We start from the raw sequence: 144179 nt of genomic DNA on the forward strand, positions 1-144179 counted from the left end.
TGTTAGGTGAATAATTTCTAAGTGTAGGAAGTTCAAAAACTATATTTCTTTCTGAAGGGGAAGTTCTGAGTTGTATTTTACATCCACTCCATACTTACGTTTTCTTAGTGGCAATGACTCTGCAAGGAAGTCAGAAGACTCGGGACCTGTAACCTCAGAGCCATATTTTGCAACCTCCATCCACTTAAATGTTCTTTCCTCAATTGTGTCCAATAACATAAGAAACTTGAATTTGCAGATACTGAAGTGAAAGCCATCTGATGAGTAAGAGAGATTCAGTCCAGGAGGATACAGGATTTCTTTATATGTCTACATCAACAAGAATTTAAGACACACAGCATAAACCTGGTCCAGACTACCAAACTGATGAAGCACCCTGACTGGGCTCAGCTCCACCACGAACAAGAGAGGTAAGAGGTTGGGAGTCCCCAACAGCATCCAAAGCAAGTTGCAGCAGGGCTGTGGGCAGGACCGAGTGCCTGCTCTGCAGGGATGTCCCCAGCACTCTGTGCACAGAATGTGTGATTGAAAAGCCAGAAGGAGTTGTTCATGACACTTCATCTGCCAGCATTATGCTAGGCCTGTGGGGTGAAGGAGGTAAATCTTCCTAATGTGCCAGGTGTGAGTCTACACCTGCATCCTCTTTGAAACAGCGCCTGCTCCTCCATGCTATGGAAAAGTTGTACACAACATGGAATATGCAGAGTGACAGCAGTTGGCAGCCGTTTAAGCCCAGGCAACTATTTCATCATTAGTCTAAGTACACAGTCATGCAAACCGATCACGTTTATTGCTGATTTTGTTTATACTTGCATATACTAAGGGGTTTTCAGCCAAGAGTAACTCCCTTGTTAAAAACCAACTCATTTGAAGCAGAAGTGATCCTCAACCCTGCTGCATCTGCGTGTACCCTTGCGAAAACAGAGGGTGGGTGGCAATAGCAGTGGGAGCAATGCCAATCTCTCCTTGCCAACATGGATATATACTCTAAAATATCCAGAGCTACTGTACATGGGCAAGTGTGGTGAAAAGGACAAACAGATGTGATTTACCTAATTGACAGCCTAATTAAGATCTGAAGAAGAGGTGGGTGATTTAGTGCTGTTGGAAAACAAGTTATTGAAAGGACTGAAAATTAATATAAAAGGTCTCAGTGGTATTTCATAAACAGAATTCACTCAAAAATGTTTTTAAATGTTCCAGACTTTGTTTTCTACAACAGCTCTGCCAGCTTATTATCACCATGTTCAGTTTGGACCCAAGAGAGCACAGCTGAGGTGAGTGGGGGTTGCCACTGGGTTTTCTTGTTCTCATCTGTTTGATGTGATGCCTGTCCCTTAGACTGTGGCATTAGTCAGTAGACAAAATAGAGTGCAACATGTCTCTCACTTCAGTGAAACACTCACACTCTTTATAGCATGTTTTGTTCAGCAGTTTCCACTCCATTGCATTTTTAAGTGCTTCAAAACAAGTCACTCTGGGCTGGATGCAGTTTTAAGAGCAGGGCATTGCTAGGCTCAGCCCTGAGGTGATCCCTCTGGAGTTCACCTCCTCCTTCTGTTTGCCCATTTGCCATTTTTTCAATTTTTTTCCTGTTTCTCACACAAAAAATAAACCACTGGATCTCACAAGGTGTCAAATTCTAACCACCAGTCGTAAGCCAGGTGGTGGCACCTGTCTCTGGACCAACCTTGCTGCTAGATTCCTAAGGCAGACATTTGGGCAGGGGAGGTTAGAAAGTGGAAAGAAGGCTTCTGCTTGGCTGTTTGGAAAGTCAGTAGTTTTTTTCAAAAAGGTGGTCTTAAGGCAGTTGTAAAGGGAAGGCAACATCTGTATGTGACAAGGAAGGATGTTGCACAGTCACTCAGTGGTTTGCCTCATGGTAAAGGAAACCATTTAATCCAGGGAAGCACTGGTGATGGGATCCCTGACAGATCTACCTTTGAAGTCAGATTTGGTACCACAACAGGGCAAAGAGATTAGATATGAGTGACAGCAAGCTTGGCTTCCTGTGTAAAATGATCCTACTTGCAATTTACCTCTCATTTTGTATCAGGATAGTTCATCCAAGCCATGACACAGCCATACCATGTTTGTTGTACAGCGGGGATCCCCGTCTTGTGGGATTCTGCCATAGGTATGGTCAGCAGAGACTGGTCAGCCCTTATCACTTATAAAAGGAGATTATCAAAGAACCACAGTTCCTGCATTAGAGTCTGCAGGTATTTTGCAAGTCCAGCTTCCCACACAGATGCAAAGGTTTTCACCCTGCTGGATCAGATTCAATCAAATTTGACACAGATGCAGAGGTTTTGAAGGTAATTAACATATTTAAACATAAACTGCTCATAAACATATGAGCAGTTAAGGAGAGAGAGACCCTACAAGACACATGCAAGCAACCAAAGAGACTGCTCTGGAGAGAGATTTCATTATTCTCTTGCTACAGGGGAAAAAAAGAAAGAGATGGGGACAGAAGGTGACAAAAAACATTTTTTCCCGAAAGATCAATCTAAATAGCACCTTCTCAGAAACCAAAGTGAGTCTCAAGACACAGATTAGTAGAAAATCTGACTCCGGTACTTCAGCTATTCACAGAATAATTTCTTGTCTGTGGGAAGCCTTCTCCTTTGAACTTGTCCTCCACTTGGTCAAAAAAAGAAATGGTGGGTGAGGTGTTAATGTTCTTCCCAGTGCATTGTTTGCTTTTAAAGACTTGGGGGTTGTTGCAGAGAAGGCCTTGGTAGGATGAATGGAAGATATGTTTTGCTGATGTTTGAAATGAGTTGTGTTTAGGTTGATTTTATTTAAGATTTATTACAAAGAAGCCTGGAGTATTAGATGTATTTTTTTTAACATTTATAATAGAAAATGAAATATAATAAATCTAAGAATAAGCATTATCCAGTCCTTGTTTTATGAGTCCATAGGGGTCTGGCCCATAAAATAAATGAGCACAATATCACTGAGTGCAGGACTTTGTTCAGAGTTAGCTGAAAATTATGCAAAATCATAATGAGACCTGCTAGCTTAAGCAAGAAGGACATTAGTCTCCAGCCACCCATTTTCTACCCTTCTCTTCTGCACTCCATTAATTTCAGGAAGCCTGTGAAGTTCTGATCTTCAGAACTGTAGCCTGTGTACTTCTGAGTGGAGAGAAATATGAGAAACATGATGTGGCTTCACCATGGCTTTTGAAATGAAACAAGGTCTTCACTGTGTTCTCATTGCCAATTGTCCCTGGTTTAGAACTTACCTAATTCAGCACGACAGAAATGGCATTGTTCAGCTATTCAGACAGATTGAAACAGGAATTAGTTGTTATTGTTGTTGTTATTGTTGTTTGCGTTTTTGTTTTTTTAAGGCAACACTTACCGATCCAACATACTCTTGATACTGGAAAAAAAGCAGCTAGGAAAAAAAGTGAAATTTTCAGTTATAGGCAGAGTCATAGTTATAGTCAGTTATCACTGTTCCTTTAGACTTACTCCCCTCAGTTGCTGCTTTATCCTGGAGGTGCCTGAAGTACCTAGGTTACTAAGTGTATGACAGTGGGAATTGTAGACGTGCTGTCAGTGCCAAATAGATTTTCTGTCTCTTAAGTTCTGGCAGAACTTCCTAAGGAGGCAGCAATCAAGCACCTGTGGCCTCCATGGACTGATACCACTGCTCCAGCTGCACAAAACAGAGGTTGGCCCTCCAATTTCTGCCACTTAAAACCCCGTGAAATCTTTTTTTCCAGTCATCACTTTCAGCTACACTATGAGTTAAATTTAGGGTTTTCCATCCAAGCTCTTAATTTGCTTCAACGCCAAAACAATATGTAAACGATGCAGAAAGCACTAAATACATGGCTTCAGATACTCTCTTACTTATGAAGACCTCACATATACTATCATCTGACCCCACAGACAGATACGTGCCACAGTTGGGCACAGATCTCTGCTGGGATCTGCTAGTGCAGTCATAACACATAAAAAACCCCTATAATAATAATCCCTTCAGATCAGAACAGCTTTCCACAAATGCCTAAGATTACCAAAAGGAGAAGTCATCAGATCTGAAAGCCCTCAGCGTCCATCTGCCCAAATTTGAGAGATTTTGGATGTTGCAGCTCAGTATTGACTGAAGCTATGACTGTCTAGACAACAGAAGAATGAGAAGATATGAAAGAGAGCAGCCCTATATAAAAAGGTAACATTTCAAAAACACCTTATTTCTACTGGAAGTCAAGTACATTTCCTTCAAACTCTTCACTGGTGAGAAATATCCTGGATTTTTTCCCCATGAAATGCTAACCAACCTGCTGTAAGAGAAAGCCCAGTTCACTTTGAAGAGATAAGTATGCTTAAACTTGCTGCAGGTTTCAGTATCCCTGAGGGTCCTAAGGCCTACAAATTATTTTTATTCATTTAAAATGAAATAGAAATTAGAAAAAAAATCAATACAACTAAAAAGAAGACGCCAGAGAGCTTTGTAATCCCCTCATTCTTCCTACAGTGTCCTGTCTTTTACCTAATAAGATCTCTTCTATCTTTTATTCTGAAGAACATTCTCTTTTCATTCACAGCAAAGTACAATTTGACACCAAAAAATATTACTACCATAACTCCACTGTCTGGCGTGAATTAGGGTTGTTGGTGTGTTTGTTTGCATATTCTACCAGCAGTGCATGAGCGTTCATTGTACAGTACATTGTACAGTACATTGTTGAGATGAGTACATTGTAGAGAGAACCTCCAACAAAAGTGCTGTCACAGAGCAACTTACCACTGCATCCAGAGGTTTGACTGCAGCAAAGGCACCGTGTTTTGACCAGCTCCAGTAATCTTGTAGTAAAGACCATGAGTTACATTTTGTCCTACAACAAGACTGCTTAGCTGGTGGCCTGTGCAGATATCCACGCTGCTGCACCTTCCTTTCTGCTGCTTCATGTCATTGCCTGGCTGAGGCTGTTGAAGATGTGTCTGTCCACACAGCTGTCAGACCCCCAGTTACCCTGTGACAGCAGCACCAGCTGATGCAGTGGGAGCACAGATTTAATGTTTGGAGGCAGTTTTCATTGCAGTTTGTAGAAACCAGCTGATTCAAGAAAAAAATGTGTCACCCAGACAACGCATATTAGCGAAGTACCACAACCCTATCTTCCAGCCTATGGATGCCTCTGCCTAATTAAGCTCAATATTCCCCAGAACTGTGAAAATTTTTGTAGGAACAGCTTGTCATCACATCTTTGATTTACGTACCTGTCCTACAAGCGCTCCTTAATCTCCATGTATTTGTCTCACCTTTCAAGTGTGTGTGTTCCTATGGCAACGAGGATGCCATTGACATGGGAGAGCTTGATGGCATTCATAATTCCTCTTTAAATTCCATTTATAAAATGGAAGGTCATTTATACTATGATTTGTCAAATTAAGAAAGTGTTTATGGGCCAGGTCGGATCTGCTGATGTGGGTAGGAATTTTGCTACTGCCTTCAGTTGCATCCAGTATGGTCCTTATGCTGCACACCATATGTCTCGCTAACCACCACACAATCCCTCACCCTAAACTGCTAACTCCTCTCTTTTTTGGAAGAGAACTAGTGAGACTGATTCATGCAAAGTACTCTAAATCGTTTATAATTAAGATTAAAAGCATAATTATTCTTAGGAGCTCCTCGGTGATAAATTTTAGACTTCAGAGAGGGATGCCAGATGACATAGTCTTTGACTTCAGAAAAAAAGATTTCTGCAGGTAACACAGTCTCTTCTGTTTCATGTCACTGCACCCACCTCTCACTGACTCCTGGAGGCAATTTTAAAGAATAGCATGGGAATTATTTCAGACATGTGGAAGATGGGGTGTGATTCAGTTCAAGATCTCTGCGGGTTGCAGGGATGAAATTGGCAATTGTGAAAAATCTTCCTACACATTTTCCACATATTCCACATGTCATCCCACAAAAGGGATGAAAATAGAAGAATCTCTTTTACTGAATCTGTGAGGAAAAATAAGATAGAAAACAGAAAGGTGAGTAAAGTGTGCCAGAAAGTCTCCGTTTTACACAAGACATTCCAGAAAATTCAGTCTCTCACACACAATATTTCTTAAAGCCTGTGCCACTAGACCTTATAGTATGAGAAAAATCCATGACACTGGTGCAATACTTTTATTTTTTGTCATGTGTGAGCAGTATGCTCAGGCCAGAGAAGAAATTCAGAAAGAACAAGACCACTGCCCAAGAAACTCCAAGAAATCTAAAAGTGGAATCAACGGCCAACAGTAAATAAATGAACAGCATTTTGGTTTGTGTGAAGTGGCAGATTGATATTACTGGAGTTGTGGACAAGGCACTTTGGAAGGAGATCTGGAAAGAGTGAGGGAGTTCCTTCACATACTGCAATGAAGGAAGAATTCCATGTATAAAAGGATGCATCAAGATGACTATGTGAAAAGGACTTTATTCTACAATGCCCTTGGAGTCTCCTGAAAAATACTGACTGAAGCACATCAATGTCTTCAAGCCTCTCTAAGTCAGTTTCCAACATGCCACTGGAGCATCTAGGATGGGGCAACCCTAGCTATGAAGGCAAACAAAGGACTTGTAGAGGGATCTTATTAAATCTCCCGAAGTAGCATGTGTTTGTCAAGATCCAGCTTTGTGGTAGTGAAGAGTGCTAAATTTTAGAAATTCAGTGCTAAAAGGGAAGGTTACAAGAAGTTTTAATGTCTTACATTAACTTTCTCTTGAACTCTATTCAGCTCTGCCTGACTCTTTATGCAATATGGGACATATTGATATGTGTCAGTTCTGTCTGGAGGGATGTACCAAAAATATATCAATCTTGGTACATTATGAAAGTGAATTGAATATTAAATTGTTATTCTACATAGGCAACACATTGCCTAGGTTGACTCACACATACAAAAGGAAATGTCTGACTTAATTTCTGTGCTTTTTATGTCATTTCTGTCATTTTAAAAAGAACCTGGTCTGCTTTTACATCTGAGGCTTGTTTCTTGTCAAAGAGAAACAGTGACATCCTGTGGTTCAACTGTAGGAAAAGTGTATATTTTATCATTACTCTTTCTTGGATGTAATTTCTCCTTTTCTAAATAACTTAACAAGAACAATCCAAATTTTTGCTATGAAAAAATTATTGATTATATAGCCCCAAACAGTACTTTACAAGTGCAATAAGCTTCTGTACATTCAGGATTACAGATATTTAGGATTGCAGATATTTACTAAATATAACATTTTATTTTTAGTTTCATGCTAATCAAAATAGAATAACTCTATTTTAAAACAGATAAGAATAATATAAAATAATTTAGGTAATAATAATCATCTTCAAACAGATTTGAGAAGTGTTTTTTGAAAAACAAAGTCACATCAGGCCTAGAATCTAACCCTTTTTTTCACAAACACCTTTAGGACTTGTCATCTTAAGAAATACTTTGATTGCCATTGTTAGCAGAATGTATTTGAAGGAATAGGCCTTAATCAGAATATGATGACATCTCCAGATGAGAGCACTAGTAATTTTAATAATTAAGTGAGGAAGAGTCATATTCATAAAAAAAAAAAAAAAAAAATCTGATATATTGATTTAAAAGGTCATTTCCTCATATGAGACCCTTTTAAACTGTATTACTTTCATCATTATGAAACTTCTGATGATCCTGTGCTGACAGAAATAGTATCTTCAAACAGACTTGTAACCATTTAAGATAATGTAACAAAAATTATGCCAACAGAGCTCCACAAAAACCTTACAATAGAATAAAAATCATATTTCCATAGAAGAAAAGAACTGCAGAATTCCTTTCCTTTGGCATAAACTTAATGAATAAACTGGTGTCATCCTTAAGAATTTGTCTTAAGACCCTACTTTTTTTTCAGCTGTATAAATCAGAAAGGTTATGTCTGTAGTTTTCCTCACATCAGACTCGCACTCTGGATTTTTTTCTCCACATGTGTTGTGCTATTTGCATATTCTTCAATTGTGAGATTGCCCCTTTAAATTAGTTTACTTTTATTAAAATTCCCACAGACACATAATCACGGGATCTGTTACATCATGGCTCTCCAGGTTTTGCTGCAGTGTTTGATGGTAGGAGCAGTACAAAGAGCAAATGTTCTCCTGTCCCCTGACTTCCCTAATACAAGTGGCCAAGTGGATGGGTAACAATGATGAAGAGTGAAGTTGGAAAAGAAAACAAACCTGTTCAGACAGAAAGGTTGAAATGTGTTTCTTGAACATAAGTGATTTTCTCCAGGGCTTCAATTTCATGACTTTTTCCCCCCATCAATGCAAATAAACTCCAAAGGCAAAAAACATGTTTATAGAAAAAGGGGCATCTTGACTTGATATCAGTGCTGTGCAGGATGGAAACATGATGGAGGTGCAAATGACAAACTATAAACTATAAAGAAAACATTGCTGCCAATGTTGCCAATTATTTATAACCTTTCTTAACATTCAAAAGGTACACACTTGGATAGGCATTTTTTTTAATATAAACCCAAATAAATAAGTAAATCCCCTCTACCGCCGACATGCAGAGTGCTCACTGGAATTGTTAATTTCAGAGACAAAAGAATATGCCATCTAACATTTGCATCAATTTCATTATGTTTGACTGGCATATGGTGATACATAAGCTTGCTGTTAATATAGCGCCTGTATTTTTTAATTAAATTGATGGTCTTAAAAAAAGGTACCTATTCTCCTGAGTAAGGTATAATCTCTTCAATTTTGAATATTGCCTGGTCTCACACCAACACTGCAGTTGTCCTAAAATTGCTTCAGACTCTAGAAGTTGCTTCAGAATAATTTTTAAATATAGGCTTGTAAATTTATAGTAAAGGACAAAGCAAAACTATAACTAGGAATTTCCCCAAAGAAAAATGAAATTAAGAACAACGCAGGCAATAATTCAAATTGTCAATTATATTTGACTCAGAGGAGTTTGAAAATTAAGTTTTTAATTTCCACATACTCCTTCCACTAATCTGTTTGTGAACTTTAGACTGTCAGCTGAGAAACAAAAACAGAGGAAAACTAGACTCTTTTGAACCAGAGATTTAATAACTCCCCCAGGTCACAGTGCTCATTGTAAAGGGAATGAAGTGCTGGTTCTTGGGCAACAGAGCAAACATCTGCATCCTGCAACACGCCAGGTGCTCTAAATCAGGGCAAAACCAAGGCAGCCCAAGCAGCAAAATCTGAGCATGTCCTCTGCCTCTCCAGCCTGCCTGTGTCCCTGCTATGACTGTGGTTGCAGCTGGAGCGACCTCCCAGCCGAACAAGCACACCTGGAAACACTGATGGGCAGCAGCTGTCTGGCACCCACAGCTAAATTCCCAGCAGGCGTCAGGTGTTTTCCTGACTTTTCCTAGGGGAGCTGGATGCACGTGCACTGTGCAGGCTTTAAAATGTCATTGTTAGTTTGCGTGTCAGTGAATAACATTTAGGCTGGAACTGAAATGACAAGGGAAAGAAGCATACTGCAAGAGGTTCTGTTATTGGCAAAAATGCTCACTGCATTTTTATTGTGAATTTCCTTTCTATAAATCTTTCAAGCGTCTCTCCCTGCGCACAATAAAATTTTAACTTACACACAGCTGAAAACTACACACCTATCACTATGAGCAATGTATCATCTCCATGATATTCCCTTTCCTAGAGAGTGCTTTACCAAAGTCCAGAATTGATTTTCACTCTTTTCTTCAAATAATTCTGCATAAGAGTAGTTTACATGAATTGCTTATCTGTTCTGTTTTTCCAGCCCTGTATTTACTCATCAAAGCCATATACCTCTTGCTTACTGACTCCCAAAATGAAGAGAAGCATTCAAGATAGTCGCTACACTAGATGCCTATTTACACAGCAGTTTGCACACATGTATACTTTTTAATACCATTGGTGTACATGTAGGAGTGTTCACAGTCCTGCAGATATCCTCATGAACAAAAGCTTTCGCACTTGAATGTTTGCAAGTCAAAGGCAGAGCAAATGCCACCAAAGGCTGCTTTTATGAATAGGGATCATGTGGTTTTATTTTACTCCAAAGGTTTATGCATCTGGGAGCTATGTTACATTGCTTGAACAGTGCATTTTTGCTTTGATATGATTTCATTCTCAGCTTGGTCCAGGAGTCATGTATTAAACACTTTCTTTCATTGGATGAACAAAGCATTGGTTTTGCTTATGCTGACTGTGTCACAGTCCATAAATACACATCAGATATCTTCCAACTTCTACAAAATCACCCTTCGGGTAAATTATATGTAAGAAAGAATGCTGCCTGTTTGTCTGGGTTGTCTCAGGCAAGTCCTCTTTTTGTTCCTATGCTGAATCTTAGGATGTAGGAAGTCCAAAAGCAACCAGAAATCCTATACTGTGTACATGTGCCATATGTCTGACTCCCCTGGTAGTTTATAGACTGTACAGATAACAGTGTAAATGCCGTGTGCACTGGGTCCATCTGACTGACACTGCATGCACAGCTGCATAGCACATGCTCAGTACATCAGACATGCTGAGGTTGGGATGCACTTCCAGCCCATGTGTAGGCCATCTGGGGGGGTGCCTGCACACATATTTCTGGCCAGGAAACCCTTGTCACAGATATGGCAGTCCTAAACAAATCCAGGAGCAGATCTGGAAACAAATGCCAATCACCGCAGCTCTTCCGCTTCCTCCCTGAGGCATGACTTTGGCATTGCAGATCAGAGAAGTCCTACCTGTCCACATCACACTGAATTGTTACGTTTTTCTTTCTTCTAATGCTGCCATTCAAGACATTTCTTTCCTTTTACTATTTGTAATTTACAGTGACTTCAAGATTTATTAGCTTTATATCATATTTTAAAAGTGACTTTATGAAAGGAGATACTTAATGCATCTAATTGCTAGAGAATGTATTTGGCATTCCCAGGGGGATTTCCAGCTCCATATTCTTGATCATTTGAGAGACAACAGCAGCCAGAAACATAATGCTTTTATGCAGACAGACATGGTTACTAGTGTATGTGGAGACCAGGATCAGGTGCTGAGAATCAGTTCCACTCAAAGTCTCCAATAGAGCTTAGCTGTGTATTGGCAAAGCTGCTCTGAAACCCTTTGCCACATTGAAAGCCTCTTGTAAATTATTTGGCTTGTCTTTAACCATTTCACTGGACTACTTGATATAAACACTGAGCATTTGTTGCATGCTGGCACAGTGTGCCCTCCAATAGTCATCCACAAATTAGTGCTAAAAGTAAACTAATGCTTTGCCAGTGCTTTCTGCTTCTCTGGTTTTGAGCTTACTGATGAGAAGAACCTGCTTTTTATGGATGGATGAGTTTTTCTCAGAATTTCTGCTTTTTCTAGGGATGTTGTCTACAGAATTGGATTGTGGTTTTAATGTGACTTCAGCTCCGTATTTCCGAGCTGTAAAAGTGGTTCAGATTTAACCTTTGCCTGCAACTCACAATATATGTGAATTTTAGATGAGACAATTTTTTCTTGAAGGGTATTTAACGTTTAACATCGTAAAGAAGATGGCTTTCAGCCTTAGAGTCACCTAAGCAAATATATTTGCCAGAGTTACAATAATCCATAAGCCTTTCCAGGAAATAAGAACCGGTGAAGAGTGTGGCGCTGTACCTAGATTTATGTCAGCTGGCCATTTTACAAATTTAATTTAAAAAACTGCATATGCACACACACGTACAAATATGCAATATATTTCAAGAAAAATCATGCAGTTTGATGTAGTTTATTGAGCGCTAAGACAGCTGATATTACAGTTATTGCAATAACATTGCTATAAGCCATCTTACAAATTTAAAAGTGTTGAGAAACTAGAGCCACTAAGGCAATCCTGAGTGTGATCTGTACCTCTTTCAGTCACCCAACTGTATTGCACTAGACCATCTGATCACTGTCAGTAAGGTAAAGGTCTGTACTAGAGAGATGTGGATTTGCTTTCAGAGACAGTACATTGTGTCTCTCAGCATGTGCAGCAATGGTAGTGAGTCAAGGGATAAAAAATATGTTTGCTTTCTCCTTTTGTCAACAGAGATTTGAAAGCTTTGGTAATGTTATTTCAGTGTTAAGTGTAGTCTCAATAGCTCCATATTTTTAGATTTTCATCACTGCTAGAGTATATTGATCAATGGTATGCGCATCTTCTTGGAAAAGTGGATCCGGTACAGCAGGATTCTGATAGTGCTGTTGGTGTACATGTAAGCAGTAAGTGTTGATAGGAGATCAGAATGATTCCCCTCAACTTAGCACTGGTCAGGCCACATCTGGAGTTTTGCATTCAGTTCTGGGCTCTCCAATGCAGGAGAGACATAGACATAATGGGAGAGATCCAATGATGGGCCACGAAGATGATTAAGTCACTGGAGCATCTCTTCTATGAGGAAAGGCTGAGAGAACTGGAACTGTTTAGTCTGGAGAAGAGAACACCCAGGAAGATCTTATGAAAGTGTCCAAATACCTGAAAGGAGAGTGTGAAGGAGAACCAGGCTCTTTCTAGTGGTGCCAAGTGACAGGACAAGAGGCAATGGGCACAAATGCAAAAACAGGATGTGTTTCCCTCCAAACATCTGGAAAAAATTCTTTACTGTGAGGATGAACAAGCACTGGCACAGGTTGCCCAAAAAGGCTGTGAAGTCTCTGACCTTGGAGACAGTCAAAAGCTGCCTGCACATGGTCCTGGAAATCTCGTTCTATGTGGCCCTACTTGAGCAGAAAGGTTGGGCCAAGTGACCTCCAGAGGTCCCTTCCAACATCAGCCAATCTGTGATTCTGAGAAAATCTGGATTTTTCAGCAGCAAAACATTGCCATTTTTAGAATCCCACATAATCCATTTTAGTCATCAAGTGGGGCTGTTCATAACAGCTGTAGCTTCAAGAAGGGACAAGTCACTGAAGACAATTGTCTTTTTGTGGCCTCAGCATGGCATGAACATTTCACTGCCACAGCCAGCCCTGCAAGAGGGTAAAAGCGAGCAGTGCATGGGAAGTCAATGGAAAAAATAACCGTGCCTGTACCAGAGAGCTCAGGTTTCCGAATCAGCACAGCTCATGACCTAGCAGTCAGGCAGGCACACACAAGGACCACTTCAGTGTTTTCTTCATTGTTGCTTCCATCCCTCACACTGCTGGCACGTCTGCTCACTCAGAGAAAAGAGCAGTGCTTGTGTGGTGTGAGCACGATGAGAGTAACCCAAGGGAATGGGACTCCAGCATAAAGAACATGCTTTTTTACTTATACGTTTTTTTCATAAAAATGAAAAAACTTAAAACAACATGTATAGCTCTGATGCAGTTTCCCTTGGATTAAAACCAGAACATTAGACACGTATTTAATCAGTTTTGCTGTCCCTGGAGGTGTTACTATTTGGCACTCTCCCGCTTTCAATTAAGAGCTGGTTCTCTAGTTCTTAAATAAAACTAGTCAGGAAATTTCCATGAATGCTTTCTCATTTTCTGCAAAACTGAACTTTACCAGGAGGAAATATTAATAATAGCCCTTGAACTTTCTGAATCTTCACCAGGCAACACTGACTCCAAGGGAAATATTTTGGTTAGTTGAAACACTTCAGACCAGATCAGTTAGACTTTACCTCATGGTCACAAAAGTCATAGCAATGCCTCATGGGAGTTTGGTTCAGGCAATGCATACTTCAGTTCTTCTTTTTGCAAAAGCTTTCTTGACTGCACTATGCCATAGATATTCCTGAAGCTGAAACATCAGACAGGATCCAGTTCAGCTGGAGACCTCAAATCACAGGTGAAAAATGGGAACATTGCATTTGAACTACAGTTCTCACGAATAATCACAGTCCCTCTGACTCCTGAACTAAAATGTTCAAGTCACCAAAGGAAAATTACATATTTTTTGTTTTAAATGTTAAGGCATTTAACTTTAGCCAAAAGAACTGAAAGGATCTGTTGAAATACTTCTTAACTAGTTGTGTTTAAAAGTTTATTATTTTCCACTTTTAAAAGCAAAGAAAAATAATCCCTCAGGGTTACTGTTACATCTTTACACATAAAGCAAGGGATAAAAAAACCTGGCCTGACCCGGTCAGTCATCTCCCAGGTTGCTAAAGCTTAAGGCCAAGAAGAACCAACATCTCTTCAGTCTTTTCTCCTGCACATCCTAGAATATAACATTTTATCCAGTCTTCATATACTGAGTGAGCACAGTAATACATGTGACTAAAGTAAACCTTGTGTTGGGTAAACATGAGTCTTCAGACCTGTTTAGGCAGTGCTACTGTTGTTTGTGGGTTTTTTTGGTATTGTGTTGCAGCAGTGTGCTGGTTTTGGCTGGGATAGAGTTAATTTTCTTCATAGCAGATAGTATGGGGCTGTATTTTAGATTGTGCTGGAAACAGTGTTGATAACACAGGGATGTTTTAATTACTGCTGAGCAGGGTTTGCACAGTGTCAAGGCCTTTTCTGCTTCTCACACCACCCCACCAGTGAGCGTGCTGGGGGTGGGCAAGGAGTTGGGAGGGGGCACAGTTGGGACAGCTGACCTCAGCTGATCACAGGGTTATTCCATACTGTATGACATCATGCTCAGCATATACAACAGGTGGGAAGAAGAAGGAAAGGAGGGATGTTTGGAGTGATGGTGTTTTTCTTCCCAAGTAAGCATTATGCATGATGGTGCCCAGCTTTTCTGGAGATGGCTGAACACCTGCCTGCCCATGGGAAGCAGTGGATAAATTCCTTGTTTTGCTTTGCTTGTGTGTGGCTTTTACTTTACTTATTAAACTGTATTTATCTCAACCCATGAGTTTTCTCACTTTTACTCTTCCAATTCTCTTCCTCAACCCAATGTGAGGGAGTGAGCAAGCAGCTACATGGTGCTTAGTTGCCATCTTGAGTTAAACCATGACAAGAGATTACTTGCCCTTAATGCTCAGAGTATATGTTATGTTTTCTTTTGATTTCATCTGGCCAGAGCTTCCAGCCATAACTCTTCTTGTTGGTCATACTTGTTTGATTAAAGATTATTTCAACATCCATCTTTTCACTTGAATAAACACATTGAGTTTCAAGTTTGTGAAGGTAGAATAACTTCTCTAGCTCTCAGATAATATTTTACTCTTTATCCTCATTTTCCTTTACTTTTTTTTTTTTTTTCCAGCATCTCAACATCTTGTTTAAAAACCTGACCATAGATCCATGTGCCATGTTCTCTTATCAGTCTTACAGCGTACACACAGGAGGGAACTAACTTCTATTTCCTACTTATCACTGACCTGTTTGTGTACCTGGGGACTTCATAAGTCATCTGGCCTCAACATCACTGCAGTCAATTTTCATGAGCTGTAATGAGTTTCCATGTCCTATGTCTTATGTTCTCTGCCTTGTATCTACAGTTCCTTTCCACATACTTCGTAAACTCTACTAAGGCATTCTAACTTTTTATAGAATACTACAATTCTCCCTTGATGAATTTACCATACAGGAATAAACTTAATATATTCTGTGCTCCAAAAACTAATCTGAAAGTGACTTCTCCATAAAATATGCAATGCTCTTGAGAGAGGGATTTTATGAAGAAATGTTGATGCCTCCGTTCTTTCTTCCCTCTTCTACCCATTTTTTGACAGAACAATACAAAAGCAAAACAGCCAGAATGAAACAGCCAGAATGAAGTCAGATTACAGGATAGTGGAGAGAAGTTTTTGATCTTTTCAGTTTTTTCCTTTTTACTCCTTTTGTCTCCTTTTTTTTTCCTAGTTTTATTTTTCCATTTTCAAAAAATGTCTACAGGATAATCTAATATGTATATTATATGTATAATAAATGTATATGTGATCAACTCTGAGAGAAGCAAAAAGGTGGGGACGATTTTCCATAAGGAAAATAGAACAGAAGAGAGCTTGTAGAGGGGCAGAATAACAAGGAATAAGCACAAAAGATACAAGAGATCACCAAGAGAATCAGACTGAGAAGAATAAGAAGTAGAAGAGCTTTGTCATGTCAGAGCTACTCAGAAGAAAGAAACTCTTATGTATCTTCTCAGAAATAGCTGAATTGCTGACAGTGAAGGCAGAGGAGTGGAATGTTTTGGGGCTGCTGGTCTGGTTTTGCAGATTGAGGTGGGAGCAGAATTCCTTGGAATTCTTTCCAGATAGAGACAAAAATCCCAGTGCTGAAGAGGGGCTCAAGGCTAGCATGAGGACAGGAATGTACCCTAAACTAACCCTTGAATACTAAATGCCAGCAATTAGGGTTGCAGATTGGCTCTTCCCCGGAAAGGGACTCTGAAGCTGTGACACCCCCTGATTACATCTCTGTGCCTCTCAGAGCAAACCTGACTTAGGTCACAAACAGCAAGAACTCTTTCCATGGAGTTGCCAACCTCAGCAATCTAAGCTGCTACTAAACCTCATTCCTTAAAGCCTCGACTATAACAAAGAAATCAACAAAATTCCTGTAGATTTCAGTAAATACAAAATTTCAGCCTCTATACATTTATGTTGTACTATTGTTAAGAAAAGTTCTATAAGCACGGCCAGTTACAGGTGAAAATAACCCAGTTCCCTTCTGTTTTCCTTTGTTCTGCATTTAGCAGGGATGAAAACCAGCGGCACTGTCTAGCTAGTGAGGGGGGAACCAAACACTGTGTGACAAAATATACCCAGGCAAGACAGTGTTTTTGCATACGTGCTTTTCAGCAGAGGTGACACAATGTTGACAGAAAGCTAAGAGTTACACTCCTGAGCTTTCCATAATCAGAGTATTTGAAGGGCACACAAGTGAAAGAAGGTGGTGTTTCCATTTTTTTTTCATGCCATGCACACATAAGGACCTCTCCTTGTTCACCTGGTGTAGCTAGGAAGTGACTCTCCAGAATTTATTAGTTCAGTTCCCTTGTACATCATCTGGGAATCAAACTGCTTTTGTTTGCATTTTTTAATTTTAAAGGAGAAGTGTGCCATTTAAATGTTGGCTTTGTGTGTGCCTGTGTCTGTGTGTAAATCTATGTAGAAAAGCTTAGGATAACTGTTTGAATACTAGGCAACAAAAGCAAAAAGACAACCCACTCCCTTCACTAAGGTTACAGAAAAGCACGACAAGGAGCAAATACCAAAGCTGTACTTGACACCAGTTTCTGGATACTGGTTCTAAACTGTCAGTGAACATTACACCAGATAAGCCATGAGCCTAAGCCAAAGCCTAGAGAGTTAAAAGGTCAGGAAGGTAAAGAGACTCAGGGCCACTGCAAGCTTTATAAGTCAGTAAAAGAATTTTAAAGCCATATGCTGCTTAACAGGCACCAGGGTAGAGGAAACATGAGACTGGAGAAATATGATCTGTAGATCAAGTCCTAGTAACAATTCTGGCAGCAGCAACATTCAAAACCATCTGCAGCCAGTTTAGCAAACAATCTGGAACACCACCAGGAACAAATTAAAATAGTCAATCCTGGAAGTCATGAAAGCCTGTATGAACAAGAGCCTGAGCAAATGAAATGGTGTTTTCTTCAGACTATCTTGCAATATTCTCAAAAACATCAAAAGAATTTTTTTGCCCTCTCTTTCATGTGAAGACAAAAAGCTGAAAGGAGAGTCATATGAGTAAGCAGAAAGAAACACGTTTCGGCACCAGAGCTCCAAAGCAATCAAAATGCCACAGATTTCACTGGCAGCAATATTAATACAAGTCAGGAAGAGTCCTCCTGTACGCTGCAGGGCCTCAGACCCGGATATTCCATAACACTTTGCGCCACATGTTGAGAGCAGGAGCTGGGAAGCAAGTGTGCTGAGAAATCCCACGGAGAGGGGTGTGGGTGAGAAAACTGGCTAGCATATGTGGTGCTGCGACATATAGCAACTGAACTCTCACTACATGGATCTCATTGTGCAGCACCTCCCAGCAAGTGAAAAAGCAATGTGCATGTGTGTAAGAGGTTAGGAGTTTAGGATGCAGTGCCAACAGGAAACGGAAAGGGGGAGAGAAGTAGAAAACCAGACTGTTGCAGAAACTGCAAGGAAACACACCTCCACTAATGCTATCCAGAGAGGGGCATTGCCTCGGCAATTGTCTGGGGTGGCAAACTGTCAAAGAGAAGAACGTGAGAGAAAGTGTCTCACAAAGGCCCACGCACTGGACACAGCACAGTCAGGGATCTCTGTTTTGGGCTAGATTAGCTCTTTTTGGGGACTTATGTCTGCTAAGTTTCACTCCTGGCGCGAGAGGCAGCTACCACTCCATCTGCTCCACCGCCATCCCACCACTCTGCTCCAGCATCACCCCAATGTTCTGCTCCAGCAGAGGACAAAGCCCTTCCCACTTACTGCTCCAACTCACCTTCCTTTTTGCCTGAGAAAAGAGGGTAAGGGTTTTAGTTGTGCGTTTGTCTGGATTTTTTAAGCAAAAGGAAAGCCAAGTTCAGTTCAAATTCCTGGCACTTCAGATTCTCGATGGTTTAGCTGAATATGAGGAGTGATAGGAGAGCTCTTTTCACAGAGCAGTTTGACCCACCCGCACAGATGGAGACACAGAACATATGATCTGGGCCAGGTTCTTGTTCAGACACTGCATGATGTGAACAGGCAAGCTTCATGCAGTGTCTATGAAAAGGAACATGAGCATGATATTAGCTTTTTCTTGAGCAGCCAGAAGGACAACATGAGAATAAAAAAATAACTTCAGATTAATCCTTCTGTGACTCTCTTGTTTTAATCATTCTCTTCTCAGCTTTGTTGCTCTGGAATTAATAGATATTAAAGTAGAATTTTTCCCGCTTTAATTGCAGATATAAGTCCTATCTTCTTTGCCTTTGACTGGCAAGGGTGAGATTGAACCCTGAGGAGGTGTTGTGTTCAGGTGTTGCTGTTGCAATAGGATAACTTTGATGGAACTGGCTCATTCCCAAGCCCTGCTGCAGCTTCACTTGACCAGGAGAAGAGCGTTAAGCTTCCAACACAGCCATGGCTGGTCTTGCACTCAGCTACAAAGACCTGCATAGCTCCCGCTGGGTGATTCATTGCCTTTCTCTCTCTGTTGGCTATGTCATGGCCACTCTTAATCTAGCCCTAAATCTGCAGTCAGAACAAAATAAAATAAAATAAAAGAGTGATTTATATACAAGAAAGCATTTTCTGACAGACTGGGGTAGAGGAGGGGAAGCAAAGCAGGCACCTATAAAACACTATTTCAATTTGTGTATCAAGACTTTTATTAGCAGAGCGGATGGCAAGCGGCACTCCAGGCTGATGAAGTTCACAATAAAAAAACCATAGAGACTGTTCTCTGGCTTTTTAATTGTCCTTTCTAAATCACCCATGGTATGGATTTTGGAATTAAGTGGTTTAATAGCTGACTCAACTGAATGGTTTTGATGATGGTTTTATTCAAATGAAGGACAGGCTGCGCCTGCAGCGTGAGCAGTGGAGAGGCTGGGGAGGGGAAGGCGCCGATGAAGACAGGAACGACGGGGTGCCAGGAAGCATTTGTGCCCCACACAGAGGCCAGTGGCCCCCTAGAGCCCACCTGGCTCCCAGGCAGCTGGACCGTGGCCTCCACAGGCCCTTGCTGCTCCCAGACAGCAGCATGGTAGGAGCGGCGAGGGCCCCTGCCTGGGCAGAAGCGGGGAGGGGGCTTATCTTCATCACCCGCCAAGGACATGGAGCTGCCTGTTTTGGTTTTCCCCTATGGATGAAAGGAGCAGGACAGGGTTGGTGGCTGTGGGACTCCAGGGACAGGCAGCTGCCTGAACTCCATTGCAGGCTGGCAACATTCTCATTGATACTGTGGGGGAGAGCCCAGGGAGCCGGGCAGGGGGGAAGTAAAACGTGCAGCTCTTTGAGGTTCTGAAACCCCAAGATTGTTCAGTCCTACCCAGCAAGAGAACAAAGATAGGTTTAAAAATAGAAGGGAAGCCTTGTATTCATTCTCACTTGTATTCTAGTTCCTCATTTCTTGCCTAACCTGCAGTACATCCCTATAGCTCCCTACAGCACAGCTATTATGTGAGAACACAAGCCCACACTCACTGGGGTCAATACCAGAGCAGACAGAGAGGGCAAGAAGATGTGTGCCAAGAAAACACTTGGTGAAAACCAGAACTCGAGTTCATGCACCCTGTCCTTCCCTCCTCCTAGCAGGAGAAGGAGGGATACAATATTTGTTCATGAGGGTCACTAAAGATGCCTACCCAAACTTTGCCGTAGTCTGTCTGGTTTAAGCAATATTCTGAATAATGAATAGGAAACCCTAGATTCCTTTTAAGGCCCCAAGAGGGGAAGTGGTTGCTCATTAGATATCTCAACTTGCCAGAAAAATTCTGCCTCTGGAGATCTTCAAAGCCCCTTACCTCTCTTGGTCACCTATTTAGGGAATACAAGCACTGAGTTTAGCAGGACTGTTTCATTAGGTACCTACACCATGGTTCTACATTTGGCAGGCAGTGCCAGATCTGTCATGCTCCATCTTTTGCAAAAGATTGGTTTTAAACTTAAAAATGCTTTATTCATGTTTATATCTATTTTTCTTTGAAAGTACAGAGGACTTGGAGTCAATAAAATAAAGCTGTGAAAATAAAGATGAGTACCATTTCTTATTTTTCCTGTAACTCCCATAATATCTAACAAGCTATAGAAAATGAACAGTTTCCACATCTGCTAAATCTCCAGCAAATTAATTAAAGAAGTAGAAATAAAGATAAAAACACTTAAGAACTTTTACCTGGTATCATTGTATTGTTTTGTTCAAGGCAGGAAGGCCCCAAAACTTTGGAAAACCAATAAATCACAATACTTAGGGTAGATTCAGTGGTCCATGAGATATAGCAAGTCCTCAGGAACAAGACATAAAATAAATTGAAAAAAAGAAAGGAAACCGTAGCTGGGGTTCTTTCAATTTTTACTGAAAAGGATATTCTGCTTACAGTTTTCAGCACAAACTGGCCAGCATGAGAGGTGACGTTTTTTTCCTACTTGTCTAAAAAAGGAGTATATTTTCTTATATTTTCTGTATATGTCAAGAAAGGATGAATGAACTGTGAATGTTTTTTTAAGAGGGAAATGGACGACACAAGTAAGATTAGGCAGGGCTATGTCCTGAGTGGTGACCAGGAGGGAGAGTGTCTCCCCCCACCTCACAGACACATGAACAATTCCTCACTGATATTAAGAGATAATTGAGATTCTCATACCCCAAGAAGAGGGGCACCAGAAACCCCAGTAGGAAATTCATAGACAAATGAAGTCTCACCCCAAAATACACAACTGCATGACTGCAGCAGGTGCATTCTGTGTTCATAGAAACACTTCATGAATCTTGGATGAAAGTCTGAGGATGAATGTAAAAAAATATTCTTTATTCTTTATTCTTTATTCTTTATTCTTTATTCTTTATTCTTTATTCTTTATTATACTCTATTAGTAACATTGTTTCATTGCTAGGAAACAATTATTGAAAGAATTTAAAATTATTGTAATTAAGTACTTATGAGCCCATTGATTAAGAAGTATCCTAATCATATCATATTTTTAATGGAAAATCTGTTCTATGGAAGAAATACCCACTCTTTTCTGAAAATTCCCTAGTTTTCTGACCCCCAGAAGGTACAATTAAGATTTAAACTATCCAGAGATTTGCTATTGAGTAACTTCACATTAAAGCACTGTGTACTGACGTCCATTAATCAAAATCATTCCATCACCATCAATCACCTGGTAAAAGAAATAATACTGTTACTGTAACAGCACATGATCAATATCTTCGGCTCTGAAGATAAATCTCATTTCAGTAAATCCCTTGACTGTCTGACAGCAGGAGACTATTACTCTATGAAAATATTCTGTTTCATTCAGTTTATCTCTTTATTTAAAGTTTATAGCTGTTTTAGTAAAAGTATGTCTGGGAAGGCAATTTCTTATGCAAAGCTGAAGCTAACTAGTGGCAGAAATGAAAGGTACTCTGTGATAGAAAAGAAAGGAAGGTGGAAAAGCTTCTTTCCCCTGTCCCTGGGTGTTACCTCCTGCTTATACAACTCCTCACACTCCCATTCTCAATAGAGATGCTTTGCACTGTTTATCTAGAAGGTTTGCCTTTTAAAATGGAGTTTCTACCCCCACCTAACTTTACTTCAATTTAAATTAAAACTACTAAACAACAACAACAGAAAAATGTAGAAAGACAATGAAAGTAGCAGCTCAGAAATTAGTTCTGACAAAATATTTCATAATTTCTTTGGAACATTTTTGTAAGCTTAAAATACCTGCTATATTTAATAGAAAATAGAGATATCTTGGAAGTAAAAAATTCTTTGTTAGAATAAACAACAAGCTTATCAATGTTTCTTGAAATAATATTTTGAAAGATATTTCTATTCTATTTCTTCTCAGGTGCTCTAAATATTCCACGGGCAAGTGGGAAATTTCACTCCTTGAGCAGAGTAAAATCCTACCTAGCACAAAAATCAGTGTCAAAACCTCTGTCAATTTGAATGGTGCAAATACAGTGTCCAACAATTTGAATTTCGTTTATTGTAGTTATTTCCCTGGCAAATACTTTCCAGGTTAAAACCATAAACTTTCTGATTTCTGTATAAAATCTGTTTTGCTGTAAGAAGGCCTCCATAACATTATAGAGTAGAAATATTTTATATATGAGTTGCTTCAGTTCAAACTTAAAATACAGGTTTTTTCTTGGCAGAAAATCCATATAAGGCTAAAAAAAAAAAAAAAATAAAAAAAAGAAAAGCAAAACAAAAAACTGTTAAGACAATTAGCAGCATGAAGTTGAAATTATTTATAAAAATAGAGGAGTACAGAGAGGCTGTGGTTCTGAAAATTTACAGCAAGTGAAAAAGCTGTGGATCAAGTATCCAAATTCTCCAAATTCTCCTTCCAGATAGTGAAATGGGGGCCATTCATCATTCCATTAGACAATTCACATGATATATCTCCAATTATTTCCAAGATATAAATGGATATAAAGCTTAGTGTACTCTGTGAGGTTTCAAGACAGCTTTAATTGATTTCAGTGGGAATTGCATTTATATATCTAAGGGGAGAATTGAGCTGCCCATATTTAAAATGCAGAATTTCAATATGCTTAAATAATGCAAGAATCTGAAAGAATGGTCAGCTTAGGTTTTTCTCAAGAGACATGAGGATGTTGCAGCTTACATAAGGTATGCAACAGTAAGATCTGAAAAGATGGGTATTCACATGAACAGAGATTTTTAAGTGCGGTGACACAATTTGGATAGAAGGCCTACATTTCAGATATGAAAATGTTCCTGAGATTGGGCTGGTTTCATTTTGGACATATTTCTGAAAGAAATAACAAAACGTGTTGGGAGAATTAAGGGTTAAGGACTGCTGCATATTTATTTGGAGCAGCTTAGTAGGCTGATGTGTCCTGCCTTCATGCCCTCTGCAAGCAATGGCAATGTACGTGCAGTAATAAGCATCCTTTAGGGCCAAGGTATTTCAGCCAGCTCTGGGAAGAGCACTGTGTTGTCCAGCAGTATTGTACTGAATTCAATTTGGGAACAGAGAATCTGCATCTCCTTCAGTTCAAAATATTCTCCGCACTTTTTTTTTATCTTCAGGACAGGGAAGGCAGAAGAAGCAGCAGCATCTCAGACCTCTCTCACTGATTTACTAAGCCACATATTTTTTGGATTTGGCAAGATGGCTGCAGGTTGTTCACAGAAGTGTGTGTGTAGGGGGGTGCTAATCGGGTGAACTGTGCGATAGCCAGGGAGATTAGCACTTCTTACCGTAAGCATTTGTGCATTTTATCCTAAGCAGATGCCAAGTCAGTGGGCACCAGGACAGCAAGCAGTAGTTATTATTTCCTGTTGAAATGCTTTTCTCAGCATAATGTACAGTCAGTAGAATTACTCATTTATGTCAGTATGGTTAGTGTCTTTTGAGTATTAACTGAAGCAAGTGTACTCTGCTTAATTTCAGTCTTGCCAAGGAACCTTATTTCATGCTACATTCATCTTGCAAGAAAATTCAAACCATATTTTAGAAGGAAAGCTTGTCTGTTCCATTTTACCCTCTTGCATTTAGTCACTTGACTCTCTTTAGCTCACTGCCGTCTCACAAAATCTCCTTTGGGCAGCGGTAGCATAGTTAAAAGCTCAAAGATTTATGACTTCAATTGTTTAGCTCGCTGGCAATAATGCATCATGACAGAAGCAATTGTTGGAACAGGCAGCTATGATGCCATTCTTTTATGAAAAACTGTAGTTGGAGATAAGGAAGGCAAAAGAAGTCTCTTGTGAATCTTACTATCCTCTGGAAATTATTGCAAAAAGATTTGCAGTTTCTCTATAGACTATGGCTAGAGTTCATTGATCCACAGACTATCATCCTGAATAGCAGATTAAAAACAGATGGCCGTAGATCTGCTCTTGGCTACAAATCTCCAAAGAAATGAGAGGGAATACAGTGGTGACTGACCACAAAATGAAAGCATAGAAGGGATTTTTCTTTATGTTTCTTTAATTCCCTCTTTGGTTCCTCTGTAGTCCCATACAAAGTCCATTGTAGTTAAAACTCAAATAATATAAACCCAGAGAAGGTATGCAAAGTATACTGAAGTGGATCAAAATTATACAAAATATCCTAAAAATACACTACGAAGTCTTTTATGTGGGGCCTTTGTTAGGTTATTGTGCTGGAGTGGAGCATTGTCAGTGAAAAGAGTCTTTGTATAAACTGACTTGAACTGACAATAATCCATTTACTTTAGTGGCTTGGGTCAAGTGAAGAGTAAGAATAAATTATGTGTCCTCATAAAAGTGAGAAGTATACTCTACAAGCCAAGGCAATACAGAGGATGAACCTCTGAATATTTTAATTGTCGTATGCATATTAGTTAATGTAATAAGTAATGTTAATCCTTATACATATAAGTGCAACCTCACAGACCAAGATTTTCCATCTTCTTTTTTCATTGTTTTTAATTCCATTTATTGTGAAGCACCATTCAATTTTAAGTATTTTTTTTTCCTTTTTCTCTTCTCTGAATTAAATGAAATTTTGTGCTGAAATTCCGAAGTTTCTCATGGAATAAAAATTCCAGAAAATTTTAGGACACATTCATTGAAGCAATCTATTTCAGCAGTCTATCTGGTATTATTTAATTCTGACCTCAATAACATCAGTCTAACAATATAAAAATCCCTTAACTTAAAATTGTAAGAATTTTGAGTTTCCAGTTATCATTTTTTGATGTTTTGTTTAGACTTTATAATAAAATGTTGATTACATGTAATACAATATTCAAGGCCTGTGAATAGGATACTAAATTAAACCAATTAAAGAAGCAATAAATCTTGTTTTAACTTTTTTAATGGTACGTTTTCTCAAAGTCAACAGATCAAATATTTTTAAGATAATGAAACTGTACTTTTATGAGGAAGCTGTTCTGTAAAATTGTTTTCAGGCAGTGTTACTCTTAGATAGCAAGTCACAAAACTGGTTAGTCAGTGAAATTCCAAGAGAGTTTGTTATTCAGTTCTAGTTCAGTTTTTTTAAACATTTTCAAACACAAATCAAGTGCAAACAGTTTTCAGCAGAAGTCTACTTAATACCAACAAACTAATTGAATCAATAATATGAACTACAACAGTACAACAATACATGAATTGTGTAATCAATGTTATTGTTATAAGAATCTGTTTCTGTGCTTAGATTGAGTATTTTTAATTTAATTCTTAGAAATAGTGTGCAAGCACAGCTGTGAGTACTTCAAACTCACTAGGAATGAAGCAGAGCATCTGTAGAGGTCTGTTGTTCAAATGTTAGCAAGAATTAGATACAAAATATTGACCAAAACTCATATTTTTTAAATATTGACAATCCATGAAATACATAGACTGATTAATTGGATTTTCTGTTTATCATAGTTAGAAGATGAAAAAAAAAAAAAAAAAAGATCATCCCAGCTCAGTTAATGTTCCTGGAGCACCACCAAAGTATTGGAAGGTGTTAACCCTTCACAGCCTGCCTGTGTTATTGTCTCCTGGAATGGGTAACAACTTGGAAACATGACACCTCAAAAGTTTTGGTCAAAACAGCTCTGTCTTCTGAATTAAATTCTGGATCTTGTAAGCAGCTAAAACATCAGATGCAACTCAGACTGAGCCTTTGGAAGAAAGTTAAAGATTTTCAGCTGAACAGCCACTGAGGCTCTTGCCTCCCACAAATTAAACTTGCTTTTCCCCAGTGGATTGTAATTTCATTTACATCACTGTTATTCTCCACCAAAATGGAAGGATGTCATTCTCATTTACATCAGGCTAAACTGACAGTTTTCTTTCAAAATGTTTTCCCCCGTGAAATATGATTTTGCAATTAACATCAAAGTTTTACTAAAATACTTCAAAAATGTTCATATTTTTAATTAATGGTACAAAAATTCAAATGGAAAATCTAAATGTATTTTCTGCCTACATGTGTACAAAAAGCACTTTACTTTCATGTTTTAGTCACCAAATCAATGTAACTGGTGGAAGAAGCTGGTTTTAGTTTTGTTTTTTTTGTTTTGTTTCATCAAAACAACTTATTTCCCCTCCCCAAATCATCCTAAAAGAATGAAAACATTGTTTTCAGAATAAAACATAAGAATTAATTTATTCTGACATACTTATCCTCTCTTTAACTATCTCTGTTTTATAACGCTTCTGGGTAGCGTCAGAATTCACCCTCTGGTCAGGGCAGGGAATATCTCAGGCACATCAGCTCTCCTTCAGGGCTCAATCCATGAATCTGGCGCTTCTTCTACTATATTTTTGATGGCCAACAAACTGATTCCTTGTGTCTCAGGGATGCTCTGTCTTTTCTGCCACTGCAAGGACTCATTTGCCTCAAATCCCAGACTGGAAAAGGCGACACCATTGCCTTTATTCCAGAACTGAACTTTTTAAGGACCCCTGGCAAAGAGTATCTTTAATGGTTATTTCAGTTTTGGTGTTATGATTAATATGGAACTCAGTTTTTGGAATATAAAAAGAGATTAAGAGACTGCCTCTTTTCTGGAGAATTGCTTAGCACATGTGTATGTGAAAGTTACTATTTAGACAACAACATGTTAAGATGTCAAAAAACAGCCTCCTCCAAATATTGAGGGTAGTGCTTGTGTATTTAGGAAATGTTGGGCATTTTGTAGTGAAATGTATTGAGGAACTTACTAGTCCAGTTCAGTAAGTTTGTGGAAAGAATGCTAATTCTGATGTATTAATCCTATAACATAATAAATTCCCTTTTCATCCTCATGAACTAAGTTAGGTCTACAAGTCCATAAACGTAAGCAAGAAGTCACTCACACTGGCTGGACAGAGTCTGAAAAATGGAAACTCATAATCTATTGATTTCTCTGTTGGCAAATAAGTCCAGTCCTTCAATACAAAATATTAGACAATTTGGAGTTCAGCTAATTTGAACTCTGTGGAGGAGCTGGACAGCAGTGAAAGTCTTTCATTAAAGCCAAGTCAGCCAAGTTTGCAACGCCTCTTTGATTAGCAAAAATGGCTTTGCATGTTATTCCTTAGAGTGCTTCCTCAAGGTCTCATTTCCCTAATTTTCTAAATGTGGGCTTACTAACTCTTCTCTTACTGACTTCTTGTCACTGGTGCAGTAATGAGCACTCTCCCTCCCTGGCTGTGTTGTTACCAGGCACAAAAAAACATTGTAATGCACTCTCCTTTCTTATAACATTCTCTTGTCTGTTTGATACAGTATCACTGTGCAAAGGAAAGACTGATCCCCTATCATGCCTACTACTGTATTTTTCGGGAGTTTTTTTCCCATCTGTATTTCCAGGCTCAGGCATGGCATTACATTTCCATGGAGATCTCAGGTAGAATTTTGAATACTCCCTCAAGCCTCCAGACCTTTCTGATCTAGTGTCTGTCTCAGAGTATCATGGGTCCAATTGTTAAGAAGTATTTTAAACAAAAAAATCCTCTTCAGTAGCCCAGGCACAAATCCTGAAGAGTTTGTTCTGTGAACAATGAATGTGAACAATGAATCAAAACATCCTGCTGTTAAAATCACTATTGTAGCACCATATTTTTAAGGATAGCTACTACTTTTCTGTAATTTATGTCTTATGCTCTGCAAAAGCAGGTAACTGTTCAAACAAGAATGGCAAGGAAGGTTGACTAGCAGTTCCTGTCTCCAGAGACTAATTGATGTTACTCATTACACTGTTGTACAAAGAAGGAAATTAGGAAGTCATATTAGTTTTAGTTTTGTCTAATACCCATCATAGAGAAGGGTCAAAGAAGAATGAATGCCAGTGGAAACATTGGACAGGAAAAAATATTCACAAGATCAAAATGAAAAAAAAAAAATAAATTGCAAAAGAGGTTATGTATTTGTGTATGTTGCAAGTGATATTACAGACTACTAAGACTAGGGAGGACTGAGATGTATTCAGACTACATATTTTGGTCTATAGTACAGACACAGATGCATAGAATTATACCTGCCTTCAAGAAAACTGGTGACAGAATCAATCTCACAAGGTAGAGATGCTAAGTCATGGTTCTACATACATTCTGCAGGAATGACACATGGGGAAAAGTAAACTGTCTGAATAGGGCTCCTACATCATTCTATAGGCTGCCCAGCGAGCCAGACAGCCTTTGCTTCACTCACTGATAAGTGTCTTGAACTTGAGCTCCTGTTGGTCATGCAAGTCCGTTTGAAGCACTAGAGTAATTGGTCAGAATATGTCTTGTTCCCACTAGCCAGTTGTGTGACCAACTTCAAGGAGAAATATCTGCACTGAGAAGTCTGTCGACAAAACCAGTGCGAAGTAATCTGTTGCAACCTCTACATGCAGATATAGGTCTGACCAGGGATAATGAACTAATTCTTTCCAGGACTGAGACAAATGCTGGCAAACCAGAGATTTGCACTGATTTTTTTTCTTTTGCTGTGTTTTTGTAGGCAGCAGGCTGGCTGTGGGCTGATCTGAAGTAACCATTGAATTTAACTTAAGCAACTACCTATTTAGAGGGAATGCAAAAAACCTCAACCTGGTGAATTTATCACATTTTTGCATTTATTACGTTGTAGGAGAAATCAGATGACATCACAAATACAAACATGAGACACTCCTCCACAAGGATTTTAAGGGACAGAAGTATTTTCAATAGTAGGACATCTGATTAAAGGCTTTTAGAAAAACCTTTCCCTCCTTCTTTTGGCTTTACGTCTATTTTGAATCATAACATGGCTATTTTGCCCTTCAGTCCTTCTATTGTCTCTGGTTTTATCTGGAAGTATGTTTCATCAGATAGGAGTGTCCCATACAAGAGGAAAAGAAAACATTTTTGCTTGTTCAAAGAAAATTCAAAGGTTTGACTGCAGAATGCAAAAGGGTCTGATGACATTTTATAGCAGCCAGCAAATCATGCTGTCATGCATAGGGAAAAAGCCACTAAAATATCCCCAGCTAAAATATCACAAAATTATGTAGAGCTCAATCCTAGGGAGCCATCTGCCATGTGAAAGCTCCACTGATTTCTAAAGGCGTACATTGCAGGCAGGCTTGCAGGACTGGACGCATAATTTGTCCCTTTCAGAAACTGTAGCTGTCGAAAAGAAGCCTTCATCAAAAACATTTGAGTGGCAGAGGCTGCCTGAAAAATGTCTGTGAATTCAATTGGGCAAAAACACCCATCACATACCCTCAAAAGGAGTTTGTGTGCTGGCTGAAAATGAACCACAACTACAGGTATAGAAATCAGCTACCCATGTAAGATCTGAACCTGCCATGTGTATGCGTGGAAAATTGCCCTGCTCTCAAGGAGTTTTCTGTTCAGAAAGTGTACAGATAAGGTTTCTCCTCAGTAATTCTCCATTTCTGAATTATAGGTTCTTCAAAACAAAAGGTAAATAATGCCAGACCATGTGGAGGAATTTTTGACATACATTACACATATATGGAGAGATGTATATACATATATATGTATAATGTTTTATTATTTCCTTTCATTTCCTCCTGGAAACGGTGCTAAGGCACATGGAAAATAAGGAGGTTCCTGGTGACAGCCAATATGGCTTCACTAAGGGGAAATCATGCCTGACAAATTTGGCGGCCTTCTAGGGTGGGGTTACAGCACTAGTGGATAAGGGAAGAGCAACTGATATCATCTACCTGGACTTATGCAAAGTATTTGACACTATCCCACACAACATCCTTGTCTCTAAATTGGAGACCGGAGAAAGTGACATTCCTTAGGATTTGGCATTGAGACCGGCACTGTTTAATGTCTTTGTCAGCAACATGGACAGTAGGACTGAGTGCACCCTCAGCAAGTTTGCAATCAACACACTGAAGGGAAGGGATGCCATCCAGAGGGACTTTGGCAGGCTTGAGAGATGGGCCTGTGCGAATCTCATGAAGTTCAACAAGGTCCTGCACATGGGCTGGGGCAATCTCAAGCAAAAATACAGGCTGGGCAGAGAATGGATTGAGAGCAGCCTTGAGAAGAAGGACTTGGGGGTGTTGGTTGCTGAGAAGCTCAACACAACCCAGCAACATTCACTTGCAGCCCAGAAAGCCAACTGTATCCCAGCCTGCATCAAGAGGAACATGGCCAGTAGGTTCCAGGAGGTGATTCTTCCCCTCTACTCTGCTCTGATGAGACACCACCTGGAGTACTTCGTTCAGTTCTAGGGCCCTCAACATAAGAAGGATGTGGACCAATTGGAACAAGTCCAGAGGAAGGCCATGAAGACGTTCAGTCAGCCGGAGCACCTCTCCTATGAAGACATGTGAGAAAGTTAGGATTGTTCATCCTGGAGAAAAGAAGACACTGGGAAGACCTTTTAGCAGCCTTCAAGTACCTAAAGGGTATCTACAAGAAAGCTGGAGAGGGACTTTTGACAGGGCCATGTAGTGATAGGACAGGGGTAATGGCTTTAAACTGAAAGAGGATAGATCTAGACTAGATATAAGGAAGAAATTCTTCACCATGAGGTTGGTGAGGCACTAGAACAGGCTGCCCAGGAAAGCTGTGGATGACCATTCCTGGAAGTGTTCAAGACCAGGTAGGATGAGGCTTTGAGGAACCTGATCTAGTAAAAGGTGTCCCTGCCTGTGGCAGCGGAGTTGGGACTAGATGATCTCTAAGGTCCTTTCCGACCCAAACCATTCTATGATTCTATGACTTTGCTAGCAAGTACCCCTTGGAAATGGTTTAGAGGGTCCTGCCTTGAGACAGAGAGATGATCAAACAGTCTCTCAGGGTCCTTCTCCCAGCTCTGCATTTCTGGAAACACTGAACCCTGATGCAGAGGAGACAATCTGCAGAGAAGCAGAAGGGGATGTGTTTTACAAATCGCAGCCTGATGAGCTCTGCAACAACATTAAACACCCATGGAGAGATACTATAATACAAATACTAAATGAAAAATCTTTTATGGCAGTAGTGAAAGCAAAGCCTTTGATATATATATAAAATAGATAAAATTCCTTTAATTTTCAACTTGGGACAGATGGTATATTTGAATTTACAGACATGCCAAATGGTAATTTTGGCTTCCAATCTTTGCGATGTGGCTGGTCTATTATGGGTGATAACAGCATATGCTGCTTTCTGAGTCAGTATCTGTTATGTCATGAGAAGCACCACTGCTAGTAATGGAAGACATTTTTACATTAGCTAGATTACCAAATGAGGTTCATAACATAGCAAATAGGTGGGCTTCAAAGGTAGATTCAATATTTCAGATGGATGTCAAATTCAATATGGAATAAATAAATCAACAAAAGCAAATTTCACATGACAAATAAACATAGCATGCAGCTTGTAAAGACTTCTTTCTTTCACCATGTCAGAGTGTTGTGTATCTTGACAACTTGCTTTAGCTGGTCATGCCTGAGAGAATTAATGGAGACATTTGGCCTTTGTGAGTCTGTGTTCAAACTTGTATGTCCTGAGGAAGTACGTATCTGCTTGAGATGCAGCAGAACAGCAGTGAACAGCCGAGGAATGGAAGCATCTGACTGCAATTTGATGGAGCAGATGTTGCATCCCAGCACTCCACAGCTGCCTCAAGGCTTTGTCTGGTGTCAGCCCTTTCCTAAATGAGTTTTCATAATGAATTTATGTGTTAATTGACACATAAAAATCTATGTTAATATAACACTAAGGACCTATTTTAAATTTACAAATGCCAGGAAAATGGAGTGGAATAAAAAAAACCCCAAAACAACAAACCTAAGCTTGACTCCCAACAAAACTTACCTGCTGTTTTCCATGGGGAAGAGACCACTGATGTAGACATGCCTTACATACTACAGAATTAAACATCACCTTTTTTTCCTTTTTCTTTTTTCCTGGTACTTGCTAAAGGAAAAAGTATTTCCATGGAAAGATCCTTTTTGACAACTGCACAGACAGAGGTAGCACCTCTAATGCCTGGTAAAGGTTTTGGCAGCTGCTCCTGACTTTGGATGGTGCTGCAGTATTAGAACACTTTCTTTGTTTTCAGCTGGCTTTGGTGTCACCATTATTGTCACATCACTGACCAGGCCAAGCAGCAAAGCACTTCCCTTACTCCTTGCAGAAATATGAAGATGCTCCCTTTCAATCATTCAGTATTTCTACCATTTTGACAGCATAGAGCTAACACAACATAGTTGTGACACTCATTTCAGACATAAGGTAGGGCAGTTCCTTCAACACAATAGTGCAGTTTCACCATACATGATGGGAAATCTAGAAACAACCTCCTTCTCAGGCAGCTAAGATTCAAATCTAACATTTTACCATCAGGGGAAGACTCTTCCCACCAATGGGTGAGGATATCTTCCATCAAAGCTATGCTACAAAGAGTTCAAGCCTGAAATGGGCAGTCTGGGCAAAAGATCAACTCTGTTTTAGTGCCTGGGAATGTCAAAAGAGTGTGGAGATCCTGGGCACTGATCCCTCTTCCCAGAACAATTTATGTAGTTAATGTCAAACCACCATTATGAAGACCAGATCTCAGGAACTTCACCTTAGATCATAGTCTCATGCCCTCTGTTGCATTTGCCCTTGGCTCCAATGAATCTTGTTGCCTTATTTTCTGTGCAGCAGTATAACACTCATAGGAAGGAGAAATCATGGAAAAGTTAAGGCATCTTTCTGAGGGAGGAACAGGAAATGTATGTTTGAGAACATGCAGCCAGAAACACTGATTAAATCTGGACACCTCAGCTCTCAGGAGGTTGTTTGCACCATGATAACATGTAAAGGGGCACAGAAAGCCTAAACCTTTCTCCACCTGTGTTTTGAAAAGGAAAGAGAGAGGACTTTTTACTCTGTTAGACGAAAAGTCCTTAATACCTACCTTCATGAAGTTGGGGCTGGGAGATGGGAGCTACTGCACTGTGATTTCTGCAACCCAGGATGTGTTTTATAATGGAGCAATATTCACATAAGACTGTCCAGACCCCATATGCCTACATGCTTGTTTCCATCCTGGCTCATAGCCAGTGCTTAAGACTAGCAGTATCAGATGCATCAGCCTTTGCTGCCTCTCTGGAGAGGGAGAGTGTTGCCATGCAGGTCCATGTACAAGAGCTCGTGAGAGGCAGGGTGGCAGCCACCACACGGAGCGGAAAGGCCAGCACACATATCAGAAAGGTCAGCACAAGTAGCAAAAAGGTCCACTTTAATTGGCCATACTTGTTGTGGGCTCCCAAGCACACAGAGTCAGAGAGTTGCTGGGATCGGAAGGTACCTCTGGAGGTCTCTAGTCCAAGCTTGCTAAGCAGGTTGTTCAGGGCCATGTTCCGCTGGGTTTTGAATATCTCCAAAGATGGAGATTCCACAGCCTCTCTGAGCAACCTGCTTCAGTATTTGACCAGCCTCACAGTTAAAGTAATTTTGAGTGGAATTTCTTGTACTTCAGTTTGTTTCTATTGTTTCTTGTCCTGTTCCTGGGCACCACTGAGAAGGATCTGATTCTGTCTCCTTTACTCCCCCCATCAGGTGTGTGCACACATGGATAAGATCATCCTGTGCTTTGTGTTCTCCGGGCTGAACTACCCCAGCTCTATTAGTCCTCCTCCTATCTCAAGCTTCATGTCTTTTGCTGGACTCACTTCAATATGGCCATATCTCTTCTACTGGGAAGCTCAGACCTGGCCACAGTAGATTTCTTTGATCTGGCATTGGTCCACTTAAGTTCTCAGACCACACCTTGGTTCACACAGCCCAAGTAGGCAGGATGTTGCCTTTCTAAGCTGAAGATCATGTAGAAGGCAGATTCAGCAGCTGTCCAAACCCAAACAGATATCTCCCAATAAACGGTGCAATAATGCCTCTGGCTACATGAACACTTGGTTGCCCTGTGCTAAGTGGGTCACACTAGTCCCCTGTGTAGTGCCTGTACATCTCTGGGGGTACCGCAGCACAGCTGTAGGGGTGCAGGGAGAGTAATCAAGACATCTCTCTATTGCACTGCCTGGTTCAGTACTACCCTGTGTGGGCCGCGTGGCAGCACACTTCAAGGACTGGGTGCCATGTCCCCAAGAAACCTCATTCATAGCTAACTTGACTAGTCCTAACTGACTGGCTATTCTAAAACTATTATCCTAGCTTTGAATGAATCTTTTGACTGAAAGTACTTCCTCTTTTTCTTTCTCTCTTTTGGTTAACACACTTCCAGGCCTATCCTAAATTTTCTTGGATGCATGTCATGAACAGAGCTGCCACTACCCTTGCTGGTTCCTGTTGATGTATCTAAGTGGTGACATTGATGGAGCAATGATTGAAGTGCTTTCAGCCTACTGTTTGCAATGACTGTCCATAACATGAAGGTGGTAATGCTCAGGATACACCTGTTCCTCCTTATGGACCACCTGTCTCTCTGAAAAGGTGTAGTCTGTGAGGCTGAAAAGAGGCAGATGTGAATTTGCTTATACATGTAATTCATGCTTATATGGATGGAACACCTATAAATGCTCCATTTTGTCTGAAAAAGTCTTAATCTAGGAAAACAACCTACACTTCTTTTTATTGTTATGAAGTAATTGAAATGTTGTTGAAACTGTATTAGCAGAATCAATGGCAGTGTGGAAAAAAAATATCCCTGTGTGAGGCAAACTGCATTTCTGAAGAAAATTACCTCACATGCTGATCTACCTCTCCTCCATCCAGCATCCCTATGCAGCCTCAGATCTTGGCTGCACCCTGTGCTCTTCAGCTTTTTCATCCATGCACAATATTGCACAGTCTCATTCTCTTGAGATTTCTTCCTCCCATACACTCTCTTCCGACACTCCACTGTCCACCCCAGTGCCTTTCTGCTCCCAGTCCTATGCACCACAGCCTCACAGCCCACCAGCATCTTAACCCTGGTCTCCAGCTTCGCACCTGCACCATTTCACATGTAATTGAGTTACTTACTGCACCCATCAGCACCTGTGTTATGCAGTCTGTGGAGCAAACTGTCTCCCAATAGGAGAGACAGGAAGGAGCAAACTGAGCAATCAGCTGGTCTGCAGGACATCACAGGTCCTCTACAGGTCACCATCTCTGTTTCACAGGGATGGGAACTGAAGGGGCATACTGGAGATATGTGAAACAGGGGCAAGAGTGGAGCCAGACCAGCACTGAACCTGAGCTGTGACTGGCAGATTTTAACACAATTTTACTACTGAAAATAAAATGAAGATGATCACAAATTTCAGATTGCAAATGTAGTATTCTAAAACCTGCTTCAAATCTGGAAACACTTCAAGACCAAAAAAGTGCAGTTTTTTTCTTATCAGTTAGGATTGCTCTCATTCTTTCAAAACATGTCTGCCTTTATGGAGGTACTCTGAATAAAGAATTTGGCTGTAGGAACCAAGCTAAAACAGAAAGGAATGAAGTTCCAGAGATTTAAAAACAATCACAGAGGGAGCAAAGAGAAAAAGGAACTTGAAGTAAAGAGTGTTTGAAATTATTCGTTTATACTGGGGTATAAACTAATAAAACAGAGTATCAACTGACAATCCCAATTCTGTGATTACTAAATTCCCTTAGACAGAAAATGTCATGATGTATTTTAAATATATATTTTAGAAGGACTTTACCAATAGAGATGTAAACACAGCAAGTCCACAGAGGCAGAATGGAAAATCAGCTATTGACATTACCAGCAAAATACTCTAATACCACTGACAGCAAAGATGAGCTGGATCCGAAGGCAGTTGAGATGCTCAGTGTCAGATGTGTGATGTATAGAAATAGACAGTCCTCAAAACTACAGGACTAACAACACTTCACTTCTCTCTTTTTCATAGAGAGCATCTAGGATGGGTATTATCTGCCAACGACTTTGTTCTCAAGACTGAATTAGCAAATATTGTCTGCTCCTTCCTGCTTCTATTCAGGATAACAAAGGACAGGGATCTTGTTCTCCTAGATCATAGGGGGATTTACAGTCTGTACCAGCAGTTTAGAGACTGACAAGGTTGCATAAAGAACCTCTGTGTATGAAAGTCAGTCAGGAACAGGGTAGGTAATCACCAGTGAAGTTGTGTGAAGTATGTCAGGGTGGGCTGTACAATTGCACCTTGGATAACACCACTTTCCATTTCTGAAAATGCTCTCTATCTGCAAACTACCATGAATGAGTTTACTATAGCCTGTTTAGGCTTTCAAAGTTTGAAATAGCAAGTCAAGTCCCAAACAATCATGAGTTTGGTTTAAAGATCATTCTTTGAGATTATAAAACATGGTTACCAGATCCCATAGAAAATACAACTTACAATGGAACAGGTCCTTTACAGTACTCTGTTTCTAAAATCATATACTTTTTCTATCAGTTTACTGGTTGAGTCACCATAGAAGCTGCAAGTTGTACAAATATGAAGCCATCCAAAGGATGTTATGTATCACTCTGTGACACTCTGCCACTTTGGCTGGGGACTAACAGAGACCTTATCTCCTGAACTGAGAAGCAACAAGCACTTTTAACTATACTACCTTGGTCTACAAATGACAGCCTAAAGGTTCATATTTGCTGATTGATTTGTTTATATAAAAGTCTCAACAAAGCAAAAAATGTGCAAAACATGCCTTTGCCAAAAGCTTACATTTATTAATTGTAAGTAACAATTAAGGGATAAAATGATTTTGTCTCTCAAATGGAATACAACAGTATATCCAATTAGAGGGGATTTAAGAATACCTGAGATTTGACTATATTTTTCAACTGTGACAGCAGCACAGTCAAGGCACAATGAGGATAAAAATCATTTATGACAACCTGTGCAGCGCTATGAGCCACTCCCTCAGTTCTTCTCAATCCTTGATCACCTGAATTTATTCATCACAAAATATCTCTTTATCATGGGAGAGCACATAAGAAAAAAGTTAACTGAACAACCATTTCCCTGCTTTTGCATGTCATGCACTCCTGAAGTGCTGTGGAGTCAGGGAATTCCCCTTAGTGAAGGATTTGTCCCCCAAGCTACCTTTCAAGTCCTTGGTGAAAGCTGATATTGGACTTCTATGCTCCACTTCTGGGAAGGAAAAGGATGAGCTTGCTCAGCCAACTCACTCCAAAGTGGTTTCCTTGGCATTGTGTGAGTGTAATTGAGAAGCATAGCTTTAAACTTAGCCTTAATCATTAAGAATATTTAGCTGTATGGCAACTGGGTGTTTATGGCACTGCAAGATGTTTATATTTTGCAAAACACTTTAAAATAAAAAGTGTAGGGATTGCATTAATTTTGGTAGAAGCAAATGCTTTCATAAACTATCAGGCTTGAAAAATTAAGCTGCTGCTTTCAAGGACAAATTTTTAAAGATATGTCAATCTGTTTTCCATTAATGCCATCACAGTTATTGGGTTAGTGGGAAGCTTTATGCATTATTTTCTCTCTATTGGGGTAAGCCACAGACTTTATATAAGGAGACCAGCAATATGCACAAATTGGGTATGAAGTGTGGCACCTGTAAACGCTAATGAAAATTTAAAAATATATCTTCATATGACTGTGAGTCCATAGAGGTAACATTGGAAAAATTTGCCCAAGATTTCTATAACTCTTACAAAGGTAAAAACATCTGTTAGATGCCACACTCCCCTAAGAACTGTGGGGAAGTAAAACTTCTGAATGTAATGCAATTTCTCCTCTTTCATTATTAAGATTTAATACATCTTGAGGTTGAAGAAGGCAACATATCTCATTACAGACTGGTTAGCACAGAATGTGAAAAAAAAAAAAAAGCTGCTAAGTATTGAAATATTGAGAGCATTTTCCTCCTTCTACATGTAAATTGTCTTATATTCCAATTTATTTCCATATAAATTCATTGTTACATATGCTAATATACAGAATTGAAACAAGAAAAAGTTATTAAATGCACTGTAAAACATATGGAAACACACAGATTATGTGATCTTTACTAAAAATCCATCTTAATGATGAAAGTACCATTTAGCACCCGCTCTGGAACCACACTTCTTCATTTATTTATGAGACACTACTTTCTGTAGACAAAGAAAGAATTTTCCAAAAATAGGAGTGCCATATTTTCAAGGCATACTGTATACTTTATTTTTGTAACTAGTAAATGTCAAGTGGTATTCATACACAGTATTGATGCATTAATGTGTTCATTCAACAGTGAAGATACCTTTCCTTGTTACATTATATATTTATGACACACAGAGCTGTCAAATAAATTATGTCAAAGCAGCTAATGTCAGACCTTGTGACACTTGAATCATAGAATCAGGGCAAATAACCTTTAAAATGAAAGACATATGACGAGAATTAGAAACATTTAATTTGCATAAATATAATGTTAACAGTCTTTTCCTTATTACATATTTTATACCTAATTTATAATTGTCACTATATTCATTTCTTAGCATCAGTTTGCACTCCATTTTTTTCTTATTGCTCACTTTGTTTTGAAATGTGTGAAACACAAATTCTCTAGGAAGCATATGATCAGATCCCCATTTCAACATACTGTGATTAGAACATCTTAAATATTGCAGAAAATTCTTCATTAACATAATGTATTATCTGACATTTAGAACTAATTCCTAGAAATAACTAAAAATTCCTAAACACATCAGGCAAATACAACAACTCTGAAAACATTGGGCCATCTCTTGAAAACAACCTTGTATTGTTTTCCTGTGAAGTGCAGAATACACCAAAGTGTACAAAATTGAAGCTTTGGTTTTCATATGGCAGATGATTTGAATTTACGAATGTAAAATCTGAGCATTTAAGTGTACACATAGGAATCAAAGTGAGTGGCTAGATTTGCAAAATTGCTTACTACTCAGAGCAGTAAACTCATTGATTTCATTAGCTGAAAACTACTAGTAAACAAGACACTTCCTCGAGCCTCTGCAGGAGGGTGAAGTCTTTCTCTCACACCCTTAAACATCAATAGAAACAGAGAGGCCTCAGCATTTTGCAGGACTCTGTCCTTGTTGCTAACACTGCACAAGCTGACCTATGCAGGCACAGTTAATAAAACTTTGCATTATGCTGAAAACTCCCTAGGGATGTTCAGGTAAATAAGGCAGGAAGGTATTCAGATGAATGTCTGTCCCAGAAGGGCACCGTAACTAAAACACTTTTTCTTACTGGCTGTAATTTACCTCTGTTAGATAGTGAAACCAGAGCCTGCGTCCTTGTAAGGAGACACAGATTTTGTGCAGTCTCTTTGCTACAGGGTGTTTGGCTCACTTTGTCCTTCTGAATCAGAAGAATAAATATTGTTTATTCTACTCTATAATAGTCTATTAATTTATAATAATTGTAGTTGAACAAGATTATCATTGTCAGTCCCTTTCAACTGAACTAAGTTTATTCTATTCTATTCTATTCTATTCTATTCTATTCTATTCTATTCTATTCTATTCTATTCTATTCTATTCATTCTGGTGAAGCTAATTGGAATGTATATATTTACATAGGAATTCTTCCTGAGAGCCAGAGGGAAGCCAGTGGACAGTCTATACAAAGAGTAAAGGGTTGAAATTAATAGTAAACTTCAAAACTTAATCTAGATTCAATCTTAACCAAATAAGTGAACAGTTGTTTGTCAGTTGTCTCTGCAAGAGAAGCAAATGCACCCCCACCAGAGAATTGCAGAGACCAACTCAGGCAAGATCTTAAGCAATTCACAGCCCACCAACAGAGCAACCAGTGATATCCTGGTGGTCCAAAAGCGGTGGATGAAATCTGATGGCATGTCATCCTGGTCACTTGAAGATACACAACATGCAATCGCTACTTTTAGTAAACATTCAATAGCTTACAGGGGTCGTGGTGCAGAAACAGCAACTATGCTGGCAATTGAGTATTTTGCCCTTCTAGGCCGATAGTAAGAAAGAAATGACCTTCCCTCTCCCACTCACCGTGGTTCTGTAAACCAGTTCTGGCCTGACAGAGCTTAAACTCAGTACAGGTGTTTTAGAAGCGGTTGAAAAGGCAGCTGTCCTCATGGGTCCTTTGAACACTCAGTTCTGTTGAGGAAAAACTACCCTAAGTGGTACCATGGGAATCTAATTAACAATGTATATTCTCAGAAATAGGAAGAAATTTAGGTGAATTTTATAAGGTAAAATACATTACAGGAGTATTACAAGTATCCCAAAGCCCAGTGTCAGAAGGTTAGGAAATTTAGAGTTACGATTAAAAGTTTAAGGGAAGAAATGTATTTCATCCCTGATTCTGCCCCAAGAGACAATCAAGCAGCAGTCACGGCATTAAGACATTTTGAATTTGAAGTCTTACACTGATGAAGCACTTTTAAAAATGACCCTGAAGGTCTTTGAGCTAACAAGAGATAAATGTCCATGTCAAACCAGCCATGTAGCTGGGGAAAAATTATTCCCATTGAAAGCAGTGGAAATTGGAAACCATTTTGATTAGCACTACAAATGGTTAATTTGGTGCAGAGATGCTGAGGATTTCACAAGGGCTAACACTATAAACAACTTTAAAACCATCTGAGTTGTTCCATTTACAAGATCATTCAGAACAAAACCAAACGCCTCCCGTTAGATGCTATCTTTGCTAAAGACCTTATTTTTGACAATTTTATTAATGAACTTACCTGTAAATTTTCAGAAAAAGAATTTATCAATCAAAGAATAAATACTGAACTTAATAGAAAAGATAAGATTTATTCATTTATTAAGTTTACAGTTAAGTAGAGATCTCCATTCAGCTGTGACATAAAATTGATACTTCTACATTTAAAGTACAATGTAAATAGTTTCTAAACTGTTCATAAATTACTAAAACTGTTTGAGGAAATTATTAGTCAAATGTTATAGCCTGTTATTGAGTCCGAGGGTGTAATGAGTCATTTGCATTCAATTACAGCATCTGTAATGAATGCGCTTGGGACAATGTATAGAACTTATTTCTCCTGTGTATAACAAGCTTCTCACAGTTACTAATCAACCCTTTACATAGTATTTATGAAAGCAGTCTCAGAAAAACATGTACAGAACACTTCTTGTCATTTGTGGAACCAAATGGGGAATAATTTCAGGAGTCACCTATAACTGAAAGGGTAAAAAACCCCATGGCTCTCTCCTATCGTCTTCTAGTAGTGCAGAATCACCAAGACCAGAAGAAAAACCTATCGATGCATTAACATAAGTGTGCAGAGACATGAAAACCACTTCCTGAGGCACCTCATCTACTGCAGGCAGCTGCTTTGGGCACAGAGAGCAAGAAGAGTCCAGACAAACATATGTATGTAACCAATGCTGGAAAGAGTATGCCTAGCATTAGATTTTGTCTATACACTAGGGCTGCACAAAGCACCCTTGTTTTAATACTTCTCTCTGTAGTACTACAATGGCCATTATGGCTATGCCATATTAATTCACTTTTTAGCTTCCATAGCTTTTTTTAAGTTAGTGAGTTACTTCCTTGTCTTCATCTTTTTTTTGATTGCTTTTTACTCACCTCACATTTTCCCTCTAGAGTTCATGTATGGCAACAAAGACAAGAGGAAAAAAGGCATATATGTTGCCATATAACATGATACTGATACAACAGCATAATCTGATATGATCGAAGGGAATCCATAATTACAAGCCAAATAATCAACCCATTAACTCCTCCATCCCATTTGTGTGCTTGCACACAGTACTACATGTCAGAATCAGGGCTGAATTGTGGCATGCACCTTAAGTGTCTCCCCACTGTCATCTCTCAGCTGCCACAAGCTGAAAATTCCAGCAAAAATAAATCACAGCTCAACCTGGAAATGCTGACTACTCTATGCTGGAAACAAGAACATGTTTTGGAAAATTACTACCAGTTTTTCCTCTTTGATATGAGATAAAGAATACCTGTGGCTTTGAAAATGCAACGAACCATAATAATAATTCATGGCAATTACTAGAGGAGAGAAAATCCAGTGCACTTAGTCAACATACATCTGCCTTGTCTGAATATACACTGCCCACACTGACCTTGGCAGACCTTAAAAAGCGTACAAAACCATCTACAAGAAATGGAAGAATACGTTTGCTGTGATATGATGCTCTTATTGAAAATGGTTGTTTTGAGCAGAAGAAAGGAAATAAAGCCATTAGAAACAGAATATGCACTGCTGCATGGCTTCCTGCATATACAGTATCAATTAAAACAAACTGGTTTTAAGAATTCATAATGTCTCATTATTCCATGCACAAAACTACAGATGCGTATTACAACTAACGTTACAATAGAAGATATCTAAAAGAATATAACTTACTGTTAAACACAGTACCTCATGTCTGCTTTCTAATAATTTGTGTCTAAATGTGTATAAAAATATTATATAAAACCAGTACAGAACAATAGTATGAACATTCTCCGAGTAATGGCAGCTGAAAATTTTTTTTAATGGATGGCAGATTTGTCATTACTAAATGTAGTAAATATATATGACATATAAAAGATCATCTGTGAGATCCTCTGGAGAACACTAAGGAGGAACTGTGGGGGAGCTCTCTTTCTGCATATGGGCAGACCAGACCAGCCATATTCAATGGGTTGACATCACACTTCACTCTGATCACTGAACTTGTTGTAATTCTGAATTGTGAGAAGCAGAAAAAAAATGTATTATAATGATTTCCTAGAATATAATGTAAAATTAGCAGATAAAGCAATGCTAACTTGAAAATACCCTCATTATAAAGACTAGTAAATCAAAAAGTCATTTATGGTGAGAATTAGCTTCATAAAGCAACAGGTGAGTCTCTCATCAACTTATTAACATAAAAATAGAATTACAACACATTATCCTTGCAGGATTTAGGTAAGAGCACCTTTGCCTTTCCAAACAGCAGTAGAGGGGAAAAGAAACCATGATCACAGTATCACAGTATCACAGTATGTTTGGGATTGGAAGGGACCTCAAAAGATCATCTAGTCCAATCCCCCTGCTGGAGCAGGAACGCCTAGGTGAGGTCGCACAGGAACATGTCCAGGTGGGTCTTGAATGTCTCCAGAGAAGGAGATTCCACAACCCCCCTGGGCAGCCTGTTCCAGTGCTCTGTCACCCTTACTGAGAAGAAGTTTTTTCTCAAATTTAAGTGGAACCTCTTGTGTTCCAGCTTGATCCCATTACCCCTTGTCCTATCATTGTTTGCCACCGAGAAGAGCCTGGCTCCATCCTCATGGCACTCACCCTTTATATATTTATAAACATTAATAAGGTCACCCCTCAGTCTCCTCTTCTTCAAACTAAAGAGATCCAGCTCCCTCAGCCTTTCCTCATAAGGGAGGTGCTCCACTCCCTTAATCATCTTTGTTGCCCTACGCTGGCCCCTCTCCAGCAGTTCCCTGTCCTTCTTGAACTGAGGGGCCCAGAACTGGACACAATATTCCAGATGTGGTCTTGTGCCCTCTTGCCTTTGCCTTTCTGTCAGTGAATGACTATCACTTGCTAAGGGGGAAGCAGAAATGTAAATCGGAACAAATCACTTTCCATTTCACAAAGTCTCCAGCTCCTTCCTCCTATTCTTTTCCATCCCATCCCATCCGATCCCACCCTATCCCATAATTTTTCCTTCATGTAAACACTTAAAATTCCTCATGATCTAGCATTTTAAAAAGGCACAGTGAGAGAACATGGACTGTGTTGTTTACAGTGTGGTGCTGCTATTGCTGTCACACTGCCTTTTTACTCCTATTCATCTTCTCTTACCTTCAGATGTTAAACACAATGAACACATAAAAAACACCAAATCACATACTTTGAGTACTCTGAAGTGGCACCAGCAGCATATATACACTGTTCATAATTACATTTAAAAACTAGGGCTGTGTGTAAGCCTTTCAGACTAATCTGTTAAGCCACTATTCAGAGTTTTGATTTGTCTAGCAGCTGTGGTGGAAACATGGGATCAGTTCCTAGGAAAGTGGGTTTCTGAGTTCTAACTCATCCTGGTGACTTTGGACATTTGTCCTGGTCTTTCCATGTCCCATTTCCATAAAATGGGAATGCTAGTACATAACTATCTTAAAAGAAAGTTAGGAAGATTAATTAATTTCTATATGGAATGCAGATATTTTATATCAGAACAATAATTCACATTAATCTAATCAGATACAGACAAAATATATACAGTAGTCATCCCCATTATTTTTGCCCTGCAGTTACTATTTCAGTAAAATATTTTTTGCAACAAGATCAAAATATAGTAAAGCTCTGAAGAGAACATATTTTTCTGGTCAATTAACTAGACCAACAGTGCCAACCCACCTTAACTGGATAAATCAATGGAAAGTGATTTTGTCCATAGGCAACTCTGATTTAATTAGTAAAATACAAAGTGAAGAAAAAAAAATCAAATCACAGACCACAATGAGTTTAATGTCTCTTGGAGAAGACTCTGAGCCAAGCTCAAGCCATCTTTGGAATCATAGCTAAAACCATGGGAAAGCATGCTACTTGTAATGGAAGCTCAGCTATGCTAGGACTACACTGGAAAAGGCTCACAGGGTTTATGAGGAAAGCTCAGGTTTACAGACTCTTAACAAGGAATGTAAGAATCATTATTGAGCAAGTAAATACATGTTCAAGCAGATGCATATTGAAGCCTCAAACCTCAATTTCTGAGCCAACCCTTTTTCTTCACTCTCCCTCTAGCTCTCTCTTCTAGCTCATGCAATTCCTCTCCGCTCTGCCCACCCAGTGAGCCAACACGGACATCACAGTGCAGGGGAGAGGCAAGTTTATCAGTGCGAAACAAGCCTGCTAAGGATCCAGAAGCATTTCAGTCAGAACAGAGCAGTGCTGTGTGAAGCAGCTTCAAGCAATCCAGGCTGAGGATTGGGGGTGTGTATGTTCAGTAAAGCAGGACAGGGTGTGAGTTAATTTGCCTCACCAAGAAGATACGTTAGGTGTTTCTAGATGATGTTATGCTTTCCCATGGAGAATGCACCCAGATTAATGGACCACAGCACAGCAACTCTGGATCTGGCATAGAGGATCGAGAAGTTTTGCTACAGGAGAGACAGTGACAGGAAGACAATGCTAGCAGGAAACACTTGTTGACTGCAGTCCAGAGGCTGAGGACTAGTTGCAGAGAATAGGCAGCTAAAAGATTTCTGTACAAAAGTTTCACTGAACAAATAAGATTTCCTCAGACTTTAACAAATTGCTGTGAGCATCCAAGAAACCCTTCCAGACTTCACCCACCCCTTCTGTAAGTCTCACCCTGTGAATTTGAATGGCATCAATAGCTGAAGAAATAGATTCAAAGAAGACAGGATTTTCAGACTCAAGATTTCCACCGTACTGCATTGCTTTTATCAAGGAATCTGTAATGAAACAAACACATGAGCACTGATAAGGTAGCGTGGGTATATACACCATCATGCTAAAAATTTTGCTGGAAGCTGATACTTGCCTTTGCAGTGTGCTAGCAACACATCGATGTGCCTGTTTTTACAGTCCATGTAAATCTATATGTGTGAAAACATGAAATTAAAAAAAAAATAAAATAAAATACCAACAGAGAATAAAATACATGAAAAGAAGGTAATCAAAGCAGGCATGGTGCAGGGATGCTGCTATTGAGGCTATGCTGCCTGCAGCCACCAGAGCGAGCCCTTCTATAACGCAAACACCACAAAACTATGCTAATTTCCTTCCCTCAAAGTACTCTGTGGCTTCGCTGAGAATTAAACGCGAATTTGATTAACAGTTTTTTTATTGTATTTTGTAGTTTTGCTTTTTTTGCAGTTCTCCTTTTTTAGGAAGTTTCCCTGTCTCCTCTCCACATTCAGATTCACACAGACTAATTATTGAATTAGCTAGAAAGTAAAAAAATATAATAATAATAATAATAATAATAATAATAATAAAGTGAAAATGGCTCTAGAACCAGAGTAGGGCCTTTTCTGGCAGATGAGGATCCAAAGCAGTCCTTGCTTCAAAAAATGTTTAAATAACTCGTGTAAAGTGGAACAATTCTAAGAGAAGAGATTCATTAATAACCACATCAGAACATCCCATTTTTAAAAATAAACCAGAAGCCTGACTCAACTAAAAGCCCCTCTAACTCAAACAGCTGTGAGGGTATTTTGGGAGGGAGTGTAATGAAGCAGACACATTGAGTGTGCTTCTCCTTGGGGTAACCCAGGTATGGACTGGTCATTCAGTCAGAGGCTGCACTCCCAACCTGTGCATTTCACAGCCCATGATGGACTTACCTCTCCCAAATTTGTCTGACACTTCTTTGATATAATTTGCAGTTCTGAGGTCTTTAAAAACTTTAGAAAATCAGTGTCACTTTTTTTTTTTTTTTAATTAATGCTTTATCTACTCATTTTATTAAATACTCTACATTTTGAGGTGAGACACAATAAAGAATGACTCCTACTCCCTTCATTTAATTTTTCTGGTTTTATTTTTTTCTATATCCCCATCTGTAGATAGTTTTAATTTAACATTTTTAAGGCAACACCTCACTGCTTAATCCTTGTAGTAAATGGAGAAAACAATTTGGATCAGAAAAGGCCTGGGCTGAGACCCAAGTTCAAATTTGGTCTTCTGACTTACTCAGAAAACTTATATGAACCAAACCTTGGATACTCATTTAAATCTGTACCCACTACACAGCTATTAAATGCCAGACCAAATCAAACATAAGAAATAGCCTTTGAATATAACTTTTCATCCACCATACAGAACTGCTTATTTTGTGGTTACCAGTTTTGGTCTCCTGGGAGCTTCCTGGAGCTCCTGCAATGCCTGAGGAACCCAGCCTGCCAGGAATGTAACCCACAGGAAAAAAAAGGGAGATCATTAAGACCTCTGGCCTAGTGGAAAGCAGGACATACAGATAAAATCACAGAACTAAAAGCTGAAATTTTAAAGGAGCAAATCCACACATAGCTCCACTGCAATTGACACAACTGCTATGACAGGGTCCAATATGACCTAAAACAACTTTAAAAAAAACAGTTCAGAAACTCATTGCCATTACGTACAGATAATTATATTTGCACTGAATGTCATTCATCTTTAGAATTATTTTTTATATAATTTTATATATAATCAAAACACAGTTTAATATAAAATCTGGGTTCATCTTTTCCACAAGTGACAAGTTTATGTACTTATAAAGATGAGATTATGAGTAGCAGGTCCCAATAAATTGTATGTGTAATTATATTTCTATGTACAGGATTTGTGTGATGTCACAAATACCTGAAGCAGCACCGAAACTCCAGTGTAGTCAAACAAATTCAGTCCACTGCAGTCTAATATCAAAACATGTCGCTCACTGTGACATGACTGCAATGACTCACCTGCACATTTGGAAAATGAAAAACTTTAATTAAAAATGAGATGGTCAAGAAAGTAATATAAGAATTATGATACTTCAACAAAATAAGTCCAAACTATCACAATAAATATCTTACTATTGTGTACTGGGACATCAATTAAGCAAATGGCATATTATAGAAGCACAAATGAAGGACCTTCAGAGAAATGGGGTGAAGTGATGACAGGTAGAACATATTATTAGTAAGATGTTTTAGACAGGAATCATCTAAAGAATTAAAGAAATGTTTCTTCAGATTTGAACTTCTAAATAAGTCAGGATAATTCTCGACTTGTGTGGATGATTTTGCATGTGTTACAAAGAGAATATATCTCTCTTTCAAATTCTGATAAGACGCTCCCTTTTGTAGTACCTAAATATCTGTTGACTTAATTAATATCATCCATAAGGAACAAAAGCATGTAAAGTGCAGTGTTTCATTTTCCTAAGGGAAACCTATGTTGGTTTTTGTTTGGTTAATTTTTCATATACTATCTTGTATTGATGCTGGGGGAAAAAAAAAAAAAGCTATTTTGGTAAGATTTACACACGTCTTAAACTCATTCTTCAACCTCAGGTCATCTTGTGCTTAAACTAAGCACACTCTGTACTAAACGCATCCTGAACTAGCACATAGATAATGATTCCTGGCTTTGACCAAGGGAAATCTAGAAAATAATGCACATCTTACTTACATTGCTCTGTGAACAAATGTCAGTTACCATAATGCACAAAACTCAAAAACAAAAGATGAAGGAAAAGAATTCTGAATGTAAAGATGGGTTAAGCTAAATGGTTTTGACAGAGCAGAAGAAAAGATCTTAAACTCTTGAGAGGACTTTTAGAATTTCTCCATGGTGTAGATTTGTATTGGAGCTAATTAATTTCTGACAGTAGTCTGAGAGCCAGAGCCTTTTGGACTCTCACCTCCAGAGATTTACTGTCTTTGTACTGTCCAATGTACATTAACAGATACATTTCAAACAAAAATACAAAATTTCAAAGGAAACCTCCTGCCTGACATTACAGTAGTGGAAACACAGGAAGGATTTATGAGATCTGATAGGCTGCTCACTGTAATCTTTTCTATGCACCTCCTCTGTCTCTGAAACAAAAGAACTTAGTCTTTCTCCCTATTACTGACTCCTGTTATCTTCCCCCCAGCTGCAGTAGATGCTGCCTGGCTTCTGAACTGGGGGTAGGTGCAGACCTGTGCCCTCTCTGAATCAGTGTCAACACTAAAAGCAATTGTTTAATTTGATGCTGATACAGATCAATGACAAATTGGGATTCCCGAGAGAGAGAAGATAAAGATTTTGACAAAGATGTACATCACCATGCATACCAGGACAACTGCCATAAGGGTTGAGGATTATGTCTTCCTGTTCTCCTCCTTCCTAAAAATTTAAGCCCCACGTTTTGTTTTCCTTTTTATAGGGTTGTTTTTTTTTTTTTCTCTCTGTTTTTTATTTCAAAGCTCCCATGAAAAGTCATCATAGACTGGTTGGTAAAAGGAACAACAGAGCACTGAAGTTCTCAAGGCAGGATCTAAGCAATCAGAAAATGTCTTGTGCTCTCCGTCACTTCAGTAACATGAGAAACCAGCTCATCCAGAAGAAGACTAAAATATATACTGCCAAGACATTTCATCACATGAAGTACTTTGCACTCTTGGAGTATTTTACAATATAACCCTGTATAATCTTCAGTAGCCATTATAATTGTGTTGCTGTCTTAGAGCAGAACACCCCATCACTCCCAAGTAAACTGAACACTGTAGTATCATAAAATGTCACGAGTCTAGTTAATAAATGTAAACATTCAGACAACAGCCCCCAAATTGGATTCTTTGCTGTGGCCTTAATGCTTCTAAGTGCTTTAAATAAACACAATATTTTAATTCCATCCACAATGAAGTCATCTGTATAAAGTATCTTCTGCAAAAGATTGCTGTAGCTCTCCCATGGGAATGCATGTGCTCTGTTTTGATTTAAGTGTTGTAAAATGTGGGAAGAGTGGAATTATCCAGCTTAATCCTTAACTGAAAGCAAACTCTTAGTTTTTTTCTTTATTCTGTCCTCTATTGATATACAGAACAATAGTGGCCAGAGTGTTAATGGTGATTCAGTTGAGGTTTTCTGAGATTTTCTCCTATGTGGCTTTAAAGATCACAAAGATTTAACATGGCTCTAATTTTATCCTTTTTTTACTTTTGCATACTAATATTTAAGTCCCACTGTGAAAGCAAAAAAAACAAGACCAGAGCACAGCAAAACAGCCTCTTAGGCGTTTGCCTGAAAACCCATCCAGGCTATAACATGGTAAGTGGTTGCCCCCACTGCATCCCTGTCTCCGTATGAACACAGTGATGCCTGTGAAATAAGCAGGGACTCCTGCAGAATCAGTATTTTCATTGGATCCCTGCTTTTGAAATCTTAAACAGTCAGCCAAGAACAGAAGGAAAATAGGACCTGTTAGGCAAAGGTTAACAGATTTTAACATTGTTTAGCACTCATGCTTAATTGAATGTTTGATCTGACTACAAATATTAGTCTCCAGGCATTTTGAGTTCACCTAGAAATAAATAGAAAATTTAGGAGCCATTTTGCACATATATCCATCTTGGTTTTAATATCATTTATAGATAATAAACTCACCATGACAGCTTCCATTGGAAAATGAACAGAGCAATGTGTTCTGCTCACACTGAAATAAAAGCAATAAACCATTAACACACCAAAGAAAACTAGTCCAATGCATAGTAACCAGAGAAAAATCAATGCAATAGATAAGAATTGTGCTTGCCAGTATTGAAGTTAACTCCTTATCTCCAAAATCATGTATGCAACAGCCTATCGGATAAATAATACTGACTATGTCTCTCTGTATTCCTCTAAAGTTATACCAAACTGATATTCTACTTTTCTTCTTAGATGACTCAACCAACATGTTTGGATCCACTAGGAAGCATATTATGATAATGATACTTTTGGGGGAGCAGGGGTTGGTTAAGAAGTGGACAAAATATGGGGAAGATGTTCTTGAAAAGATGAATTCTAGTCAGTGATTTTATAAGATCAGCTTTAGCTTTCTACTTGCTGCAATCCCACCTGCTATGCTAATATTTTAGTGAGAACTTTTTTTGTATGTAAATTTATTAAATAATTACTTTTATCTGGAGAAAAATTTTTACAATGATTTCAATATGAATGCTAATATCTCAGTAGAAATATGACTTAAACCCCAAAATACAGCACAGAAGCAAAATCCTAAGTGCAATTTTTTTCACCCATATTATGTGCTACAGAAATATCTTTATTCCATTAAAAAAATTATGCACAATATTTCAGGCAGCTGTTCTGCCAAGTACCTTACAGGACACAGGATAAAATCTCCCTCCTAAGTAACTTATGAATTAATTTATTAAATTAACTTATTAACTTGTTGCACTTATTAAATTAACTCATCAATTAGTTCCATGCAAATCCTAAGTAATATGTTTCTGGTTTGGGGGTTGTTATCATACTAATATCAGTCAGCCTGGCAGAACCAAGGGAAAAAGCAGCATAATTTCTGAGTTGAATTTCTGAACAATGAGGAGAAGCCAGCCATCAAAATAAGTATGGGTAGCACAACTCTTTGGCATAAGACAGAAGAGGTGGTAGATACACATTGCTGGACACTGTCTTAACAACCCATCTAAGAAATGACTGTGATTTGCTCAGCCCATTTTTCCAAACTAGATTAAATTTCTTACAGTAAGCACTGCATGGTATTAGAATATCTTAATTGCAATGACAGAAAAATAAATGGGGTTTTATTCCCTTTTAGGGTCTTTTATAGGAATTTGCAGTAGTTATGTACAGATAAACTTGAAAAATACAATACTTACTAAGATCTTCTGCAAAACTGAGTTATACGTAATTTGTATACTGTTTATTTTTCCAAGACAATCAGTGCAGAAAAACAAAAACAAACACTACCTTTGAGAAAAACTTTAGCAAGTTTGCACCTTCTTCCTAATTCTCTTGGAATTATTTATAATTAGAAACAGAAATAAAGTGTCTATCCCTCCTGGACTCACCTCTAGCAAAAAAATTGCACTTTATTCAAGTAGATTTGTAGCTACTTGTTGTCTGTATATAATCACAACCTTATATTGGCTGAGATTATGTAAGTTCTGCCAGAAATTTCGAAGAGCTTTTCATCAATGCTTTGATTTCTCTTACAGGATCATATATAGAAATAGTAGATATTATTTTCAAACAATAATAAGGAAATAATCCTTACTGAATCTGGTTAAGATAAGGATTAGCTTTATTCTATTCTAAATTAACCATTTGTAATATTACCTTTTTATAACTATTACAGTGTATGATTACATTCCCTAAGAAATGCAAGGAAAGCAGTCATGATCTTCAACACTGTCATCGTGTTTACTGAACTGTATAGCACATCCTACCTTGTTTGCATCTTCATATGCTTGGCTGTTCGTGCTGTCCTTTTGGATTATCTTTATCAGGTCAGCATGAAATTTCCTGGCATTCAGAAAGACTAATGGGTTGTTGACTGAAACTATCTTTACCTGGTTTAAAGATTCCTGTGGAATGAAATAAAAATAATGCTGAAAATATTATCTTGGGTTTGGAGACTAAAAACCAGTCTAATTTCTTTTAAAATACTGAAAATTCTACTAAATCAACCTAAAAGCAGCTTTGGATTGTGACATGACTTAACAGATAATTGTCTTGTTCAGTCTTCATGCACAACTCATAACAAACTGCTCATTTTGGAAGAATGAGAACAGGATGAGAGACACTATTCTGCTGATTTTGATGCACAAATACTGCCACTGACAACACCTCAGCAGGTCAGCAGCAGATTGTGAAGGCAGATCAACAGATCTGATTCCAAAAAGTTCTCCAAAAAGGACTCTAGTCCACAAGAGTGCTATACGCAATAAAATATATTATCATTAAGTGCAAAAAGGGGTCTGGATACAGAAAATTTCCATTTACTACTGAAACCAAATACTTGATTTATGTGAATATCAGCTCTCAGAAATAAATTACTTATGGCAATGGGTAACAGGAAGCAAAACCCAAGAACTCACAATAAAGATTCAAAAAGCCTCCATTCTTACTGACAAAACTCAGAGATGCAAGAAGGTCACACTTGAACACAAGAGGAGCTGACACACAGATCACTTTTTAAGTAGTTCAAAAAAGTGTAGGATTGAATTGAAGATACACATTACCAACAGACTTCTAGCAAAACAGGAATGGAAATCTTTACCACAAACCACACAAACTACCTCCTTATTGCAGACTGCTATTCAGACTTCTGGGAACCAGACAATGTCTCAGACACCACCACAGCAACCATTGTATTGACTAGGGAAGCATTTCAAACACAAAATTGAAGCAATGAACCCGGACTCTGTGCAATTTACCTAACGAATGTGATTGTGGTACATATCACATCACCAACATGCCTCGGTCAATCAAGTGGCAAAACCTAACTGACAGTTAAAATGGCTAAGAACTTATGAAACAAAGCTCTAAAACAAGGGCAAGGCAGAGGGCAATATATGCTTGAATGGATGAATACTCCAACAGCAAATAAATTCCCTTAAAAAAAGGTGCTATACAGAGCTTGGTGGGGAGATAAGTGTGCAATGTGGTGCCATACATACCAGAACAGGCAAAGTGAAAGATGAAAACTAAGAAAAAGGAAGACTGATGTGCAAAAATCAAAGCCTGTGAGATCAAGAAGCTAATTAGCTTCAAAAAATATGATGTAGAAAACTCAAAAGGCTCAAACCCGAAGGTGGAATCAAGCAGATGGCAGACTTAGGTATAGTCTTTTGTCCAGGCTGGGCAAGGACAACTGTGCCAAATTTGGCTTAGTTATTCCTGGCTCTGTTTTGTTCTAGCTGCTTTCTTAATGAGAACTGTTCTGAGAAAAATGGACTTCCTGTTATTATGACCTTGCTAAGAAAGAAGGAAAATTATCTCAGGTGGCCTATTCCTGCTGTCAGATACCGTCAATTGCCCTGTGCTCTCTGCATAGTCATGTCTATGACTGGATAAGAGTTCAGTTCAGTGAATGCCTGTGATGCAAAGTGTTTCACATAAGGTTCTAAATACCATGTTGATTTTTTCCACATTAGAATGTTTTTTCTCTTGTTGATGAAATAAGCCCTATAAATCCACAGACCTTAATGGCAGAGTAGATGATTAACCTTGCATATTTTTATGTTTAAAAGTCCTGTTGTTTATGTCTAAGCTGTTATTTACCAGGGGAACCTGGATCAGCCTAACATTCATATATTAAAAATTACCCTAAATGCCTGCTGTAACCCAGTGACTCTAAATTCAATTAAGGGCATTTTCTAAATCTTAAAAATATTTTCCTTCTTTGTTTTGTGTAATAAGCTCTTGAGCAATTTGCTTTCTTAACAAAATGTTGTTTTCCACACTGTCTGCAGACACTAGTTTGTTATTACTCGGTTGCTGGCATTAATCTTAATGATTAAGGAAAAAAGCAGGGGAGCAGTTAACTTAAAAAAAAAAAAAAAAATGAAGACTCATAGGGATTTGTACAAAATGTCTTATGAATTGATACGAAAAAATAGTAGGCAAATCAAATTCTGGTTATCCATCCCTGACAAGGTTTACACCAACATTTTTATTAAGAATGAAAACTGATATAATAATTGACAGCTGGGCCAGCCTCAACAACAGTGTTTTTAATTTACGCTTCAGAGTCCTCCCTATTCTCATGTACCTTTCACATTCCAGCATTGTTCAGCATGCCAAAACAGTAAACCCCCCTGAGCCAAGTTCAAAATTTGAGCCCAATATAGCTCTAATGGAAAACATTTGCCTGAAAAAAACAAATGCTTCAGAGAAGAGCTTCTTAATGCTGAGGTAATACCTGCTGAGCGTGTTGCTCACTGGTGCCTAAGACCTTTCACAAGCATCAGGAAAGAAGATGTGGTAGTAACTGCCACAGTGGAAGAAGGCAGGATGTCCTAGTGATGGGACTCTGTGCTGAAAGGACACATGGTTCTACTTCTTTCTTGACTGCTGACCTACCAGTTCATCTCAGAGAAAGGAGTTGACCTCTCTGGGCCATCACCCCTCTCTTCTTACCACAGGCCTGACCACAAAGAACTTTGATTATAATTACAGTGAAAATAACCAAAAGAATTTTAAATCTCCAACTGCTAGCTTTAAGTTTGTAAGAAGTCAAAATTTAAAAACACAGTCTTTCAGAGGTTCTTCCATCCATTTTTCATGCAAGGGTACCCGTGTTTGAGTACAGGGTAGTGAGATGTGTGAAGTAGTCTGTGACAACTTCATGCTGCTGTCCCTCCTTCCCCAGTGACACTCTGTGTCCTCTGGGACAGTCCAGTCATAACGGGCTGGGGACAGAAACGGGGAGAGAAAAGAGATTGCAGAGGATGAGAGTTATCAAAGGACTTTCAGGAAATGAGGAGATCTGATAAAAATACAGAGACAGCTCTTGTCTGCTCAGATGGCCCCTGTCCTTGCTGCCAAGATGTTTCCTTAGACTTAAAGAATTAGGAAAATTTTACAAAGAGCAAACTTAAAAGTAACAAATAAGCTAAGATAGATTAATCTAACAAGACTTGCCTAACCTTGCAGACCAGAAGCAGAACCAGGAACATATTCCAATTTCTGTTGCCTAGACTATTTTTCTAATTTACTATGTCATACTGGTTTTAGATTTCAAGCAGTCATTTTATAAAAATGTTCTCTTGACTCACTGATTACAATCTGGTAACCAACTAGAGAAAATAAACAAGTCTGAATTAGTGGAATACACACACTCAGGAAAGATAATTTACTTACACAATTATCTTCTGTTTTGTATTTATATTCCTCTTCTTTAATATTTTTCAAATTCAGTGTCTTTGTTCTGTAATCAATACACAGGGAAAATCAGTACACAGGCACGGCATCAGTAGTCTTGACAAAAACAGGAAGAGGCACACCCCAAAACTGCAGCGTAGAAGTTTAAATCCATACACATCTTTATGCAAATAAGGATTATTTTTTGTGATAAAGATCCAGTTAAAAGAGTAAAAAGCATGTATTAAAATTATAGTATATCACTTTGAAAAATTGATATAATTATTTTTTATTCGAATAAGTATAATGGAAATTTCGGGTAACTAAATTATTAATTTTAAGTTTCATTACTGTTTTATAGCTGGCCAGAGAGCTATTCTCAAGTGAAAGTAGTTAATATAGAATCTACAACTTCAAAAGTACAGAGATTTAATTAGTATTTTTTACCTGCAAAATTATAGTGTAAGGAAAGGAAAAAATATATATATACTGAATAGCTATGGGTCATGGAAACTAAGGGTGTTTTATTTATCAAATTTGATGTATCTCTTTATAGTGAAGCAGAATGTTGCACTCCAGCTATCAAAGTGGGAAACTTAACTGGAAAAGCCAAAATCCCTGTGCTCTCTACATGGTCACTGGGAGGAGAAAGTTTCCTTGAGAAGGCAGCTCAGTGCACAACCTTCTGCTTCAACACTTCACTTGCAGAAATGCCTTTACCTGCAGAACAAGAAGACTATGAAACAAGCTGTCATCTGAGTTCTGTGCCTAAAGCTAGGCAATGGAAATATTCCCAGAATCCAGCATTAAATAGATGCATCAGTGTGCAGGGAGTGTTTGCAGGTACTGGTGTTAGCTAAATGAGGCTTGCAAAAGTCAGCTGTTCTCTGCTGTTTGCATAAATTGAGCTGTAGCTGCTGCTGTTTTTAATACACTCTGATACATAACATGTATCATGTGCAATACTCTGTCAAAGAAGTTTTTATTGATTTTTCTGTTGATCTTGCGCTACCTTCACCTAATGAGCCATAGAGATGTGTAATACTAACAGAAATTATAAAATACTGCCATAGAGTGAAATGGTTTAGAGATCCTTAGCCTACTGTAAATGCACAGGTGTGACTTTTGCATTGTCTTATCTTGTAAATTTCTGCAACTAGAAAACTGAAGTTTCATTGTGAAATTTAGTATATTGTATGTCAGCACTGACAGTAGAGAAATGTGCCAGAAAGAACACATAAAGATGTGCTACTAGAAAATTTCAATAGCTTATTTCTCACCTGGGAAAGCGGAAAATCACAATTACTATAGTGCAGACAACGCCATACAACAGTCCCACGTTGGCAGCAAAGCATATTGTAAACACGTAGGTACTAATCCATATACTCTTTAAGGAGGGAAACAGAAAGAGATTGTTAATTTTAATTTTTGTAATAATTTGCCTTCTATGACTCAAAGATTTTTAAAATTAAGCTACTTTCTCAGAAGTGAACATTTGGTACTTTGAACAGGACATTGAAGACTCTATTAGTGATTAAAATAACGTCCACCCATGGGAGAACTCGTATGACATAGCACTACTCATCTCAATGCTCACGGAGGTTCCTTTCAGACTTACTTAAAATAGCACATGTAGTTATGTTAACAGCATAATTCAGAATTAACTCAGTTGTTTCGCAAAACCTGTATCTTATTTTTCACATTGCAAGTTTTTGTCACCTCCTTCACTGCGCCCATTTAAAATCATCCTTTCCTTTTACACAACAAGGTACCCTAAAGGTCACATACAGGGAGCTCTCCTCCCACTAATATGTGAGAATTATAATTTGTGAAGGGGTTAATTAAAAGTGGCATTTATCAGAGTATGACTGACTAAAGCAACAAAAAAATTGTTGGGGAATTAATTTCTTCACATGGGAATGGTGAGATTTCAGATTACTTCCCCATCTGTCAATATCTGATTAATAAAACTTTGGATGCAATTTAAATACAAATTAAAAGGGAAAAAAAAATAAAAGCGTATCGGGGCGGGGGGGGGAGGGGGAGGAAAGTCATTTTGAAAATGAACTTAAAATATTAAAAACCCCAAAGATTTTTACATTTCAATTTTTTTCCTTCATTATTTTCTGAACAGGAATGATCCTTCATATTTCCATACTGCAATGATTTATACCACAGAGAGATATTCAGATTTCACAATTAAAAGGTCACAAGTACAAATTACTTGATTTCTCACAGCCATCTAATATCAGCACATATTTCTTTACTTGAGGGAGCCTTAAGCAAAGACTGCCACCTAATCTTTGTATAAAAAAATGTTAAAGAAAAATGGAAAGTATTTTCAGTCCTCTGAATGTACGGATCTTCACATGTGCCTATTTCAACAATTACAGAGGTTCTTGTTAATGTTTGCAGAGGAAAAGATCACATTACAATGTCACAATCAGTGTTAAAATTATACTTTCTGATGCTTTCACTTAGCTCAGGAAAGCCAGAGACAACAGAATACTTTCAGACTAAGCACAGGAGTTTTCCTTGAGTAGATTTCAGAGCTGTTATTTTATGAATTATAAAATGTAAGTCATGCGGTAAAAATTTATACTTCACAGAGGACGGAGTGTTCCGTGACTCTAAAGAGAAACCTTTTCCTCCCTCATCTTCAAAGTTCTAAACTACCACAGAAGGTTTTGCAGTCTCTTCAGTGGCACAGTTGCTAGGTAAAGAGCTAATTCATTCTCTGAAACCATGCTCAATCTCCAGGTATATTTTAAAATTGGATCTTATACAAATTGTTGTGTATATATTTGCAAAGAATACCTTTATGAGCAACAAATATTGAGTTCCGATTAATCAGAGAGAAAGTAATTGTAACAGTTACAAATCCAACATAAATTTATAAAGAAGGTTGCTGGATGCGAATGGGCTAACTGAAGTAGTACACACATGAAATTCAGGGCGGATCAAGAATTGGCCCATCCTCATAAGGCTGAACCCTTGACAACACCTGAGATCAAGTAATCCACCTCAGCTGCAGACCAGAGGCATCTAATTAAATCACTGCTGCAAGACTTGTAAAATTATTTTCTCTCAGAAGAAAACAGAAAGCATGAAAAGCCAACACGAAGTCTACATAGGTAGAATGAAAGCAAAATATGTTCAAGTGCTGCTGAGCACTGAGAAAGCTAGTTGAGTGCCTCTTTAGCAGCCTAGTATCTTACATCTGAACTGTAACCAGAGACTGCTATTTTTGAGAGAATGAGCCAAAACAATCATATTCTCATTTGTCAATCACCCTTTCAGTGCTTTTTATTGGCCTGGAGTCAGTTATTTTTACGTAGGGTAGTATCAAACTTGTAGAAAGAAGTTATGTTGATCTGATAGACTTTTTTTAATTAATGGGTTGTCACAAGGTTCAGCAAAGAAGTCATAAAAATATCAAAGTTTTCTTTGGCCACTTATGCAACATCGTTATAGTATATTCCAGGACAGATAGAATCTAATCATTCTTCAAATCTTAGCAATAATGTATTGTAGGCACGTTTTTCTTAAAAGTCAAAACAAAATCCAACTTCAAAATATGCTGGTACTGTATTAATTAAAAAAAAATCCTAAAGAGTGAGAAAGTAATCAGGAGATATGGATTTATGTTGAATTCTGCATATATCAGAAGGTATCGGAAGCACTGAGAGGTACTGTGACTGCATATGCAGAAGCTGCCTCTGAAACTCTGTGGACAGTGTTTCCATGTAGACCTTTTAATTTCATGAGGTCTACTCATCTGCCACTAAGGGAAGTGTGAAATGGGAACTTGGTGGGAATAAAAGGCATATAAGTAAGAGAAGTGAGAGCATACTCTCTGAGGCAATGGCTAAACAATTAAATACTAACATACTGTGACACTAAATGTTTCTGTACCACTTTGGAAACAGATTACAAATAATCCTTTCTGTTGCAAACTGAGATGATCAGCTATTGCCTGTGTGGGTAGAGTTCATTTCACTCAGCATTTACCACCTACTGCACAGATGTCTACAGCTGGAGGAGCTCTCTAGATTCCCACCATAATCAATGGAGATCTGGTTATCAGAGTGGGGGAAGTTTAGGAGACGTTTCACCTGACTCCTCCCTGATTACGCTGCCGTAATTACGCGTACTTCAGGAAGAGATGAATCATGCTCTAACTGGACTTGACTGATCAGCTCTGTACTGTCTATAATGCAAGGCTGTGATGACTTGCTCAGATGAAGAGCCCTTGCTGCAGTCACCAGCACATAGCCAGAGGGAGAATCCTATAAAAATCCTGTTTGTTCAGGGGATGCCTTGACAGAGAAGATGCTGGAGTTCAGGAGGAAGCTCTGGCTCCAGGGAGGCTGCACAGCATGCCCATGCACCCCCATCCTTCTGCAGACACTACTGATGCATGCCTGTGTCCTCAGGGCACCCTTCATCAAACTTTACAATTCAAATACTGAAGTGAAAACCACTATGGCCATAAATCAGGAACTGTTTAACAGTAAAGTGGTATGGTAGTTCTTTAATATAATTTTTCACAAGCGTTCCACACACAATGCTTGAGAAGGTATTTGTTTGCACAGACTTCTCTGGCAACAGATGGACTGATATAAATATTATTCTTTAAAAAGAGTTTATATGGCAATCACACTTTCAACAGATTAAGCATTTGCAAATTCCTTCCCACCCCACTAGGACTAACTACAGCAAAACTAATATAAATCAGGGTAGCACATTCACTAATTTGGGAAGGATAGAAAATCTCCCTAGGATGTCATAAGCTGGAACCATTTGTGTAAAATTAGATAATAATTAGAAGAGACAGCTTGCTACTTTTTGGAAAATGTTTTATATAGCAAAGCCCTCAGTGCTCTTTCATTAATCAGGACACCTATTTGATGAATACCTGAACAAATCTAAAAGTTCATCTCCCTCCTGATGATATAGTATGTTTAGAAGTTCTAAAAATACATTAAATTGCACCAGTGAGCTCCAAAATTCCATGGAAGGCCCTCCCTGGGCCCCTACTCCAGCTTATTTTGACGAAATGGATTGACAGGGTGATGGTTTGATGACTTAGAAACTCACACTGGCAAGATCTTGGAGGACACTTGTCTAAAGTGAGACCCTCCTGGTTGGATCTACTTGCTGAATTGGTAGCATTCTTTATATCCTTGTATTACTTACAATTCATACGTCCATAACTACCTCTCCCATCATGGCACCATGCAGGGAATATGTATTTTTTACTATAAATTGTTGCCATTCTTTCTATTTTACAAGTCAGGCATACAACTTAGCTCTGCTCCAGCTGTAGTCATTTCCTGTTTAAGTCATTTATACAATTTTTAACATTCTTTTCTCTTTAAATACCATAGTGTTTTCTGTTGAATACATTAAATCCCCATTGTATAATTCATGCATGAAAATAATTCTTACTCTATTGTCATTTTTCACTTAGAGGGCTACATTCTCAAATATTTTTTTCCCCATCACTTTCAAGTCCAACTGTTAACAGCAAATAAAACATTTTTCTTCAGCAGTCCATTACCAGGCAGTAGCCTTTGCCTAGTTTAAATGGCTGCAGCTCGTCTGGGATGCTCAGCCTTAAAAACAAGAGTTAACAAGAACTTCACGGGCCTTTTTGTTGACACTAGGAAAATGCACTGTCAAGCAGGAGAATAAAAAGGGAAGTTAGTCAAGAAGTAGGCTGACATAACACTGAGGACCTGAAAAGTGATATGCACTCACAGAAGAATTCCAGATCATCTTCCTAGTAGTTCCCCAAAACAGGCAAACATTCAAGACAAGTCATTGTCAAGTTAATGTACAAAACACAGAAATCAACACCCTAGAAACAGCCAAAAGATGAGGACAGTAAAGAGAGGATAAATACTGTTATTCATACAGTTATGTATTTAACATATCTGGTGGAAAAGAGCAATTATTAATCTGAAATTATTGAAATCATGCAAGAAGGTAGAGGGACTGTCAGAAGACCTTAACTGAAGCAAGAGACCTTTGAATTTCATACAAGTATTGTGAATGGCGGGAAAGGGCTCTTTGGAGTAAGGGCAGTGAGGTTCTTGCTGGAAAGAAATTTGAGAGGTGGGATGTAAAAACAAGACATTCCTGAGGGCTGATAAAGAACAAGTTGAAAGAAAATTTAAACAAATATACATAATAATATTCAGCTAATAATATTGAGTATTAGCTACCTAGGTCTGTCAGCCTAGCTGTTCCTTTGGACTCAGCTGTTCCTAAACATTAAATCTTCAGGAAAAAGCAATCCATGGCTGAAATGAGAGATTTCATGGACTCACAGAATACCTTCAGTTGGAAGGGACTCATGAGGAGTTAAACTCCTGAGCTGTACCTTTCAAGTTGTACCTTTTACATTTAACAGAATTATGTTTTAAAAAGAACTAATCAACAGGTAAATATCACTCTTCTTATTTGTATTCAATGAGAATCTTAAAGAAATGCAAAGGAACAAGGTAACAAAAGCCATAATATCCTGTTTCTACGCACAAAAAGTTTTGCCAGACCTGTGAGCATAACAAACCTGATTTCTATGTTACATGACACACGCCCTTCAAAGAACCAGTTCCAGAAAGGACAGCTGCTAATTATTTCCAAATGTTTTTTTTTTAAGAGTTTCTATCTTCAAAACACTTTGGATAACCTGGGTAATGGGACTGATTCATTTCTAATGTGTCGTCAGTTGATGGGGTGAATCTTTTCAGGTCAAAATCGACACTATTGTGCTTATTCAAACCACTGGGCTTGGTGAGGCTCCTCAGACCAGGCAGCAATGTAAGATGAACGTTTATAGCCTTACTTCAGATTGTGGCATTTAAAGCAAGATGATTTGCCCTGTCAGGCTAAGGACTGATGGTACAACTATTTGAAAATAAATCGTTTTTCAAGTATGTCCAGTTAAACAGATAAGCCCAGCAAACTCTCTCTCTCTACAACCTTTCTTCTTCTCTATAACCATCTTTAGAAATAATGACAGATGTCAGAGGTATAATAACCAACTACTTACCCATCCTTTCTGCCAAAAACACTAAAGCAAAATCAGTCAGGCTAGTCTATCTATCAAGATTCATCAACTTTAAAGAGCTCCCAGAATATCCTACTGGAAAACTTAAATACTTTCTACCTCAATGCACTGATAGAGAAGCCATATCTCTCTCCCATAACTACCAATTTTCTTAAGCTGGCTGTCTCCAATATAATTCTTGATTCACATCATCTACCCCTTGGGACCCTGGAAATCTAGGTTATGATGAAAACCATATACACTACAGGTGGTAGAAAATATTTTCAGAATTTTGCTACTTGAGGAACATAAGATGTCATGAAAGATAGAGCTCTTCTTTTGAATGATTAAATAAAATCAAAATCCCAGACTTTCTGCTTTCCATACTGAAATCTAGTATTCTATAAAATATGTTTTATTCAGTCTAGACTTACCATTACTGCTGTAGAATGTTAAATTAGATAGTACCTCCAGTAACCTATATCTCCCACCACAGTGGAGGATGATATGACCAAAATACCTTTCTGAATATTTGTTAACTGGAGCTGCATAAACAGAAGTTCCAAAAGCTTTATGGGATGTCAATATGTATTTATGTAAGTGGTTGGTGGTTTTGGTTCCACTAATTGCCCAATACATTCAAAAACTTCCACAGAAGAGAAAACTAGGAGCTTTCTAAACAGGGATTCATAATTAGTACTTGCTAGGAATTTTGTGCAAATGTAAGTCAGACTATTCAGACTTTGCATTAAACTGGATTTTCATACTATGTATCTTTCCATCTATGTGCTTTTTCTGATGTGTACCTCCTCTCATACTAAAGTCTTTCATTATGATCAAACAATAGATATCCTCTTTGCAAAATCTGAAAGAGTTAAGGCAATTTACCTACAGAACACTAGGACATATATCTTTCTGCATCTCTAGTGTTTACAGTTCTGTTTGTCCTGTACAGTCATTCCATACCCCCAGAGGACAAAGATACTGAGATCTCTTTGATAACACTACAATAACAAAAGCAAGCTAACCAGCTTGAGAGGTCACAGAAAATTAGACAGTCTTCTCCTCAGTTTAACCTGATCTGTCTATATACTCATCTTTAGCATTAAATTAGGAATGATTCTTTATCATTTACTAAAATTCTGATTTTTTAAAATACAACTAACATTACAGATGCTGTGATTCTGAGATGGAAAATACTCCAACAGCACACAAAAACCCTAATAATAATAGCTTGCACTTGTCTCTTCCAGGGCAACAGAACTATTAAAGTTTGGTTAGGTATTAGTTAAAGGTTCTCAGGAAAACCTTCTTAGATTGTTTCACTTACCCAGTCTATTTTATCCATATTCCAATATTTTTTTAAGTCACGGAACTGCATTAGCATCCCTTTCAAGCCCACAACAATAATGCTTGCTAGTACACACTGCAATGAAATAAGAAACAAAAGACTTTTGCAGAATTCGGAATGAAAACAAATGTTCTTTCTTCAATTTAGCAGTCGATATCATGATTAAATTATATTAAAAAAAAATAATAAATGACGTTAGTGTTTCAAAAACAAGATAAGCACTGGTTTCTTTGTGACACAAATGTAACAGTATCAAGCCTATTTTTTCTGTCCTGCAGGCAATCCACAGGCCACCGGACTGTGAGGAAAATGTCAGAAACTTCAGGATGTCCCTAGACTCTCTATGTGTCACCAGACCAATGAGTCTGGAGAACTCAGAAGCAAATCAGTACTCAACTTCTACACAGTGAAGAATTTCAATTCCCTTTCTTCATCACCTATACAAGGTCTCTAGAGCAAAAAATCCATTAACTTTGAGGCAAACAAAATAATTTATTGTTCTCTAAATCAGAAAGCAGGAGGAAATGGTTGAAGAAATAATTTGAAGCCAAAAAGGATGGAGTACAAAGCGAAGGACTTGCAGTGCACAGGTGGAGAGGGAGGCTGAAAAAAATCATAGAAAAGAAATAAAATATCAAGAAACACATGATTTTTTTTTTTTAACGTAGGCAAAAAAGCGTATAGGAAACCAGTCAAAATTTACATATAATCCATATAAAAAAAATGAAGGGAAGAAAGCAGTATGATGAAAAAATGACATATTGTTCATCACTCTTTAAGTGCCCTTACTTTGCATGGTTAAAATAAGCTATAAAAGGATCTGTGTTTTTGAAAAGTGAAAAACTTCATTTAATATTGTAAAAAGTAGCACAAAGTAAATGTAAAATACAGTTGAGCAAAAATTTCATATACAAACATGGAAGAATTATGGATAACTTTGGAGCTATATTTTGTATCTTTGGCATGCCTCTAATTAAAATTAAATATTAATTTGTAATACCAAAAGCTAGATATAGCTTATGTGAAAACACACCACGTTGCTTTACAGAGTCTTAGTGTAGAAGATGTATTCCGTGACAGAGATAAAAGAATATCTCATAATCTTTCTGCATTTCAGTTTAGATCACTGTCTACAAAAATTTGTGTCAAATCTATTTGAAAAGCAAAGTCATACATCATATACATAACTAGAGAGAAATTGTGGATCTTCGTTAATTTCTACTGCGTTTTGTCAATTTACAAATTCACAGCAATTTGCATGTATTCTTTCCATAAACTACATGCCAAAATTAAGTAAAAGAGAAATGCTTTCTTATATACTTATGTGAGAGCCTATATATGCAACTACATATGTGTAAAATCTACATATATTATATTGTCACCTCTGTATTTTATGATTTTGAGACTTGCTATGCCCTTACTATTCTTTCTCCTATTGAAATTAAACAGAACTCATTTAAAAGTAGTACTGGTTTTCACTGGAAAAAAAAAAAAAGAAAAAGAAAAAAGAAAGAAATTAGAAAACGTTTAATATAATCTTTAAAAAAGAAGATAAGTACCGTACCATAGGCAGCCAGTACAGCATAGGTCCAATGGCATAGATCACCACAAGAATTAATACACAAGAGATAAGGCAAGCCACCTAAAACAATAAAAGAGCAGATCATTCAGTCTAACAATAAAATAATATTAAAACCTATGAAAAGGTTTACTCATCAGTAAGAGATCTCAACACCCATGCTAGACCCTGCTGACACACACAGACACCAGCCACGGCATCGCTTACACTCTCATCTGTTCAATGGAGCATGTCTGCAATATCTTATCCCAGAAGTTTCACAGCACCCACTGTCATTCTGTGACATATTTATAGTCATGCACCCTATATTGCACTAAATAACAGATCTGCCATAGCACTGACCAAAATTATATGCAGAGAACTGTGTCATCATTTTTGCGCAATAGAAGATTTCTAACTTCTTTTATTGGGATCAACACTAAAAGGAAATTATTATGTTAAGTCAGAAACCACCAATGATTTCATGTTAATATAGTGAGCTTTACTTTAGAAAATGTAGGAACATTTTTTTTTTAGTATATTAAAAACTATAATTAATGCAGGTGACACGAATCCAGACAAATATATGGTCTAAAAATTAGTATTATATAGTATTAATCTGACGGAAAACTACAATAAAATTGCAACCTCCTACTCCACTCTGGCTGCTCAAAAAGCAGAGTACTTCTGCTCTCATTAAGATACAGTCCAGATTCACAGAAGGTTTTTGATGATAAGTAGACAGATGCTTGCTTTATTTTTATATTGATAATATGTTTCTTTACTAAAATAATTAGGTATCATTTTAAGAGACAAGTTGTTAAAAACAAAACCAGACAAGTTGTTAAAACACTAGAAAATTAAAGTCATGGTGTACTTAAAAATACCATCAAGAAGGATAGACAGAGTGTTTACAGGAAAAGAGACACAAAATCTGCTGGTGAAGCCACAGGGAACTTTTCCCTCTTTCTGCCTTCCCAAAAAGGAAAAAAAAAAAAAAAAAAAAAAAAAAAAAGGTGAAAAAGGTGTTGATTATACTTGAAGGACACAAGGACACTTCTAGCTCATGATACAGTCCCTCACTTCTGTTTTCTGCCAGGACAACACTGAAGAATAAATGACATCACAGAATCCCAGGTGTAGCTGTTGGAGAAAAAGGGGCTGCTCTGAGCCCCTGAAAGGCTTCTTGCATTTCTTCCATTACACGTGCCAGAGTAAACTGACTTCTCTTTATGTAGTCAAAGCAACCCCTTGCTCTTCTTTTTGCCTATGATCTGACCAACATTTATTAGTGGTGTTCTTCTCATGTCTTCATTCTACTCAGACAGCCCCAAAAAAGGCAGGAGAGAGAGTTTTATGTTTATTAAAATACTTTCATAGTGATAATGTGGACACACTCTTTCAAATTAAGGCTCTGCTACACTGTAAAACCAATGGATAAAACCAAGCAGAGCCTTGTTATTTTTAACATGTACTTCCTAACTTGAAATCAAACTATGGGGGTTTCTTTTTCCATTTCATGTACTTAATAACCTTCTGTTGGAGCCTTTGCCTACATGTACCAGAGCCAAAGTGCTCAGATATCCTACATGCCTTCAGGTTATAGGCCTTCAAGTATAGGTCTTGAGGTTACCTTAAATCTTCCTTGGAAAAGCCATGATGCAGTATAACTGCAAATTGTACAGACAATATATAAACAGGTAACAGAAGAGGATGTCTGTGAGGATGAGGACACCTGGTATGACATTGAATCCAAGTCAAAGATATGAAATAGCTAATAGCAAACTGGTAGCTAAGTTATTTGTATATAAATGTTTTTTAAAGATTATTATTGGATAAATTATTCAGTATGATTAATCAAGTCCAGAGTACTGTGTTGGCTAATTAGCAGGTAATTAATATGTAAAGTTTTGAAACAAAGCCCTGTATCATTTCTAAGTATCATGGTGCCTACGTGAGAAATAATTGTAGGACATGGTCAAGAAGAAACAGCACCTCTTAGCTGTACTTAGGCATGTCAGTTGTACCTCATTACGCTTTTCCTCATAATTAATGACCTTTACATAGGCAAGAGCAACAGTTATAAAAAGATAAGCAAACAACAAACTCCAAAGGACACAACATTTATATGGCAGGATGCCACCAATGGACACTTGAGTTTCAGAGGAAGGAGGGAGATGCAGTGCTTTGGGGGGTGACCCGCTAATGTCCCTGTTTCCATGGCCCATGAGGTGCCATCATATGCAAGGGTCACAGAAGAGGAGCTTGCTACATCTCTTGTTCATGGGCATGATTTTGGCATGTAACAGACTCACAAGGTCCCAATTATCGTTTTCATCAATTGCAGTTCCCTGTTTTCTGACCTACTGCAAGGAGAACTTGTGGGCTTCATTTCCAACAGTAGGAAACAGCCCAAAAACTCCTAAAAAACCACAGTGTCATCTCTATGGGCTCAAGGTATACTGAGGGACAGGACAAGTACACCATGTCACAAGGCAGAAGTTGGGAGACTGTTTTTAATTTTGTTTTGCTTTTTTTTTGCTTCTTTGTTTTCCTGAAAAGCAGCTCTTAAGGTTACTTTCACTTTATTTTGAAAATCAGATAGAAGCACTAAATTAAATCTGAGTTTTGCTAAAACTTCCATTTCACCTGTACCATTAAATCTATTAAACACCATTAGAGGGCAGTTTTGTTACAGTGCTGACAAATTCACATAAATCTGAAGGGTCTTGTGTGTAGTTTCCTGCAGTCTGAAAACACAATTCCTAACCTCCTAACTGCCACAGACTTTAGAGTTTGTATTGAATTAAACAGGCAAAAAATGAACAAGTGGAACCATTAGCTTTTCTCATAAGACAGTTGCTTGTTGAATGCAATTCCATGCAGATTGTTAAAAATGACAGATCAGAGACATTTCCCAGGACAGAGGAAAAGGGAGAATAGGAAAATACAATGGATAAGTCAGTAGAAGTTCCAGTGAGAAGTATCTTAGCCTTAATTCCCCTACATACTTCACTCTAACCCATTACCTGTGTTTTGGCACCAGTACTGTATAAAAGTGCCGTCCGTCCCATCGCTGCAGCACTTGGTATGCAAAAGAAAAATGAAGGAATCACGTTGCTGAGGCCATGAGCCAAAAATTCCTGCAAAGTTGTTAAATAAAATATGGGTTTTTTTCCTATTCTGTCATTTCAACCCTTCTTGCCAACAAAGGAGTCCCCAATGTAAATATTAACAATGACAATGGATGGCCATATTTTTCAGGGAAAAAAAATCACATATATACATGATAAAAGATGTCCCAACATAATATATCTTCTAACATATCGGAAACAAGTTGAATGATAGAGCTGCTGAACCAGATTCATCAAAAGGAAGAGGCACATTTTGTTCACAGAATAAATGGTATTGCTAAGTTTTGAAGATGAAATTCAGCCAAAATATTTACATCTTGATCCACATCTGCTTTTTAACAGGCCGGAGTCTCAAGTAGTGGGATCTGGACAGTGCCCAGGTTGTTTCTGGCTTACGGCTCTATTGGAAAAAGACAGCCAGTGATTTTTTTTTCTTTTGAGCATGCTTTAGTGAAAGTGAAGTATGGTGGCAATACGATCAGTATGCTGTCTTTCCTTACAGATATATTTGGTGTTTATTCAGAGTCAAAATGCAGACATGTCTGAACAGAAAGGAAAAGAAGAAAAAGTGGGGAAGCCACCTTGTACCTGCAGCCTGAGCTAAACAGCATTTTCTAAGCAAGCGCCCTAACCTGGCTGCCCAAAATATAAGGAGCTCATTCATCTGCTGAGGGCAACATCCAAGACAAGACGTCAGTACTGCTAGAAGTGCTTAGGACACAAACGGTATTGTATCCAGCCAGGGCAACATCTCATCATAATATTGGCTTCAGAGCACAGGAGAGCACCACCTTAAAGCTCGCCAGATATCGCTGCACATCCACATGTCACCAGGCAGATTCCTGTGCCTGGCCCCTGAATGCAACACAGCTGCACCAGCCCACTGCCCTCTGTTGTCATGGAGATTTTGCTCTTTTGCTCCATTATATGATGCAGGCATACATGTAGTTTCCAACACCTTGGTAATTAAGCTGTGCAGGCTATAAGTTTTCCAAAGGTGCAGAAAGACATGCAGGTTGCGGTGCTGCATTTAGCACCCTTGAGACAATGCAACATTTTGCCCTAAAGCCTGGCCTATATTAAGCTCAAAACATTTTCCCTCTGCTACATAGAAAACATGACTCTGAAGCGTCAACAGAAATTCATGACCAAATATATTCATTCTGAAAAGTATCTGAGAGACTTGAGTAGACAAGAACATTACCACCATATTTTCCAATGATATAAGAGTTGTAAACTGAGGTAGCAAGACTGACCTGTCTAGCTAGGGTGTTCAGAGACCTCCAGTTGCAAAACTAACTGTTCTTCTTTCAACCTTACATCATTTATTCCAAATCACTTAAGGCAAAGGCAGGGGCAGCATTTTCATCACACAGCACTATTGCCAGTTATCTAAAATTGAGCATTTCTTACAACAGTGCTTGAATTATTGACTCAACGGATTTCCAGTTAGCTTGGTGTTACCCACCCACCATGACCAGTGGTGGGGTAGTACAGAAAGTAACATACCAATTTTGTTCCAGCATGTCCACTGTAATGTGGAACTCTGCACTCTCCTATGGCTGCAAATTTGGCAGCACTTTCTGAACTCACCCTGCTCCTTTTATGCAAATAAACCTTTATTTCAAATGAGATTTCTACTTTGCATAACTTCATTTTATAAAATCAGGTATGTCCTGATGCTGTAAATGTCTGGTTTACTTTTAGAACTACCTTGTTTCTTTAGTCAATGGTTGATTTAACATCTTAACTGGTCTTTAAGAGCTCAGCTGCCAGAGGAGAAGCTGTCCCATCTTAGAGCACTGGAAAACACATTAACACCCAAATGCACCAAATTATAAGATTATCCTGAAGGACGTGCTTCCCCAAAAGGAGCAGCTCAACCAAGTAGGGCATTCTGCAGAGCTGATGCGAACTAGATTCAAGTTTTACTGTAATCACTGGAAGATCTCAGGATGCATATGCAACTTACCCTTTCCTACTGGATATTCATCTATAATATATTTCCAGAATGGCAAAGCAATTTCAAGGATTACTGAGGCTAAGGAGAAAGAGTTTTACCTGGTTGTCATCCACAGTGTATTTGAACTTTTTAGCAGAGCCTTGGGCTAGAGCTAATGATGCTACATAACCCACCAGTGCTACTCCAAAAGCTTCAGTGACTACTTCAGGCAGGACATTCATAGGTGGTGCTTTTGGTGATGGTAACCTACAAAAAATAAAGACAGTCCTTTTTGCAAAGCCTGGTACATAGCCTTGATATATCTGCAATTTATGAAAATAAAAGAGAAACAATCTTTCCAAGTACTGCTAATTTTTTAAATACTTGTCAAGTGACATTTTTTCATTATTCTAGATTAATAAAATCTCAGTCTGTGGAGAAGTGCAGGGGAGAATTTGTATGGGAATATAAAACTATTTCAGATGGAGTCTTCCATTTACAAACTTCGATTTGAGAAATCAGGAAGGGATCCTTACAAAATAACTCTCCCACTGAAAGATAATTAGCAAGCATTCCCTAATTTTCTTATACACGATATTCCTTACCAACCCTTAGAGTTTTAATGTACCTTCCAATATCTAATCTAACTTCTCTTTCCATCTGATTATAGTGAATATATTTTTTCCTTATCTCCAAGGTCATGGAGAAAAAGGCATCTCTATCTGCAGTCAGTGTTCTTTTCTAGATTAAGCATATCTAAATCCTCCACTTTTCCTCAGAAATCACACTTTCTAAAATTACTACATAAGTGAGTGGAGAAGAACGAAGTGTAGTAATCTACAAACCTTATCTCATGTCAAGTCCTTTCTGCTACAATAACCCACGGCAACCCTCAAAAAACAGGTTGCAACAATCTTGTAGAGAATGCTCTGCCCTCCTGCTATATAGATCCGTTAGCCATCATCACATACTTAATACCTGCTTTTTATTCCATAAAGTAAAAAAAAAAGCTATGAAAATGTACAAGAAAATCTGCGTACAGATATAGCTTGTTAACACGGGGTTGAATTGTGAGAGAGTATTTGAGGAGGTTGGAAATGAACATAATAGATTTTTGCCATTTCTTATTTCAGAAAACTACTTTGACCTCTTCAGAGACAGTTCTCAGAAGTAAACATATTTAAAAGCCACGAGCTAATAAAAAACACATTACCCATCAGGAATATGTCCCACAACTTCTAGCCCATAGACGTATTCCATGTCAGCATAGTAGCAGGCAACGGATGTAGCAATTATCTATTGATTCAATACAGAATAAAACGTTATATTTCTATTGCTTTTAGCTTCTCACATGGTCCCTATTATTGCTATACATAAACACATGACAGTGTTCATACAATTTCTTCATATGTCAATCCAGTAAGACAGGGAAGTATATTCCACAAATTTTTGCAAATGTGAAGGAGCGGCAAAATAAACTAAGATCTGCTTATTTGCTTAACCTTTAAAGTAGGGATTTATTATGCAATAGCTAATTTCAATTTAGTCTATGTCATGTGAAAGGAAAACTGTAAGGAAAATTACAGAAAGCAATAGCATAGATATTTAACTTTGTATCACATAAATAACAAGCAACATCTGAGCCACAACTCCCTAGCATAAGTCTTGCCTGGAGTTTCAGTGTGCGAGCTACTTTTCATTTTCCATATCAAACTTCTTACACTTTAACATTCTAGAGTTCATTTTCTTGTTATTGTGTAAAAACTTGTAAACATATGAAAAATATTATACAAATTGGGAGCATATGCCACTTCTTTCTTAATTGTTTAGCCAATCTGTTTCCTGTTCTTACATTCAACATACAGCCATGAAAAATAGCTATTCATATAATAGGTGGCAGGTGTGGCTGTGGGTAACTATAGACAACACAGTAAACTGTAACAGATTAGTTGTACCACTGAAAGCTTTGTAAAGCAAAAAGTCTGATTTTGTACTTACCAAAAGTAGATCAACGGGAAGAACAACTTTAATGTTTCTCTGAAATTTCTCATTCAGTTCTTTAACAAGAACAAGCACCACAATGCTCAGCAAGGAGAGGAGTAAAGTCTCCAGCTGAACTGATCCAATATTCTCAAATATGTAGGCATAAATCTACAGTGAGCAACAAATAAAAATCACAGATTAAAAAATATGTCATTCTGGGTCACATATTCTCTGCAACTTGAAACAATTCAAAGATCCACGAGAGCTGAATCACTACTGCAGGAGATGAGCCACCTGACAAGCTGGCCTTAATTTAAACTTTTGCAAGGAAGAATATCATCAATTTGCTAAAATATAATGGGCATTTGAAAATTCAGAAATATGTGGAAAATATTTATATAGATGTATTCACATATTTCTTTTGTTAGAAGCAAACAAGAAAATTCCAGTAAATACAATGTGTATGCTTTTCATATTCAGTCTCATTAAATTCAGTGAGATAAATGAGTGTTGCACAAAAATGTTGAGAGATGCTTACATGTACAAAGATTTATTTTCAGTGTCCTTTGTTCATAACATCCATCAATTCTAACAGTAAAAGTTATTTCTGAGGAAGAATTTTAAAAATCAGAAAGGGGGAAGGGGAGGGAAAGAGAAGGAGACAGAGGAAGAACAAAAAGGGAAAGAAAATACAGTAGTGGCTGGATGAGAAGAGGAGAGGAGAGGAGAGGAGGGGAGAGGAGAGGAGAGGAGAGGAGAGGAGAGGAGAGGAGAGGAGAGGAGAGGAGAGGAGAGGAGAGGAGAGGAGAGGAGAGGAGAGGAGAGGAGAGGAGAGGAGAGAAGAGAAGAGAAGAGAAGAGAAGAGAAGAGAAGAGAAGAGAAGAGAAGAGAAGAGAAGAGAAGAGAAGAGAAGAGAAGAGAAGAGAAGAGAAGAGAAGAGAAGAGAAGAGAAGAGAAGAGAAGAGAAGAGAAGAGAAGAGAAGAGAAAGAAGAGAAGAGAAGAGAGAAACAGGAATCTTCCTAGCTGCACATGTTCTTCAGGACATCCTCTCCAGTGCACAAGGTGATCCATCCAAATATTTTTCCAGAGTAACTGCATCTCTTCAGCAGGGCGCACTCAGTCTCGCTGTTGGTCTTTCCCATTACAGAGTGCTCCATGGAACGCAATTTGATCAGGTCCAGACAACACAAACACTAATTAGCTGTCAGGCTTTGTGTACACATGTTACTGGCTATTTAAATAACTAAAATTATCTCCTAAGTCCTGTTTCTTTCCCTAGCATAAACTTACAAATTGAAAGCTGCAAAGCAAGATGTAAAAAGGGAAGGACAAGATGGGGTGATTCACACATTAGTGGCAAGTGCTTTCCAGGGAAAACTCTGCGTGGCAAGGTACAGAAATTGCTGGTGCAAGGCTGTAAGGGATGGGACGCGCTGGACCATGAGTTTCAAAGTCCTGCCACAGCAGGCTCTGGCTATGTCACTGCAAGTGAGAGTCAGACTGCAGTGTTAAAAGAGAAAAAGAAGACTGGAGCAGTGCTATGGAGCCGCAAATGGGAGGCACTCGGCTTTCCAAACGTTAAGGTGTGCAACGTACTCTAAAACATGGTTTGAAAAATATAGTTGGGTCTATGATGAAGAGAGGCAATATGGTGCTAAATATAAGGAACAAATAGAAGAGAAATATGGAATAGGCCTAGAATGACCAGTGGTGATGATCAGCAGGGATCTCTGGTGATGAATACAATGTTGTAAGTAACAGACTCAAAAGAATGCATTTGTCTTCATACCAGCACAGATGACACAGTGAACTGTAATGTCAGTTCCACTCTGAATTTAAGGGTCCAGAAAATGAGACATAAATCAGTATGATAACAGATTAACAGAAAGTAGTGAAAATTTTTACAAGTTTACTGGAATGGTTAGAAGGGCTGAAGAAAGTTAGAGGGAACTTCTGTCCCAATAAACAAAGAAATAATCCGATCCTTATCGCAAGTTATTTTCAGGCCTCATAAATAAAAGCAATAGTCTATTGACTGGATCAACAAGACAAGTGCAAATGAACATAATACACATGCTTATTACAGCTGCAGGGGGGGCAGAAAAACAGGTTTGGTTCAGTTCCTTGAATTCTGCATTTATATTCTGTGAACTATTGTGTAGCTGAAACGTAAACCACAGAGAGAACAAAAAGTTAAAATCCAGGATGTAGATTTAGACTGCATCACAACTTCTTTTTAAACCACAACATTAAGAATAATAAAATAAAGCAATGCACTAATAATATAAGTAAATAAATGATTTTCTCTGGCAACATCTAAGGAGACCACTAAAATAAATGAAAAGTGACACTTGTAGTTTTGCAGTTTTATCAAAAAAAGATTAACAATTTTCTGCCTCAGAGAACTTATTCTCAAATACATGTATAATGCTAACAAGGTTTGACAATTTGGAGCTTAAATACATATATTTATATTGGACAGGAAAAAGTACTAGAAAAAATTTTCTTAGGAAAGAACCCTGTTCCAGCAGAAAGGTGGTCAAGATAATGATAACATTTTTTGCCACTGTTCTGATTCTGTCACTCCTTGAAGAGATGATACTCATTTTGAAGAATGAGTAAATTAAAATACCTTCCCATTTTTTCCCCTCTCATCTTTTCTAATAGTATTTTCATAATCTATAAGGGGGGAAAAAAATAGTTACAGAAAAAGAGACAAAATGTAATTTTCCTCACAAAGAGGAAAAAATAGTCCAGTCCTTTGAAATTTAGCCCTTGGTCTTTTGGTTACAGATGCACAGCATAACTCAACACAAATGTTTGTCAGAAGTCAGGAAAACATTTTAAAATCAACTTGTTAAATAATATGATCTACATATGTCATAAATCTAAAGAATGTTAATCAAACCGCAGTTTTTAACCACTTATTGCCCCACAGTAATCAGACAATATGTGAATTGTGTCTTGTGTGGCTTGGGACTAGTCTCTGTACCCAGAATTTTCCTAGAATGCGTTTTCAAGAGAGCACTGGACTTGGTTCAGTGCCTAAGCAGAACCTGTGATTAATTAGGACAGAAGGAGGCAATCTGGAAAACTCTGTTGCAAACTGTGCCCACAAACTCAGCAAAGGCTGAGAAGCAAAGAAATTGATTGATTCCTAATTGTCAAAGGTAAAGAGGTGTGGGATTGTTCTGAAGTGTCTACTGAAGAGTCAGCATTAGCTACTTGTGTTAATGGTGTTTAATTTCATTTTCCTAGCCAAAGTGAGACATAAGATTGGGTGAATAAATATAATTTTAATGAAGAATTACAAATAAATATGCATAAGCTTTTAGAATTTCTGTCTTTACAAACTGGCTAAAAAGCTTCCATTTAATCTTTAAAATACATAGCCAAATCTTGTAGACCTTTGTCACAACTTTTTCAGAATTTGTGACAAACAGTTTGTATGAACCACCTAGTGTATTCTTTGCTGTTTCTCTTCAAATTGTAGCCTTCAGTATGTTGTCTATATCAGCCAATAAATGAAAAAGAATAGGATTACCAATGCTTCATAATTTGTAGTAGTTCAATAGCACTGACAATCCTGTGTCAAAAGTGTCTGTAGTACACTGAAATAATTGCACAGTAATACATAAATATTAAATCAATTACTACATCAGACTAAAGAGCTTCCATTGACCAGTCTGTTCCCGGATACTCTTTCTCTGAAAAACTAAAAACACCCATTTCATGATAGATTGACAAAGCCAGGAGACCATTTCACAAAGCACTCACAGGCTCTTCAGGGTAAAAAAAGAGCATGTGGCTCCTAACATGAATGCGCTTAACATATACTATAACTATCTCTCGACACTATACAGTACACAAGTTATACTGTCCAATCAGTCACTGTACTCATCTGAGGGGAAAGTGTAAATCCTAAATGTAAGCACCTAAAGCTCAAACTTGTAATAACACGGACATTTTATTTAAAAGAAATATTCATAAATATTTTCATCACAAACATAATTATGAATCCAGTATTTTACGTAGTTTGATGCTGCACTTACTGAAATAATTTGAAAATTCTGTAGCACAATTTAGATTGATATTGGAGTGTATGAAGAAATTTTTTGTGTTATTATATATGTAACAAAATTTTAAAATACAGCAATCAGATATTAATTGAGCTGTTTGCCTCGTTTTCTGTTTTTATTGTTAGTTTTGTATAAATATTTTTAATGGAAATGATCTGACAATATTATGAGGAATCAATGCATATTTTGGCAATGTAAATTTGCACATAAGTGAAAAAACAATATTCTAATGTTGCACATACCTATAAATAGACACTGAATGTCCCTGTTCTCATGGGAAATGAATGGCTTTGATGTCCGCTATATTTTCACATACTTCCATAGGGTAATAATGAATATTGTAATGGTTTATCTTCTAGAAAGAATTTGTATTCTGATGTAATAATGAAATCCTCTGAGCTCTTTTTTTTTTTAAGGTACACATGAAAACCCAAAAGATTAATTTTAAAATTAGTAGAGAGGCTGAAGCAAACAAAACATTTAAAAGAGCATATTAGTTAGAACACTTAATACAGCTTAACAATAGATGACCTCATTACATTTTCAAAAATATTTCATTCTGATTTTTGCTAGACAAATACAATACACTGTAGGAAAAACGCACAGGCAACTACAGGGAACTGTATACAGAGCAAACTGGAGGCGGGGGGTGGGGAAAGGTCTGATAGTGGGAACCTGTATTTTTCCTTCAGCTAGGTGCAGCAGCACCACAAGGATTTTGCAACAGACTTGCAACACAACCACAAAAGACCCCATTCTGCAAAGTAGGTTTGTTCTGTTGCAGAAGTATATTTTGCAGTGCTGCATTTTCTCAGAAACTTGTGGAAGGATAAATATATCTACATATGGATAAAGGGCAAATATATATATGTTTTTATGTTTTCGGATACTACATAAAACTTGATGACACTTTTTTTGTCCTTTGAAAAAATTAGTTCTTTACAGGTAGTCCTTCCTCACTATTTTTCTTCTTCACTTTCATCTTACCATTTCCATTTATACAATACTAATCAATGCTCCAATGTGCAGCTCAACTGAAGTGTTACAAACCATGTACAGGGAAAATGAAATTTAATAAATTACATAAACTATGTGTAAACACAAAACTCCCATAGGCTCAACACCACTGTAGCAGATTTGTTCTCCATATTCAAAGTTCATTTTTACACATTTAATCATGATCTCACTTGCTATAAAGAATTCATTTCACTGGCCTTCTTTACTTTCAATCCTCCTATCACACTTTATTAAACATTCCTATTCTTGTTTTGCGAATCCAGAGGCTGCCTGAAGCAAAGCAATTGGCTTTGTGAGTGGGAGGTGTTTTGGAATGGAAAAAGAAAAAGAATATAAGCAAAAATACCCGTTGTTAGGTCTCAAGCATTTGCAGTAAAGAGCACACGTCTGGAGACACATGACAAATTTGCCTTTCACTCTCTGGTTACATGTGCACACTAACATATATCTAATTAGTATAATTTTCATGTAAACTACCACCACATTAAAAAAAAAAATGGTTAAAATATTAATCCATGGTTATGACTGAGATACTGGACCTTCTTAAAGTAATCCATAAGTCTGAATAGCTATCAGAAACTTATTTGTATGGTAAAATTGTCCATTCTAAATATGGAGACATTTTATTTTTCTATTAAGTTGTATAGAGAATTTTTTTTGTTTGTTCATTTGTTTTCACACAATTCTACACACAATTCAGAACCTCAAAAAAAAAAAAAAAGAAAATTTTCATTTGGAAGATGTTCAAAGGGGGTTGATTTCAAAAGTGAAATGAAGGGCAAGGAACTTGTTTCAGATACATTAAAAAATACAAGGGATAAGGGAATAGATTTCTTTCAAAGCATTTGAATGACCTCATTTATGATATCATCAGCACACCACCATGGAAACACTTCTCTGTGTCACTGCTGTTCTTTATTATTGCTCATAATGTATGTTCTGATTATGTCTTGGCTCTGGTATTTAAGACCAGTCGTCTCTACAAGTTGACAGCATTCCTATGTGTAAGTATAGTCTCCATGGAAACACCATGAAAAAGAGGCTAGTCACATTTTATATTAAGTGGTATTTATGAAAATATTTTTAAACAATTAAAAAATATTTTAATATATGATGAATCATTTGTAACAGTCTCACAACTGGCTATGACACTTTTAGTGACATATTTACAAGGCAAACTACTCATGTTTATTACATGCCCCTAATTCTCATTAATAAATTGGTCCTGTAAAAAAACTTACCAATGGATTATCCATATGAAATTTTGTCAAATTTATAAAATAACATGAAATAATATTCTAAAAAGTGACAGCATCTTATCACAAAGTTCACAACAACACATTTCCCAAAATAATAAGAAAAAATAAAGAGCAGAAAAGAGCAAGAAAATACAGTGGCAAACCAGATGAAACCTAACTTCATCTGGTAATCAATTCATTAAATGCTATCAGTACAATGTAAATATCACCTCAGCAAGTAAATTAAGCTTTATTATGAGCAAAATATCATTTTGATAGATACTCTATTAATAATATTAATGTTTCTTCCAAGAGATTATGCTCAAAGCACCTGAACTAAGGGTTTGCTGGAATAAGTTACCTTAAATAATACGTTCTTCTCTCTTTTATGCAATAAGATTATACAACTTTGTCCTTTAAGGTTTCAGCCAACAATATCTACTTTCCAAAGGTAGTGACCATGACACTATATGAAAAAGCTGTGTGCATTTTATAAAAATTACCTTGAAGCTATGTACTTGCTGTGTACATCATAAAGCAGTAGGGTAATTTTGACATGGCAGATCCACAAACCATGGGTCATGTTCCTTTTACCACAACGATCAGGTTTTGTTCAGCAAAATATGAAGAAAATATGTTGAGAATGAGATTTGGAATATATAATGCTATATCCTTCCCACATGCTGGTACAGAAAGAGTAGAGTTAACCCTCCCTGTACAAGTGTGTAATTGCTCAGGTTAAGGAATGAAATTACTGATGGTGGAATGCACATATCTTAAATTGGTTACTGTATCCTTTCAAAATAAGACCCATTCCTGCTGATCCTTCATCAAGTTTTCTTAACCTCTTCTTACAAACAGACAGAGTGAGATGAAGGTTTTGGTAGTACATCTTCGGTTCATTTACATACATCCATAAGAAATTTCTTACACTTATATATAGCCAAATAGTGCTATTATTTAAGAAAATGTTGGCTAGTGGAATAAACAATCTCTTTTACTGAACTCACATGAAAAAAGCCCAGTGGTCCTGATATATATGGCATTTTCATTCCCAGCAGATACTTCACTTGGGAAGTCACAACGTGCGTAGCTGCTCCCGTTGTCATCGCGCTTATCACTGGTTCTGTTAACAAGAAGGTGGCACTACCCAATTGCAGCATAAACATTGCTACCTAAAAGACAAAGGTATATGTATCAGCAATTATGCAGGTTCCTGATGATAGGACAATGAGCCAGGGTCCTTTTAATAATCTGTAAGATAAGTGAGACAAAGATGAAAAGCAGAAGTCCTTTGGGCCCGTAGCACAAGTCTTAAAAGGAATGGCTGAGAGAACTGGGGCTGTTTATCCTGGAGAAAAGGAGGCTGAGGGGAGACCTTATCACTGTCTACAACTACCTGAAAGGAGGTTGTAGGTTGCAGGGTGTTGGTCTCTTCTCCCAGGTAACAAGTGATAGGACAAGAGGAAATGGCCTCAAGTTGTGCCAGGGGAGGTTCAGATTGGATATTAGGAAAAAAACTTTCACAGAAAGGGTTGTCAGGCATTGGAACAGGTTGCCTAGGGCAGCGGTGGAGTCACCATCCCTGGAGGTGTTTAAAAGGTGTTTAGATGAGGTTCTTAGCTACATGGTTTGGTGCTAAAGTTAGGTTAGGTTATGGTTGGACTTGATGATCCTGAAGGTCTCTTCCAACTGAAATGATTCTATGATTCTATGAAGGATGCGTCTAGCTGAGAGTGGAACCCACTGAAGCCATGTGGGTTTACCTGCATTGTTTTACTCCCATCACTAGTTCACCAGACTCTAATATTAGTTTAGTAAGAAAAGCAGGCTCAGGGACACTGTCTGCATGCAATGCTTATTATCCTCTCCTGCTCAAATGCATGAGCACAATAAACACCATAAAAGTTCAACATAGCAACATGAAGTAAATTAAATCAGAAGGCAAGGGTGGTGCTAAAACTCCTTCCTACTCCACTGATATTCGCCCTGAGTAAAAGGGCTGTATCTTTGTCCAGCTTACCGATTGCCAATTTGATTATATCAGGATTCCAACCTTAGTGATTTCAACAGTTACCAAATTTATTAGGTGCTAAGCTACGAGGATATGAGTCTCATGGTGAAAGCCCCATCATCCTGTGGAGCCCAGCCCTGTCCTTCCCCAGGTTTCTGTGCCATCAGTTTTCCCTTCCCACCCAGTCACACAACTGCTTTGCTCCTCCCGTGGACCCTTTGCCTCCTGATATCCCAGTGACCCCATGCATATGTTTCAATATATCATGATACTTGGTGCTTTCATGCTACATTATTGTAACAGCAAATACATCAAGTATTGCCAGTCCACTACCTCTAGTTATGGTACATCTGCTTCATACACTGAGGTCTCTGGTTTGCAGGTATTCCAGTAAGGGAGCTCCAGAGGTTGCCTCAGATGGTGGAGGATATAAAAATACTGATGTTCTTTACAGAGAAACAAGGATGTTTGTGCGATTATGTGTTCTGTTTGAACAAACTTTATAAACTTATATTAAAAGGAAACTATTTTAAAGACATTTAAAATCTGCATTCTGTGTATCTGAGAAAGTAGAATATGTGTATATAATCAGAACTTTTAAAACAGGAAGATAAATTCAACACCCAATTTAATAAACACAATTCCATATACAGATTGGATTTCTCTGCTAGAAGAAAGAGTAGACTTTGGCTCAGCTATATTTGACCTTGAAGACTATTTCAGCTTTTTTGCAACTTTTATAGAATTTATTTCAGTCTATGGATATAATGAAAGAATAATATTTCTCTCTAATCAAGGAATCTGGACTACATCTGAATCTACCAATATTGTAGATCCTTTATAGGAATATAGGACAAGTATCCAAAGTATTATTCTGTACTACTGTGTTTTCTCCCCTTATCTCCCCTTATCTCAGACTGCAATCACACTTTTCCTCTGAAGAAAGAGATTTGACAGTCTTTAGTTCTTTAAACAAGGTTGTTATACACCTATAGATACTACTGTGGTTAGCATAACACTTAATCCTTTCCTGATCCATATTAAGATAGTAAGTTACATTTAAATTATATCCCCTTACAATGAGTTCTGAAGATTCAATAGATAAAAAAGCAGTTTCTTATTTCTATAATCTTTTGCGTTTGCTATTCTCTTGCCTGAAAAAGTTACATGCTCTTGGCACAGAGTTGTTTGTTACAATACTTTCTAAGAGGACTATTTTGTGTTTCCCATACTGAATATCATCCATCCTGGATATCTCACAGTCTCTTTTGCTTTATTTTGTTTTGTTCTGAAGCTAAAAGAATAATTTTCAAATGTTATCAACCTTTATGCCTAAACACCATTTATTTTTTCAGCATAAATCTGACCTGTATTCAGCAAGCTACAGGTTCAATAGCACAAAAGAAACAAAAATACCCAAGTGAGTGGCTTTTAATTTACCACAGAAACCCCTAGTGAGGAACTCCCTCTTCCATTTGAGAGATTAAATCTGAGATTTTTTTCTCAATTTCCCACTAATAGCATGTGAATGGCTCTGCACTACAATCAGCATATTGATTGCCATTCAATATTAGACCCCAGTAATGATAATTACCGTTATACCCTCAGTGAGCAGTAATTTATTTAGTCAGGCCTAAAATCAATAATTACTAACTTCAGATATTTTGTTTAGCTGTTTGTTCTAACCGTGTGCCTATTCATGTATTTAAACAATGTTCACAGTAGTAGAGTTCAATAGGAAACAAATTCTCCATTCCCTGGAGAATTCTGGTTTGTCTTCTAAGATCAGTTTCTATTGTATGGATATGAAATTTCTAACTGTGTAATAGCTGAGTTTCCAGAGAATTAGATGAATGTTTATTTAGCTGTGGATTCAAAACCACAGAGACAATAGTGTGAAGTACATAATATCACAGAGAAACACCAGTTAATATTAGCATTTCAAAGAAAGTTATTATGGTGAATTATGGGGAAATGGTGTCACAACTGCAGAACTTAGCAACTTCAGCATCGCTCTCATATTTGCTTTTTTTTTTAACTGCAATTTTTTAACTTTAAATCTTGTGTTTGTGGAGGTTGTGACCTTACTTCACAGGTAGTAACTAAAAGCTCACATTTCAAACATACTTTTTACTGTTTATGTAAAATACATCCAAACCATGAGTATGGTTTGGGGTAGACAATTTCTGCAGCCACTCAGGTAAACAAGCAGCAGCCTGTGCTGGTCCCCTATCACTCACTGCAGAAGGGAGCTCAGGACTTCCAGAAACAACGGCAACGCTACATCAGCATGTACATCCTACTCTTTATTGACATCGTAGTTAAATAAATATAATGTGCATCTATATATCTTCCATGGTGAAGATCTAACAATGAAGCAACCAGAACAGAAAACATCAGGAAGTTGGGTGTAATTTTCAGCATAAACTGGTATGGGAAATTCCTGCTGTCCTTGCAACATGAGCAATGTACATAAACTGCTTAGATAAAAAGGGGACAAAAAGTTGCTTTGAAGTAAGCTTCCCAAATCTAATAGTGTGTGAGTTTCTTTGACAGATATATTTAATATTTGTAGCATTTATACAGGCCCAGATCAACTCTCCAATCAAACCCACCATGCTTGGGAACAGACACACAGTTCACAGCTTGGCTGCCGCTGCTTTTCTGCATAAACACCATTTGAAAGTAAGCTGAGCTGACAGCACATGATTGCATCACATGGTATTACATCATAAAACCTTTCACCCACTAAGCAGTAACCTGTAGAAAGTTCAATATTCTTAAAGAAATTTCTACTTATCTACTTTATTCTTGCTGTGGTCATAATGTAGATTTCCCATATTGTTTTTTTATATATTGTATTATTTTTCTTCCTTCTTAATGCAGAAAAACTACAGGGAAAACTGAAGTCAGAACAGCAAAAAACATAAAGTACAAAAAAATGCCAAAGGTAAATAACTTTTGATTATTTGTACTAATACCAGGTTTTTCCTACACTGTAAAAGGAACAGAATTTTCACATATTTTAGGATTGTCTCCAGAATTTTTCATTTATCAATATTTAGGTCCTAGGGGCTGGAAGGAAGAATATTTTAGAGAGAGTAAGATCACACTAGAAAATGTGGTTTAAGAGGTACATGGCTATAGTTTCTTTGTGCAGCTTTTTCAGTACACCACACTATGTTAAAAGGTTCGTTAAAGAGTAACTTTCTTGAAATAAATTTTGCTTTCACCAGTTATACAGTCTTGATTAAATTCATATGAATGAAATTTGGAGCTGTCAGAGAAAGGAAAAAAAAACCCAACACAGGGGAAAGTGGGGGAAAACAGCCTTGAGCTAATGCACAGTAAGGGAGAAGAGATCATAGAAACAAATTATAAAAACAAGTGATGAGATGGAAGAGATGGAAAGTGGGACTTGTGAAAAAAAAAAAAATAGAAAAAATTAAAACTAAAATTGAGGATACAAGAATGATAATGCAATGGGAACCTTACCTTGCAGCTGTCTTTACTGCTCCACAGTTTTGCCCTGACATGTAGTACAGGAGAATGGGGATTTAGCCAAAAGAAGAGAAATGCGTAACTGCAAAAAGTGAAGCTCTCAATTTCATTAATTCTAGCCCTTTTGGTTCTTGTCCACTTTCAATACTTTCTTCCCATGACAACATGCTCAGTGTATTATTGTTAAAATTCCACTCTCACTGTGTAGTGAATCTAACTTTATGGCCAATAAAAATTTTTATCACATAACGAGAACTTTGGAAATCATTAATCTCAATATTTCTCTCCACAGTAATCAAAAGGCTGATATCATGTTACCTGATGCATGAATAGTTTCTGAGAATGAATTTTAAACCACCCAAAACTCCATGTTCTGGAAAGTACAGCTTTTTTTCACCATTAAACCAAACAAGAAGTGGTGGTGCTCTTTCTGATCATTTGTTGCATGGGCTAAGAAGACAAGGTCAGCCACAGGGAGTATGTCTTGGAAGGAAACGGTACAGACTGTGAGTCTCTCATTTAGTATGTTGTGTTGGTTATCTCAAAATCAGAGGCTGCAAAAGTGAAGGCATCTATGGACCATCTGGAGAAAACAGACATGGACAATTCAGATTGACTGAGTCACCAACTTAAAGCTCTACTTGGCCTATTTCAATGGACATTATAATGTCCAGCTCTTAAGTTCATAGTGGATGTTTTGAGAGTGGGTGTTTTGAGAGGGTGTTTGAGCTTCTAATGGTGTATGGAGTGAGCTTTCCTCACTCCAGGACCTGCAAAATACATCTTTCTGGGGTCCTTCTGGACTAATATATAGCATGCTGTACTGTAAAAGTGGGAACCAGGACTCCCACCCAGCCTAGTTTTCCTTTTCAAGATGTAGAACATGAGCCTGCTGAAGTTATTTCTACTGTGAAAGAAAAAGGAACTCTTTTCCCAATTGTCACTGTGTAATAAAGACTCGTGTTTATACTTCATTAATAGCTATGTATAGCATAGAATAATGCACCACAATTTTCCCCACAGGGAAACAAAGCTTTGGACAAGAATACTAGCCTTACAAAAATACACTTTGTATTCAAATGTGCTCCTTCATTATTAAGCAAACTAATAATAGACCATGTAAATTTGTTCTTCAGATAACCAGAAACATTTTTTCAATACTACACATCAGCAGCTACTTACATGTAATTATTTAAAATACAGTAGCTGAAAATCTTACCAGTAAAAATTTAGAAGAGTGGAATGCAATAAACAGCCATTTCTCATTTAGAGAAGAGCAGCACAACTAAAGCCTGTAGTACTGTGGTTCTGAAGAAAACACAACTTTTTGTTTGTGGTTTTGTTTGGTTGGGTTTTTTTGGGGGGCGGGGGTGTTTTCATTTGTTTTGTTTTGGTTTTCGTTAGTTTTTTCTGAAAGAGAATGAAAGAGAGCACCAACAGCAGCTGAATATTACATTAGAATGTGGTTTTACTTCATATTTGAAGACCCTAGGGGCATGTGTAGACAATTATTACATCTCCGCAAAGGAGCAGCAAATTCTTAAAACCCTTAAAACACTTAAAACACATCAGACCAGACCCATGGTCAGTTTTTCTCAGAGAAGTGGGGAAAAAAAAAAAAAAGTGTATTACAAACGTCATGGCTGTCACAAACGCAATGCATTAGTAGCATACGGAGTATGTGTTCACCACTGACCTGAATGATTCCACCTAGAAATGAAACTGCTGCTGCAACTCCAATTCGCTGCATTTCAAATTCCGACAGGCTCAAAATTCCAGAATTATTGTTTGTAGTGAAATTAGCACTGGCTGAAGGAACAAGACGCTCGACTGCGTTGGCAGATATTAAAGAAGTTAAAGCAAAAGTTCCTATAAAAAGAGCCACATATTAGTCACCAATAATTCTATATCTAACTGTACTCATTACTCATAGTCTCTTTTTCAAAATTTGTCCCTTAGGAGTAAAAGTGCCATTTTGTGCATTCCTGTCATGATAAGAACAATTTTTAAGGCAATCTTTTTATGTAACACACATTTCTTCAAGTAAAATACCATTTGTACAGGCAGATAAAATGTAATTTTTGTGTGAACATATTCATTTAGCGTGTTAACAAAAGAGGTTCGAACAGAACAATTCACAATGATGATATCAAATTATCAGAAATGATTTTAAGTCACCCTGGATGTGATGAAACAGGTTTTTGTTTGGGAATCCCAAATGTTCACCATTCGAATTTCTAGGGCAATTAATTCGAGCTATGTATACAGTTCCTAGCCCATTTTAGTTAGCAGATGTGTAGATACAAAACCTCAACAATTTATGCTCTAATAAATGAAGGCAGATTAAGAGATAAATATTTATTTGCTGAGAGGTAAAACAATTTTAATGACACACAGATAAGGACGATAATCCAGTTTTAAAAAGCACATGCACATTCGTGCTGAGCTCTAAGAGCATAAGAGATGGTCTAATCTGCCAGTCCATCTTGCACAGTACTTTTCTTCCAGCTGTGGCAATCGACAGTGTTACCCAGGGAAAGCACACAAGCCCGGCCATTTTCTGCAGGCCATTCCTCTCATAATCTGCCAGCATCCATACCTGTTGTGTTAGGGAAGTACGTTTTTATCTGGCCCTTCTAGATTTTGTTTATGGACTACTATTGATGAATTTGTCAAAGCTTTGTTTGTACCTGCTTGTATTTTCTGCCTCCACAGTATCCTCTGGGAGCAGGTTCCAGAACTTCACCATTTGCTGTAGTATTTTCTTTAATCTATATTTTTAAAGTATTTTAAATTGATCTCTCACCAGTTTCACTGATGTCTCTTTATTTCTACTGTTGTAGAACCTGGTGAACACAGTTCTACCTTCATCTTGGCCTTCATAAATTAAACCTTGCAACTTGAATTCTTCAGGAACTTACCAGGGACATTGAAAAATGCCCACCAAGTCTGACCTTTTGCTTCTTATCCTTTAACCTGCTAATAATTAATAGAAGGCCTTTTCTTCTATCACAAGGGCAACCTAGTTTCTTTAGTACTCTTTGGTGTGGAACCTTATCAGTAGCTGTTTGACCACTCTGATATCTCATATTCAAAGATTTTCCTTTTTCCATGTGCTAACACACACTCACACAGTACTCTAGGAGGTTAGTGAGGTAGGATTTTCCTTTGCAGGAGTCATATTAACTCCTCTCCAACAAACTCTGATTATACATATCTTTCAGTATTCTTATTTTTATTATCGACAGGTCTGCATTTCCTAGGATTCCCTTCAGAGACTTTCTGACAGTGAAATTACTCACATTGGTAACTTGACAATCCTGTGGCCTTTGTCACAGAATGTCCTGTTACATCTTTCTCAGAACGGTGTCCCACCAGTTTCCTTCCTGGCATCCTGATTTTGATGTGTTTAAAGAACCTTTAACTACCAGATTGATTATCTTCTCCATGGCACTCTTCAAATTCCTTCTTTTAGCCTTCTAAACTTCCTGCACGTTTGACCTGCCACACTTCATAGTATTCCTGCTCACCTTATTCTGCCAAGTACTTTTGCACATTTTACAAGTGCAAACTCTTCCCTATGACAGTCCTCTTCATTGTCCTGTTGAGTCATTAAGGGGTTTTTTAATCACATTTTGTTTTTTGAAACATGTTACTCCTTTTATCTGGGCCTGTAATACTCAGGATAGTTGTAGGCATTTTGCTTTTCAGATTGTTCTTTTTTCTTTTAAATCTGTTCTCTCACTTTTGTTTAAAAACCAAACAAAATAAAAACAAAAGAAAAAAAAAACACCAAACTTAAAATTGGGTTTGAAAACAGTTTATGTAAAATTTTATCTGAAATGAAAGATCTATATGTGGTATTATGACAGATGAAGCTGTCTCAAGGGTTTCTCCAAGATAACATATACCAAAAACAGACAAGAAAGAAGTAGAGCATTTAGTTGTTCAGGTAAGTAATCTTTTAAAGTAGATCAACTGTCTCATGTAAGAGACATTTCAAAATGAGTAAAAGTTGACAGAACTGGCAATTGATGAATTTTCCATTTCATGATGACATGACTGACTTCACTAACAAAGGGCACCTTTATAACCCATATACGTATGGAGAGCCCTGCTGACCTTACAGAAAATGCTGGTAGGTGAAGAGATTGTCACTGACGTACATGAGGAATTAGAGAGCATTTGGGGACACAAGGCATGCAGTACAGCTCCAGTTAAGGCTGCACGCCATAATGCCTTAACTCAGGCTGGTGGGATGAGTGCATGAGACATTTCTACTGAAAGGATCAACAGCATATGTCACACACATTTATTGAAACAAAAATCTTCATGACTGCAAGAGCACTGTTTTGTTGCCTTTTTTTCTCAAGATTGAGTTCTGGAACAGACACCTGTGAAAGGAATAGGTTTCCATGCCAAGGACTGTGCTGGAATCCACAGCCATGGAGCTGTGGGACTGAGTAAATCATTCTCTGTACAGTATACCTCCCAAGGATAAAACATCAGATTTAACAGCTTACTTACTTATTTTATCATTTGTTTTCCTTACTAGAATTTATGTCAGCCAGATACTTATTTATCTACTTTCCTATACATGATCATATGATAGATTCTTGTCTTTCTAATAATCTTACAGCAATAAACTGCTGACAATATGCTGCTAAATTACTCCATTTTGAAACAGTTTTTTAATAAAGATTAATGTTTTAATAAGTGCACTAATCTATCTCAATCTATACTCAAGATTCAAAATTATTTTCTTCATTCTAAATTTTCACTTTTTTTTCAAATCTTCTGTTTTTTAATGTGAGCTGAGTACATTCTGTCACTTATTACAGCATAAGGTCACTAACAGCATCCACAGATCCTTCTTTCGGCTTTCCTTTGCTCTAAGACAATTTACAACTCTTCAGCAATTTTTAATAATTTAACTGACTATTTTTGAACAAAAAAGGTGCTTAAAATATGTGGCTACCTTCTAACTAAAAGATTGCACACAGTCAAGTACATATATGTGCACAATTAGATTCTTCGGAGTTCATTTTCTGTGTGATTATCCAGAACCATCTTTCCTCCTTTTAGGAGTTTTTCTCCTCTACAAGGAAAACTTATTCCTCCCTGCTTAACATTTCTGACAACCACAGAGGCTGCTTTCCTCTACGCAGCCCTACTGTGCTTTACCAATGCACCTGTCTCATCCTTCCTGCAAACTTCAGAGGCCACCAAGTTCCCACTTCTGCACACCAAAGAATTTGCGGTTCAATCTCATGAGCAGTATTTCCAGAAACCATGATTTGGTTTCTTTGGAGTTAGAAACAAAGTGTTCACCAACCTATTAGGAGATTAAAGACCTTAAACTCCTGCAGCTGTTGTTGGCTCTGCTGAAGATAGGCAAGTAACTCATAACTACTAGCAGAGTAGCCAGGGAACACGTTTCGCTGCCTACCTAATTACTCTGCAAGTGGACAGGAGTCAAACTGAACTTATTCAGAGAATCTCTAGCTTTGATACAATATCAGGTAATAGGCACAGAAAGCTGTTTTTCTGAGAAATGCAGGATTTATGTTTTAGACAGGTGGGAAGTAATGTGTGCTTTCCATTGTTAAAGAAGCAGTAGAGCCTTTTTCATTCCTGTTTGCACATATCTTATTAGCTGAGCCCTTTGTTAAAATCTTAGCCTGAAGCAGATTTCTAAAGTAGATTTAAAATGCAAAAGCCCTAAACTACGTTTATAAAGGAAGTGTCAATACAATATAAAATTATAATGGCAGGAGTAACTCCAATATATTCTTAATGAGGCTCTTTAAAGTACTTAATCTGGCAAAAAAAAAATAGTTGTAAAAAGAAGCACAAAAACATCTTTTTTCTGTTTAGTCTTGGATAATTTTCCTTCCATTGATCTTACAACAACAACAAAAAAGTTCAGTTTCCAATTCTTTATTTCTGAAAATGTTTTTACAAATAGACACTTACCTGTCACAACATGACGTCCCATTCCAAATATGGCATAAATAATGACAGGAAAGAAAGAGCCATATAAACCAAAAACTGGATGGACTGAAGACAGAACTGCAAAGGCCAAACCTATAGAAAATTAAAAGGAATTACTTCACTATATGAAGATAAAACTGTTCTGCAATCTTTTTTTTTTTTTTTTTTTTTTTTTTAAATGAGGAAACATTCATGTCTTTATTAAGAGCAGGAGAAAAAAACGCTTTCATTTACAAAAACCTAGACCATAAGCCAGCCAGGACACAATGAGAATCAGGAAGAACTGTGGAAGGTCTTTCATTTATTGCCTGTCATCAGAATCCTCACACTTTCTTCTGAGTCTTGGTCACCAGCAGAAACAAATGGCTTACAGATACAATCTATGGCCCCAGCTACCATCTTTCCAGGTTGTCTCCATCAGTGGTTCCAAATATTTTTTTAATAGACAATCCTCTCAGGAGGAGGCAGCATTGTCTCACCCCCACCCTCACAAATGTGGGTTTGAGACTGCCAAGGCTCCAGGCAGTCAGATGGTTATTTCTTAGAAACGGCTCAAAACCTATAATTTTGGTTTGGATAGAGCCCCTTCAGTCTGCTTTCTTCTAATTTCTTGAAAAAAATAAAATAGTCCAGAGTTCATTGTCTTTAGGTGCCTGGGTATTTTAGTCCTTTAGATATAAACACTTTTTTTCATTATATAAATCTGTCAGTCCAGAAACAGAAAGTATTTGACTTTTATGTTGAGGTGGAGAATGAACTGAATTGGTTAGGATTTAACTTTGCAGGATTACTAGTTAACATATTTGCTTAGTTATAGAGGATAGCATCCATCTTTTTCTTAGAAAGACTCGGAATACGCCAAGAAATCATCTTTTAACAGAGATATTCCTGCAAGGCAGCAGCTTTGGTTGATGTTCTTCTTTAGATACCTAAGAGAGTAAGCAAGTCTGCATTGACTTCTTGCAAGTCAGCAAATAGAGAAACTCCCCAGATGATGCTTCTGATCATCAGCCTCTACAGCCATTTCACAGTTTTTACTCCTAGAAACTAGGAGAAATTGCCTGACAGAGTTACTCTGTAAATCTTGGTGAATACCTTGTTGTGCAGTAGGGAAGATGGGAATGGCTTGTGTAAAACACAAGGTGCCTTTCTGAAGTCCATCTTTGACCTGAGTGACCAGTCTAAGCTTGTGTATATGTGTTTGTATTGCCAGAATGACCGTGCATGATCTGTGACAGAGGTGATTCAGATCTATGAAATGGAGTTGCCTTCTGTGTACTTTTGAAAACTCCAAAGAAAATTGAATGTTTAGGCTTCATTGTTCTCACCTAGCTTTCCTGACTCTTCCAGAAAGCATTTTTACTTGAAATGTTATTGTAGTGGGTTTCAATAACATACAGAGTACCAAAGAGTACCTTTGTTTATAGGCTTTCATTGGGAATTCATAACATTTTGAATCAGGAGCTCCCTTCTTGAATTTGCATTTGAATATGTTACAAAGAACACACAGTGTGGGGAGACAATAAAATGCCACAATGCCAGAAGTGTCAAGTTTCTCGTGAAGCACATGCAGCCTAGCAGTTCACCGGTTCTTAGAAAAACATCATGGTGAAGATTTTGCTAAGATGGATCTTACAGGGATCACCTTCATACACACTATGCTCTACCAAGTAGCACTATCAGTTAAGACTTGGAGAGGAGATATGTTAAAACATGTCTGTTGTAAAATTTTGATGCCTTTTTTTAAACAGAAAAGGATTTCATAGCTCTTTTGCCTTTTAATTAGCATATCTACCAGTCATCATTTCTGCTTTTTTCTCTTAGGACACCATAATCATGAACCAGAAAGATCGTTGAAATTATAGTTCTACATCCATGTTCACATGATCAATAGATGGGGAAGAAGATTCTGGCCCAGAGCGACAGAGAAGGGTGTGCCTGGGCAGAATAGCAGCAGTATAAGGCAGAACTTCATGACCCTATTACAGACAAAAGTAAGCATGGGGGAAAAAAAAGTAGAGAAAAGGAGAAAGATATTTTAAATGGTTGTTCGACACTGGAAAACTCTTCCATTATAACCATTTTATGAACAAAATCAAAAATGTTTTAACCAACTTGCTAGTAGAATAGCACTCATACAGATATTCCAAGTTTTGCCAAAAAAAAAAAAAAGCATTATGCAAGGCTGAAATTAAGTGACCTCTATGTGTGGACAACCATAAGAGAAATACACAAGACTTTATACTGAATGCTAAGCCAGGTATGTACTTCACAGGTACTGTTGGGAAGAGGTCTATGAATCCTGCTTAAGATGATCTGCAAAATACTCTATGTTTAAGTTACTCACTCATTAAATGAAAGGAATTATTTAATGTTGAACCAAAGAATTCCAAATAAAGAACATTTTCATCTGAAAACATTCTTATTTCAAAAAATTCCTATTCAAATGCTGCATAACAGCTGCATTGTGCATAGAGAACTTGTCTCAGTGAGTTCCTTTGCATGCTCTCTCTCTCACATTTTTTTTCCAAATATTTGGACTACATCGGTTATTATACGGGAAGCACAAAAAATGCCTTTTTGCTAAGAAAGGTTAGGAAACTTGAAAGATATATTTTGAAATATTAAGCTCATTTTGCAGAAAACATGTTATGTTAATATAATTTTTAAGTCTGTGCTTCAATAGTGTTAATTTTGGATCTGGATATTTTCCTTCTAAAATCTACATGGTTCATTTTGAATAGGTTTTCATCCTGAGTAACTTTATCACTTAGTTCAAGAGGAGATTAGTTTAGAAGCTGAACAAAACAAAACTTAAGAGTACAGTAATACACTGCAGGATAAGCTAAAATGTTTCCAGAAGAGGGACTACTAGCTCTTTTACTACTCAATATGTCCAATAAACTCAGGATTAAGAGCAGTATACATTGTTCTTTCCTCTCAGCATTTACAAGGAAAACAATGATTTAGCTACCGCAAAATAATCTGTCACCATCTAGTTGTAAAAGCCAATTCTCTCGTCTCAGCATGTGTTGACTTTGGTTTATTATGTTTCCTAAAACCTTCCCAATCGAAACATTTAACAATTATGGCAAAACTGTGTTTGATCCAGCATAAACTGTACATGTTGTGGGCACAGCACAAAAAACTGAACCCAGCTCCTAGATCACACAAACAGAAACCCTGTCAAGATTTCAATTCAGCTCTCTGAACAGGACTGAGGGTAACAGAGAGGCACAACCTGAATGAACCCTTATGGCCAGAAGAACTGGCTGACAGAAATCTGACATTAGTCTTGTTAAACTGTGGAGAAGGTGCAAGCTGGGCAAGGTAGCCCAGCAAACCCCCAGCATCAAACACAAACTTTGCTTTACTTACAGACTTGCCACTGAGAAATATCTGTTGTTTACGGGCAGATAATCTAAATGTAAATCCAGCCCTTGTTTTTTTTCCCTTTCAAAATCTTTTTGCATTAAGTTTCTAGAAGCAATGTTTCATTATTTTCGTGGTGAGGTCATGGCAGTCAGGACAAAACTAAAATTACCAGCGTTCGAGTCTAGTCCTGGCTCTGTTTGTTAGCTTTTTGCCCCCATGACTGAAGTGTGTCAATTGTGTGCCAGAGCAGAGGGGCATTATAAAACAGAATGAGTAAGGGCTTCAGGCTTTCTGATTAGGCATAGAGTGTTCAAAGATCCCAAGACTTTTAAAGATACAAACAGTAATAGGTCTCAGCTCGCTTCATTAATTTTTGTATTAAACTTTGCTACAATGCATTCCATATGCCCAAGAACTAGTCAAAACGCAGGATTTTTTTTTTTTTTTCATTCCAAACAGTAATACTACTCAAATAGATCATAAAACAAGGATCCCCCATTATCTTCACTGGTAATACACAGAAGCCTCTGTGGCAGTGACATTAAAGTTTTCAAATGAGAATATAAATTCCATGGAAAGAAATGCAAACAAAGAATGAACAGTAAGTTCAGATACAGTACATGAATATTGTTCTTTGTTTTAACTACCTCCTTATCATAAGATAACATTGTGCGACACAGTTTCACTGAAAACTGTGCTCTCTGACTAGCACCAGATGCATAACAACCCTCTTGCATACCACACTGAAAAGAAAGAGATGTTGCACCACTGTTGGTAAATGTCAAATGCAGATAAGTACAAAATAACAGGCTTGATACTAATAGAAACAAGCCCATGTCCTACCACAGGAGAAAGGTCTTAGTTTAAATTTATAGTGTCTGCTAATTAGGTTAGTGCCAAAACTATGGCAATAAAAAGTATTTTCCATAGAAAAAGCTATGAATTGTCAGAGTGTGGTCATCTAGTTAACAGTTTTCTGCATCTGGAAATATTCTCATGATACATATACATGTTCTGAGGAAAGCTATGCAACGTCTTTTGGAAATATGATATGAAAACCAAAAATTTATTTGAAGAAGCAGGAAAAGTAGTAAGCCTATAATTAATTTGAGGAGTTTCAAAATTTGTATCATTTACTACTTACTGTGAAAAGCTATAAATTTAAAAGTTTTTCTGGTAGTGCATGTATTCAAATAACTTTTTGTTATTTTAACCTTTTAGTCTTAAATGTGACTATATTAAGACGGTCAGACCCCAAGTTTAGAGAACTCAAACTGACACTAATATATCTTATCTCACTAAAAATGCTACCTGTAGTTGTGGTCACTCTCTGACGCTTCAATAAGACAATTTCACCCTCTGTTCACAATCGGAATTATGTAGTAAGATATTCCCTGTAGATGCCCTAAAATGTATAGTTAACACATATCAATCCCTCTTGGAAAAACAACAAATCAGACACTCAATGATTCGTATCACGGGCTTTGGGCTTTAATTTCTAACTTCAGGATAGATACATTTTACTGAAGGAAAAAAAAAAAGAAACATGGAAAACATTTTTAATGTTATATTTCATAACAATTTTCCTATACAAACCTATAGTTCTGTCAGATTCTTTGACACTTGTTAAAAACTATTAACACAAAAAGATCCTTTGGAAAAATTGTCATTTACCTTCAAAAACTGGAAAGCTCAGTATAATTTGTCTCAATGGTACACACATATACATCTCAGGCTTGCAAGATCTCTCTTTTCTAATGGCACTGTTTGCTGGGGCTATACATTTGGATTGTACCTTCTGACTTATTTAAAGACAAAGTATCAAGACCTTAAAAAAATACGTTAGTTCTTCTGTCATTCAAAGCCTGAGAGAAATGAAGAATGTAAATGCAAGATGGGAGATTCTGAAAAATATACCATAAATCTTTCAGATCTCACACAATGTTGAGTTAGCAACCATTCTTTCTTTTTTGAAGGATGCTTCTGTGCAATTCTTTCCCATGCAACTGTCTCCTTCAGTTTGGTGAGAATGAAGCACCTCAGCTGTATTAGTCATAGTACCTGAATTCACAGTATTTCACAGTATCTGAAATGCAGCTCTCCCACTGTGCCATCTGTATATAAAAACAAACCTAGATGCACCCAAAAACAGACCAAAAAAAAATAAATCTGGTACTTTCTTTTCTTTTAATGGAGCTCCTTCAAAAAAAGCTATGACTCCTGACAGACAATCAGAGAATAAATATTTAGACCTCTTTAGGGAAATTCCTCTGCATGTTAGGAAGAACAAACAGAGAATGAAAGCCATAATGGCTTCTGGCAAGCAGGTAATTGTGAGGTAGTCTTTTGAGAAGCATCAGCTCTGTGGAAAAACAAAGACCAGTCATGATTGATCACACAATCTCAGAATCACGGAATGGTTGGGATTGGAAAGGACCTCTGGAGATCATCTAGTCCAACCCTTTTGCTAAAGCAGGTTCACCTAGAGCAAGTTGCAGAGAAGCACATCCAGGTCAGTTTTTACTATCTCCAGAGAAGGAGACTCCACAGCCTCTCTGGACAGCCTGTTCCAGTGCTCTGTCACCCTCAAAGTGAATAGTTTCTCCTCATATTCAGATGGAACTTCTTGTGTTCAGTTTGCGCCCTTTTGCCCTTGTCCTGTCATTAGGCATCACTGAAAAGAGTCTGATCCCATCCTCTTGACACCCATTCTTAAAATATTTGTAAACATTGATAATATCCCCTCTCTATCTTCTCTTCTTGAGGCAAAACAGACTCAGGTCTCTCAGCCTCATAAGAAAGATGCTCTGGTCCCCTCATCTTGTTTGTAGTCCTCTGCTGAACTCTCCAATAGTTTCTTGTCTTCCTTGAACTGGGGAGCCCAGAACTGGACACACTGATGACAGCCCTTAACCAAGATGAACTAGACTTTTTGAAATCCATGAAAAGGACACCCATTTTGACAGACCGCTGGCCAAGAATCTCAGTACTGCGAGTTTTGCTGATCTCTCTGAACCTGTAAGACTATCGGTGAAGTCATTTCTTCATCTGGAGGGAATCCAGATTTCCCAGGCTTGCTGGGCTCTGTCCATGGTGCTCAGGCAGCCCCAGGCACGGGGCAGTGAAGCTCATCTGGTCATGCTAAGACAAGCATACCTGGACATGAGACTCCAAAGGATCCAGAGGTGGTCCAGAAGATGAATTCACTTTTCTAGCAGTCTGTCAGACAGGTCTGTATTAGAGCATGTATAACTTGAAAGAATTTCAATAAATATAAGAAATGAAATATTGCATGCACAGCAGCATCAGTGCCTTTCTCCTCTGACGCAAAGCTGTATAAATATTAAACATTGCCCCACATTTACTCACTAACATGTTACCTTTCGTGATCAGCTTATATCATTATTCTTTGTATGGGAAAACTATAACAGAGCTCAGCTGGACACTCTCTTCTACAAACCATTTATGAATTACATGGATTCTCCAATGCATTCTCTAAGAGATTTTTCTGGCTCTGTTTCTGAATATGCTTATTCAATTTCATCTACACATGCTATTTGTATGCCAGATGTATATTTACAAGACAGCTCTACCCCTTAATAAAATTATTAGCTCCAGTAAGTCTGCTGAGAGTATATTTATGTCTACATTTATGGTCAGAGCCTGAAAAAAATCCCTGGCAACCATCACTCTTGAGAAGATACAGCTGGAGTTCCTCCATGAAAAGCTAAATATATATATATACATATATATATATGTACGTTCTTGGCATCATGCCTTCCGAAACACTGGGCACCAGTTCTGGAATGCATAAAGGCAGTATAGTTCATTTTTTTAATAGCAAGGTCTCCAGCCAGTATTAAGGAATTAGTTGTTCAATAATAAATCCAGCTCAAGATTAAATTAACTTTAATTAAAACATACAAAACAGACCAATTCTCAATGAGTTATTATTTGGCTTGCAGAATGAAAAAGAAGTTGGCAAGAATAACAATACTGATTTCATCAGATGCCATCTACATCTCAAGGGCCCTCCACCCCCTAAAAATCAGCCCACCAAAACCTGCTTGAGCCAAAGCATTTCTTGTTCATGATAGGTCATAGGAAAGGCACCAAATATATAACACTACATATGAATTCTATATGAAGTGTATCCATGTGCTAGCTGACTACAGAAAAATATTAAAACAACAACAAAAAAAAAAAAAAATAAAAGAACACTACCATAGTCCCAAATCTGATAAATTTGAAAGTCTAAATCTTATACCATCATGCTTCCACATGGGCAACTTTGGAGTATATGCAGTATAGCACAGGAACAGATATTTGTTTCAAAACAAACAGCACAATGTTAATTAATCCAGCCAAATACCAGGAACTTTGCAAGATAAAGATTGAATCCAGAAATACAATGACAGTATTTTAGTTTTAAAAAACCCCACGTATTTGTCTTAACTTATTAATAGATACACCTTAGCTCAAAACTTCCCTTGAGCAACAGCAGATATTGAAAGGAAACATCAACTTGTGAAGGAAACCACTTGTGCCCTGTGTTCCGTTCCCTCTTATGACAGGCAAACATGTAATTTAGTATATCCATGAATGGAATTATGTGAGGAGTTACATCTTCTCATCCCAATATTATAATGGAATATTTTTAGAACTGCATCCAATTTTAAGTCTAAACAGAATCATGCTACTCTATACTAATTTGTTCATGTGCTGCAACTGTCTTTTACTTAATGTCTTTCCTGAGAAGGAAAAACCTTCTTAGGTTTTAATTAGCCTGCCCAAGCCATTTAAGTCTTCCCCCAAATAGAATCTTTGTTTTTCTGATCCTTCTCCTAGCCTTTTCTTCTCCTACTGAAGTTTGAAATAATCTTCCATGAACTGAGGCAACCAAGATGACACACTATATTCCAGACAACGCATCAACAGTCAGCATTACCTGTGGTCGTCAGCCTCACTGCAGCTCCTGACTCACCTAACAATCCATTTTTTTCAAATTTTTCAGCAGATCATTAAAACTACCCCTAACTGAAAGCATCAGCAGATTTATCTTTAGAATGCATATATAACTGAAGCAAAACCTACTAGCTGACCTAGAGCCTTGCTTCAGAATTGGGTAGCAAAATCAATCTTTCTGGTATCCTTGATTGCTATACATGCAAATATTATTTTATTATAATTAAAGCAAAATCCACTTCCATTGCTTACATCTGGTCCAGTCGTTCACCTGCAATGCAGACTTGTATCTTGGATACAACACTACACTCACTATGCTACCATCATAGCAATTCCAAATTTGAGAGAAACATCAAAGGTACTTGCTACTGGATCTTCAGCATCACTTACCTATTCTTTCACACTTCTGAGATGATGATTACCCATCTCAGACCTTGATCTGAGAGTGTTTTATTTTTTGTCTTTAATGTCAGTTACATAACCAAGCACTTGACCATTTCCCACATGGGCAAAGTCATTATCCTTCAGGAAAACTGAGACAAAGTACTAATTTTGTCCTGAGGTTTCAGTTTAGACCAAATACTCAAGCAGAAAGTACCATGTCTTTGTTTTGTCCTTTTTTCCTAAGGCTGAAAAAAAAAAACATGTAGGTTTGGATTTTTTTGAAGGGTCTAACTCAATTGTGATGTTGGATATTCATATTAGTCTCAAACAATTGAAACCTGTATTCTTTGCACCATAAACTGTCAATACAGTATTGCATGAGTCATTTCTGTGCTTCAAGCAAAAACACTTCTGTGTTTCTGATTTCCCTCCCCATATACTTTCCTGTTACTGGACAGTGTAAACAGCTCTAAGATGCTATAATGAAAAGTGCATGATGCAAGTATTATTATCACTTAGTGAATCACGAAACAGAAATGAAATCATGTATTTGTCTAAGAAGTAGCCTCTCTGGTCATTAACGGCTTGCAGAAGAGGATTATAATTATCAAAACCTCAAGCAAGGTCTTAGAAGAAGCTTGAATAGGAGGGTTGACATTGTCTGAAGTTAGGTACCTACATTAGAAATTTACATCCAGAAAGAGAAAAGCAACTTCAGGTGTTAAGCAAAGCACTTAATTTTCCCATTACAGAATGACTTAACCAAAATATTTCAGGTACATTTGTGTTACATAACTATACACATTCAAGCAGACCAACTTTGTGGATAATTTTTCTGGAGAAGAACTCAGCTGCACAACAGAGTGTATATTTCTATAGACTTTTTCAAACAAAGTGAGACTTACTTTTTTTACAGTCAATGACAGTCAGAGAATCTTACTGATGGGTTGCAGGATTACCTACCTGGCTTCTAGATGCTAGTCTTTGTGGGCAGTATGCATAGTTCTACCCAGAAAACAAACAAACAAACAAACAAACAAACACATTCTAAATAACAATCAAAAAGTAAATACTGAGACATGATGTACCGACCAGTATATGTTGCGTAATTTAAATCCTGAGAGAAGACACAAAGCTATTTGTTTGAAAAGACAAGATCGGATGAAGAAGGCTACTGAAATGGATTAATGAGAGGTGGATCAACAGCTTCATAATTAATAAATGCTGCCAGGAAAGATCAACTATGAAAGGCCTTGAAAATAAAGATGAATAATACACTTGGTGCAGTAAAAAGTTACCACAGACTATGAAAATGAGCTAAGCAGCCACATTCTGAAGAGAAATGAAGGGGCTATAACATGCGTTCAGCAGGATACAGAGAAACAAACAAAGCATTATGACAGCTTTATGAGATTTAGCTACACAGAAATATTACATCACAATGCATCTTAATAGTATCATGCAAGGAAACAAAAAATCAGATGCAGCTTGATCAAAGTATATTTTTCATACAAGTATGTGGTGTCCAGGTCACGTGAAAACAACACAAAATTTTTGGTATTATGGACAGGTAAATGGATGAGTTACAGGAAAGACAGTAAGATCTGCCTTTAAATATATTGCACATGAGACATTTATTACCCACAGTGCCACAGATAGAATGGCTGAGATACATCTCACCTACATTTTGATGTCTACATCATCAGTGTTTCCACCTGAGCCAGTCTCCTGTTACACTCAGTGGAAATCTTACCAATATAATCAATCAACTTTTAAAAAGTAGATGATTAGGTTTATTCAGATGAATCACACCTATGATAAGCTGATCCTGGCCAGCAGCTAAGAACCCACCCAGTCACTCCCTCACTTCCCCTGAAAGGATGTGAGACAGAATCAGAAGACAAGAAGTGAGAAAACTTGTGGGTCAAGGTAAAGACAGTTTAGTAAGTGAACAAAAGAAAATGAAAAAAAATGATGTAAAGGCAGTCATCCACCACCTCCCACAGACAGATTGAACACCATAAATTTCACTAACTCTTATCAACTATAATAGATCTCCATTGACTAGTAAAGAATGCAGGAGTGGCTTGCTGAAAAGTATAATAGATACCTTTGTTTTAATAGTACAGTTTCAATGTAGAGAGAAAAAAACAGATTAGGCACTTATGAGACATCTACACGGACCTAGTATTTAAATTTGTGTGTATGGGTAAGTAACAAAGAATGAAACAGACAGAAATATATTCATGTGAAGACTGTTGATGGGGTATTAAGAAGTTTGAAAAGGAAAGGGAAGAGAGCAATGAAGTGTTAGTCCTGGAAGCAAATTAAGGATTTATTTGTTAAATTATAGATGTCTTGCTCTAGTCTATCAATAACAAATGTTTTTGAGAAACATGGACAAATTAGGTAGCATTTACCGAAAGATGAAAGCTCAAATTTCTTAACTGTCTGTGCAAGCATATAGCAAACTTCAAGACTGGATGACGAAGTTCATTTTAGACTCCAAGGTTATTTATCAACTTTAGGTATCAGAGTAAGAATAAGGATTCTGTGTCTGAAAAATAAGGTGTTAGCCTTTGTGTTATTAAATGATAGTTGGAACTAATTTTAAATGATAGCTGGAACTAATGAAGTCTAGTTTCTTTTACTGGTTTTGGCTCATGGTTGACTGAGTTTGCAGTCTGAGACAGTGAAAGCTCCAAGTGAATCTTTCCAGCAATTGGTGCATTTGAAAGTGATGCTTTGGGGTTTTTTTTTGAAACACATTATCTAGTGCCTAACAAGGTATGAGCTTCTATTATCACATTTTAGAACCCGTAGGATCTGTTTCCAGTGGCTATTCTCATAAGATTTGTAGAAATATAATTATCTTTGACACTTCTTTTTCCACCTTCTGTGGAATTAGCTAATGGACTCTAAAATTAGAGGACATACACAGACACCATCCACGTGTTGTCTCAATAGGTAAACAGGACAGAAGAGTTCAGCAGTGAATCTTGGCACCCATTCAGATTAACTTGCTGTTTTCAAGCAGACAATGAAACAACTATAGGAACACTTTGAGAATACCAGCTTGGTTTCAGCAATGACTCTTTCATCATAAATGCCAAGCAGCACATCATGACAATCCCCGGCCTCTCCTTCCCATCTCCCTGTGTTCCTCAGTGTCCTCTCCCTCACCCCAGTATTGGATCCATTCATTGTACTGAATGCTACTGATCAATGGATTCCCTCTGAATGGTCAAATATGACTTGGGCATGTTCTAAACAGATTTCAAAAGTATTTGAAAAGCAATGTCAGAAGATACACTCTCTGCAGGAAATTATTACATAATTTCTTATCGATTCTTTGATAATTATTACATGCTTTATTGATTAACACTGTGAGAAAGTAAGGATAGCACCTTAGGCATAGTGGCATACGGTTTTACCTTAGCTCAGTGTTAGGCAAGGTGACACCTTGCCTTAAAGATCCATTTCTTCCACACTGTACATACAAGTAAAGACTATTAAATAGTCAGGTAGCATGCCTTTCTTGTACGTCATTCCTGGACTCTGCCACCACAGGACATAGCTTCTAGTTTAAGAGTGTCATGTGGGAAGAAATTTAAACCTAAACAGATATATGAGCTCAAGTGTTCCAGTTTTCCAGTAGCTGAGTTGAAGGTTTTTTACAGGAGTTTGAAGGCATGAGTCACATTTAGTAACTAATCATTTGGACCCTGAAAATCAGAAGATGAATAATAGTAGCACTTCAAAACTTTATCCAAAATAAAATAAGGCATAAGAACAGCTATTCTGAAATATCCTATACCTTTATAAAAGACCTTCTGGGAGAAAACATTACCTATTAATTGCTGACGTTTCTAATAATTTGTTCTTTTTTTTTTTTTTTCCTCTTACTTATGAGGCAAAAACCAAAACCTGCTATTCCATAGGAATTCTCCAGAAAAAAATTCTGAAAATTCTGTGAGGAGCAGTTATGAGCATTATCTTTGTTGCATTCACTATGACACACTGACAGAGACTTTCTTCTTTCCTTCCTTCCTTTACATGGGAAAGCCAGCTATATCATCTAAAATTTAGGTTAGAAGTTGGAACATGGACACATTTCCCCAGATCAGAGCATCTGCCAACCTGAATAGTTTGAATATGGCCAATGCCAGATGAGGGAGAAATCCCACAGTAGGAAATTATGAAAAACACAGCTCAGTTGGAAGGTCCTTCTTAATTATTCTCAAGCTACTGGACTGCACTCTACCCTGGAGTACGCAGCCTTCATCACTCGAAAAACTGTTGTGCACAAATACAACTTCATATTTTCCCATATACTTCATTAACTCAAGTTTATTTCCATATGTTTGAATTTACACAAACATGTTGCTGTAACACCAAATGACGCTGTGCTCTGCACATCACTTATCACTGGTTACTAATTATTTCCTGCCATCACAACCACAGGATCTGGTTGTGGTGAGGGATTTTAACTACCCTGATGTTTGTTGGAAGGACTATTTGGCCAGCCAGCCACAGTCTAGAAGGTTCCTCCAGTGCCTTGACGATAACTTACTGATGCAAAGGGTGGAGGAGCCAACTAGAAGAGGAGCACTGCTGGACCTCATCCTCACTAACAAGGAGGTTCTGGTTGAAGCGGTAAAGGTTGAGGGCTGCCTTGGTTGCAGTGACCATGAAATGGTGGAGTTCAGGATCTCATGTGGCAGGAACAGGATAGCAAGCACAATTGCAAACCTGGATTTCAGCAGGGCAAACTTTAGCCTTTTCAGGCAATTGCTAGGGGAAATCCCATGGGCAAGGCTGCTTGAAGGCAAACAGGCCCAAGATAGTTGTTTAGTGTTCAAGGACTGCTTCTACCAGGCACAAGATCAGAGCATCCTGACACATAGGAAGTCAAGAAAGGGAGCCAGGAGACCTGCGTGGTTAAACAGGGAACTGCTGGGTATCCTCAACTGGAAGAGGAGAGTTTACAGATCATGGAAGGAGGGGCTGGCCACTTCGGGAGAATATAAGGCTGTTGTCAGAGGGTGTAGGGAGGCAAATAGGAAAGCTAAGGCCACCTTAGAATTAAACCTGGCAAGAGGGGTCAAGGACAACAGGAAGAGCTTTTTCAAATACATGGCAGACAAAACTAACACCAGAGGCAATGTAGGCCCAATGATGAATGGAGTGGGTGCCATGGTGACAGAAGATACAGAGAAGGCAGAGTTACTGAATGCCTTCTTTGTCTCAGTCTACTCTACTGGAGGCTGTACTGAGGAGCCTCGTACTGCTGAGGCCCCAGAGGAAGTCAGGACAATGGAGGAGTTTGCCTCTCTGAGGACTGGAGGAAAGCTAATGTCACCCCAGTCTTCAAAAAGGGCAAGAAGGAAGACCCGGGTAATTATAGACCGGTCAGCCTCACCTCCACCCCTGGGAAAGCAATGGAACGACTTATCCTAGGTGCCATCTCAAGGCATATCAAGTATAAGAGGGTCATTAGGGGCAGTCAACATGGCTTCACCAAGGGGAAGTCGTGCTTGACCAACCTCACTGACTTTTGTGAGGACATAACAAGACGGATGGATGATGGCAGAGCAGTGGACGTGGTCTACCTTGATTTGAGTAAGGCATTTGACGGAGTCTCTCACAGCATCCTTACAGCTAAACTGAGAGAGTGCGGTCTGGATGATCAGGTAGAGAGGTGGACTGCGAGCTGGCTGAAGGAAAGAAACCAGAGAGTCGTGGTGAATGGTGTGGAGTCCAGTTGGAGGCCTGTATCTAGTGGAGTGCCTCAGGGGTCAGTACTGGGGCCTGTATTATTCAATATATTCATCAACGATTTGGACGAGAGAATAGAGTGCACTATCAGCAAGTTTGCTGATGATACCAAGCTGGGAGGAGTGGCTGACACGCCAGAAGGCTGTGCTGCCATCCAGTGAGACCTGGACAGGCTGGAGAGTTGGGCAGGGAAAAATTTAATGAAATATAACAAGGGCAAGTGTAGAGTCTTGCATCTGGGTAGGAACAACCCCAGCTTCCAGTATAAGTTGGGGAATGACATATTAGAGTCAGTGTAGGGGAAAGGGACCTAGGGGTCCTGGTGGACAGCAGGATGACCATGAACCAGCACTATGCCCTTGTGGCCAGGAAGGCCAATGGCATCCTGGGGTGTATTAGAAGGGGCGTGGTTAGTAGGTCGAGAGAGGTTCTCCTTCCCCTCTACTCTGCCCTGGTGAGACCCCATCTGGAATAGCGTGTCCAGTTCTGGGCCCCTCAGTTCAAGGACAGGGAACTGCTGGAGAGAGTCCAGAGCAGGGCAACAAAGATGATTAAGGGAGTGGAGCATCTCCCTTATGAGGAAATGCTGAGGGAGCTGGGTCTCTTTAGCTTGGAGAAGAGGAGACTGAGGGGTGACCTCATTAATGTTTACAAATATATGAAGGCTGAGTGTCCCGAGGATGGAGCCAGGCTCTTCTCGGTGACAACCAACGATAGGACAAGGGGTAATGGGTGCAAACTGGAACATACAAGGTTCCACTTAAGTTTGAGAAGAAACTTTTTCTCAGTGAGGGTGACAGAGCACTGGAACAGGCTGCCCAGGCAGGTTGTGGAGTCTCCTTCTCTGGAGACATTCAAAACCCGCCTGGACACATTCCTGTGTAACCTCATCTAGGTGTTCCTGCTCCAGCAGGGGGATTGGACTAGATGATCTTTTGAGGTCCCTTCCAATCCCTAACATTCTGTGATTCTGTGATTCTGTCTTTCATTTTATTAAAAAACTTCTTGTTTTATTTTGTGGGTAGAAGGAAACAGACACAATAAGCCCTCTCAAAATTTGGTGTCATTTCCCTTCATGCTAGATAACAAATAGGACTTCAGATTTTCTTATGTAACCCTCTCTATAAAAGCTTTGAAGGATAGTCCAGGTAACTGGAAGGCTTACAGCACTAAGAAAAGAGTTAATGCAAGCAGGGTCTAAAGAAATGCATTGTGTTCAACTTAAAGCACCACAAGTGTGTTTAAATGCTTTGGTATCTAACTTTCCTCCTTTTCCATCCCCTAAAATCGTTTTGAAATCCTGAGAAGCAGCGAGAAGTGTGAAAGGAAAAACAGGCGATCAGTTTTTAAACAGCATAAAATAACGATAAAATTATTTCTATGTTACATAAAAATAATCTGTGAAAATAAAAACAAACACACAAACAAATATTTTCTGTTTTTACTGGTTCTTCTTAGATTTGTCTGTTACATTAAATTACTTCTTGCTGCAAGACTCAAACAAGAAAATAAAAAGATCCTGGCTAAAACTTGCAGCAGTGCTGACCTGCTGTTTACCTTAATATTTTTGATGAATTTCGACATATTGTTGCTAGCAGCATTTTAATTACAATTGTTGTATACACACATACCAATGAAATTAGATACTTTACAGTGTTATGGTATTAAGGTTCTTAAAGTTAAATCATGCCAATGCAGATGTTCCTAATTACTTTAAAAGCATAAATACTTATATGAACTGGTTGTTTCCAGCTCCAGCATAATTCAACTAAAGGAGTGCTTATAATTTAACAACATGAATGATAGTTAAGCATAGCTAATATGGAAAATTGTTGAGGAGCATATATAGTTCACATAAGGGAAGGAGTTAAAGTCCATCTGAGGTAGATAAGAAGCTGTGATTTGCCTGAGACAAATATAAAATATTGCCAAAAGAAGGTGATACTATCAAAGACACATCAAAAACTGACAAAAGCATTTCTTTTTCAGTAGCAATCACACTATAAACCTGGATAACTAGGACTTCAGGTTTCTTCACATCGTTGTGAAGTGTGAAGGCTTTCAGTTTGGGTAATTTTTCCTTTTTCTTTTCCTCCTTGTTTTTCTTCTTTTTTTTTTTTTTTTTTTAAGCTGCCAAATGGAGTCCAGCTCCACCCCTACTTTGTATTGCTGCTTGAAAAGACACATGGTAGGTAATTTAACACAGCATTAAATCAGCACAGAAGCTGAAGTACGCAAGCCATGGATGCAGGCAGATACTTTCCATGGGTAATGTCTCTGGCAGAAGCACCCTTTAAACACAGAAAGTTTTATTTTTTCCTGCTGCGCTCTGGGCTTCCACAGGTAACACTATAATGCCAATGTTTATTCCAGAACTATATGTCTTACAATACAGTTATCATGTAGATTATATATTGTTTTCCTTTTGAAACAAGAAAAAGTGGTCATTCAACTGAGAAAACATTGCATATAATGAATTGCAGCATGAATAGGGCTACTGCTTTCTTATCTCATACACTAAGCCTTTGAAATATTGTCAAAGGCATGTAGTATATAGTAGATTTCCAGCTCACAGAAATTAGCTACAATAACACAAAGCATTTCTATTCCACTATATACATATAAGAGTTAAGACTAACTATATATATATATATGAGTTAAGACTATACACTTTTTCCTTATATTTTTATTTAGATTAAATCAACATTAGATATATAAGCATGTATATATATTTTTTTAGCAAAGCTTTAAGATAACACTATAAAAAAGCAGGAGGGAAGACCAATTCAGCATGACTAGGTTTCAAAATATGAATCTGAAATGAGTTAACTGTACCTTGAGTCACCTGTTGAATGGCTAGCATCATCCCAGAAACCATGTCAGGAAGCAAATTTTCCTTCCAGTTGTAGACAGGTGCCCATTTCAAGATGGGCAGCCTTCTCATACACCAGACTTTGATATCTTCAGAGCGAACAGCCTGGATCTTCCTCCAGACTGCACTTCTTTTCCTTTTTGCTCCTGTCATCATTCCCACCTCCCAAAAGCAGTTCCTCTTTCAGAAAAGTGAACAGTTGAGGAATCACCCTGGTCTGTTTTAGTCTCCAGTTTTCTTCTGAGATTTTGCAGTTCCAAAATAACAGACAGGAAAATAAAAAAAGAAAAAAGAAAATGAACAGAAGCAATTAAGATTTCTGCAGCTGCTCTCTAACGATACTAAATAAAACCACTTATTAAATGCTTCAATTATATAAACAGCTACATGAAATGCAAGAACTGTTTATACCAATGATTACATTTTCTACTCTTTGCAAAAATTTGGTCTAGTCTCACGTTAGTTTGTGATTCTTTCCAGTAAGCTCCTGCTTTATATTCCCTGTAATGCTTGTGCTTTTGGCCTCAGTCCCGTGGCAAAATGAGGTATTAGTGGGTGTGTGAGGGACTCGGGCTGGGCTATGCTAATCCGAGCAGGACGTGCCCGGCAGAGCCAGCATCTCCCTGCCAAGCCCGGGAGAGCAACCTTGGCTCTGCCGGGGGAGCTTTGCTGGCTGCGGTCAGAGGGCATGAAGTCCTCAGTAACCTTGGTGCCAGCAACTCGTTTTTGCTGCATCACTGTTTTGTCTTCTAAATGACACTAAAAAGCTAATTTATGTAGAAAGTTCAGAACATCAGGTAGCAATAAGTCCTGCTGAAAATATGCGCAGCTTCTCTCTGGAGGCTGAAGTCTCAGACTAAAGTGTTGAAAGCTCAAAGTGCAGTGAAGGACTGCAAGCTATCGAATCCATGTGGGATGTGCTGAAAATGCTTGTGATGATTATTCTTCTCCAAAGCTACCCCTTTCTGCTTTTGGTAGTCAGCCCAGTAAAGGCTCTCTTTGTGAAAACAGTTCACCAAGTAACTTCTGATCTTGCAATAACTTCATGCACCTTGCGCATGATGCAAAGTGCTCACATAAAAAAAGTGACAAGACCATAGAAAAGCCTTAAATGTCAAAATATTTAAATGTCTTGCCCAATATGGAGCAAAGACATAGTGGCACTTCTTTAAGTTTTTTATATCCCTGGCTGGCAAAGAAATTGAAGTGTGAGATCCATCACATGGGTGAAGAGTGTTCCCAATCACTATGCAGTAGGCAATAAAAATAAAAGTATTTTTAAATATTTCAATTTCATGTCTATAAATTAATTTGCATTTTATTATTTAGATTAAGATGAATAAAACTGAAGTGTTGTCCTCCCAAAACAGCATTAGGAAAATGAGACTTTTTTTCCAAATGCAATAGGAAGGAAATGCACAAGGGCAAATGCACCACAATTCATTCTAGTGAGTGACATTCAGGTGGTGTCGACTGCTGTGTCCCTTAGAAGTGCAAAGGGAAAAAAAGAAAAAAAAAAAAAGGAAAAGACTGCTTCAGACAGATCTTCATTCTTAACTATTCCAGGTATACTTATTCTTTGTCCTGCCCATCCTTTAACCATGTACAGCTTTTAAAGAACAGAGAAAATGCACAAGGCACGTTTACCTTATTTCTATTCACCAGAATAAACCTTCTAGCAACAATTTGTTTGTTTGTTTGTTTGGCTTGGTTTGGTTTCGTTTTGGTTTTTATTTTTGTGTTCGGGGTTTTTTGTGTGTGTGTGTCCCTGCTTTTAGCTTGAAAGTACAGTTCAAGGACTTCATCATCAAGGCTTTTAAGGCTGGCAAGTGCTTCACAACACAGACCTTTCCCTGCTTTCAGTGGTCAGAAGTGGACAGGAATCCTTCAAGCTACAGTGAGAGCTACTCAGCTGTTAGGGGTTGCTTAGTTTTGATTAAATGTTAAGTGCATCTAACTTAAATAGCATTTACTGGGGAAAAAAATCAAAATACATTTCTACACATAAATATGTATGCATAAATGTACCCAAATTCAGGTACATGTGTAATAGAGACTAAGTCAATTAAAAAAAAAAAAAATCGTGGTTCACTAGAAGCTCTGGATATTCTGAAACAGTCAAAAATTATGAAACCGAAGAACCATCAGTAAACACACAAAGACATACTCTTGATTCTTCAAACTTCTCACATCGAAATGCTGGAGCTGTTTGAAATAGTCTGTAACTGAGATTTTCCTACCTTATATTTGCAGAGTCAGTAAATCTGGACAGTTTTCATCAATCCTAGATTAGTATCTGAACTCCTAGGATTAGCCATATCAACATACTTTTGTCTATCGCCAGTAACAACAGATGGTTTCTCTCTGTGGGTACGTATGTGTATGCATGAGTGCAATCATCCTACAACTAATACTTTAAAATAAGCCCTACTAGTTAGACACAGACAGAATTACACATGCAAAGTGTTTGCGATGTCTGTGCTGATGTGGGATTTGCGTGGAAATTTTGTTTTGCTCCAACAATTACTTTGATGAGTAAAAAAATTGCATCATCCTTAAATCTGGAGTTGATAAACATCGTTACTAGTCTTGAAAAACATTGTTGCTTGTTTAACTTTGAAAATAATAAAGCACTCTTAGTTAACAATGACATAAACACCATATCATTTACAACCTCCCAGACAAAGAAATAAACATTTTTTAGGGAAACCTACATCTCAATACACAATAGTCCAACATTTGAATCTTAGAAATAAATCAGAAAACACTTTCCTAAAACACAGTATCCTAACTGAAACACATACCATATTCTACATGTGATGTTTAAACACTCTCCCATCAGGTGGCTTTCATTAACCTATAAACCTACAATTTATAAACTCCCTAAACTATGCAAGCATGTCACACTTCAAACTGTATCATGATGTGCAGGTGTATGAAACAGGTGTATGAAACTTAGCTTTCTGGAACAGCATAGGATAAGCATGAGGAACCTCTGGTTTTATGCATTTAAGTCAGTGTATTCTCACACAAACAGTTGTAAGGTAGATAGATTACAATTAGCTCTTTTGATGCACTTATATAAGTAAAGCCTATGTGTTTTTTTCCTGGAAAATACCCAATAGTATGACTCTAAAAGTGTACATAAGTACAATGCTAAAAAGGTAACTGCCATAAGTCAAAATTTAGAATACAGAAAGTACATCAAAGGAAAGAATTATTGCACCATAGATCAGATCTTGTGCGCTTTTCAGACTTGGTTTATAATATATTCACTGAAAAATGAGGTAACCTCTGTGAAGAGAGTCTATATTTTCATCAGCTCCTCTAATATTTACGTACATTGGATATTTGTATACATGGGCGTTACGTAGAATTAGGAGGTTTGATTTTCTTCTCTGGCCTCAAAAGATTAAAATTTAAAACAAAACAAAACAAAACAACATTAAACCAACCTAGTCCTCAAAAAGAAAATTTTCTGGCAAACTCTGTGATAGAAGTCCTAATGGCCACTTCACTAGACTTCAAGAACAATGATTGTGTTTACATATGTTCGCAGTTACAGTTAATTGAAGTTATTCATACCTTAGGCATACATAGATGCCATGATGGAAATAATATAACATTTTCTTTGCATTTTTTCTCAGGAAGACGGATCACTTATTAAATATCTGCAAACATACAATACTAAACCAATTTGGACTAACTAAATCTATATTCATAGATCCATAGAACCACAGAATAATTTGAGTTGGAAGGGACCTTTATAGGTCATCTAGTTCCAACCCCTCTGCCATGGGCAGGAACACCTTCCACTAGAACAGGTTGCTCAAAGCCCCATTCAGCCTGACTTGGAACTCTTCCAGGGATGGAATATCCACAACATCTCTGGGCAGCTTCTTCCAGTGTCTCACCACCCTCACGGTGAAAAATATTTTCCTTATATCTAATCTAAATCTACCCTCTTTCAGTTTAAAGCCGTTACCCCTTCTCCTGTCACTGTATGCCCTTGTAAAAAGCCCCTCTCCAACTTTCTTGTAGGCCCCTTTTAGATACTGGAAGGTCACTATAAGGTCTCGCTAGAGCTTTCTCCTCTCTTAGCTAAACAATGCAAACTCCTTCATCCTTTCCTCATAGGAGGGTTGCTACAGCCCCTGATCATTTTTATGGCCTCCTCTGGACCCTCTCCAACAGGTCCATGTCTTCCCTGTACTGAGGGCTCCAGAGCTGGATGCAGAACTCCCAGTAGGGCTTCAGCAACACAGAGCAGAGCAGGAGAATAACCTTCCTTAGCCTGCTGGCCATGCTTCTTTTGATGTGGTCCAGGATATGGCTGGCTATCCGGGTTGCAAGAGCACATTGCCCAGGTTTTCATCCACCCAAGTCCCCCAAGTCCCTCTCCTTGGGGCTGCTCTCAATCCAATCATCGCCCAGCCTGTATCAATGTTTGGGATTGCCCTGACCCGTGTGCAGGACCTTGCACTTGGCCTTATTGAACTTCATGATGTTCACATGGGCCTATGTCTCAAGCCTGTCAATGTCCCTCTGGATGGTATCTCTTCCCTCCAGTGTGATGACTGCACCACAGAGCTTGGTGTCATGTTGCTGTATTCCTACAGATTTATATCATTTGTTCCACAAGAACATCCAGTTCATCCAAGTCACCTCTCCATGTTCCCTCATAAACCCTGATGGGGCAAATGAAAGTACATGCTGTCACTAATCCAAAGCTACATGAATCTTCCTGGCTGGCTGGTGGCTGTCCAACTGAATATATTGTAATGACTGAGCTCTCCTAAGCCTTTGGTGCAACAAATTTCCATTCATCCTTGTCTGCTGTCCTGACCAATGATTTCTATGAACTCAGTTTTGTTACTGCTATCTTTCTTCCAAATGCAGATAAAAATGGCTAAAAGATTCAGAGGATACTAGATGAAAGACTTGAGAAAAAAGACAGGCAAAAACCTTGGTCACACAAAGATTGTGTCTTTATAAAGATGGTTAAAGTTCCAAGAGAAATCATATGAAAAATTCCATGTATGTTTGACAAAAGACAGCTGGATGGGAATAAAAGTCAGATTGAAAAGTACTGCTAGAAACAGACCAATCTGTGTTGTTCACACATCACAGAACACAGCACATGAGAATATTATGCAAGGTACTGAATTAATAAGAGGGTGACAAAAAATAGAACAACACAAAAACAGTGACAGAAATCCACACTTCCACAAAACATTACTGAACTTTGAGAATTTGTATAAAACTAAGTTATTGATCATATCTGTTACATAAAATATTAAACTGGGTTGCAGAATCTGCATACTTTTATGTATGCAAATTATTTGTTACTGAAATTGAAGGAACTTTCCCCTCTGGAATTCTGGTACATCAAAATCAAACATAAATCACAAACTCCGACACTTTCCATCTTTCAAAACTGGATGCAATGTATTTATTTTCAGTAACACCTAACTTTAAAAGCACTCCCAATTTCAGTCATAAAACACTTAAATGTGGACTTAAATTGAAAAATATGTGATTCTTGCCCTTCACAAAACAGATGAAGCTAAAATCTCAATCTATTCATCATACAGGATGTTCAGAAGCCACTATGGTTTGATACTAATACCTCCTTTACCATAGAGTAACCAGAATTATCACAAAATAAAGGTGAAAATCCAGGCAACACAGAAGTCGGACACTGACTCAAATTGCTTGGGCTCATCTTTAACATCTTCTCCTCAAATGGGGGTTTCAGCACCGTCGCTGATGCTGAGCGGCACCAAACTATGTGAGGCAACACTGGCATCCAGTGGCTTCGCTTGGTATTTTTCTTCTGCTATTGCAGGGTCCGAGAGCACTTTCTGGTTCTGCCACTGCCCCGTGACATGATGGGTTTTGAACAGGCTAATGTTAGCTACATCGTTTAATAACACAGTATGTTAAAAAATCAGAGATGTGTAGCATCAGTAAAAGGTTTACTCGCTACATTTCAAATGTATCTAGTGGTCGGAAATTCAAGACAGGAGGTTGACTGATAGATTAACAATGTACTAAACTATAGGAGGCTAACACTCCAGTACAGTGTGTTCTCAGTTCATCTAATGAATAAGAAATATAAGTGCAGAACAGACAAAAAAAATCTGATCATGCAACCATCCTCTCAAATTCTGTTGTTATGATACTTACAGGTGCCTGCTAATAAATCATCATGCAGTTGGTAATTAATAAACAACAAAAAAATTAAAATTATTGGGAAATCATATAATATTATTTCAGTACACCAAAAATGACCATAAGAAACCTAACAGTGTCCTTCTCCTAGGGAAAATGTGTAAAGAAAATCTGATATTTTCATTCTATTTAAAGATTGTTTCTAACAGCTGTTTGAAGGTCAGCTTACCTTCAAATTAGTAAAAAAAAAATGTTTGTGTTTTTTTTTTATAAACTAGAGATAAGTGTCACAGAATGGGCTGGAAAATCAGATTAATGAACTTGTACACTTCAGAACACATCTTCATAGACAAAATACATAAATGCATATACACTGACATTAAATGCAGAAATATTTTGTGATAAACCTTAGCCGTGACACAGATTCATCTGTTCAAGAGAGATACTGTTTAAGGTCCCAACATCAAAAATGTATGTTGAAAAAACATCTAAACAATAAGCATCTGTTTCTTTTTATTATTTTGTTTATCCAAATGTTAAGGCAGAGCCCATAAACCAGATTTTCTGACTACTGAGTGCGCAAACCAGCCTATAAGCCATTCAATCAAAGGAGACCATTTTAACTTCAGAAACCACAGATCCAAACTCAAGTGACCCCCTTCCCTTGCGGTCCTTATGGGCTGGTGGGCTTTCAGCACACGTGGAGCAGCTGCACAGCAGAAGCAACTGTAGTTGCTTCAAAAAAGAAAGGCTACGAAAAGTAATAATTACAATTTAGTATTTAAATAGTTAGTACCTTGCTGCCCTTAGAGACAGCTAATTGATGGAATTCCAGAGCCGTAGCCAAGCAAATTCCATGAAGCCTGTGGGAGAGCTGAAACCAGTTTTGATTCTGGCCTCGACCACCAGAGAACAAGTTTCAGAACCTGTTCAGAACCTCTGCTCACTCCAGATCTTCATCATTTCAAATCAGTGGGCGCAGAGCATTTAAACACACCTGGAAGAAGCATCCATCCTTGCATCTGAGACCCAATCTGTGGACAATAGTGCTGAGACCTGGCCCACCAAATGCTGTGGGACACTGAGGCCTTAATGCAGCTGCGAAGACCAAACCTCAGCTCCCATGACAGAGTCTCATTTTTCCTGGAATTCAGGTGCAACTGTTTGGCAAGTTAGACAAACAGCAGGTAGGTCTAAAATGTTACTATGTTCAAAAAGTGCAACCTGCTGTTTCCAAGCCACCAAAGTGTTCATATGTCAAGTTACTTTTTACCTGAATAAACACAATGTTCTCACTAACTACAGAACATTTAGGTACTCACTGATTATCTAATTTATCTAGTTTATCTAATGAGAGAAAGATTTGGGTACAACTATAATGAAACAAGCATTCCTGAATAATTTTATCTCCAGATAACCTTAGAATCATAGAATAATTTAAGAGCGGAGGAATCTCTAAAGGTCAACTCATCCAAACAGTTCCTCAAAGAAGGGATAACTTCAAAGCCAGATCACGTTGCTCAGGACCTTGCACGGGCATTTTGCAAATCTCCAAGGATGGAGATCCCGCAAGCTCTGGGGACAAACTGTTCTTGCGCTTACTTCCCCTCATTGCATTTTCCCCCCACTATGTATTCAATTAGAATGTCCCTTCTACTGCTCATGAGCATTGCCTCGTCCTTCTACACAGCTCTGACAACAGGCTGGTTCAGTTTTCTCTATTACCTTCCTTCCTATTCTTCCTCAGACACAAGTGTCCCATGCTTCAGTTAACTGCACTTTCAAGTGGACTGATAAAATAAGGCAATCTTATAAGAAAATTGTATTGGTAGACAACATAAGTTGATTCCAAGCCTTCAGACACAAAAAGTATATTAAAGGTAAGTGAAACAAACTTCACTCTATTGGAGCAGTAGCAATGTGTAATGAAAAAGAAAGCCATCCCTGTGCCTCAGTAACTCTACTGCCTGTATGTTGAAAACAGGAAAACTTTAGCTACCATCAGGATCATGAAAAAGAATAGCTTTAATAGTCATATAATAGATCAATAAAATGAATTTCAAGTAGGAGGAAAAGGATGCTGAAGTGTGATATCACTATTCTTTTGCTTTGAAAGTGGCGCAGAAAGAATCACATTTTTGCAGCATCTTTTGAGTTACCATTTCTTCCCAAAAACATATACTACATTAAACACCGTGGTCAATGCAGAAAGTTTTTCACATTCTCTCTCTTGAGCGTTACATCATCTTATGGCAGAGGAATGTATGCTAAATTGGAGATCATCCAAATTTACATGGTCTTCCTTCAATAATAAGTTTCTATTCTGACACTCTTACAGAGAAAAGATACCGCTATATGAATAATCAGCAAAACCTTGCCTTCAGGTCCTTCAGCAGATAAAATCCCTGGATAATGTAATCACACTCCTTTTGCTCTGTGTGAAAGCCTCTTGTTTCTTGTTTCTACCCACTCTTACTGTGCACTGTGTTGCTGCTCTTTTATAGACACACATCATTCAGTGCATGTGTTGGTTAGAAAAACCTGCAATTTTAGAGTGTCCATATACTTTACTCATCAGCTTAATGTCAACCAGCTGAAATGGATACTTAATCACCTTACTGAGGAAACTAAGTTAACAGTGTATTCATAAGCCAACATATTCATCCAGATCTGTAGGCTGTCATAATATAAATTACAGTGGTAACAGATTTTATGACACGTGACAGAAAATATGGTCATTCAAAAAGGAAAGGCTATGAAAAGTAATAATTACAGTTTAGTATTTAAATAATTAGTATCTTGCTGCCCTCAGAGACAGCTAATTGATGGAATTCCAGGGCCATAGCCAAGCAAGTCTGTGGGAAAGCTGAAACAGTTCTTGAAAAATCCCGTCTAAACACATTAACAGATTCACATGGTCCTTTGTTCCTTCATTTTAATTTAAAATATCTCAAAAGATATTTTATGAGACTACTACCTTGCTGTGCACGTACTTTACAGAAAGTTTCGCATGAGGAATGTACGCTGTGTACTAAATGAAAAGGAGTTACTTTTCAAACATGAGTCCAAAAAGACTTAAATAGTTTCCCTCCTCCAAATAGTTGTTTGCCAGACTGACTCAGTAATCATTGGAAAGTAACCATGAAAATCCAATGTATCGTACACAAAGCTACCTTCATAGCTAAGAAGTTAGAGAGAAGACAAAAACTTCTGTGTGTATAGTTGTCTGAACTGTAACATCAATTTTTAGTGGTTCCAGAAATAAGCCTGAAAGGTCTATAGAGGTATAAGAACACTACTTTTCTAAACAACTTGACCAGCCAAAAAGTACAGTAAACTCAGAAATCTGACACAACAAAGAGTTGCACTGAACTATCTTGCTTACTACAATTAAAAATCTCAGCCTTCCTTAGGACTTAGTGAACTAGACACACACAAAATATTTAAGTTTGAAATAAAGTGTTTTAAACTATCCCACACATGCACCCACACCTCTGGGTATACTTGCCAGCTGCTCTGAAATCAGGAACCTTGCTGTTACCTCTACAGCACTTTCTTCCAAAGTGTCAGCAACAAAAACAACCCAATCTGTGTACAGTAACTCAGAACACAGTGACGCAGCATGCCAGGTCCTTAAGTAGCCATGAAAATATGCATTTTTTTTTTTAAAAAAAAGAGATTGGTCCTTTAGAGGTACCATCCAGACAAGTCCATATATTTTATTCAAAGCTCCCACTACACAGGTGCATGTTCCCTGATTCCCAAGGCACAGTCCTTTTTAATTTGCATTAAAAATGCAGAATAAGTGAGGTAACAACCCGGCCAAATGCAGCTACTTGTGCATTTTGTGCAACCATATACTTTTTATACAGCAGATTATGTAGGAAAGTATAATGAGACTTGCATGGCCTGGAATCCATCATCTGGACATTTTTGCCCCAGTTGTTACTGGTCTATAATTACTGCAGAAAAATCTGGTTTAGGTGATCTTGAGCAATGCATTTTGTCTTTGTACCTCTTCTTCACATGCTTATTAGGATATACTCAATTGCTAATGACCTCATAGGTTAAGAAAAGGCTGTAGTTTTGATACTTTCTTAAGTATTGTCTATTACTCAGATTAGAAAATTTAAAATTAGATAGTAGTAAATTAGGTAGTCTTCACTAACGCATAATGGCTATGAAATATTATTCCTTTCTTGGGATTCTAGGGAAATTATCTACATCACATAAAACAGTATCTGTCATTTTTCCTAGGAATATGATAATGGCACCAACCAGAGGGTGGAGAACTACCGATAAAGATGTGCTCAGCATTGCTGAGGTGTACAAGGTTCTGTCCTGCTTGAGTGAGTCAGGAGAAAGGAGAAGACCTTCATCCATACTCCACTAAAAATAAATGCTAAATGGTTATTTCATTATCATGACTGAATTGTGCAAACTTTAATTAAATCACACTTTGAAGATGGTTGAAAAGTTTGTTTGAAACATGCTCATCAGGGGAAGAGAAATGCATCACTGTGTCTGGACAACCATTGCAGAACTTCAGTTGTTTTCCAAAATAATCACTATCTACCCTAGACAGCTGAAGCTCAAATGAAATGGTCACTCTCTTTGTCATGCTGAGGGAGCACAGACAATAGAGATCACCCCATGCCAGTTCTCCCTCCTACATCATTTTAAACCTGTATTTTTAAGATGTATTGCCAAAACAATATACCATTGATTTTTTATATGCAAATTGTTCAAATTGTGGTTTTCATTGTATACGCATTTAAAATTTTACATATAAAAATCCTTTTTTATATTCTTCTGTAATCCCATAAAAAATGGAAACACAAAACCTATGTCTCACTGAATTATTTTTTTTTTTAAAGTCTAAGAGATTAATTTAATTCTCACAGCAGTTATGGAAAGATTTCTCCTGACCCCACTGATTGCTTAATTGACTGTGGAGTGCTTTGTTAAATAAAAATGCACTTGAGCATATGGCTGGATAGTTTGCTGATTCAGGTGTTTAGCAGTTGCTTTTGTTTAGTTCCTTATTTTTGCAAATGACACAAACTGTTTTCTTTTGTATTTTCCACTCATAATTCCTTTTCTCTTGCTACTTGTGAAATTTAGACTTTTTAGTGTTGATTTTGCCTTCTTTCCACTTGTTTACAATTCATTTTTCTCCTTTTATGCAAGATTTTTTGTGTTCTGACTCTCATATTCCATGCCAGCATTTTACTTTTATCCCATTAAAATTTGTCCCGTGTGCTTAAATGCATTGATGCAATTATTTACTGATTTTTTTCTATATCACAGATCACTTTTGCACTTTCCTAGTTTAGAATTACTTCCCTCAAATGAAGCTTTCATTCAATAATTTGCAATATTTGTAAGTTAGATGTTAGGCAGAACAGTTTATAAAAAAAGGCATATACAGCACAGATTTGTTCTTTCAAGCTGTAATGACTCTGAGTTAATTTTGCCAAAGCTGAAATTGGAATAGAATTTCACTAGAGAGAGGGGAAGCTTTCTCCAAGACACAATAATTATAAAAAATATCTCTCTTTAAAACACATTTAGGGAAAATTTCTACAGGAAACCTAGTTACCAGGTACAGAGAAGCTGACGAGAAGGGAAAGCAGAAAGAAGTCCAGCGACCTTCCTTTACGCAGATTGGAAAGAACTGAAAAGAAATGAAGGGGACCTACACTCAGAAACTTAAGGTTTGGGCAGCTGTTAGAGCTGGTACCCACATTACTACACCACAACTTCATTTTCCAGTTGTACTTTCACCTCTTGCTGCCTCCAACTATCTCAGACCCTGGTGTCTGATAAATGAGGGCCCTGTCTGCCATTTAAATACTTGTTTTATCTGCATGTATAATTAATACCTACCATTTTGACATTGCCTTATTTGAATTTGTATTTTTATTTGTAAAGTGTGTTATTTAATGAGACAACAGCTTTAAACAATGTCAGTGTAGCATCATACAGGACACACTGAAACTTGATGCTATCACGAAGCTGGTTTTGGAAAAGAAGATGGGAGAAACATTTCTGTGTGAATTAGAAATCTACATTTAACAATAAAACCTGTACAAGATAGGGCTTTTTTTTTTTTTTTTTAATAAAAACAACACGGAATTCTAAAAGTTCTACAGAAGTCTCTATGTATATATATTTTTGCAAAGGTTTCTGTATGTATGGATGTCTTCCTAAATGAAGACATATTGTGCAAGTGCCCACACAGACATTTGCTCTGTGACAGCACTTGTGTAAACTTCAGTAATATATTTTTCTCCTCATCATAACTGGATTTTGATTTATTCCCTACCCAAAGGAAAGGCACTGCATACATACTACAATTTAGTTGAAAAAAAAAAATCTCTATAGTTTTTCTTTAAACTTTTGAAATAATTGATTTTTATCTAATGGATAAAGTTTTCTCTGAGACTAGTAAGATATCAAAATAGTCTGACTGTGGTCTTCTTGTATTTGGAAATGTGATCTGATTGCGCATAAAACGTTGCTCTCTAAAAACCTTGAGGGGAAAGCACAACTAAGGTGTCCCGTGACCCATTTTGGTTTTGCCATTTCCATACATTTACGCATGTCCCATAGCCTTCTTAACATCCTTTTAATGTAATAAGGCTATTAATTTAGTATGCCCTGTGTACACATTTATTCTACTTCAAAATCAGAAAAGAACAAAGTGCTTTTAAACTACCTTCTTGCAGAAATGTTCAATTCAGGAAGGTGTCAGAATATTTGGAGTACCACCGAAATAACCCTCACGTTTTGCACAGCACCATAGGAGCTGTTCATCGTCTCAGCCATTTTAATTTTTCAAAGTGAAAAGATCATGCCAAAAGTCACCATCGACTGTGTCACAAAGCCAAAAGCCTCCAGAAATATTTGCATTCCAATGATTCTTTATTCTAAACAGAAAACCTGGAGAAAAAATCTGCACCTCTTTGAGGAGCTTTTATTTACTTATTCTTAAGCTTTACAAGTAGCTACTATAGGAGTAGCAGATTTCGTAGAATTATTTCGAAAGAAGTAACTTGGGGTCACTGGAAGAATCTTAGTAAGCACATCCTTAAATTCCCACCGAAATTACTAATTCTGTACTTATGTTTAGGAATATGTTTCCTGAATCAGCTTTGTCTTTGTAATATCATGATCATTTCAAAAGGGTGAGAAATAACAAACAACTGTAATTTCAGGAGAGAGAGGAATGACATGAATAATCAGATTCTTAGCATAAAATAAAGTAACAATAATCTTGCTTCCACTTGAAATCATTCATAGGAATAAAAACAAAGGCAGAATATAAATACAGAATTTCTAAAGATAAAGTCATGCTTTCTCAATGTTTTCCATGAGGTATAAGAACACCTTTAAGTTTAAAGTCATTCTAAAAAAACACCAACAACAAACCATAACTCCAAACACTTCAAATCTGATATTTTCATTTTTAATATATTTATATTTCTATATTACAATATCTATACACCAAATATTAAAAGTCAATTTCAAAACTTAGGAAAAATAGGACTTAGAATGAAAATGCTGAAACATATTAGAAGTAACAGTTTATGCACATCCAAACATTTTCCGCAACTTTAAAATTTGAACTCAAAGTCTCTAAATAAAAAAATTGTTACTCACAATATCAAATTACAACACGTGGAAGAAGCCGTTCAAAAAGTAATCACAATATCAATTGTTTATGGTTTACCCAATAAAACCATGAATAATGCTTAAGCAATGTCATCTGCTTGATCTATGTCTTGCTGGAGTTTAAACAGGCAAAAACACCACCATTACAGAGTTACTAGGAATATGTATATGAACAGATTACTACTTTGGAATTAATTTTCTCTCCGTCTGGTGTACATTTTATTTTGACCACAAATGAGGTACTATGCTAGGAAACAAGTTAACAATTATTGTAAACAATACCAAAGAGAGCAATCTGATTGATCTACTGAGTGCATTCCTTGCTTGCTCTATGGCACAGCAACCAGCAACCATCACTACCTTGCACAGTAGCTCAGCAACATCCCTACAGGGAGCAAATGTACATTATTTTCATTTTCTTCTGAAAACAAGAGATGCTGTGCATACTTCTCGTACATACTTTATTGAACCTGTAACACAAATATTTCAAAATCACTTTCCACAAATCTGTACCACAAATACTGGTGAACTCCTCTTTTGTCAAACATCTTGTAAAGACCTGGTTTAAAAGGCACAAAGGCTTCTAAGGGCACAATTCAAACTCAAATTTTGTCTTCAAGAATAATATTTAGATTTAAAGGGGACCACTGTTATCTTCTGTGTCATATGCAAAACATAGAGAGAAGACAGTAATACTGTTGCAGAAAACAAAAATTTTCTGAGACAACAAAAGCAACTTAGATTATTTTCAATTTAAGAAAAAAGAATTAGTTTGTTATTAGTACAGTACTAAATACTAAGATTGGACTTCACAGAAAACATCCACACCAATAAGTAACTGAGGGACAGAAAATTAACATATGCATTGGACTCTTCAGTGTCCACTCTGCTTCATTTTTTGCATCCTCCTTGGATCTTTTGGGCTGTTCCAAGTAACTGAGCAAAGTTCAGAGGAGGGTTTGCTCAAAAAACACACATCCAAAAGGCATTATGGATAAGATTTCATCAGTTCTGTCTTTTTCTGCATACCTAGTCCTTCAATACCATATTCCATCTTCACAAACCCCTAAGAATCCTCATGCTGCCCTCTAGCATGTGCATACATACCCTCACTTCCATTCTATAAAAATGTTGCCCTGCTGAGCTGGACAAACTGCTCTCCGTTTATTTCAGAGACTTTAAAAAGAGAGGTGCACACGAAAAATAATGGCTGTTTCTTAGAGCCATGGGCACACCACACAGGGTCCAGCAAAGCGCCAAAGCCAACTCTGTGCCACACCATGTCAGACAGGCTGCTGTGAAGAGCAACACAGACACCAGCCAGCCTCGCAGTCAGGGGCTGACTGCCCCCATAACTAGATGCAGTTTCAGTCCTGAACAGTCTAAGGCTGTAGAGACAGGACAGACAGGCAGACAGACAAACAGATGGAGTGGGAACAGAAAAAGATGACCGTGACTCCTGGCAGTGGGCAGCCTGCTTTCCCCATCAAGGTCCAGCTGTGCAGTACATCCAGCAGACTCCTCACTTCAAAAATCGATATATTGTTAATACTACTCCCAATTCAACATTCAGTTTAACATCTTTAAAAACCTAATTCAATTTCTATCCATAGCTAACATATCAAGAGATTTTGATTGCCTGTGGAGGAGGTTACACTGGATCATCTCAGGACATCCCTTCCAACCGAGCTGATCCTGTGATTCTCCAGCTCCATGAAATTGATTACTTGCAGGCAACAATGAGGTAAGCACTATAGAGGTGGAGTAAAATGATCCTCAAGTTTCTCATTCTTTGTTTGTAATGTTAACTGTGCCTACAGAAATAGGAGCAGAAGCAACATCCAGCTGGGACTTTGTTTAAGCTGTTGTGAAATCCAACTATTACTGTTGGCTGGGAACGGTTCCCCTTCAAATGCCTCTTAAGAGATTTGGTTTTCCAAAGTGTTGACCATGTCCAGCATTCATTTCCATCACCTACATTGAGACTTAAATCGTATCTAGTGTCTTAAAAATGCTTTATGAATGTACGAATCATAAAACAGAACAAGGCCTTTGATTAGGCAACTGCGTAAGAAAGCAACCAAATATTAAGTTCTTCGATAAAAAGTACTGTAAGTGCTCTTATCTAGGATCATCCAGAACCAGAAAAATAACAGAGCTTTAAGTCCAAATACTTTGGCCACTTTAAAAGTCATTTACTTCCATAGAAATATATGTTCATGCTGAACAGTACATGTCCAGGATTTGCTGTTTCTCAGTATTGCACATCCAAATGCTTCCTGGAGATTTACAATTCCATCTCAATTTCTCATCCCACATCCACACGTAACACAATCCTCTTTCCTGTTGTATGATTCATAGTATTACAGACAAAACATTTAACCTCTATGACCTCATCTACCATGGCAAATCAGTGGCCTGTATAACAAGCACAAAGGTGCACCTGTGTTCAACTAACAGCATAGAAAGAACAACCATTAATTCACAACACCTCATAAACACTGGGCTTGCATAAGAGCACATCCTTTACAACTCAGTCATAAATAAAAAACAAGAGTAATTTAAATAGAATATCAAATCAGGCCTTTATTTTGAAGATATTTGTCTTTTCCTGTATTCAATGGCATACCAAACTTAAGTGCTAGTGCCCTTAAGTGAATGCATAGCCATGACTAAAAATCAGTGTTCTGTTCGGAATCTTGGACTAAGATATTGCTCCAAGTTGTTACAGAATGTTAAACAACAGTGACAAAAAAATTAAAAACGTGTAGATTTATTTTTTCTCCAAATTTTAGGTTTGAATTATTACTGCTATTTTTTAAATTAAATTGCTCATCTGATTTCCATTATGGAATCCTTTAAAAAAATTGACTAACTGACAAGCTCGTCTTGCACAATGATGCTACAAAAAATATCTTGAAGGCCAAATTGAAAAGAAAGCTATTGTTGGCTAATGAAATATAATTATCTCATTTTATGTTAATGTGACTGAAAGTATATAAGTACAAGTGCTATATGTCTTATCTAAATGATATTTTTCAAATGGAAAAGATAGATGAACACACAATTTTATTTTTCTGTTATTACAAAGATTTGTAGTTCCTGTCACCACCACACTGACTTTCCTCAGATGAGAAAAGGTAGCAAGAAATACACCTAAACAAAAAAGTCCTCTTCCAAGCAGTACAGATAGAAAGGTATTAAAAAAACCCTCCTGACAAACAGTGAAGTTCTCTTGTTTGTTGCTTTGTTTTCATGAGCTATCAGAAGAATTTCAAGGCTGGAGGTATTGCTTAACCTAAAATCTTAGTACATTCCAATGCAGCTTTCCAAATGAAATAAAACCTTGTGTAGTTACTGTTATGAAATATCTGAAATATCTGGGTTTTTGAACACATCTGCAGGATGGGGACAAATAATAGCTAAAAGAAAGGAATTTCATGTTGTGTTTTAGTACTTAAAAAATTACAATAACATATATTAAGCAGTAAAAAAAACCTACTTGCCAATTTGTTTCACTTAATTATCAAGCTTAGCTGCTTTTCACTGACTTCATTCTATCTAACCTGGTGAGGTAATTTTAGCTTGCATGGTATAAATCATTGGCAAGATTAACAATACATATTAAGATGATGTACGTTTTATTGCCACTCAGCTAAACATGTCAGCTAAAGTAATTATGGCTATGAAGCTGCATTTATTTTTTAATAATGGGATCCTTTAAGTCACACACATTTGGAATGAGGCATATCCACTGCAATCCCTTTCAAGAGCAGTTTTTAACTGCATTACATCATTTAATATAGGGTTGACAGTTCATTATCCAACACACGAATCGTTTACTCCCAAAACTCTATAACTTTAAGAGGATCTAGGGAAAATCTAGGATTATCAGCACTACAGAAAGTAAATATATATGAAAAGTGTGGCTTGAGGACTGGATGGCTGAGAGAGATGGCAACGGAATTTAGGACCTTCCATTTCCAAGTCACTCTTTTCATTATGTATTCTATGAGTAATAATTGAGAGTTGTTACTGCAAACCGTTTGACATTAGCTCCCTGGCCTGAGTCCAGATACTCATGGATGGATTCCAGATTTTGAAAGAAATCATCATATGCTTGGGACTCTCACTGGCAGTCACAGCAGGGGCAGTTAAGAACTGCACGTGCAGAGAAAACATTACCTATTCTGAGATGGAAAAGTACTTTCGAAAGAGGTGAAAGGCTTTATGAAATTATTTACTTCTGTGTAATAATTGGGGTAGTTTATGTCCAATCAACAAAGTATTTGATGCCACATAACACAGTCCACCGGGAACGCTCCATACTTGTTGGGACTGGTGCTCTGTGGCATAGGTGGACTCAGGGTGAATTACAAAAGGACAAGGCATCTGCTGAGTGAGACAGCTAATGCTGTGTGACACAGTCCATTACTGCTGTCCAGGCCAATCTTACACAACATTCATTTAATGAGGTGCAAGAAGTAAAAAATGCTTTAATGAGATGTGTGGTTGCTGCTAAATTGGAGGGAGGTACAATCACAAAAAGATCATTGGAAACACAAACAAAAAACAATAAACTGAACTTCAAGTGGAAAATGAAAGGTGTCTTGCTCACCGTCTGCCCAAATGTGTTAAGAAGACCTCTTTGCATGGGCTGTGTTCAAAACTTCTGTGGTATACAGGTGAGAGCTCCAGGAGTCTCCAGCAAGAACTCAGGACAAACAGGTGAAGTTCTTCAGTAACAACTCCAACAGTTCCCAGCCTCAGCAGAAAGAGACTGCAGTTGGGCACAGCGATACTGAACTATTTTCCAATAAGACAATCTGCCTGAAAAGCCCTAAGTATGATAGCTCATATGAGAAATGCACAGCTAAGGGTAAAAATGGAAGACTTATCTAATGGAATAAACATAAAGTAAGTTAATCATACTGAATACAACACACCAAATTGTAAATAGGCTGAATAACCAGAAATACCTTTAATGCTGTTCTCATCTGTCAGCTGGCAGAAAACCCCAAACAAACATCTCTGTCGCTATGACCTAGGAGGCTGAACCTGAAGAAGCCGCAAAACACTAGCTCAACCTGAGCAAACCCTCAGCTAAAGGACTTTTGACAAGTGTGGCCCCTTTGACCAGTCAGGCCACGGGAACAAGGGAACTGCAGCTGGAAGCAAACAGACACGACAAGCATTTCTCTCTTGTCCACATCTACAGAGTTCTCTGTAGCCTTTCCTCCCCTTTTTTCAGATAAAGAAGAACTATACACATAAAGTGAAAGATGAAATAATCTGATCTGAAGTTAATGCCACTTTGAGCTGGATGTCAGTCATGAAGACCATCAGAGATCCCTTCAAAACTAAAATATTTTAAGAAAAACATGCTTTGTATTTACTTAATTTGTTTTGCACTGAATTTTAGAAAAGTGTGATTAAATTTTGACATTTTGCAAACCAACTGTTGGAGGGTACCTGGTCAGTTTTATAATAATGCATGTTTTCGAGGCCACTGATAACCTTGTCAAGATTTTTTGGCCAACTTGCAGACTCACATTCCAACCCCACATTACACCACCTTGTGCTATTTTAAAAACAAGTTATTATACTTAAGAGATAAAAAGTAAAGTATATTTAATACATATATCTAATCTTGGTGTACAGTATACCGTACTTCAAACACTTGGTTAAACTACCTTTGAAGTCATTAATTGAACAAACAGAATGTCATGTGCTTTGTGTGCTAGTGATATGTTCAGCACTGACTCCAGAAATTTTATTAACTAGTGTTTTACTTTAGAAAATAAACTGAAAAAAAAGAAGTACAAAATATGTGGAATACATATATTTTTTTAATATACTCATGAGCAGATGAGTGACATACAGAATCATAGTTTCATGGGAACCATAGAATGTACTGAGTTGGAAGGGACCCACAAGGAACATCAAGTCCAACTCCTGTCCCTGCATATGACAACCCCACAGTTCACACCATGTGTCTGAGGGTGTTGTCCAGTCTCTTCTTGAACACTGTCAGGCTTGGGGCTGTGACACCTCCCTGAGGAGCCTGTTCCAGTGCTCCACCACCCTATGGGTGAAGAACCTTTTCCTAATGTCCAAACTGAACCTCCCCTGGCACATCTTCCTGCCATTCCCTCAGGTTCAGTCATTGGTCACTGAAGAGTTCGGCACCTGCCCCTCCTCCTCCCCTTGTGAGGAAGCTGTAGACCATGACGAGGTCTCCTCTCCATCTCTTCCAGGCTGAACAAACTAAGTGACTTTAGCCACTCCTCATACGGCTTCTCCTCTAAACCCGTCACCAACTTCATAGCCCTCTTCTGGACACTCTCCAGTAGCTTTATATCTTTTTTATCCTGTGGTGCCCAGACCTGCACGCAGTGCTCCAGGTGAGGCTGCACCAGTGCAGAGCAGAGCGGGACAATCACCTCCCTGCCCGGCTGGCAATGCTGTGCTTGATGCACCCAGGACACGGTTTGCCCTCTTGGCTGCCAGGGACACTGTTGGCTCATGTTCAACTTGCCGTCAACCAGAACCCCCAGATCCCTCTCTGCAGAGCTGCTTTCTAGCATCTCTTTCCACAGTCTGTATGTACAGCCAGGGTTGCTGTGTCCCAGGTGCAAAATCCAGCACTTGCCCTTGTTGAACTTCATGAGGTTGGTGATTGTTCAGTTCTCCAGTTCGTCCAGATCCCTCTGCAGGGCCTCTCTGCCCCCAAGAGTGTCGACAGCTCCTCCCAGTTTTGTGTCATTGGCGAACTTATTTAGTATTACCTCAAGTCTTGTGTCCAGGTCATTTATGAAGACATTGAAGAGCGATGGCCCTAAGATAGATCCCTGCAGAACCCACTAGTGCCTGGTCGCCAGTCCAACATTAGCCCTTTTACTAGAACCCTTTGAGCCTGGCCTGTCAGCCGTTTGCTCACCCACTGCACTGTGTGTTTACTCAGCTGTGTGCTGGACATCTTGTCCAGGAGAATACTGTGGGAGACAGTTTCAAAAGCTTTACTGAAATCCAAAAAGATCACATCGACAGGCTTCCCTTGATCAGCTAGGTGGGGAACCTTGTCATAGAAAAAAGTTAAGAAGGACGTTTGTTAAGAAGGACTTTCCCCTCATGAACCTGTGCTGGCTGGGACCAATGACTGCATTGTCATTCAGGTGTTTTTCAATAACTCCCAGAATAATCTTCTCCATAATTTTGCCAGGCACAGAAGTGAGGCTGACAGGCCTGTCGTTATCAGGGTCATCTCTGTTGCTCTTCTTGAAGATTGGGACAACGTTTACCAGCTTTGAATCAACTAGGATCTCTCCAGATTCTCAAGAGCATTGAAAAATCACAGAAAGTGGTCTTGCTATGACATCAGACAGTACCCTTTGATAAATCCCATCAGGCCACATCAGCTTATTGGGATCTAGCTGGATTAGCAAATGCCACACAAGTTCAGGACTGATTGGGAGTTTATCATTCTCACAGCCATGGTTCTCCAACCCAGGGCTGTGAAGGTCCCAGAGCCCATCTCCAGTGTTGAAGACAGAGGCAAATAAAGCATTAAACATCTTTGCTTTGTGATATGATACATATCGCGGTGAGGCATGTTAATCTTGGTTTTTGGGTCTTACATGGGCTGAGTTTGGCAATTTCTAGCTCTCCAGTAAACATGTTGTACAAATAGTCTACCTTGTGTGTCCTTGAAATATGTAAACAAACCTTATATGGAAAAGATGCTAAGTTCAATACACAGGTTTTAATGGAGACTACATAATCAAATGTACTAACTAAGCAACAGTTTTCAAATTTAGCCTGCTTTGTCTTACTTTGTCTCTGGAGTTGGCCGTGGAACTCAAACTATGCAAAAACTCAACTATGATTAAAATCAGTAAAAATACGTCGGTTGGTGGGGCAGGCACCCACCACAGTGTGCCCTACATAGGCCACCCCTTTGATCCTGACCCATAAGGTGTCACACACAGGTGACAGCTCTGTCACGTGTCCCACAGCCAAGCTAAACCTCTCCTCCTCACCTTCCCAGCCTGTCCTTCTTAAAGAGCCTCTATCCAACCAGTGCATCACTCCAGTCACACAAGCTATTCCACATTTCTTTTTATGCCCAGTGATGTCCTAGGTCTGCAACAGTCCACAGACTTTCAGCTCCAGTGCAGAAACTCTGTAGCTAAGTAGTTTTTTTCAAATGGGCTATCATGAGGATCAAATCAGCGCATATCCTACAATGTAGAAGACATATTCATATGCAGATTTTAAATACAGTTTTTTGAATACACCCACATAGTGCCCAGATGTCTCAGTTCAATTTTTACCTAATTCAGGAAAGCAATCTGTATCCTTCCTATCCTCCCTCAACAGCCCCATCATTAAAGGCACTTTTAAAAATTAAATAAAACAAACAGCTCTACTCCTACACACAGCATCAAGGATATTTCACAAAATATATTAGAAACTCGAAATGATAAAACTAGAAAAATACCTTTATTATAATTTTTGTAGTGTGTCCTTGCACTAGAGGGGAAATATCACTTGTTATGTGGGGGAAAGCTACTGTTCTTTTAGAAATAACAGAATCTGCAAAACCTAAGTGAACTATCAGAAGTGTGAAATCCAGTTTCTTCTCTACTAAAAACAAACAAACAAAACTTTTACTTGATTGTCACAACTAAAACATAGAAACTAAAATATAAAGGTTTGGAATATCAGCACAGTAATTTTCCTTAAGAATCATTCCATTCTTGTTTTTACACAGTTTAAGTTGGATTTAAAGTATTCTTTCATTATGTTCTTCAGCTTCTTGTCCCATGTCAGGTTTCTCAGAGATCCCCAAGTTAACTTCCAGTCTGCAGCTGCCTGCAAAAAATGTGGTAAAATGTTCAGAAGCAGATGGATAACCTACTCAAGCAGCAGATCAAGCAGACAGCAAATACTATAACTAAACCAGTGGCATAAAACACAGTGTCAAATACTGATAAATGTATCAGAGAGTAAATATAGTTTTTAAAATCCATTGGTGTAACCTGCAGTTCTACCAATGAGTGATGAAGGTGCAACGAAGGCTCCCAGTGAAACTACAAAGCAGCTCTCTCCTCCCAGGAGCTCATCAGACCCCAAACATGTGAGGCTGCTTGTTATACAGCATAATTCTTCAGAAGCACATGAGGTGTAAAGACACACAGAAATAAGACAAAGATGCATATTGATATTTTTCATATTGCTAAGTAAATTATGGGCTAGAAAAAGTAGCAAATACCTGCCTACCTTTCTTTCCCCTTTCAGAAACATATTTTAGCATGACAACAGACCCCAGGGAGTCACACACAATCCAGCTGTGTTTTGTCTCTGGAAAACAGGCTACTAGCTTAGTTTGCCACCTCTCTGCTTGGCTGCTTCTATAGCTATTCCAGCCCTCAGACTTGTATACTCTCTCGACTCACTGTTCTTAGCCTGGATATTTTAGTGCATTTTATTCAGGTATCCCCAGTCAGCAACAACGTTCCCTATTTTGCTTTTGGATTTTAGTGTTCCAACACTAAATGGTTCTTCATTAGATATGCCATCTTTTGTCCCTTGCTCTTTCCCAGCTCAATGGAACCTTATTAGGATTTAACAATGAACTATTACCTATTTATACTGCTGAGGTTTTATTCATATTTTGAGTTTTATAGTATACATATGTCTATTTAAGTCTCCACATCCTTAGCTTCCTTAAAAGAGTATTCAAATACCTTCCAGAATGCAATTATTAAAGTGCATCTTCATGGCCTATGTAATAACTTTTTTTAAAAACATATCTTGCTAAAATATTTTCATAAGAAAGCATTAATCTTCAAAAGGAAAAAGAAAATTTAAAAAAGCTTTAGAAAATAGACCAGGATTACCTCTCGGAGGTGTTAAGTTTGTTCCTGGACAAACACAACATTTTCAGATTCTTTGTGTATCTGATCACTTCAGATATTATGACAAAATATTTGCAGGACTGAGGAAGATCAGGGAGCCTTTGCAGAAAATGTAGCTCCCCAGGAATATTTTTTACCTTCTTACAATTTAAGCTCATACACTCAAATTTTTCTAGTTTTTGAAGAGCATAAAGCTTTTCAATTGACACCTTGATGCATTTATTGAACCTGGAACATAGAGACTACATCAGTTTATTTTGAATTTTGCCAAACTTGTGTGTGTGAGCAGTTATATTTATGATATACCTGTTTATAACACACAGAGGCAATTGCTAAGGATTTTAGTTGTATTCAAAAGTATGTATATCATATGACTCTAGTGATTAGTATATCATATGACTCTAGAGATTAGTCTCTGTATAACAGAGACTAACCCACCTGCTGCTTTTATTAGTCTCTCAAAACAAAGGAGTTAAGGGGTTAGTGTTCTTACTGGAGACAAGGAAAGCACAGAAAGTGCCTTCTGTATTTCAGATCCCATTTTTAAATCTGCTCAACTACTTACACAGATTAATGAATCAAGACAGGCTGCTTGTCCTTTATGAATACATTCCGGGAGATCAATTGAAAGATGGAGAAGGGAAGGTTGTGTCTTGAGGACTGAAAATAAGTTTTACTTGACACAAGTCCATGGCCTATGAAAGATCGTGTACCAAAGTGTTGTCTTGTCTACCCAGATGATGCAGATAGGACATTCAGACATCCACTCTCACCACAGCCTTCGAGGTATTTCTGGGGCATTCAGCATTCAGTCCTTTGCCATGAAGGTTGTTGCACTGCTGAAGATGCCACTGACCCAGCACACCTATGCAGTATGTCTGATCAGGACTTCGGAGAACATATACCACGATTTTTCTGCACTGCAACCACCTGTATCACCTATGAAAGAGATGCTGCCTCTCTGTCTCCTTACTCAACAGTCACATCATTGAATCCATGAGCTGCAAGGCAACCAGCGCTGGTGAAGAAAGAAGGTGGAGAACTGCACAAAACCCACAGCCCCAGTACCAGCCACCAGAGGTAGCGTCCCTACCCCATCTGCCACCAGCGCATTTACCTACAACAGTTCTCACTTTTGCAATTCATAACAATATTAAGCTTGAGCATTACACTGCAGCAGAGAGGGAGGCACCATTCCACAGCATCTGATCTGCCCAGTCTCGCCATTGCCAGCACAGAGAAGGAACAGGGGGATGTGCTCTGCAAAGACCCAAAATTTCAGCCTTGTTTTTTTCACTAGGGTCTGTCACAGCTCCTGTTGAGGAGGGTTGGGATTCAGAGCATGGACAGAAGACAAGTGCCTCTAGTGACAATTTTGCTTTGAGGCAAGTGGTTGTGAAACAAATCCTCCTCTTCATAGTGTTTTAGTACATATTTTCACAGAATGACAGAATGTTAGGGATTGGAAGGGACCTCAGAAGATCACCTAGTCCAATCCCCCTGCCGGAGCAGGAACACCTAGATGAGGCTACACAGGAATGTGTCCAGGCGGTTTTGAATGCCTCCAGAGGACGAAACTCCACAACCTCCCTGGGCAGCCTGTTCCAGTGTCTGTCACCCTCACTGTGAAGAAGTTTCTTCTCATATTTAAGTGGAACCTCGTGTGTTCCAGTTTGTACCCATTGCTCCTTGTCCTGTCATTGGTTGTCACCGAGAAGAGCCTGGCTCCATCCTTGTGACACTCACCCTACACATATTTATAAACATTAATGAGGTCACCCCTCAGTCTCCTCCAAGCTAAAGAGACCCAGCTCCCTCAGCCTTTCCTCATAAGGAAGATGTTCCGCTCCCTTAATCATCTTTGTGGCTTTGCACTGGCCTCTCTCAAGCAGTTCCTTGTCCTTCTTGAACTGGTTATGAGAATTTTACAAATGCACATAAGGAACATTGCTTCTTCATTGTATTTTATTGTCTTTATTACTTTAAAAAAAATCCTTAATGTAATGGAACATTTAAATAATTTATGACACGTCTTCACTCCCTCCCTGCTGCCACCCACCTCTGTCCCCCTTCCCGGGGCTGGCTGCAGCCCACACTACTGGGCATGCTCGGGAGAGCAGGGACCAGGTGTGAACAAAGCGAAGGGGCCCAGGATGAAGGGCAAACACCATGTGTGGCTGCGCAGGGCGCCTGGGCCCTCCCGACCCTGACTCGCCACAGGGCTGCCCCACCACTTGTAACCATGATGGCCAGGACACGCGCTCCCAGCTGTTAATTCACTATTGAAATTCAATTAATTCCCTATCGGAAATTAAATCTCAACTAATTTTCCAAAAATGCCCCACCTAACAGCCCTTAAAGGACAGGGCAGCTGAAGAAAGTGATGTCAGCGAATCGCAGATAAAAGCATAAAAAAAGCTACTCGAATTCATATAAACTCAAAATAAGTAGCGCTATTTTTCATTTAGAAACAACATTTTGTAAAGAGTAAAGCTCTGTCTGCTTGAACAGAAATAGGCAGTCCTTGGAGACTTCCTGCTACAGTGGGATCCTAAAGCCATAAAAATTAAATCAGTAAATCTACTAACACTAGGAATTAAGAAGTGAACAAAACTGAAAGTGACCCCAAGAAGATTTGCCGCAAATAAATCAGTTTATTACTTTTTGGCAAGGCCATACAGCATGAGCAAGGATCTTTCACTCACTTTGTTAAAACATTATTTCGCTTTATACATATTGTAAACATCTTCAACAGGACAAACTGTTGGTACAGGCATTCTGGCATCTTTTCTCTGTCAGTTAATCAAACAAGAATGAAAACCCAAGAAAACAAAGAACTTTTCTCACAGGGCATCTATAAAAAGCAGCATGTGCATTTCATATCACACCAAGTCTAAGCAACATAGAGAGGAGTATTTCTGATTACTATTTTTAGTGAAATTCATAGTGGTATTTTAAGTAGAGACATTTTTTCCATACTATTGTATCATTTTTGGTTTGAAATTAAAAACATCATGTTACACAGTCAAGGTAGTAAACCAAATTCTACAATAAAGCAGCTCCTATAGACACAGCTATATTTACTATACTGTATCAGATAAATAAGGATGTAAAAATGCTTGATCTGGTTAATATTTTGTTTTCCTGGCAGGTACCAGTCTAAAGAAGTCATAATTCAAGTTCTGCTTGTCCAAAACCCCCTGCTGTTAATTGTCTGATTTTTCTCTCCTCCCTCTCTCAAAGTGCTTTAAATCAGACATAATCTGATCTGCAAAGTGAACAGTTATCTTCTCCTTAGGTAAGAGCAGATTTTTCTTTCTAGTTTATAAATCCCAGGCATGTCAATCTGCCAGCTAGCTTTACTGAAGGACTACAAGACGTTCATTGTTAGCTCTTAATCCTCAACTCAGGGTAAAACTGCTTTTCTCCAAAACATCAGCACTGAAATGCAGACAATTATGTTACTGACTAGGGTTGAAAACAAAACAAAACAAATCCAAAACCAAAAACAAACAAAACCACCCCTACATTGCACTTCTACTGTTAAAAACAATTGCATTACAACTTTGGTTTCAGTATGCTCATTTTGGAGTCACATTTAGAGTGACTTAAATACAAAAATCTATTTCTCTAACGTAAAAAGTCAAGTTATATTAAAAACACCTTTCACATCTCTGTGCATCATTAGTAACAATGAAAATCAACTTAATTCTTCTGCAGATCATCTTCAAAGTTACTGTCAAAACCTAAGGTGATTATTTTTACACCTGTGTGCAACTAACTGTTTCAAGCACTATAAAACATCATAGTTCAGATCACAGAGTGCTCAGGTCAGCGGATCCATAAATTTAAGTTCAGATGAGTTTCACTACCTGAAGTGAGAATACTGAGGAGCTTTTTGTTTATAAGATTTCTGTATTACTGAAATGTACAGATGAAAGACTATGAAGGATGAACCACACAGTTAACATGCATCAATGTTATGATGTATAGATTCAGTACTAGGAACAGCATTAGGCATTGGTTCCTACTGTTGACTGAAAAAAAAGCGAAGTCCTCAAACTTTGGTAAAAATCTTAGATGAAAGTGTTTAAAACAAAAAGATTGTGTAGTTCCTTCAGCCAAGCAAGATATGGATTTGCCTCCAGTTTTTCCCTGCCCAAATAAAACAGGGTATTCCTACTACAGCATTAAAGCTGGATCCTGAAATAAACACTGTAGGGGATATTGCATAAATCTAAATACAATCAATCATTTGTAAATGCCTTAGCTCTTCCATGATCATCAAAATCTGCCAGAAATAATGTAACACGAACTTTCTGGTAATCTTAATTCTTCAGCAGAAACACAGATTAACCAGAACATTTATTACTTGGTATTGTAACTGCAGCATGGGCTGAAGTGCTATTAAAAAAAAAATCTGATCTACACAACCACCACTTTAGAGAAGATCTTCTACACATGATTAATGCCAACAAGTTCAAAATACTGCTTTGTGGGTTTGGTTTTGTTTTAAACCGAGAGATATTTCTGATTTATAGTCAAATCTTGTATGTCTTTTTCATTTTTAATCCAATCCATTTAGTTTTACTTTCCAGTCTGTCTGGGAATTGTCTGGCGTCCAACACATGATGACATGACTGTTATCCATGTGGATTTATTGCTGTTGTATGCTAGCTGCCATTATCGGTACCAGTGTCTGTCAGAAGTTTTACAGAATTGTAATGTTCTCCTAATCCATAGGCATGTCTCATATACCTAAAAAAAAGGGTTACAGAATGAGTGTTTAGTTTAACTAAAAGTATACTTCATGCCAAATATTAACAGCACTGGAAGACAGCATAAATTAATCCAAGTTTTAGCACAGAAAATATATAGGGTCATTAAACAAAAGAGCATTAATATTGACAGTTTTTAAATTCTGGTGACTTCCAGGCACAGATTGACATAAACTTGGAAGAAAAGAAGAAAGTCTCATGCTGCATCTTATATCAATTTCACTATTATTTGGTAATTATCTAACAGGTAAAATGACCTTGTAACATTCTATAAAGCGAAGACTGAATCACATGACAGAGATTGTCAGCATTTTAAGAACTCTAATTACAATATTTTTAAACTGGGTCAATATCAAACAATTTCCAAGCTGCAAGATCATTATTCCAGCAGTGTTTCAACATCAGATACGTAAGAGAAAATAAAAGAGCTGACGACAATCAAAGCTGAGCCCTCTGCTATAAAAAATAAGTGCACTAATTTTAAGAACAGATAAAATTACATACTTACACAAGTATTATTGGTTTGTTCGAATATTCTTCACCAACAATAATGGGAGGGGAATCCATTTGCACCACTTCAATAGGCGTTTGCAAAATGTGTGACAAAGCCCTTAGCTTTAAGGCATTAAAATAAATCAATAAATAAAATAAATCAGTAATAGGATTAAAGTCAATTTAGGGAGAAGAGAGGAAGACATGGCATTTAGTTTTAGCAGACATGAGTTCCGGCATAACATTCCAAATATTATTAGAAAATAAACTTTATTACGATAAGCAAAGTTATCTTAAACTTTTTAAACTTCAATTGAAAACAGATTGTCTTTAGTCATTGTTTTGATTATAAATTCAGGTAACATTGGGCTAGCTTCAATAATTTGGTAAATACTCTTACATGGAACAATAAATGGTAGGAAGCAAGAAAAACTAAAACGTGTATTTTCTCAAGCTCAGGTTCTGGTTTACATTACAAAAATCGAACATTGTTCCACTACAGTCAGCTTTGCTACCATCTGAATAATAAAATGCTTTCTCCTTAGAAAGTCTTCCCCGACTGGTACCATCAGTCAATATGGTACTTACTTCCAGCTGACCACCCCATGCAGCTGTATTTGCTATATCATCACAGTATTTTTCAAATTCCTCTGTGGGGAAAGAAGAGATAGCTTTTAGTACTTCTCTTATTTGAGAACAAGCAACTGAGGTAAAATACTCATTGTACCATGAAGAACTAGAACCTGAAAAGTCCAAACACATCATAGAGAAAAATATATATGTTCACTGAAGGAAAAGAAAAATATCAGAGGCTAAAAATACCCATAACTGTTTTAGAAAGAAAAATTAAAACTGAAGACAAGCATAAAAACAAGTATGGGAATAAAAATAAGAATAGGTTTGTATTAAAACGTTTTATTCAGGGAACTGTTAATAACAAGCATGAAATTGCACAGTTTTATTTCTGTTAAAATTCAGAGGGTGCTGTTTTGAGCCTCTAGAAAAGAATGTGATAACAAGTAGTATGCCTAGCTGTTATGTTAGCTAGGTGTCAGGTATGTTTTTAAAATCTTGTAGCTGTATGTAGTTCAACTGTTGATTTTTTTGGTTAGTTGGCTTTTTTAAAATTTCCAAATTAGCTGCCCTGCTTTTAACCTCTGAAGTATTTATTCCCATTCGTTTCTTTGTTAATAGCTAAACAAACCTTTTGCAGATCACGCTCAACATAAACCAAGTTTTCAAATTTATAAATTACAACCCTTCAGGCTTCTGAACCCTAAGAATAGATTCTGATACAGAAAAAGTTGCTGAAGATTGCTCAGAATTGCTTTTCATACATTCCCCTTATAACAGACTTAAGAGATGTAAGAAAAACAGGACTCCCTGCTGCTGCTGTGCGGAACATCATTCAGTCTTCTCTTGGGGCACATTTATCCTGTGACAATTATCTCTGTCAACATGGGAAAGATGCCTCCTACTTCACAACTGCCCCCAGTCACCAAATGAAATCCACAGCAATAACTATTAAATGAATGTTGCAGTAAGTTAAAAAAAACAAAACATACAAAGTCATTTGCATGGTGTTCCAGGCATACAGTAAGAAACAAATAAACCATGTATTGCTCATATAAGTAGTACATAAATTCCATTTAACTGCATTTACTCAGCCTACACCATTGGTCCACACTAAATGCCTTTATATTTTTTTAGTTTAGTCTGTTTATAAGGGCTCCAAAAGGCCCAGTGTAAACAGTGAAAATAAAGCATCTAATAAAAACCCCCCACATATATGCAACCTATTATAAAAGAGATTTGCTTGAATTTCACATTCATTTTCAACAGCTTTCCTATGTAAATTGAAAATGCCAAGACAAAAGTTGACAAATCATCCCTAACCTCATAGACAAGCTGTTCGTAACACAACTTAAATCACACCCCAGAACATCAACCAGCATATTCCGATGTTTTTAATAGGAATAATGTTTGCTAGATAACTTTAAAAAAAAAAAAAATTAAAAGAAAAATTGCAAAGATTCAGGTGCACAAAGTTTCACAGCGGATCATTTTTCTGTGTTCCATAGAACACAGCGGAACCAAGAAGATAACAGAGTTCAGAACAGTGTCAAGGGTTAGTCCCAATTCAGCTGTAACTGAGATTGAGAATAACCAGAAATAGTTGCAACAGTTTTTAAAATCTCTTACACCACGAGTCTTACCTCTGCTATACATGTCTCCAGTATTAGGGTTTGTAAGAAATGGCAGGAAGTCGTCAAAGTGACTTTGCATATACTTTGCCGTTTGGTTCCTCAGAGTTGCAACAGTCCACGAATTTTGGTGATCCCTGAGCTGATCTTCAATTGCTCTGTACATGCAATGGCCATCTGAAGGGATCTGTTTGATCTCCAAGTGCCTTGCTGCCAACAGGGAGGCAAGTTTCTGACTTTCAAGATGTCTTGCACCCGTTAAATTTTCTATCTCAGCTTCGGCTATCCTTTCTTCTCTTTCTTTCTCCAAGGCAGCTTTTTTTTCCTTAGATTAAAAACATATTAAAATTCTATCAGATGTTAAAATTTAGAAGATGCCTGTACAGTTCTTGGCTTAGTGCTTGCTTCTAACTCTTCAAATGTTTTCTCAGTACATTCATATCTGTGAAATGCTCTCTCACTACAACCAAATCTTAAAGACCTCCTAAACTCAAACCTTAGCAAATGGCAAGCGACCATATCCAAACTGCCTCTGACACGACGCCTGAAACTATGTGACAGAAGAAATCTTAATTATGTCAACGTGCAAAATAACACTTTATAACACCCATACAAAGGCTATTAATAGTAATTTCTTCAGGTTCAACTATTTCATCACATTGGCAAACAACTCAAGTATGGGAATTCTAATTAAACAATAGAAAATATCACTCTTTCATAAATGTGAAATCTACCACTTACAGATATGATTGCATAATGGAGCTCATGTCATGAAAACTCCCTCAGGCTAGGTACCATACATCAAAGACTGCTCCTAACGTAAAGGATGGATAAGACTAGATGCAGAGAATACTAGAGGGGATGTAATGATATATAACATAAAAATGACTTTTACGAAAGTCTCTTAAGTTTACACTTAACAAGAGAATAAGAGTCAAAGTAAATGAACAGATAAAAAGAAGCAGTACAGAATGATCTTTTCACTTCCACACTTAAGATTCAGCACAAATCAAGACCAGAATGGTTTAGATGACCACAATATAGGAAAACTAAACTACAGCATTTCTAGTTTTTCTAGACATAGTGTGATGAATTAAGAACCTCCACTTGTCAGGTTTGTTACAATGCAGCTCTCCAGCAGTGATCACTTCACAGAGGAGGGACTCTGAAGTGAAGCAGTGCTCCTCTGGCCCCGAACCAACATTCATGCAGGTACAATGACACTGTCAATCCATCGCACTTTAACATCTGAAGCGTAGCAAGATTCAATCCTAGTGTTTCTAAACAACTCAAAAACCTACAAAAATTTCACTATTAATGTTCTGTTAAATTTGTAACATTCTACTATTACCTGCTTATTTTTCCACATAGTATCTTTCATTATTTGAATTCAATTACTTGATGTCTTTATTAATGTTTTCAGTGACTTTTTTTTTAAATAGTTTGCTTTACATAATTTGTTCTTTCTAGCTCCCATCTCCTGACCTGTTCTGATTCCCAGCTCATGGCTGAGGGTAGAAAAGTACAACTATTTACAAAATGCTTACATATCTCTAGGTAGCAGCTTTACAGATTTCAAGGCACCCAGTAGGTACAGCATCAATAGTGAATTAGACAGGAAATGTCTCCTGCAAAAGTGTTCAACTTTGGTTATTACAGTTAAGTGAATAAAACTCTAACCAAATATTTGTAAAATTTTAAATGTTAAATCATACCCGTCTCTTCTGTGCTTTTGATATTCGAGGCTGCTGAATCTGTTGCTCTGCTCCATCAAGCTCTAAATTTGCAACCCCATCGGCTATAGAATCTGTCTACAAAGAAAAACAAATGTTAACTGTTCTTATTAGTATAAATGATAACTGAGATGTGCCACCTCCTGAAACAGTTTGAAGTTCTGTTCCTATGTAATTCTATGGTATATTTATTAAGTTTAACCTCACAGATCTACGTACAACACAGAACCCGTCAGAGCGAAAAGCATTTCACATCCCAAATCAGTCATGAATTTTACTGCTTTTCCTGGAGTCTTAACAAAGAAACAGTTATGAATTGTACATCTCAAATTTGGTCTATATGTTCTCTTATAAGCTTCCACACTGAAGTGGGAACACTGCTTACTGGCCGAAAGAGAGTTTTCTCCACCAAACCAGTTAACTGAAGTAACCAAACAGCCATTACCAAGTTCTGTAACAACTAAAGCAGGAGAAGGCTCTACCTTCCGTATCAAAGCATAACCAGCAGTTGGAAAACACAGGGAGTTGATGCTTCTCAAGGAGGATGACAAAGCCAATCCCATAACAGTAAAAACTAGATGTCATCCTTTGAAACATCAATCCAAATAATGTAGTTGAGAAATTAAAGCAATCACACATTTCAAAACAAAATCCTTTCAGGTAAACCTATGTCTAGGGCAAAGATTTTAGCTTAAAGGTCCTCTATCATAAAGTTTTGACAGCTTATTTAGCAAAATGAAACAAACTCTTAAAACTAATCTAAGGTACAAGTAAACAGAAGCATTATGTTTAATGCTCATGCATTAATCACCCACTTAAGCATCTGTTATTTTAAAATTACTATGGAAGATTTTTATAGGGTCATAATTCTCACCATCAAAACAGGTTTTTTTTGACAAGAACTCTCAGCAGATGTTTCTCAATCAAGTCTATTTCCCTAAAGTCATTCAGAAATGTTTTCACACTCCACACCATTGACTACCGCTCTCTGGCTTCTCTCCTTAAGCCAGTTTGCAACCCACCTCACTACTCTATTATCTAGACCATACCTCTTCAACTTAGCTGTGAGGATGCTGTGGGAGACTGTGACAAAGGCTTTACTCCACAGCTCTGCCATCATCCATCCACCTTGTTATATTCTCATAAAAGGCTATGAGGTTGGTCAAGCATGACTTCCCCTTGGTAAAGCCATGCTGACTGCCCCTAATAACCCTCTTATCCTTGATATGCCTTGAGATGGTACCAAGGATAAGTTGTTCCATTACTTTCCCAGGGACAGAGGTGAGGCTGACTGGTCTATAATTACCTTGGTCCTCCTTCTTGCTCTTTTTGAAGACTGAAGTGACATTTGCTTTCCTCCAATCCTCAGGCACCTCTCCCGTTTCCCAAGACTTGGCAAAGATGATGGAGAGTGGCCTAGCAATGACTTCAGCCAGCTCCCTCAGCACTCGCAGATGCATCCCATCTGGACCCATGGATTTATGAATGTCCAGACTATTTAACTGCTCCCTAAGCCAGTCCTCATCGACTAAAGTAAAATCCTCCATTGACCTGGCTTCATCCAGGGTCTCAGGGGTACAGGGCTCCCCAGGACAGCCTCCGGCAGAGTAGACAAAGACAAAGGCGGCATTCAGTAATTCTGCCTTCTCTGTATCTTCTGCCACCAGGGCACCCACCCCATTCCTCAGTGGGCCTACATTGCTTCTGGTATTAGTTTTATCCGCTATGTATTTGAAAAAGTTCTTTTTGCTGTCCTTGACCCCTCTCGCCAGCTGTAATTCTAAGGAGGCCTTGGCTATCCTAGCTGCCTTCCTACATCCTCTAACAGCAGCCTTATATTCTTCCCAAGTGGCCAGCCCCTGCTTCCATGACCTGTAAACTCTCCTCTTCTGCTTGAGCATACCCAACGGATCCCTATTCAACCATGCAGGCCTCCTGGCTCCCTTCCTTGACTTCCTACGTGTGGGGATGCTCTGATCCTGAGCGTGGAAGAAGCAATCTCTGAATGCAATCCAGCTATCTTGGGCCCCTTTTCCTTCAAGCAGTCTTGCCCATGGGATTTCCCCCAGCAATTGCTTGAAAAGGCCAAACACCACACTACTTTAAAATATGGGAGCTACTAATGCGGCCTTAAGAGGAAACCCAAATACTGCTAACAACAAAAAACCCCACAGTTAGATGCCCCTTTCTATCAATGCCCACCCACTGTAACAGCTGAATCTTTCCAAAGATCAAAAGAGTTGCCAATACTGTAAGGAAAAGGAGAAATACTTTAAACTGTTAGTCCATTATGATTTTTAAAAGTTAAAGAAGCCCTAACACAAATTGTACCTGTAAAACTTCAGCTGAAGTTAAGGCACCTACCTTATTCTGCTCAGGTGAAGCTTCTTTCAGCTGCTTTAATTCTTCCTTGTGCTTCTGTTCAAGTTCTGCTTCTAGTTTGGCAACTTCATCAGCCAGCTGTTTTCGTCTCTTTTTATCATTCTTGGGAACTGCATTTTTCATGCCTTGAATTTTTGCTGTTAGAGAAGTAGTGTAATAAAACATTATCTCTAAATTGCAGAAAAGAGAACTGCAAGCCACACAGAAAAAAATTTATAAATATCAACATACTAGTGTGTTTTAACGGTTTAGCTGTGACACTGCCTGTTACGATCATCACATTTTAAATCATCTGTATTTTTCTTAAAACATGCAAATGTTATATCTGAATAAGACAAAAAAATTGTGCCAGGTTGCTATTATAAATACTTAGAACTTCTTCAACACAGCAGACCTCAGCCTATTGCCTTCAAAAAGCTTATTTGAGCATTGAGATGTCAAATCTTGTCACAAGAAAGACGTGTAAATTTTTAATCACAAAAGTGGCAGATTAAAAGTAAACAGAGTTCACCTGTCCTTAAAATAAAGTTTCTAAAAGCAAAATGGATGTTCAAGAAGAAAAAAACCTCTCAATTTGCTTTAACTCCACAAGTGTTTTTAGGCTGTAAGTCATGGCTCCATTTCTCAAGTCATAGAATAGGTTGGTTAGAAAGGCTGTCCAGAGGTCATTCTAGCTCAACCTCTGCTCCAAGCAGGGCTGAATTAAAAGCTACAACAGGTTACATTAACTCAGATGACTATGCAGTCTCCAGAGATGGACATTCTGCAGCCTTTCTGGGCAAGTTTTTCCAAGGTCTAACAATTCTTGTTAGAAAAATATTTTCCCTTTTACCTCCCAAGAGGAGTTTTCTTGTCACCACTTTCAGCCATTGCCTCTAG

General features: G+C 37.9%; 2 protein-coding genes across 3 annotated transcripts in view; both read right to left on the reverse strand.

Annotated features, from left to right (window-relative positions):
- Positions 1 to 18223: 18223 nt before the first annotated feature.
- Positions 18224 to 108386, reverse strand: SLC26A7 (solute carrier family 26 member 7; the record flags this gene model as incomplete). Its single annotated transcript, XM_080364117.1, has 19 exons — positions 107904 to 108386; positions 90549 to 90659; positions 86265 to 86441; positions 80068 to 80228; positions 72738 to 72890; positions 71953 to 72035; positions 70859 to 71006; positions 68693 to 68806; positions 65670 to 65747; positions 64085 to 64180; positions 56978 to 57084; positions 55698 to 55764; positions 52280 to 52417; positions 50475 to 50523; positions 47700 to 47800; positions 45895 to 45949; positions 45702 to 45805; positions 19517 to 19675; positions 18224 to 18343 (listed from the first exon to the last, which is right to left on the reverse strand). Exons 1-19 carry the CDS (start codon positions 108094 to 108096, stop codon positions 18224 to 18226), a joined length of 2214 nt encoding a protein of 737 aa, XP_080220243.1. The 5' UTR covers positions 108097 to 108386.
- A 26005-nt stretch (positions 108387 to 134391) lies between these two features.
- OTUD6B (OTU deubiquitinase 6B) overlaps positions 134392 to 144179 on the reverse strand; it is a 12235-nt gene continuing 2447 nt past the window's right edge. Inside the window, exons 2-8 of one of the 2 annotated variants that reach the window (XM_080339281.1) lie at positions 144133 to 144179; positions 143283 to 143437; positions 140901 to 140996; positions 139198 to 139510; positions 137570 to 137631; positions 136998 to 137104; positions 134392 to 136469 (exon numbers count right to left, since the gene is read on the reverse strand). The exon at positions 144133 to 144179 is cut by the window's right edge and continues 14 nt beyond it. In XM_080339281.1, the coding sequence (XP_080195407.1) occupies positions 136385 to 136469; positions 136998 to 137104; positions 137570 to 137631; positions 139198 to 139510; positions 140901 to 140996; positions 143283 to 143423 (804 nt within the window). In that variant the 5' untranslated portion in view covers positions 143424 to 143437; positions 144133 to 144179 and the 3' untranslated portion in view covers positions 134392 to 136384. The remainder of the gene's footprint in view (positions 136470 to 136997; positions 137105 to 137569; positions 137632 to 139197; positions 139511 to 140900; positions 140997 to 143282; positions 143438 to 144132) is intronic. The other variant, XM_080339280.1, reaches the window with a different exon arrangement.

This window comes from Nesoenas mayeri, assembly GCF_963082525.1.
Source record: "Nesoenas mayeri genome assembly, chromosome: 2".
Classification (NCBI taxonomy): domain Eukaryota; kingdom Metazoa; phylum Chordata; class Aves; order Columbiformes; family Columbidae; genus Nesoenas; species Nesoenas mayeri.